The following is a 143,263-nucleotide window of genomic DNA, read 5'->3' as shown; positions in this document are numbered from 1 at the left end:
GCAGTTATAACTTTTGATAAATCAGAAAACATTTGGTTCTAACAATTGATATCAGAATCAAGGTAACATGTTAGATTCTCATATATTGCAAATAGTGCAATTATCGGGACAGAGATTGTTGAATTCTCATAATTGTCCATGTTGGGCAGAACAATCAAAACATGGTGCTTGAGTTGTTGTATGTTTTAAAAGATTTGAGTTGCACCTATCAGCTATAGTTTTTGGTAAATCGACAAACGCTCGGTTATACACATTTTGTCCAGTAAGTCGGCCTAAATTAAATTTTGGTCCTTTAGATGGCCAAATTTAAGTTTAAATGCACGAACTTAATTTTTTTTGCACTTTTAGTCATTTTATCCCTTGAGTGCTTACACACGCTAGATACCACAGTAATGTTTAGAGCCATGTCGATGTAAGGTCGACAATATTCAACATCATAATACCATTACAGTAACACAATCACTAAAAGTGAAAAACAAGCATGTGTTGAGGAGCATGAGCTATGTGTTTCATAGTGAGATGTTGAGCTTATTTATCTTTTACATCTATTCTTGACTTATTAACAGTCAAGTAGAGGGGTGATAGGATACTGAAAATTTGTTGCTTTCAACGAGAAAATGACAAGAAGTATTTATTATTGATTGGGTACCATTGCCAAACAATCGTAATTAATCTTGTGAAGGTGATGATATGTGCTTTGTCTATGAGAGACTCGTGGAGTAGTGGTGTGGTCATTGAAACACTGGAGCTTGGGATAATGGTTGAGTTGTTGAGAACATACACGGGTTACAATTTTATGCCTTGTCACCCTAGCATGCCTTAGAAACATTTTATGCACGCATTGTATCTCTTGAAATTCTAATTCGGTAAAAAAAAAAAAACCAAATTTGGTAATGACTCAAATTCTCATTTGGATGAACTATTAATTAAGACATGATTAAAGAGTTATTAATTAAAAATTATTGAGAAGGTGATTAATTGATGATCAGCATGTTGGGATCCAACAAATTTAGAATGGATAACTCAATGTACTTCAGATTACCTTATCCCAAGAAATCCAAATACACAAATGTAATTATGACATGTTCCAGATAAGATTGAGTTCTGATTTTTTGAACTAATCCGGATGCAGCCTATAAATAGAAGTTGATTTCATTTGTTCCCTACATCGCTTTCCCTCAGCTTCTCTATCGAGTTCTAACCATATGCAATAGGTTTTTAGTAAGTTTCTAGGGCAGTTTAGCATCGGAAAGCTTCAGAGCTAGTTCCGACTCGAGGAAGGGTCGGTAAATTAGGACACGGATATCGAGATGTCATCATCGGGATGACAACGGATGCATTTATACTGAAGCCTTAAATAGTGAATCAAGGATCATTAGGAAGAACTTTGAAGCATGTTTAGTAATTCTGAATATGGCATGGTAGTGATTTCAGTATGTTGGTATTGTAGAGGTTCAGACGAGTAGACCTTTTGTCAGATTGTTTTAGTGACGTGCGTGATGTACTGACTGACATATCTAAACGTAGTATACACACTTATATGCAACATATTTATCTATTGCATGATACATGTTTTACTGCTTTGACATATTAAACACGACATATCATGTCGGGCCTGATATCTTTCGAGATATACCTCGTTTGTTTGGGTTGTTCAACCTTATTCCGTATTGTGGACGGTTGGGTATTGAGAGCTACAGTGACCGACGGGACTCACGGGATCTGATGACTCTGGACATTATAGGTTTACGTCTTGATGATGATTGTGGGAGCCAAAACATATATATGACATATCAGAGACTACACACTCAGGCTTCTCTAGACTGAGCATGAGATTCTAGACTTGATCCTTGATATCCAAGAATATTGCATTTCGCATACGTCATATTGGTTTGTATACTCGTACATTCTCGTATAGGGCGATTGCCGCTCATGTCTTTGTTTTCATCTTGGACGCCCCACTCCACGGGGCAGATCTTAGGTTCGACGGTTCAAACGGCCAAGGCAGTGACTAGAACAATTGGGTTTTTCGTGATCCACTAGAAATTTTTATTTGGTTTATTGTATTCTCGTGCAACATTATGAATTCAATACGGTTGTATTAACGTTTAAGACTGATATTATTATTTTGTTTTCGTTCGGGTTGTAAGATAATTAAGTTATTTGATTTTCGTTGTTTAATTGTTGTTATCAAGTTTAATTATGCATGCTTATTAGTCTGTTTAGTAGAGACTCGGGTAAGGGCGTTACAAATTCGCAATGATATGGTGGCATATAAGAATATGATTAAGCAACGAAGAAAAGAAAATTTTAGTTTTCTTTTCATTTCCATCAACATTTGAAAGGAAATTTGTCTTCTAAATATATAACACATTTTCCTTTATTTCTTTCCATTAAAATCTCTCAAACAACCAAAGTTTTTAAATTTCCCATCATTTAACTTTTTTCCCTTCCAAATCCAAACTCTCATACCAAGTTTCAATGACCGTTCATGCTTTTATTAACAGAATATCCCAAGCTCAAAGATGGTTGACGAGTTAAATTTACTAGCAAGAAAGCTTTCAATGCCATCAAAACTCCAATTGTTGCATGATTGTGATAAAAAGAAGCGACTAAATGAATGAGTCATTTCCTCTGTTGGGATGTACTTAGATGAAATACAATGGTGTAATGCAGATGAGGGTAGGGCATTGATAGAGAAGAAAGGAAAATAATTGAAGAGGCTTCTTTTAACAATAATGACTTTAACGATTCTTTATACAATGTCATTCAAATTGCAGGTATAAAAAGCTCTTATTTTTTCTAAAGATAATTCCGAAGGTATCATGTATAGGAACTGAACTTCAAGATAGGTATTTGTGGAGGTGTTAACTTGGTGTTGCCATGTTTTGATTCCGTCACAAAATTTGATCTGGTCTACTCCAAGATTTTAAGGATTCTTATACTGAGGCAAAATGATGTTAACCTTCACCATGATCCACTAACAAATTAATAACTGTAAAAGAAAGAATCAAGATCATTGGAGCTCAAAGTATTGTCCATGTTTAGCAAGGGAAATGTGAGATAATACATGGAAAGTCAAAAAGGTATAAACAGAATTTATATCAGCTAATCAATTAGTCATACGCAATATTAAATTACTACCATTTAATGCGCCTGAACTAGCTTAGTTTATTGTTTAATTTCAAGTATTAATGATTAATATAGAGTATGCATTCAAACATGTCATGGTTTAAGCCCGCCCACTTTGCGACTATAGTTAGGGTTTCATCCCCATTTAAGGCACCATATGAGATGTTTAGTTAAGAACTCATAATAAGAGCTATTGCCTTCTGTTTTTGTTCATGAAAACTTGTCCAAGTATTTCAAAACTTGACTAATCACCCTCGTACATTCTCATGGTTTGGTCTCTATAACTCAGTACCATTATTCTTCCAGGTAAAAGTGTCCATATTTAGTAGGCTAAAGCTTTCCATCATGGTGTGGCTTCTTTAATTTAGCTTTCTTATAGATTTGTTTACAGTTTATGCATATTGGCTTTTTTACGCATTTTTGGGGTTCCTGACCACCCTTACTGTAATTGCAACTCCATCATACATATCTTGCAAGATCTTTGCATGCCTAAAGAGCCCTTCTTTCATCCAACAGCCACTTAACATTTTTCTCCCTATATCTTATGCCTTTTCAGGTTCATAATATTATATGCAAGTCGCTTTTGCCACTGTATCTTTCTATCACTGCACTTTATCGTAAAATAGTCATTAACAAAATGCCATTACCCACGAGGGATTTTTAGCACCAACTTTGTCAATGAAAATAACAATCCTATTGTACTAGAAGAATTCAAGATTTCTGATCAGCACGACATTGAACTTTCAACATGGCAATAGATAAAAACAGGCAGACCAATAGGAACAGAAGTTACTCGAGGAACTGAGTACTTGATATATAATTCGTGTATCTTTTTCTCTTTTCAAAGACAAGCAACTACCAACTATCCACATTCAAGGGTTGGAAACAAGCTCTTGAGGTGCAAATGCACAAAGTAAAAGATTCTTCATTGTTATCAAAGGAAACTACTTGATACCATGAACAAGTCTTGACATTGATTGCTTGAGCCTTGAAGTTACTTTATAATTCAAATGCTATGATTTACTCTTGAAGATGTTCAACATATATCATCATGTTGCCTGCAAATTTATTTTCATCCCTCTTGTTTCTCTATATGATTCACAGTCATGGAATTCATGCGCAGACACACATATATCTAGATATATTTGTAACCAAAGGTTTCTTGATTTTGATGTCTTCTGATTTCACATATAGAACCACTTAAAGGATCTGAAGGATGATGAACTGGAATCAGTTCAAAATATGAGTGTGATCCCATATCAACAAGGTGCCATTGATCAACTTTGAAACTATTTTCCGCTTATGGAAAAATAAGAAGTCAGTAGAAAATGCACATATATGACAATGACAAGAGTCTAATACTATATAGTATACTTGACGCTTTGGGTTCAAAAGGTATTTCATGGTTATTTTTCCAGTAATCCCTCCATAAGACAAAAATAAAAAGTTATTTCATCTGACACAGGTTTTGATGAAACTTTGGTGCTAACCACTAAGTGATGAAAGACCCCATCTTGTAAAATCTGGTAAGCGACATTTCATTCTAAACATATGGACTATCTTTCGTAGAGTGACACTGAACCTAGGACCTACTTCTCGAATAGATCTGATGTTATTTAAAAATTTCGACTTTTAAACATGTGACATTTAAACTTTGACCAATTGTAACAAGAAAACTGCATTATTAAGCTATGTTAATGTTCTTAGATGGTTAAATGCTGCGTAGCAAATTCTCAACAAATTTCAGAACCATCACCTAGTTTTTTCGGGTTAATCTGATAATCATAAAATTCACAAGGCTGTTTTACACAATTTAAAGATGGTGAATATCCATCCCACAATCCACACAGGCTTCGTTCTTTCTAATACAAAATCCTACTACAAATCCTTCCTTTACACAAACTATCACTCTATACTCATCTAGTTAACCACAATCACTAAGAAATTAAATATCGAATCTGATAGAATGAACAAGAGGCATCTGTATTATAATGAAAATCAAGCAACACCAGATTAAACAAGTAACGTATAAAATGCAACCGAATAAAGTTTCCACTTGACAAGCAAACAGCACCATCTAAATGGATCACACGAAGAAGACTAAACAAGTAAACAGTACCTGATATATATTCCAGATTTTGTGAGTGATTTTTCAACACATCCACTAAAATTAATCACGAGCCGTCAAATTACTGAGAAGAGAATTGACCCAAAAACAACAAAGGAAAAAAAAAAGAAGATTATCAGGTTTATGAATGCATAAAATACCTTACCAATCCATGTACATACGAACTCTCCTCCTTATCTGTCTATGATTCTGAAACAGAAATAAGAACTTGAAACTCTAGGAAAACAGCAACTCACATAAAATAAACTCATTAAATCAAATTTCCAGCCACTACGATTCAAGGTTCAAGAATCTTAAAGTGGGTTCATCATTCCAAATTAAAAACCCAAGTTTTTCCAGTAAAGAAAAAAGAATCATGTGTATAAAATAAAGGGGAAATGTCAGAAATGTGAATATGAAAAGAAAAACATGAGATTCAGATTTCAGCTGGTTACTGTATACTTTTGGCTTGGGAACGGATAAGGATGATCGGAAAAACATTGTAAAAAGATAAAGTCTTTTTTTCCTGGAGTTTATTAAATTCAATAGATTACCCTAGAAAAACTTGAGTTTTTTCCGTTAAAACAAGAACAGAACCCGGGTGTACCTTAACAAACCCAATTCGTCCTCTCGAAAAGCAACCTCAAAATACACGCTCCAGAACTCCACCCCAATAATAAATTATAAACATTTTAGTAGTGGATGGATAACTTAAATTATTATAAAATAACAATATTTTCCTAGAAAAATAATGAATAAAAAAAACAAGAATACATCCGTGAAAATAAAGTAATTCGCAGGTTTCCATCTCTAACATGAAATAAGATGATTTTTTTCCTTCGCCAAAATAGCATTTAAAACATATAAAGTATAAACAAGAGAAAAAAAAACACAGATTGCTGCGAAATATGTAGTGTGCGCGTCTGTTTCTCAGTGGCGGTGTGTGTGTCAGTGGCAGGTGGCTTATTTAATCGAGTTCCCCATTTTCATTTTTCACTATTTAACACTAACATATCAAGGAATAATCCGTTTTTCAAGCATTTCCAGAGCATAAAACGAGATTAAACAAGAAAGGTATTGAAATTACGTCACAAATTGAAGTGGGTAACAGAAGATATATAAGCTCAAGAACCAGCGAGGGATAGGGATAGAGAGAGAAGCTGACGGAAAAGTAATGAGCACACGCATACACAAAAGCATACTTCTTATACAATTGGCTGCGTATGCTCACTCTCTTCTGTCAAGTCCTCTCCCCCTCACTCATCCGAAAAAATCCAAAACCCATCAATATTTCTGGACTTACTGCTTGTTCTTGACCCATCTTTGTTGTAATTTTCGTGGAAAAGGATCATATCTGAAAATCAAAGAGAAACCCTTTTTTGAAAAGGCCTTTTGTACATAAAAGCAACAAGCTTTTGCCAGAAACCACATGCCCACAAGAATTTCTAATGGAACCATTAGGGTTTCGTAAATCTTGAGTATGACTGCCGGAGAAGACAACCTCCACCATGTTTATAGCTCCTCCGGTCCATGCAGTGCACAGAACAGTTGATCAAGGTTTATGGACAATAATTTTTGCTTTAAAAGATCACAAATTTCGGTGTGTCATGGGCAGTGGCATTTTCTTCGCACTTCTGGTTGTCTCGGGCTTCTTCGTACGATCTTATCACCTCACATTCAAAGGAGCGAGGGTACAAAGGACGATGGAGGAATCTTCGTAAAGATTGACATTATTTGAATCAAACCTCCTTCCCCAATGCTGTTGACTATGTGGGAGAGACGTGTGCACGGTGGATTGGTTTGGGAAAACTACTGGGATTCGATGTGTCAGAATGGAAGCTTGTGAACGCGTATACCGTATTTGTTTCCGGGGTGGGGTTGAATCGACTTGTATTCGATTCGATACGATCATACGCACAAAAAACAGACCTGATCTTGTAAAATTTCAAGTGGCAATAAAACGAATAGACTCGCTGATTTGATGAAGTCGAATCGACTACAAAGTTGCCGGAGAAATAACATTGTTTGTATAATTTATATGTTTTTTTTAATGTTGTCGGTCAATTGACCGTCCAATCCAATTAATTTTTTTTTCGATTTTAATATTTTCCATCGAATTGTTGACATGATATCGAACGTATAACAATTTCTAGTGACATGGCATTACATCAAGAAAAAAATAAATTAAAAATATACATATTAATTGACCAAAAGAATACGTACATTAACTAACAACATGATCAAACCTGAAATACATACAAGTCACAATGAAAAATATAAATATCAAAATTATTTAAAGACAAAATATCAAAAAGTTACCCCATAAAAAATCTCTTTTGACTCTGAAATCACGACAGACAGCAAGAAAAAAGTATATATAAATTGAAATATTTTACATAAGGGCATGTTAAAAATTGACGGCGTTGATAATTTCATTATATTTTCTTATAATAGTGAGATTATGTTAATGAGATAATATCGAAATATGATTTTTAAATTTCAATGAATAGTTTTTGTATTTAAAAATATATGATAATTAAAATATATAATACACATAATTAAATTTTAAAACATAATTAAAAATACACATAATTAGAAACAAATACACAAAATTAAAAATACTCAATTAAAAAATGGAATAATTCCACTATGCATCACATGTAAACTCCAAATATATGTTCAATAAAGTCCATTTGAAGTCTGTGGTGCAATTCTCGATTCTGAATGCCAGCATGTCGCTCCAGAAAGGTGTTGAACTCAACGGTAGAATATATTGAAGGACAACATCTAGAGGCACATATTCATCATCTTGAGCTAAGAAATCACGATCTTTCAGCATATCATCCATTTCATTCTCAATAATCATGTTATGGAGAATGATACAAATTTTCATTATATAATCTGAATCAGTTGGATCTCACATGTGAGATGAACATCTCACTATATGACAGCGTGCTTAGAGTACACCAAATGCTTGCTCAATATCTTTTCTCACTCATTTCGATATCGTGCGAAAATCCTATGTTTTTTGCGAGCGGGGCCAATGGATGGTTATCACATAGGTGGCCCAAGATAGATAAATATCATCTACGAAGTAGTAGCTCATGTTGTACCCATTCCCGTTCATCCTAATAAGCCAAAATATGCATGCATGTCAAACCCATAAATCCCTCAATGCAGCAGCATGTAATATGATTGAAGGTTTTTTTTCATGTTCACCTTGATATTATCCTGCCCAAGCTGTTGGACAATTATTCGAAGCTCAGTGCATGCAATCAATGCTTCCAAGCATCCCGAGAAACATTGTTAAGATTTTTCAGCAGTTAGTCGAGCAACGTCTATAGGTATAATTGGTTGTCTAAAATATTGCTCAAAAAAATATATGATACAACCCCCTTCAAAAAATTTCCAACGTCGTTGATGTACTCATCCGTATGTATTGGTCAACATCATCACCTGCAACATCATATGCAAACAGATGGATCGCAGTCGAAACCTTCTGAAGTAATAAAAACCATAGCTTACCGGGTGTGTTCTGTTGGAAAAATTAAAGCACATTGGTTTGTAAAGTTTCCACAATTCTTGAATATAAAGATTTTCGAAGGTGACAAAGATTTCCTCATTCGGAATCACCTTCGAAAATCTTTCTCGATTAAATGGGATTTTTGAAGTATTAAATCTTTCATCTCCAACAACACGTTCTCAAATTTTTTATTTCCGTTTGTAGCCACTTACACGGCTTGTCTCCCCCAATTCAAGCACTACAGCAGTGTGTGCCAATTATCTCTAGGTTGATGATCGTCTTGACGAAAAGAGCAATTGGTTGATCACGGGGTAGGACACATTTTCATCATCCGATGATGAGGAGTCCGTGTTTGACATGAGAAATATTGAAGAATGCTTGCGAAAAATATTGGAGATTGTGTATGTGAAAGAAATTAAAGATTGTACGTGTAAAATGAAATCAAATTAATTATAGAAAAATGTTTGGATTTTATAAAATATAGTTGTTGGATTTTCAGAACTTAAAAAAAAAATTCCACAATTTTCGTATTGTTATTATGATTTTTAAAATAAATTTTGTTTTTTAAAACGACCAAATTAATTTGGTTGTTAGATCAAAATTAAATAAAAAAAAATTAATGATGGAAGCTTCATCGCACAGAGAGTCTCCGTGCGAGGCCCACCATCTTCCTTGCAGGTGAAAACATCCGCGTACGAGCTGAGGTCCTCACCTCTTGGAGGACGAGAAATCCAATGAGCCAGTGAAGCAGCAGCGGGTTCATCACCATTGTACATTGCCTAAATAATATTGATCTAAGAAAATATTCTGAGACCAGAAATAATGCAACGGGGGAATGCTTAGCGACTTGAAGCTTAATTTTTAAAAACAATTTATGTAAATGTAATATAATATATATGGGCAAATGATGTAATATAAGAATAGATAATACTATAAATATATCATGCTTTTGTGTTGGGCCAAGTTGAGAAATTTCAATATGATTCATAATAATTATAAATAAATATTCATATTCAGTCTCCATCAGCTCAAATTCCATAAATCAAACGGGTGCAAATAACTTTTATTTGTCATGTTGTCGTGTTTCACACTTGTAAATAAGCTTTATTCCAAATATATATATGATTTGAGAACCAAAAACTTTATTCTCTTCTGAAACAAAAAAAAAAAGTAAAAGAATTTAATGATAATAATGTATGTATATATGATAATATAGCATGAAACAGATATATAATATCATACAAAGTCCTAATTAATCAGCAAACTTCCGGCGTTCTTGTTTAGTAAATTAGGATCACGCATTTATCCTACTTTTAACTTCACTTCTTCCTTCTCCTTGTTCTTGTTCGTCTCTTATCAAAGAATGTTGGTAACACTTGAAGACAACGTATAACATGAACACTGCGTAATATAAAATTTCGATATTTCATTGATATTAATAAAAAAAAATTCAAGATCTATACATTAATATTACGTACATAAGTTTCCTCTTTTTTAAAAAAAAATAACACAGAATTAATTATTTAAAAATATCTTCATGATGGTTCATATTTTTTTTATTATCATTGAAGCTATTTTTAATATTAGAACAAAAGATTAATGTTTAGTTACCTGTCCAAATTCGTGCGATTACAGATGATAGGTTCCAAACAAGAGAAAAGGTTGCAAATCCAACGGCTTTCTTGTGAGGGCATGACTCCCAAACGTCACTAAACCGTCGGATCCAGAATATCCCTTGAAGTAATGACGTTCATTAACAATTAACAAAAGTACTTGCAAACAAAAAAAAAAAAAAACAAAAAGACGCCAGTTGGCACACAAATGTAGAGAGCTGGGCCCTACTGTCGGTAAATTTATTTATTTTATTTAATTACACTGTCGGTTAACTCTGACACATTTAAACTTTTAGTCAATTATTGTACACCTTCTATTTTGCATTTATAATTTAATTTTTATTTATTACAACAAATGTATCATGTATTTATTATTATATATATATTGATAAAAGGGAAAAAAAACTATTTTATAAAAATAAATTCTGCGGACAAACATTTATTATGAATTGATCTCAAAATTAAATAATATAAACTAAATACATTATTTTATTTTTAAAAAAAATTTGATGCCAGAAATAATGGAATATAATAAATGAAAATAATAGTGTCGGCCAACGTAAATAATAATAATAATTGCATAAAATTCAGAGTTGGGTGATTTATTTAATTACCGTATGCAGTTATCTGAACGGAATAGGAGGAACAGACTTTTGGTAACGTAAATACTCCGATGAACCCTGTTATTGTCATGTCAAATAAATTTTTTTATTGTAATAATAATATAAATAAATAAATAAACTTAAGTGCCAAAAAAGTTATGAGCTTTCGTCTGATATATCGACTACAAATTTTTATTTTAAGGTGACTATAAAATAGGGCTTTACTTCTAAAATGAGTCTTTTGTAAGATGATCTTACGAATCTTTATCTGTGAGACGGTCAACTCTACCGATATTCACAATAAAAAGTAATACTTTTTTATGGATGACACAAATAAGATATATGTCTCACAAAATATAACTCATGAGATCGTCTCAAACAAGTTTTTGTCTTACTTCTTCTATCATATACCTTAAGGCCCATAATTGTATATTTAGCATGTTGGTTTCAATTATATACACCTGTATGTAATCAAAACTAGGATAAACTATGTGCATGGGTGGTCTTCAAGTTGATGGAATACATATATTTGGTCACAAGTTTTATTTTCTACCAGAATCTTTCCGAGCGAGTATTTCACACAAAATTTTCCTAGTATTGTTTACCTGATTGACGTGGTTTGTAGGTTACTGCGTTCAACTCGAGAATTTATCCGGTACACATCTACAGATAACTACTGTGTGTTCTCCCGTTTAAAAAACATCAAATAAACTATAATCCATCCCGTTGAAAAGACGTTGGATAAACTATAATCCATCTATTTTAAAATTCCAAACGAACCGAATTTTTACATCAAATAAACTGTAATCCATCACCATATTAAGCTCTTCATAATTTTTTCATTCTTCGTTCCCAAAAAAAAAAAAATTTCTCTCTTCCATTTTACTAATTTACCCATCAAAAGCCCATTATCATTTCAAATAAAGGAAATAAAAAAGAGCGAGGGTGGTGGGTGGTGTGGGGGGGATGTACCTAATTTAGCCATCTTCCACAATGTGATAGAGCTGCCACATTTTGCCAAAACAAACAGAAGCACTGCCAACTGCCAGAGGCTAAAATTGTCATCTTCCCACAATATAATATTTCCACAGTATGCCAAAAATAAATAAAGTTAGTGTGAGTGTTGTACAGTTTAATTTTAAAAAAAAAAAAAACAATTGAGTTAAATAAAATTTTTAATTAATTGGATTATGTTATAAAATAAAGTAATTGCAATTATCAACATTCAACGATAAATTTGGTAAAGTATCAAAATAAAAAAACATACCTTGATATAAATTTGTTTGTCTCTGTTAGATCAAGTTTAATACGTAATATAAGATAATAAAGGGAATAAATGAGATTTCACCTTCATCGTGGTGACAGGATCCCCAGAGAAAAGGGCTCTCAATTTAAGGAGGAACTCATTCACACAAGGAAGAAGCAATTTTACTGCCCAAATGGCTTCTTCCTCTCCGATCACATAATCTTCAATTGGGTTATTATCAATACTCGCCCTATTTGTTTGAGAGAAAAAAAAAAAAGAGTTCAATTGAATATATCAATCTTTTTTTTTTAAATAAATCACACATATCCATTAATTCATTAACATTGAATATATCAATCTTAATATATGACATTCATGTTTTTTTAAAACATCGTTGTATACTGCGTATTTTTTATATAAAAAATTCATATGAAATTGTTTCACGGATCAATATTATAAGACAGATATCATATTCAACCCGACTGATGAAAAAATATTATTACTTCTTACTCTAGATTGATTATCGAATCGATCTTTCCACGAATAGCATCAAATATTGGTTACAACATATAAGAAACCAATGCTGAACTTTTACAAATCCCACATTTTGTTAAAGATGGTCCTCCATATGATCTTCTCATATCTATACGCTTGGTGCTACGTGTGTAGGGATGTAAATGAACCAAACTGTTCGCGAGCTATTCGAAGCTCGGCTCGATAAAAAGCTCGTTTGAGTTTGTTTGTTAATCATTTCAAACCAAGCCCAAGCTCGATTTTGAGCTCGAAAATTTAATCAAACCAAGCTCAAGCCTAAAGATATTCGGCTCGTGAGCTTGCAAACATGTTCGATAATAGGCTCGCGAGCTCGAACTCGAGCTCAGCTCGTTTAGGTGGCTCGTAAGCTCGAGCTCGAGTCGTTTAGGTGGCTCGTAAGCTTGAGCTTGGCTCATTTGTTGAGTTGACAAATAAAAATATTAGTACTAATGTCAATGGAAGGAATTGAATACAAGACATGTTTGAAAAAATGATGAATTCACACCATTTAGTTACAATTATATTTTTAATCTTATTTGTATATCATTATACTAAAATGTTCTTTAAAATACGATAAATAAAATAAATTAACAGAAATAAATCAACTTATTCTTTTTTCCTAAAAATTTACATAACCAAGTCATATACAAGTTGAGTAACTTTACTATTAGTCTGTGAAGGTTAATTAAAAATTTTACATGCTAAATTGATATGGCATTTGACATTAATCAATAATTTAAGTTAATTATGTCGGATTCATTTCATAATGATGTGCTGTCTTCGATCTACTATATTTAATGAATATTCTAGATGATTTTGGTGATATCAGTATATAATAAATATTCTAGATATATGATTTTGGAATGTTCAATAATATACTGATTTATGTTTTTTTTTAGCTTTTGTTTGTGTCGTTTTGGTTATTTATGAATGAATTTACATTTTTATGTCTGATTTAAAATTAGTTTATAGATATATTTAATTTTTAACAAGCTCGATTCAAACTCAAACTCGAGCTCAATTCTAAGCTTATCGAGCTCGAAAACGAGTCGAGCTCAAGTAATGCTTGTTAAACATGCTAAACAAGCTATTAATGAATCAAGCTCGAGCCTGACTTGATTAACATGTTAAACGAGCTTTTCTCGAGCTGACCTCGAGCTTTTCTCGAGCTCAATAATTTCAATACAAACTGAGCTCGAGCCTGATAATAGAAGCTCGAGCTCGTTAAACGAGCTTTTCTCGAGCCGACCTCGAGCTTTTCTCGAGCTCAATAATTTCAATACAAACCGAGCTCGAGCCTGATAATAGAAGCTCGAGCTCGAGCTCGAGCCTCAAACAGTTTTAAACAAACCAAGCTCAAGCCTGATACTGTTTGGTTTGGTTTGGATCGTTTACATACCTATACGTGTGTTTTTTTGTAAACAATAAATTGATCATGAATAAAAAGTACGATATGGTCGACCATTATCAAATATTTTGGCCCAATTTTATCTAAAACTTTGTTGGCTTAAAAATAAAAAACAACCAAATAACTAATAGTAAATTACCTGTTAATGAGGGATCTGAAAAGAAAATTCACAGCAAGATAAACGAGGCCTAAATAGGAAACCACAGAAATGAAGCTGCAAATATCCCATAAAATCATACAAATTATTATTTCGACATTATCATTAATTCTATAATTATAAATAGTTAAATAATTTAAATATCTAACCTTATATTAAGATCCTTCGTGTAAGAAGATGAAATCATCGCAAATGTTCCAATGCCAAAGATGAAAGATGATTTCGCTACATCCCTCCACATGATCAAGTCAGCTGCACAAATCCAAACAAGAAAGGGAATTTATTAACTAATAATTCATCCAAAATATAAAAAATTCGAGGGAGTTTGGGAATTTGGAACTCACCAAAAGTCTGTAATTTGCTCCGAGTTCTAGGAACTCCATGGGAATTATCTGAATCTGGAACTAGAAGAAGGATGAAGAAGAAGAAAACTTACAGAGGGGCAGAACATTAAAAATATATACAATTGGATGAAGAATTTCCAGAGAGAACTCAAGATTTACTTGGGTTAAATTTAGTGGGATTTTGACGAAATTTGGCAAGATTCATAGCTGGTGGCAGCTGCTTCTTCACAATGGGTGAATTTAGCATAGATTTTTTATTTCCCAGAAGCAGTTTCTTCTCCTGGATCACTGATTTCTTTGGCTTACTTTCTTGCGAACGTATCTCTTTAATTTCAAGATTCTTTTCTACAATCGCAACCTCAACTTTCTTATCATCATCATCTTCTTCTTCTTCTTCTTCTTCTTCTTCTTCTGTATTCTTGATTTTGTCAACATTGCTTGCGACTTCATCCACTTCACATAGACCAAGTTCCTCTTCAGATCTCGATTTTCCCCCCAATGGGATCTTGTCGAATTTCCCGACAGATCCTACATGATCATTGCCTTTTACCTTCACCAATGGAGGTGAAGGAGAATTCTTCAAATCCCCATCAGTAAGTTCCTCAATCCCCACCTTCTCCGGCTTGGAATTCTCAGCCCTTGGTTCCTCGGGAGAATCCGATTTCACTTTCCTCAACTGAGCCGAGATTGGTCTAGTTTTCTTGACCTGGACTGGGTTTTTCTTAGCATTCCCATCGGCAGAATCAGTCGATTCCTTGAACTTGTCATCCAAATTCTTGCACACTTCCGATCTCTGCCTACCGATTTGAATCGGGCTGCCTTCAAAACCATCAGATTTCCATGTTTTCCTCTTAGCCGACCCGCTCCCTCCCCGAACTGGGCTCTGTTTGGCTCCAACCCCTTTATCCACAGGGCGAATTGCCTCATTGTTCTTCACGGGACTAGCAATGCCACCAGTGGTGCGTACAATCTGAGCATTTTCTTCAGGATTCGGATGATTGGCATTGAAGACTTTGATGCCACCTTTGAATTCATCGAGCTTCATTCTGGTCTCCCAGACAGAGCCCGCTTTTGGGGCACTTGCTCTTCTTCTGCTGACACCCGAATCCATTGCTTCTTTAGTACTCATTTAGAGCACTGATCTGTAATGAGTAGTGAGGGGACCCAATTCAAAAATGGAGTGGTATTAGCTAGATAGATGGTCACTTTGAGCTCAAGGAAATTTGATGCAATTTATGGAATATTTTTCCCATTCAGAGAAAGGAGAGAGACTCAAGAGAGGGACTGTTCAATAATCTCTCTTTTCTCTTTTATCTTTTGCTTTAAAATTCAATTTTGACCAAAAAAAATAATTTATTTTTAATTTATAAGTTGGGAGTGATCAATGAGCCGTGAGTGAACCGAATATATATAGGATGAATATGAATTAAATTTTGGCTCGATTTGATCAGTTTGGTGGATTAAATTAATGGTTTCTTAACTGCATCCACCACAGGTTTCAAGCGCTCAGTAGTTAGTTCTTAGAGGCATGCATGTGGAGCTAGATTTAATTAAATGTTACTTTAATACAAGTTGTTAAAATAAAATTCAATAATTTTAAGGAATTTTAAATTTATAAACACAAATTATAATTTATACAAGACTCGTCAAGTTCTAAGATTGCCATATAAGTAAGTTTCATTACAATTTAATCATTTAAACTAATAGGCTAATTCAATATTTTTAAAAAAAAATTATATCATTAAAATAACATAAAAAAATTTGTGACATAATATCATGAGTCAATTTTGTGAGACAGATATCCTATTTAGACATTTTTTCATGTCAAAAGTATTACTTATTATTGTAAATAGAATTATAATTAGCTCATTTCAGAGATAAAAATATGTGATTTCGTCACAAAAAAACCTATTGATAAGTGCCAACTGCTATAATTATTTTGAAAATGTTTGTTATATTTTTAGGAACATCCATTTATGATTAATTGATAAATAATAATTGATATACGTTGTGTCACATTAATGTCTTATCTATGATACATTATGATCACCCCTCATTCCATCCTTCGTCTATCTACCTAAATAAATATATACATAAATAAAATACTTGTGATATTGATGTTTCACCAACCTTTTTTTGATGTTCACGTGATAAATCCATCAAAAATTAGTTAATATGAAAAAAATCTCAAATTTTAAAAACATGGTAATAATTCATGAAAAATAAAAATAATGTAAATACAACATTTATAATCACTCACTTACGTATTGAGAACTATATTCACTGCTCAGAGCTATAGATTTTCAACATACTGAAATCACGTATTACCAAAATGATTACAATAATATGTCCTTGTAAATATTTCTATAATGCAACATAACAATATGTAAAAAAAACCCCATAACAATCGTTTTAATTACGTAATTTGTGATTTTGAGACTCAAATATAATAATCAACTCTCTAATTAAAAAAACACTCGTAATTTATTTTAAAATTTAATCGTCAGCTTCTCCATTTTCTTTAAATTTATCCATTTGATAATTCATTAAAAAAAAAAAAACTTTGTTCGACATAAAATGGAACCAAAATTTATAATTTACATAACTGACTAAAGCAAGAGAAGCAACTCTTACATATATAGTCTCTTTCGATTCAAAAGTCATATGATAACATTTTGAGCGTGGTTGGTGTTGGAATAAATTTATATTTGGTGAATTAAAATTGAAGAGTATAATTTAACTCTTGTAACATGCTAAAATAAGAGTGTGACAACAAAATATGTTTTTTTTACCTGGCTATCTTGAATCTGACAAGATTTCTGAATAATGATGGTCCAAAATTCGTTGAAGAATAGATATATTTTCAGTTTGCTAGTGTTATTGATGTATGACATCGTTCTGATTTCTTGTGTATAAATTACATCATGGATGGCTTGGGCGACTCGCTGATCAATGTTTACATTGAATAAAGCACAGCTAATTAAGCAGTTATGGAAGCCTTTGGACCTAAAATAGAAGTCTGAAGATTGTGGTATTTAGAAATTAATTGTTAGTCGATTCTTGGATTATAAGATGGTGGACTCCAAAAATGCGCATCAGTCAAGTTCAAGAGCTTCAAGTCATCTTGCATGAGATTCATACTGAAAGTATGGTGTTAAATAAATATTTTCAAGTTGCAATTATTATTGAGAAACTGTCTCTGGCTTAGAAAGATTTTAAAAATTATTTGAAACATGAACAAAAGAAGATGAACGTGGAGGAACTAGTTGTTAGGCTTCGTATTGAAGAAGACAATAATGATTCTGAGAAAATACTATTCAATTCTGTTGTGACTAAAGCTAATGTGGTCAAGCATGGTCAAAGATCGAAGGTCAAGAAAAACAATGGCACGTTTGGAAGAGGTGTCAAGTTGGGACTGGGACCCGAGAAAGATATTTTCAAGAGAAAGTTTTTTGAAAAATACTACAACTGTGACGGTTTGGGTTACAAGGCATTAGAGTGCAAAGAAACCGAAAAAAAATAGGGAGATAAATATGGTGGATGAAATATCTCAAAAGGTTTCTAATATGAATATATGTGCAGTTGTTTCTAAAGTATAATTGATTGGATCAAACCAAAGAGAGTGGTGGACTGATATCGGTGTCACTCGCCATGTGTGCTCCAACAAAGAGATGTTTGCAAGTTGTGAGGAATCTGCGAACAATGAAAAACCACACATGGGAAACCCTGCTACAATCTTTGTTTGTTTTTGTAACTAGACCACATTAAAAAATACTAAATATTTGTCAAATCATTATCAGACACGCTTAATCATAATTAAAATTTAAAAATAAACATCTAAATTATAAACCTAATTTATTATTTTAAAATAAAAGGGCATATCTTAAAAATAAAAAAATTAAAAATAAACCGATGCGATTAATTGTGCTTAAGTACGTTTAATTAAACGTCTTAATTACGCTTAATTCGGTCAAACTACAGTTTGATTGCTTTTTTTCGCTTTTCTCCGAAGCGGGGCATTTTTGTCGAGCTTCAAGCTTAAGCGGGCTTTTTAGAACACTGATTGAAAGAAATAATGAACTCCTTGATTTTAATTCACACAGGTGTATGTGATTTAAAGGAGTGCAAATACCTGATGAAAATAAATATTTTATTATTTTTGTTGGTAATAACACAAAATTCTGTTATATGTATCTTCTAACAAGTAAGGATGAAGTCATAGAAAGATTGATGCTATAAAAAGTGAAGTTTAAAATCAACTTAACAAAAAAATTAAATTCTTAAAAGTGATCGTAAATGTGAATATGAATCATCATTCGATGAGTTTTGTGCACAAGACGGAAATAGACATGAAAGATTTATAACTTATTCTCCTCAACAAAAAAAACATTGCAGAAAGAAAAAATAATTCTTTGAAAAAAATAACGAATAAATTGTTGTTGAGTTCTGGTTTTCCACATGACATGTGAGGTGAAACTATTTTAACTGTAAATAATCTTTCAAATAAAGTGTCTCCAAAAAAAAAATCTATATGAGGTATTGGATAGGTATTTGTGCCCCACCATTTCTCTGATGGTCACTCATTTAACTAGTCTCCAAATATCTGAAATTCAATTTTCATATCCCCTAAATTGATGGTATGATATGCGAGAAGCCTCCTAAGTAACAATAGTTTGGAAGATGGAGGATGTGTATCTGAATCAGGCTACCCCAAGAGCAATCAATCATCCTCTTCTGAAGACAAGGACATATCTGCCATCAGATTTTCCGTCTTGCACTAGGGTTTTAGAGCAAGCGATCAGGATCAATATCAGACAATCTTGAATCGAAAAACTCTCAACAAGGACATCGTATCACACTTGTCTAAATTTATTTTGAATTACCTTTTCTATTTGCTTAGGAATGAAGAATCTCACAAAAAAAAAGGGATGGATAATCAAGTAAAAGTATTGCTGTAAAACCAAATATGTGATTTAACTACTTGATCTATATGAACTAGATTTAACCCTTTATTGAAAAAATATTAATATATTATGATCTAAAAATGTTAGGCCCACATAAAAGAAATCTTGATGTCCAATATGTAAATCGGTCCAGATCCATATCTGAATGCTGATCCAGCCCATTTTCAACTCTAGGTTCATCTCTCTCCGTCTAATATTAGTATGTATGTATATGTACACAAATTAAGCTCTTCTTCTTCATCCGATCTAGTGTAACTCGTAAATTGCAGCCATTCAAGTTGCAATCCTATCAGATTGTTGTCGGAATTCCTTTGTAAGTATGATATCTGAAACTCAAATTCATCAAATTTTTGTCCGATTCGTGGACCCTCAAATCCCCACCCGTTCCATGATTTTCCGAAACCCCAGCCCTAATTTTACACTCCACCACCTGAAATCTTCCCTTTTTCCTGAAGCTTCGGTTCCCCATGAATCCCTTTTCTTCACTCTAAATGGCAAACCCCTTTTGGACGCCACTCCCCTCTTCCCGAATTCTCGAATCCCCTCTTTGTCAACTCTCACGGCAAATTTCCGATTATGTGGCGGCGGAGGAGATGGAGGAGCCACCGGAGCTGAGTCTCGAGACTGCTATCTGAATATGTACGCCGTGAAAAAGCCGGATAAGGTGGATCCGAATGAGTTACGTCTCTCTAAATGGGTTAACTGTAGTTTATCCAACGAACCGCTCAGGCACCCTGTAGTTATTGATAAATTGGGGAATTTGTTCAATAAGGAGGCTTTAGTCGAGGGGCTGCTTTTGAAGAATTTGCCCAAGGAGTTTGGATATATTAAGGGTTTGAAGGATATGATTCCGGTTGAGCTGGTGCCGATACCTGGAGTCAGAGGTGGTGATGGAGCTGTGAAATTCCAGTGCCCGATTTCGGGCCTAGAATTCAACGGGAAATACAAGTTTTTTGCCATAAAAAGTTGTGGGCATGTTTTGAGCGCAAAGAGTTTGAAGGAGGTGAAGTCGGCGGGTTGTTTGGTTTGTCATAAAGAGTTCACAGAAAATGATAGATTAGTCATCAATGGGAGCGAAGATGAGGTAACAGCTTTGTGGGAGAAGCTGAAAGAAGAGGAGAAAGCAAAAAAGGATAATGGCAAGAAATCAAAGAAGATGAGCAATGTGAATGAGGAGAAGCCGGGAAAATCGACTGAGAATGGGAAAAAACATAGGATGGAGTTAGTAAAAGGTGATGGCAATGGGCTGTCTAAGAAGTTCAAGGCAACGGATGCTATACCGACAAATGCTACCAAGTCGGTGTATGAATCGATCTTCACTTCATCTAAGAAGTCAAATTTCAAGGAGACTTATAGCTGCAGATCATTGCCACTCGGTCGGAACTGATGAGAAAGTATACGATGCCGGATTGTATATCTCGAGACAGTGATTGCTTTAGCAAAGAAATATTTGATTTTCAGACTTTTTTTAGCACTATACTGTTTGCTGTGATGGATACTGCTAACCTCTTTTGTTTGGTGTGCCATTGAGATAATTTTTATTCATGAATTTGTTGCCTTCTTTTTACAATTTATTTTCCCCAAGTTTGATTGAGACATATGATTGATGGACTTATTGATCAGTCTTGGAAAATGCCGTTAAGAAGTAAGGAATGTTGGATAGCCAGTCTTGTCTGCTAATCCCACAGCAAATTTAATTAATTCTCCTGCGTAATGAAGAGACCCTTAAAATTTTCATGTCATCTATCATTCGACTCTGTGAATATTTTAACATGTTTTATCTTCACAAATGACATATCAAAAATCATTTAATAATAACTTCAAATTATATTTTGACATTTTTAAATAATTAGATAAAAGTATTTAGGAAGTAAAATCGTATCTTTGTAGACTGTAATTAAATATTTTTTGTATCAATTTAGATATTACATTTTAACTATACAAATGACTCTATCAAAAGTCACTTAATATTAATTGAAAATCAAGTATTTTTTTACACATTTGAAGTATTCAAATAATCAAATCAAATATCGAACCCCAAAATAGGTACTTTATCGATCAAAATAAGTACTTTTTCTAATTCCATGATAAGTGAGAAACTAAATTTTTTCAAAAATTAGATGACATGAATACGTCATCTTAGCACATTTTCAATGAAAAGACCAATATTTACTGAATTTGTGGTGATTACTCTAAAATATTGTATTTTCTTATATATTTAAAGTATTTAAATAGCGAAATCAAGTATTTGAAACCCTTTAATTGGTAATTTGTATGTCAAAATAAGTATTTACTCTTATTTCATAATAATTGAAAAACAATATTTTTTTAAAAATTATATTCTAGATAGAGAAGACACGTTTAATTTTTGTGGATAAAATAATATATTTATTTAAATAATAAAAAGACAAAAATATAAATTTGAGTTCGTAGAGAATTTTCAGGTAATTATTCTTAAAAAATATGATTAAATATTGAATCTTAAATTTGGTTATTTGCACGATATCGTCCTAATTTTCGAATTTTTCAAAGTTTCAAATCTTTCTTTGATGGGAAGTAATGAGTCGACAAAATCCTAAATTTATAGATACACACGGTGGGTAGCCTCCTAAATAAATGTTAACAAATTTTCTAATTAGTTTGATTTTAAAATTTTAAGCCCCGTAATTATTGAAATAAATATTATTCAAACCTACCATTTATTTATTTATTATTATTTGTGATTTATATGTTTCTAACATTAATCTAGTCTTCATAATATTAGATATTCTTGTTAGAAAGAAAGATAATTAAATTTGATGAATACTGAACACCCAAAAAAATAATTTACAAAAAAAATTATTTTATAACATATAATTTACACTTAATACACAACCATTTTTTAATTAAAACTAAATTCATGTTGGGGTGAACTAAGTATGAGCAATTTTTATAAATGAATTTGATTTCTATGTAAAAGTTCATAAATTTATACTATATTATAAAGAGCACCTTAGAAAAACTAGTGTGGTATCGCAACCCCAACATTGCAAATAACACTCTTATTTTTAATTAATTTACTAATTATTTATTTCATAATTTATACAACAAAAATGAAAATTGTTCACAAAAATAGACAATATATTTTTCTAATTAATGAAATAAATATTTTTAGTAACTATCACGAACAACTTAATTTTTTTTAAAAAAATAATAATAAGCTGGGATGTGAAATCCTGAGTCGAAGAAGATGATGAGTAATCACAAGTGCAATGAGATAGCATGGACAAAGAATAGCTCTGAGAAGACTTCTAGACGAATGACAACATGAATTAATAGATTTCTCACCACAATAAGAGGCATTCTGAGACTATACAGGTACGATTAATAAGTATTATTTATACCAACAAAATACATATTCTTTTCTAAAGCTTGTAACTTCAAAACTTCAAAATTAAGCGTGTTTGATTTAGAGTAATTTTGTGATGGATGACCTCCCGGTGAAGCTTGCCGCTTGCCTGGTCGAGTCTTTACACAAATTAAACCTACTGATTTGACTTTAATCAAGTTATTAAACTAACTAAAAAAGTGATTTATTAATTTTTCAAAATATATTTGTAAAAGGTGTTAATGTTCGTAACTTTGAAATAAAATTACATTATTATTAAAAATGTATATTTTTTTACGGAAAATGCGGCTTTAATTTCTATATCGACTGAAAAAAAAATGTGTGATTACTATGGATTATGGAAAAATATATTAGAAATCTGTTTTTATTCTGATTCATTATTTGGTTTTTAAAGAGCAAAAAATATATACATGAAATGAAACAAATATTTGTCGGTAAGTCAATACTGAATGCTTATTAAAAAATTAATATACAAATATAAATTAGGGTTAATTAGTTTTCGTAATATATTTTTGATCTGAGGAGGGTTTTGCTAAAATAGTGACCGTATGTCTTAATTAAGTGAAATCTATTAGTATAAATTCCCTAAATCTAACATGCTAGAAGATGTATAATAATACTAAAATTCAACACATTCATTAATTTAAATAACTTTAGTTGACTCAAATACGAATAAAGTTATTTAAAATAATATTAAGTGTTGAATTTTAGTATTATTGTACATCTTCTAGCATATAGATTGTGGAATTTATACTATTAGATTTAGGTTTACGTCAAATCAAATGTTGCACATTTAAATTAACACAAAAATTCTTATGAGACAGTCATATCTTCTTTTTGAGTCGTTCGTGAAAAATTATTAATTTTTATGTCAAAAATATTACTTTTTATTGTAAATATATACATGAATGATACGTCTCACAAATAAATATCAATGACCTATCTCGCAAAAAACCTGCTATTAAATTAATGAATATAATTTGTAGCATGTTGATTTTTAGTATCATTATACATCTTGTATCATGTTAGATGGGGAATTTATACTATTAGATTTCCCTTAATCAAGACATATAATTTAGTGGGAGGTCACTAAATTTATTCCAAGTAGGATATACAAAAAAATAGTTAAAAAAGTGAATCCATCAATGAATATCCTAAAACACCTATCTCTGGGAAAAATAAAATCTTAATCACTATTTCTTACGACTACGATATGTTTTTACAACCAATTATTTCAACTTAGATATTATTTAGTAAAATAGGTCATTACAAGATATAAAATCAAATTAACAATTTCTTTCAAAAAAAAATCAATTAACAATTTTGGTTCCTAAACCGTAACCATAATCATGAATTAATTAATCATAACTATTAAGATTTTATAGTCTACATAAACAACTTAAATAATAATATATATATATATATATATAATACCTCGTATTTATTTATTTTTATATAAAAACTAGAACATTTAATTTTAATTATTCTACATAGACAAAAACTTGTATGGTACGATCTCACGTGTCATATTTTGTGAGACGGATCTCTTATTTGGGTCATCCATGAAAAGTATTACTTTTTATGCTAAGAGTATTATTTTTTATTGAGAATATCGGTATAATTGACTCGTCTCACAGATAAAGATTCGTGATACCGTCTCACAAAAGACTTACTCTTCTGCGTAACTCTTCAAACTGTGACGAGTGTTTCTCGATCGGACCCTTAACCTTTCAAAACTATAATATTATTTACAAAAAAAATTGGAGATCAGCAAAAAAAATTGGAGATCAGCTAACCTAAATAAATTGCAACCACTTGAATTGAGTACTGTACAAAGTCTAGAAGAAAAAATATATAATTTATACATATGAAAATACATATCTAACATAGTCTCGGAAGTGTTAAACTTGCATTCTCTCCAGCCAAGAACAATATGTACATGAACTTATCATTAACAAAATTGTAGGCACCCAGACTCTGCAAAATGAAGATTATCAAAGGAATTAGAGCAAAGTTTCGACCACGAAATCTTAGAAGAAAATAAAACAAAAAATAAAAGACTAAAAACAAAACAAAAGCACACAAAAAAAAATGAAAAGAAAAGCTATAAATTTAGGAGTGTATTATCTTTACAATGTCTCATCTTCACCTGTTATGGCCGTCAAATGTCCAAAGCAAAGGTAAAGTTCATTATGACTAAGGGACAATTTTGGCCAGATGCGTTGTCTTGTCAGATTGTAACAATCGCATATCCGTCTTAGTCGAACACGATCCGAGAGTCCAAGGTTATTTTACATCGAATCATTTGACGCTCTTGACTCGGGACAAGATCAAGTTCCCGCTATCTTTTTCGGTTGCGTTTATCTTTGATTTCTCAGCCGAAGCCTCCTTTTCTGCCTTCTTTCTCTCAAACTCCAGCTGCTTGCAGTTTTCCTCGTTGGATTTTTTGAACATTCTCACAAAGTTCAGTAGCGTTGAAATCACTGCACCGTGTTAAGGTAAAGGAGATTAGGACAAACATGAACAACAAAGGCGTTTAACGTTGAGATTCTACCATAACGTTGCGCTTGAATTGATGGATGGGAAAAGATTGGAGGGATGAAAAATACATTAATAATTATTACTGAAATTACATAAATTGACATAGAGTGGATTTAAAATTCACTTTGGTTACATTTGGATAGATGGTCTTGAAACTAAGGATTTCAAATACATTGCTTCGTCTGGGTAAATTTAATTTACAATGAATTTCAAATCTCAACCAATTATTTTTAAGTAGTTATGGATTTCAAATTCTTCTTGATATGGAATCATTTCAAATCCTTCCTTCAAATACTCCCTCAAATCCAAATCCTCCAATCTAAACACAACCTTCTATTTTGTCAATCCAATCAAATTTGAAATCCATAATCACAAATCCATCAATCCAAGCATAAACTCACAGGCTAGAACATGTTCTATAAAGTTGCTTCTAGATGTGGTTAAAAGAGATGTGTATGATAGGGGTACACCAAATCACTATACTGAAATCTGAAATCTGTATGATAGGGGTACACCAAATCACTATATTGAAATTTGAAATCTATTACGAGAAATTTTATATTCATGTAAAAAAGATCCAAAAAAAATTATGGATCCTACATTATAGTTTTCTAAACGGGGGCTACACGTTCAGCAACTCGAACTTTAAATAATATGATGGTGGGAACCACTAGCCAACCAAAACCCAAATAAAAAACAAAAACAAAATATCCATTGCTCTATCGCACGCTCATGACACAAATCAATTGACAGATTTCACTTCAACTTAAATCTGCCAAATAACCAACTTAAGACGCGCTAGCTCAAAACCATATGTAGCAACAATATCCCCAGATAAAATCAACAATCTACTAATATCAGTTTTTGTTAAAACCATTGATCGACGAGTTGAGTACTTACAGTTTTACCAAAATTCATAGTTTGTAATAACTACATCACAAACGTCACGTTTCTTGAGTAATTGTTGCTTCCTAACCACCAGCCCTCCCAATAATAATACTAACTTACAACATATGGAAATCAAATACACAACTTTGGTTTTTGATCACTTACATGCATATCATATCTTTTTAACTTGCATGGTCCAGTAGGCCACGTCCCATATTTTGATGGCGCTATCAAAATGAGGAAGTTTCGCTACCTTACAAAGTTTACAGTTTTTTATTCCACTACGCATGCTATCAACGTTATGGTTGACCCATGAACCATGAAAATACATCCATTGTAAACAGAGTGGAACATAAGATTACCTTGCTCAAATGGGCAGCGAGATGGGTCCTCGCCAAAATAAAGGATCAATGCATCCACATTTCTACCCTGTACAAATATTAGATCAACAGCAAAGAATGTTTGCTGAAGATATAACAGCATACAAAACCTAGGTCTTTATTGTGAGAGACAAGCAACACATACCACTCCAGAATAAAGTGAAGCCAAGGACCTCACTTCACCTTCAGAGAAACTAAGAAACTCCTTCAAAGCCTGAACAGAAAAACAGCAATTATTTGTAAACGCCAATGTCGATAAGAAGGCACAAGTATGTGATTGCTAAGATTTAATAGTTTTCATCATTTGGAATAATGCCTGTTCTTCAAGCTTATATACAAAACAAATCATAGAGCCAGGTGAAATGTCCATAATTCAATTATAGTCTAACCATTTCATGCAGGCACCGTTGCAACTGCTGGCCATCAGATTTTCCAGGGCGTTCGTACCATCAACAGTTCAAAAAAATTACATTACAAATTACCCTCCTGGCCCTAATCAGTCAGGGCCTAAGATTTGTCCGATAATGAAAGTATTGATACAACTTTATGCTAGCATAGCTTAACAACAGTCATTTGCTACAACTTTCCAAATCAGTTAAACTGAGCCACAGTATGAAAGTCAAAGTTAAGTTACATTAAGGTATTGATGTTTTACGGATATCAAATGTCAGATAACGGGTGCTATTTAAGTTCTGATACCCTATGGTATTTTATGACAGGCGATACCACCTTTTGGTTGGCTCATCTTTTGCACCATTCACTGGCTGCCTTCATGTTTAGTTGTGCACCATTCACTGGCTGCCTTCATGTTTAGTTGTTGTGGAAGAGTAATAAGAATGTTTATCTATATACCTATAAATATATGAGTTCTATTTGTGACCTTACTATTATGACCTCTTATTTTGCATTTTGACATAGTTGATAGGGTTATTTTAGTCATTATCCATGTTAAGGTTAATAGGATTTAATTCATTTTAGTAGTTATCATTCAATTGTATTTATGTTGATAGAAATTGATGTCTTGTATATTTATTTTTTAGTTCATGTGTTTATTATATTCTTGTGACCTTTAGTATTACCTTTGTATTTTTTTTCACTTGTTTTATCATTCTTCTTCACTTTTTTTAAATTGTTTTCTCCATGCTTTTCTTTTTCTTCTTTGTGACATTCGTTTTTTTGTTATTTTCACCTTTTTTTACTTCTTTGTGGCATTTGCTTGTCGAAAGAGGTTTTCAATTCTATTATGATGATGTAGTATTTTGTTTCCTTTTTGTTTTTCATTTCATTTGTTCACATACATAATTTGTTTAACCTTTGATGTTTCAGCTTGCAATTGATGATACAAATAAATTGAAGTACTTTTATTGTGCTTGACATTCTTGATCCATTTTTATCTGATGTCTCTTTATTGGTTAGTGCATTTTTTTTATCATCTGAGAAGAAAAGTAGAATATATATTTATATTAACTTAGTTTTTAATTTAGTCCCAAAGATGATGTTAAATATTTAGAAATTCGCTCTATTATAGTTGATAATGTTCAAGTCATTTTCATTTTTTATCATCTCTTATTCTGTTATATTACAATCATGTGAATGAAAATCTTTCATGATAGCAAGTGATTCAAGTTTTTTGTAATAAAACTTGATAGTTATAGCAGTTGATTTACTGATTTAGCATATGATTTTTTTATCGATCGTTAATGAATTTTTGGCTAAATTTGAGATTATTTTGAAAATAATTTTAGAAATATTTTTTCCCCTTAAAATGGATGTTAAAGGAAGTGATCTCTATATTTTGTTTACAATCATTGCTCGAAAGCTATAAGATGTAAATTTTTGTTTTATGAAGCATTTTTGCATGTAGAAATTTTTTTAATGAAATTTAGTTAAAAGTATCCATCGGAAAATATGTATTCTGATATAAAATTAATTATCTAAATATGTAATTCTAAAAACCAAACATAAAAAGTTAAACAAAATCTATAAAGGGTTAAAATTTAGCAAAAGCAATTGAATTAAACTTGATAACAATTTTAGTGGTTTTATTTTGAAAATAGGATGCTAATTTTAATTAATTAAGAGATTTTTTTTTATTATCACTTATAATTTTGTGTGCTTCATTTAAGTACATTGTGATTTGGACCATAGTAAATCCATTACTTTATTAATTTATTTTTATTATTTTTCTTTTATGAATGGTATTTGGATGAAAAAAATCTTTTCTGGTTTGACAAAGTTGTTATTATGTCATAATCACGTTGATTGAAAAGTTTGTCATATAAACAAGTGAATATATATGTTTATGGTCATGATGTTATTTTATCTATTGTGTTTTGATCTGTTTAGGTTAGCAAATACTCTAAAACATGATATTAATCAAATGATTTTAGACAATATCTAAATTTCATAATTATGGTTCGATCATTTGTTAACCACGTGTAACGCACGTGTCCTTTCCTAGTGTAGTATAAATGTCTAGGTTCTCAGAAGTAGATGAGGATTCACATCTAAGCCCACGATACCAGCTAAAATAGAGGAAGCATGCCGGCATTTTGTTCCAGGTTGACTTTTATTTACCATGTATATTTCTTATTACATTTTATCACGTATTTTCAGGTTTTATCAAACTTGATCAACAAAGTGCAAACCAAGACTGATTCTCTCAAAATAAACTAAATATACACATGGAACAACATTGGCAAGCTAACAACATAACATGGTCGTGAGAAATCACTCTTACGGCACTCAAACTGCATAATAAGTCAGAAAGGAAGCCAAATTAAGTGAGTACAACTATTATAATGGCAGCAAAAGGAGACACTGATGAAATGATCCAGAATTTGCCAGGAAATACTCTCTACTGGTGCAGCATGAGTGTAAATAAATACAATTTTATTCTGTCTTCAACTCCTATTTTCTCCTAAAAACCACAGTTGATTTAACTTTTTAAGTACTTACTTGTCTGGCCCCAGCCTGCTGGATATGGTTACCAATTTTTAACCGCCGAGTAAATGCTCATGTGTGACTCGTTAGCAGGACATAAACTTGGATATGAAAAAACAAGGAAAAGAAATAACAACACCTTGAAACCATTGAAGTGTTTAAATATGCCTTGTATAGAGTTTCACATAAAATGAAGAAAATAAGTACCCTAAGAAATCTGATAAGGACCAAACATTGAATTTTTTTTAAATAAGTACATAAATCTGGTTGACGAAAATTAATAAGAATTGTTGCTTGGATATCATCAACAAATTACCTTGCGAAAATTGTCAGACGTGGGTCCATCATTTTCAGACATGGATAATTCCTGCACAACTTTTTCAAGACCTTTGCTAATGGCTTGCATTTCCTCGGCCAAAAATTTCAGTTGTATCTGGACAAAATTGTCCACTTAAGATGACAAATGCCACATATCATAATAACTTAAAAATTTTAATACTGGTATAAAATTCTTTAACGTACCTTTGATGCATGTTCCAAGCTAGACAGATCTTGCCAAAAATCAAGAAGCTCTGGTAGTTTATCAGCAAGTACCTGGAGCGAAAAAAAAGTTTCATTATCACATTCATGAAGTCAAATGTTGTCTTTGACTGCAGCTAATCATAATAAGCAACAACCACAGAAAAAGAAATGTGGTACATACACCAAGTACAGGGAGAAAATAATGCAACCACGAATTGCTTGGTCTGGATGGTCAATTTGATAAGAAATGATAACTCTCACAAAGTAGAACAGGTAAAACAAATAGCACACAAAAGTCATTAAAGTTTCCCAAACGCCAGAAATATAAGAAAGAAAAGGAGTAGAAAAGGCATGGCAGGGCGAGGATTTTTAATGCATGATATCTTTTTTTACTGCATCCGCTTCACATGTTAAACATTTACTAACATAAGATGTGGCACATCTCGACTTCAGAAAAAACTTTATATGCATGTATCAGTAGGACCCCTATAACATTTCCATCCACTATGAGTTTAGAAGACAAGTACATAAAACTGCTTTGTGATGAGTGCACAATTTAAAATATTTGAAAATAAAAATAAAAGAAACAAAAAAACGAAACAAAGCAAACACTTGTGTTATCTGATATGCACTTCACTAATCAGTGAAAGTAATGGTTTCAAATTGTAGTTCTGTACCAGAAGATCATTTCCCCCTCTGTTATGAAATTTCCAGCAGCAGATCATGCTACTTTGCAAAACTAATGCAACCAGAGATTATTCATGTGATCCTCAATTGTACTATTTTTGTCAGAAGCTAGGTAAAAAGACATTTTTATGCATACCTTGCAAAGATAATGCATCAATGTCATCTTGTTGTTCCTGGCACGTGTTTCAGTAAGTTTGAGCAGGCTGTCCAACCTGAACCCAATAGCAGAACCTGTCATTATCGCATGATTAGACTCGATAATTACAGAAAAGTATTTGTATAAAAAGAGTGTAAATAAATCAAATGTCTCATTCTGACAAATATTAAATGACATTGCTACACTAAAAATTTCATAAAGGAGCAAAAAGTAGTGCACTTCTCAAATTCCGTGACTTAACTACATATATACGCAATAGTCGGAAAGTAATTGTCAAGTTTCGGCCCTGGTATAGTTCCCGAATTCAAGAGCTAAGTGATTTTTAGTCACTCGTAGATGAACCACATACATTCTCATTTTCATCCAAAATTTTCAGGTTTATACCATGAAGTAGTGAAACATAATTAAATCTACTGAAAGCTTGAGAAGAAGAGGAATAGGCAGGAAACTTTGTTAACAGTTCTTTGAAAGGCCCAGTGTATATATATATACTCTCAACCCATTCTAAAAAACATCTTATCTATTATTTGATCCCCTTTTATCAGTGCCCAATTTCATAATACCATGCCTGGTTCACCTGGATCAAACTTAGCTAAAAACTGTTTCCCAGCATCTTGACAACGTTGTATTAAAAGATCGGATTCCAAATATAACAATTCCAAAAATTCAACCCCGCATTAAACACAGGACAAAATATTAATCTCCAAACGAAACCAAATCATCTGATGTAACAAATGTAGTAATTAAATCCCGAAACTTGTGCTCACAGGAAATAAAAATTTAAACTATAAATAAACTCATTCACGATCTTGAATTTGAGGAATAAAGGAAATTGTATCCTTGTTTGAATAACTAAAAAATACCTACCATGTTTACGTTCGATACTGTGTTTCTTATTTTTTTAATGATAATCAATAAAATAATTGAACATTGTTAAATCTGGACCTGATTTTGCAAGACAGGAAAATAGGTAATCATGAAGGTTGTTTTTTCTTTGCTTTCCTTCATTAAGTCATCATTCCAGAAATTATGCATCGAAGGGACATTTCTCCACTCAATCTCGTTCACAAAGGTATTGTGCTTCTACCAAGCAAGTTCCAATCATACTAACTGCCATATACAAGTGGGGCCTCTCGACCAATCCAAAGCCAGCATTTCCTACCAAGCAAGTTCCAATCATGCTAACTGCCACATACAACTGGGACCTCTCGACTGCTCCAAAGCCAACATCAAATTCCACGACAAACTCATGAGGGAAAAATCAACCAAGAATGATAAGGAAACTTAATGGTTGAGACACTTTCATTAACAAGAAGAGTTAGGAAGATATCTTGGGACACATCCTTTCATGGATTCCATATCTCAGAACTAAATACAAAAAAATTGTGTTCACTGATAATCTCAGTTCACACTAGCTTTACACAGAAAAAAAAAATCCTTGGGGGTCCAACAACACTTTTTCACCAAGCTTAGTATACAGTATGTGTGCCTGAGCCTACTATCATGGGCACAATGGAAAATTTAAATGAAACAAATATTACTGTAGATCTCTACCAGTTCGACCTCGGATGCATAACTCAGGGGCAGGTGAAATTATTATATCCACCGAACTAAGTCATTTTGTGACCAAAAAGCTAAATGACAGTCAAACCCTCACTTTATCAAAGGATAAAATATCAATATTTACAAAGTCCTGACTTATATCCCCAGTAAACAGTTCAATATCAAACCAAATTTTAATACATAGCAGTCCATTCATTTAAGGTTTCAGTTGACTAAGCGCTCTATTATTCTTAGCATACCAATGAGGATAAACAGTTAACATCACAAAAAAGACTTGAGAAAAACAAGACATGGATATATTTAACTGACCTCTAGCAGTTCCTTGGTTCAAGGCATTACCAAGAGAAAGGATTGTTTGCATTATTCTTTTTAACTTGGAGGAACCCCTAATCTGATGAGAACAAGGTTGCAAAGATGTATATGATATCAATATAATACGCCATATACTAAAATAGTATGACTTAGATAATAAGGCAAAATCCATTTGCCTGATCTGATGCAGAATTTACAACATTCAAATTATTCCTGAGGTCAGAAACCTGTGAGAAAACCCAAACGAAACAAAATAATCATGAATAATTAAACCCCAAAAAAAGTGGAAACCAGTAACTGACATACTGAATTCTGACCTGGGAGGAGAATTGAATCTTAAATGAAAAAACTCTCAGCTTAGACTCTATCCTTGGCACTTGCATCAACGCCAGAAAAAACTGAGGTTTTGAAGAAGACAAAAAAATATTCATATTTCTTGCAGTGTAAGTTTCCACGTATCGAAATCACCAAAATCAGTTCAAAAAATCAACAGATTACACAGACCTGTTCACATTTTCCTAAACTACCTTTATCCCCTGTATAACCCTGGAAACATAAATTTGTGGTTAATCTCCTGACAAAATTGTCAAATAACTTTGCGAAACTTGCATTACTTCTGCCTGCACAAGTTGTACTGATAAGGATACTCAAGAGATTCTAGACATTAAAATGTATCTAACCTTAAGTATTTGCATCTCCTCTTTGGTTGGACAAAACTTAATGAGGTTGTCAACCTGATCAACATCTAATGCCGAGTCTTCCAATGAAAGTACAGAGCTCTATGATATTGCAGAAACGATTATCACAAAACCACGAAAAGGAGGCATGCATAAGAAATTGCAAAATTAGTAACCAAAAAATATAAAACAAAGATTAACTATGTCACATGATGCACATGAAAAACACAAAAATACCAATGGGATGTGCATTCAACATTTCTGATTTAAAAAGTAGCATTCTGATTTCTGCTCATTTAAGAAGTGTCTTGACTCATTGAGAATCTTTCTGGTATACTGACAAATAGGATATAAAACACACACACACAGACGCACACAGATCAACTAAAAGGATACCATCCATAAAGGCACCTGATAGATGTAAATTATATGCCTTTTACATATAATTTATTAATGGAATTGTGCTTTACTAGTTGGTTTTGACGTTTTAACTGTTGTTTTCAAGATAAATAATTCCACTTGTCAATTGTCATCGCATTTGAAGGGATAAAATATCGGCGTAAACATACCAAAAAGGCCAAAACAATTGAGAAATAAGCACGAATTTGAAAACAATTTTTTGACCAAATTTGAAAACATGGGTCATCAATAATCCCCACAAGCTGCCGTTCGAGAAAAAGTATGGACATTCACTTAAGGCAGGTTTCTTGAATAAAAGAATACACAAATTTAGGTGGAAAAAATTCCTAGAAAAATCAAAACTAAATAAAGAGATCAATAAAAACAAAGGTTCAATGTTCATATTGTTCCAAAGCATTTTCATAGAGAGAATGACCAAAATCATAGGATGATAACTGGTTGAGACGAAAAGATGGATATTCAAAGTGCAACATCGTCAATTGCAAGAATTTAGCTCCTTCACCTTTCTTCAATAGATTCAGCGAAATCAGAATAACAACAATAATAGGATGATAACTGGTTGAGACAAAAAGATAGATATTCAAAGTACAACATCGTCAATTGCAAGAATTTATCTTATTCACCTTTCGTCAATTGCAACAATTTATCTTATTCAAAGTACTAGAGAATAAAATTATATTATAGCGGATCCAAGGCTCTATGTTTTGGAGATCCATAAATCTATTGAATTAAATTTAATAAATTTTTTTCCTTCTCGACATGATACTAGAGTAATCAACTGTAAACTATATATATCTCTCTATTTCGCGCAAAAGCTCTTGTTCCTGTGAGCGCTACCACAGGAAGACTTTACATAAGCCATACCTATTTCTCTAATTTTTCTTTTTAACGGTTCTTTCTGGCTATTTAGTTATGGGTGCTTGAATGCTTATAGAAATAGGAAAAATAAACTGTTAATAAATCAGTATGTTGAATATTTATATCATTTGAGTCTAACTGAAGGATGCTGATCAATACAGAAAAACTTGTTTGAACTCCGAGACTGATTTTGAACAAGGAACAACTCACCAGTAAGTCGTGCAAGGGTATCTTCACTTTTGAAAGCATGATTTCACAATTGTACGCACGCCTATGATCTATCTGCAAAGGAGTTTGAAGTTATTCAAGTTTCCAAATCATTATCCTCGGAAACGAATTCGCTCCATAATTTTTATCTGGTTGAACAGAGGGTTAGGAAACAGCAGGAAAAATAATCCTCCGATTGCATCAAGAAGACAGCAAAGTTAATATCATAATAGGTATGGGGTAGTAAGGGATGCTGCAAAAGGTCAATTTGTAACATGCAATGTTGGCTCGTCAAACAAAAGAACAATAGAAAATTAATCACGAAAAGATCCATCATCAAATTTTGGTAGCAAAGAAAGACAAATATTTCATTGTAGATGTGATAAAAATGTGGACATATTACAAATTGCTTGTCTGGTACATAACAGGAGAATAATTAATTAATTAAAAATGGAAAATGTATTGAGTTATTATCAAGCAACGAATTCAGGATGTTTTTCGTTGGTAGTCTGATTTTCAAAAATCCACGTTCCTCGGTCTAAAGAGAAAATCAAGTGATAAACAAACTAATTATAATCTCTTACCGAGATATGAATGCAAACGCACGTCTAAAAAGGATTGGTATGACAACTTTATATCTTTTAAGCTACTTATTGGACATCAAGAATGAGGGCCGGTTCACTATATAACTTGTGGGAAATTCATCTAGGATATAGTGGCTCACAACAGTTTTTTCACAAACTACTTCCTGCACTAATAGAGTGTTGATTTATTTTGTCATGATTTCATATGAAACTTTAGTGTGAAAAATTTTGTCTGGCCTTTGCCAGTGCTGAGTGTTCTATGCTCTATGCAGTGATAAAACTATGTTCTTTTTCTTTTTCTTTTTCTTTTTTTGGCTCAATTGAATAATGTTCCGCAAGAGTTTGTCTCGTTAGACATTAGGAATAACTAATGATGCATTACCACAATCCTTGACATATTGCGAAATCAGGAGAAATAGAATGCAATAACTCACAGATTAATCAAGAGCAGTTTCTAGTGTAAAGGGAAACTAGACAGTTGACGAGAAAACATCACACTGCACACTACGAAGGCAACAGTAATCTCAAATCAAGACAAGAACTTTCTAAAGAACATTTCAACGTAAAAAATTAAGAGAGAAAACTGAACATTCACGATCTAAGTTAAGAAACAACATCCACAGGATGAGAAAATGCAAAACACAGAAAAAATCATGAGTATTGCACGTATAAATTGATCCAAATGACGGTTCATTCAACCAATCAGAAAGGTCAAACCTATATTACAGTAAAATTATACCTAACTATTTTAAACAAAATTTGAGGACTAGTCATACGAGCAAAGGCATGAAGAACATAAATCACCAGTTGCACTTTTTCAGATTTATTTGCCATTGAGCCTCGTGAACTAAGTTTTCTGCCTGAGCGCCCTTGATCAGGATTTGGAACTGCTGCAGAGAAGAGAGACTCAAGTTCTGAAATATCAATCTCAGGAGCCCTAGAAAAAACACATTTACGAAGTAAGAACAATATGATGACATGAGAATCCAAAACACACCCAGAGGAGGGGTGAAGTACAAAGTCATTCAATCTCAATCACTAGAGAAAGATACATACTTGGAAGCTTCACCAGATTTTTGTGTTTCTGCCCACAAGCTTCCTGAAACCGCCCTAGATAATTTTAGCCAATGCAGTGGCTTTAATTTCTTTGTTTGGTTATTCTTAGAAGTGAGAGTGCGTGACAGCAAAGATTTCCCTTTAACTGCAGGAGGAGTAATAGAAGGTGGCGGAGGAGATGGAGACCCAGGGAAACTACTAGCTCTAGTAGTCGTAGTCGTTACATTTGAAGCTTCTTTATAAGAATTGAGTGGAGGAGGGACCGAAGGAATGGAAGGTGCGTCTAAAGTAGGAAGACAACCATCTTTTGCAGAAAGAGCTGGGACAGGAGGTGGGGGTGGGGGAGACATCGAAGATGGTCCCTTCCTAGAATGAAATGGAGGAGGTGGAGGAGGACGACCTCCTCTTATCGATGAACTCTCACCGGGAGACATTGGAGGAGGTGGAGGTGGAGGAGGTGTAGATCTTTTGGCTGAGCCATCCATCATAGGCGAGGCTAAGGGAGGTGGAGGTGGAGGTGGAGGAGTTGGAGGAGCAACTACAGAACCTAAATGTTCCTTCATCGGGGAAATTGGAGGATGTGGTGGAGGTGGAGGTGGAGGTGGACCGGGTACACATCTAGTGGCTGAACCATCCATCATAGGCATGGCTAAAGGAGGTGGAGGTGGAGGTTGAGGAGGAGTTAGAGTTGGAGTTGGAGGAGCAACTAAAGAACCTAAATGTTCCTTTAGAGTCGAAATTGGAACAGGGGTTCGAGGTGGATGTAGGGGTAGGCGCCCACCTCTATCAGATAAGATCTCATTTGGAAGGACTAAAGGAGGTGGAGGTGGAGGTGGTGGACTAGGTGGAGGTTTTGTAGCCAAATTATTCATCAATAGTGGGGTAATTGAAAGGGGAGGTAGAGATAATGGCTCAAAACCGGAGGATGAATGATCCATTGGAGGATCATTGGAATTGTGACGACCTGATATAGAAACCGAATCTTCCTTCAATGGAACAGATACATGAGATGCAATTTTAAGAGTAACATATGTTGTCCAAGTACAAGAAAAATGAGGAGATGGTGGTGGTGGTGGAGGTTCAGTTTTGGTTCTTTGAATATTATTTGGAACAAATGAATGGGATACTGGAAGAGTAGAAACGACTCTGTCACATATCACTGCATCTTCAGTAGAGGAAGAATGATTAGAAGATCGAGGTAGAGGTGGTGGTGGTAGTGGTGGTGGTGGAAGGGATACAGCCCTAGAAACTTTAGCCATTTCTTCAGCTGAATGAGGAGGTGTCAGTGTAAGAGATCTAAAAATCATGGCGCTATCATCACTCATAGGACTTCGAGTAGAAGAAAGGGATAAATCACCCGCAACTGTAGTGTCATCCTTTGAAAGTGGAGTTGAAACACTGGGCATCTCTGGGGACCAAAGAGGAGGACCAACCCCACTTTGGACTTCTATCCTATCCTCCAAAGATGGAGTAAGAGGAGGTGGCGGCGTTGTCGGACTGACTCGAGATTGTCCAGGACCAACAACAAGATCATTTGTAGGTGAAATTGGAGAAGTTGAAAAAAAGGTGTTAGAAGACATTATCTCAGTTTCAGTTAGACAAGGACCTGCTCTAGCAATATCAATTACACGAGCATCAGAACCAAGCTGTTTAGTGTGTAAGAGATGCAAAGTTTTGACAGTTGATGTGAGCGGAGTTGGTTCTCCTGGAGGAACTGGTGTTGGCTTGGTGAATATTACTGCCTCAATTTTATTTGCTTGGGGATCAGCCTGCTTAAGCACATCTATATTTGAGGACACTTGGGGAGAAAAGTTACTCTGCTTATCTGAAGTTAAATTTGTTGGGCTCTCAGCACTATATTCTTGCATGGCAGGATGGTGATTTTCTGGAGACTTTTCTGAATGAGAACAAGCTTCAATGACAGCATTTGATAAAGATAAATTCTGGAGAACTTCAACAGCGGCATCTCCTTTTGGTACCAACCAATCCACACTATTAAACATCTCCTGGACTTTAGCAAATGCCTCCAATGGAAGCCCATCTTTCTCTTCAAAACAGGAAAATTCCAGAGGAACTGTGGAAGCAGCAGCATCCATCTCAGAGAAAATAACCTTTTTCCAAAAATGATTGGTATAATCACATTTATGACTTATTCGGAGTTAGAACGTATTTTTAGCATCTATTGAAAATGAGCAAAAAAAAAACATACCTCTGCCCTAAAGTCTCTAGGGAATCGATCCTTAGCATCCCACAATATGTCAATTTCATCCCGGTTGAGTATTAAAATATTTGACCTAATAAAAGCTGTATTGAACATGACTCGGAACATCATCTCTTCTCTCTCCATGTCATCATGCAAATTGATGCACTCCAACACAACATCACCTTGGATGTGGCAATTGATATCAAGCTTAATTAATTCACATTCTGCCTGAAAATAACCCAATGACAGAGGCTGAAATACCAAAATTCCAGGAACTTGTAAACACGGACATGCACACAAAGATAAACACTAATGTGAGTAAACATGCCCAAAGACACTCACTGTATTAATAACACTAACAGTATACCAACAAATAGAGTACTTGCGCATGTATATACATGCAAAATAGGGAGAAGGAGAAAAGGGAGGGGGTAGAAGAAATCCTACCCTTTCCCTTATATTCAAGATTGTAAACCAAATGAAGAAAGGAATTTTATTGGAAGTTAAAATGTGGTGTGTGTTCCTGATACAAGTGCAGAGATACACGACACAAACTATTACTTCTAAAAAGCCTATAAAAAAACTTCGTTAACAATAACTTCAGCATTTTAACCTCAATGAAGAACAATAAAAGCCTACATGTTCATTACAGGAAAAGGAAATCTCAATCCACTGATTCAAACACGAAAAAACTCCAATACTTTGTCGCTTTCTTCAAACTACACGTGGATATGCATGAACGAGTACTTGAATTTCAAGAAAATTGCACCACCGTGTTTTATTTCATAATAAAACAGCATCTTTTTCATACTTCCAGTCTCCATTGCTTTTCGGTTCTCAATTTTGGATTATAATCGCCAGAAGTTATTCAAATAACTGAGAACTATAGAATAATCTTACATGAGTGATAGGCTTGGAACAATCATAATCAAAGTGGTTAAAAAGAAAAGAAAATCTTAGTATTCAAATGATTTAAGGGAGATTTTTATTCAACAGAGAATCCCCAATCCTCATAGAGCTAAGGCAGTGACTCACATCATAACACAAGTTGTATTTTGATTGACCTCTGATGCAACACATAACCAGAAACAATGACAGAGAGAGGAGTGGCTTTCTCCTTGTACTTTAATATAGTTATCGTATTTTAATGAAAATCGAGCTTTTTAACTGCCATCCTTCACTCACTTATTGTACTTTTGCCAAATATGAATACCAACACATCAGAGTTCACCAGCTATAATGAATTTTTGTTTCCCCTCTTCCATTTGTTATTCAGAAGTCCCATTTAGTTCTCAAATAAATGGGATTTTTTACCTTTAAAGCTCATACTGTACATGAACTATGGCCAAGTTTATCATTCCATGTTGTTCACACAACTAATAAATGTGGTCTCAATTGAGCTCTTACTATCTAAATAATCCACAATGTTACTCCTACAATCTTTCGAACTAAAATACATTCAAGTATCCACAATCTAGCATTTTGGAAAGTCTCTTGAGCATATTGAATTGCCAGCACCCAGTCATTTTGAATAACTGAATTCATTAGCTCAATACTTGTGTTATTACATTTCTTGTCTCATTAAAATACACTTGACTCACCTGCTGCAGGAGTTATAAATCAGAGCATGTTGTTAACAATGGACTATATTATATATATCCATGTATGCTATGGCTTTGTTGTTCTAGTTTATAATTCTGTCCATTTGATCAGTGTAAACCTTTACCAAAGTACAGTTTATAGATTTTATCATCCATTTTAAGTTCAAGAACTACTTATAGTTGGACAATCCTGGATAAATGGATCTGTCTTCCTGCTAAGTCAATCAAATAATTTCTGAGGTGATCAAACACACACATGCACATATTTGGTCAACCAACAACATACACGATTGTGACAAAATGTAAGAGTTCACCTGCTTATAGTGTCGAACAACTCTACTCTTTTTTGGAGTTGAAAATAGAACCTTGGGTGTACGATCGGAAACAAGAAAAGGATCTTGTCCATATAAACGAAATATTGGTCTGCAGCCACCCTCGCCATCAAAATTAGGAATCATTCTAATGATGACACAATCCATGGTGAGTGCCCTGTCTAAAGGGGGCCATTCTGCAGCAATATTCCTCCTTGACACGTATTGCAAGTAGCGTAACTGAGAAGGAATAGGATTCAGCGGGGACAAGTAGTGCAAAAGCTCCTGAGGAGCTTGCTTGTACACCATGTCCAAGGTCTTATGCTCCCCGCTATACTGCTTTTTATAGATCAATAATGCAGCCAACATGAAAGCCAAAACTGGCCAACCACCAAGTTCACAGTGTGTGAGAAGCAGATTATGCAGCCCAAGTGATAGCCAGCTTTCACTCGAACGGAGAAAGTGGTGGATCATCTCCATTGGGAGCAATGGGCATCCTTCGTACTGCCGAGGGTACTCCATTATAGTCATATCATATTCTGACAAAGCATTTGCCATCTGACCTTGGGTCTCCCCCTCTCGGAAGTTGAAAACTAGAATAGAGGCATCAGGATAGTGCTCCCTAAGTTGCGTCATTATTCCTCCCACATATTGCTTGTAATTTTGTTCTTCCCAAGCGTTGGAGGTAAAGCAATCATCAAATACTGTATAAATGATAAATGCCACAGGCACACCTTAGGCTCTTCAAATTGAATACAAAATTCATTGCAATTTGTTTATAAGCAACAATCTTTGAAGATATAAGACATGTTGTAAACTAACTAAAAAGTACTTCATTGTCTCCCACAATAATATTCATATTTCAATCATCGTGCTATGCATGATAATGACACCGTTCCACCGAACAAGATATCAATTTTTACTTACCACATTTCATCAATTCCATGCATCAAGTTTCAGCAGCTAACAAGGATTTCTATTGCTTTCTACTGCTGCTCAACCGCGCATCAAGAGTTTTACATTGCATAATGTAAATTCACTCACCGATTTGACATCATAAATTCAAAATTTACTAGTTTAGATGCTTAATTAGAGAGCGACACATGCATTTGACTTATTATTTACACGTCATATGTAGAGTCAAGCACACTTGTATCATAAAATCCACGTATTTAGAGCGACAATTTCACATGTCACAACCTATGGTCAACTCCCATGCATATATCCATAAAGCTAAGACAAACATCTACACCACTTGAGCAATAGGTGCCTATTAGTAGTCCACAATCACCACAGTCAAATTTAATTACCTTAATCCGTAGAACACCAATATGTAACTACATTTTGCTTAGCATCAACTGCTGTAGACAAAAAGGAGGACAATACCTTCACTCCCATAGCACCAGGCCACGTCGGGAAACTATGTTTACAAACTCTTGTTTTTTTTTAATTATTAATCGTGCCTCTTCCAAAGCCCATTTTTTCACTACCCGTACCCAATTATTCAAAAGTAAAGCTAAACTAACCCATAAATACAACTCATCATCTCCTTACTCAAAGTATGTCGAAATTGAAAAAACCACGCTTTCGAGAAAATAGCAACAAAACCTTTCCAAAACTAATTTCCATAAACATGCACGGCTTAAACGAAATAACCAAAAACAAAAATAGCTAAATATAGAAAAATGGAGACAGAGTCACAGCGCACCGTATACTTTCTCGCAGATCTCAAGAAGTCCATCCGGCGGCTTCCGGTAAAACAATTTACGAAACAATGCCATTCCTTAACACCACTTAACTCTTCCCCTCTCCCTACACAAACACACACACACACACATAAATGTAATTGTATACGCACACCTGACACTATGAAATTAGATCAATAGCTGAGAAAATTTAAATAAAAGATTGCAAATTTCTATTTTGTTTATCGTGGGGTTCGGTTTTCTTGAAGCTATGGGAAAGCTCCGGCGATTTCTTCAGATGAATTTATCGAATTGATTAAACAGCCGACTCGGAGAATGGGAGATAGGATGCCACGTAAGCACGTGTAGAATCCAAACAACGGCGTGAGTCACCAAGAAGATTAACTAATTTATTGCAATAAATAAATATTTCGGCTGGTTAATTTTTTTATTATTTATTTGACTTTATTCTTTTAATATTAATATTTTCTCTCGAAGGTCATTTGTTTTTTAATTCTCTCGAAATTTGAAAACTACGATTGAAACTTACACTCCACAAACTTTGGAAAAAAACTATCTCGATTTTAATTTTTTCCTCTTTAAATTATTATGTATTGTTAAATTAAACTATAAAATTAACGGCAATGACTAATTATTTACATTTTTAATTTTTAGAGATCAAAAGTATTAGCTATAAATTTTTTTAAGAAACGATAATTTTTTTAAAATTTATATCACAAATAATTAAATGAGATCGTAAAAAAACTAATTACAATTAAATATTACGAAAATAGACATAAACCTATAGGAGTATGACTCAAACCATGCGAAATAAGATCTTTCTAAAGTCAAATTTCATTGGCAGTCTTTTTTTAAATTTTATCCATGAATGTTAAGACAATTGATATTTTCATTATGACAAAAACTTGTGTGAGACGATCTCACGGGTCGTATTTTATGAGACGAATATCTTATTTTGGTCATCCATGAAAAATTATTACTTTTTATGCTAAGGCATAGTTTGGTACACATGATAGGATAAACATGTGATATATAATATAAGGATAAGGTAAAGATAAATAAGATGCATGATATTATATTTAATGTTTGGTATGATTTTAATAAAAGTGATTAAATTTATATAATAGATTGTAATGACAAAATTAACCTTATGGACATTCCACCGAGAAATCCCAAACAAACTCAACGAGATGCTTGGACACACAAATGCCAAAACAAAAACAACGAGAACATGCGTTTGAAACTAACAAAATTAATGCCAATTAAATGTTATGCACCAATTAGATGTTTAGTCATAGATTAATTATTAATTAATGGTTCTGAGTAGATGCAATTTTTTTAATGATGCCATGAATGACGAGGTCATCTAATAAATGCAAAAAAAAAACGCATCGACCATCAATTAACAGACACGAAATAGCACGCATTAAATATCAAATAAAGAACAAACTGAGTAATATCAATACCAACTCGTATATTTTGTCAAGTAAATTATACTTTTGGTGTGATATATAATATAAAGATAAGTTAAGGATAGATAAAATGTAGGATATTATATTTAATGTTTGGTATGATTTTAATAAGAGTGATTAAATTTATATATTAGATCGTAATGACAAAATTAACATTATCATAATAAATTTTATAATTTCAAAGTTGTTGTTTGAGTTCATATTTCTTATATGTTCATGTGCCGACAGTGTTTGCATGATTTATTTATTTTTACCTAATTTTATATATTATATAAATATGATAATTGAGCTTTTGATTTTGTGAATAAAGTCAAATATCAATTTTTAAGATTAATCGAGTGATGCTAATAATTTTATTGAGATTTATAAAAATCATTTATATAATAATCTCGAGTTCATTTATATAATTATCATATTATATAACATATAAAAGTAAATAAAATATTTATTTGATTTTAATTTTATATTAAGATTGAAAGACATGTGATTTTTATCAGAGGAAACTTTAAATATTTATAAAAATTATTTATATAATTATCTCTAGTTCAAAACACCATTATTTTGATAATATATAAAAATAAATAAAAATATTTGATATGGTTTATGATTTTTATATATTGAAGGCAATTAAGTAATTTGTGGTGTTTTTTATCATTAAATTAAAATTATCACGTCTTATCAAAAGGATATTTTATCTTTGTATAAAATTATTTATCACGGGATCATGGGCTTTCAAAAAAATTACCAAACATGAGATAAAGAAGATTATTTATCAATCAATCTCTTATATAGTGTATCAAACTATACTTTGTTTTTAAGTACAAATTGACTAATGAGTTATTAACGTAGCATTGTATCCAAGTTTGCCACGAGTATCCGTTTTCAATCCTTTTTTTTTTTTTTGCTAGAATCGAGAATATTGTAATTTATATATTCGAACAATTGAATCCTCGAAAGACTTTTAAATATGTCAAAAGAAGTCACATGTTTATATCCATGTATGTGCAATTATTCTTATTATTATTATTAAAAAAAGAAACAATATTTATTTTTTTAATTCAACTTTATTTTTTAATCGAATAACACTAGGGGAAGTTGGTGAAAAATCCTCAATCAAAATATTTCTTTGGGTTCACTCCCTACCCACAAAATTGTGGTACTATGTCATACAAAATGTGGTACACTTCATGTGGAAATGTGGTACACTTCATGTGAAAATGTGGTATTAAAAAAGTACCCAAGAACTGAACACAAAAAAAATCGACGGCCGAGGACTGAAGGTAAATTTTGTTAGAGTAGATGCCCTGTAAGCCAACTGTTGGCTAGGGAATTTATTGACTCAGTTGTAATAAACAATCTTTATTTTAATATAATTTACTTTTTAATGGTTTTGTTGTACTTTATCTGTATACACATGCAAGCAGCATAGATAAAGTCCTTGATTATGCTTTAATACAAATGAATCGTAATTCGATGTTGAAACTCATTTGTAAACACTGCAAATTCTAAATTCGTTCCTAGTCGATTCAGCCGCCTAAAACAGGGATAAAGGTCGCTCGAGCTCGAGACTAGCATCTGTGATGTTGTGTATTGCGTTTCTTGGTAAGGGCATAGAGATGTCCAAACATACAGATGGGTAGTCATATGATGATTATACTGAACAATCCTCCCTCGGACTTTCCAAGTGGTTATCATTCATCGAGAGGATAAGTCCGTGGTTATGATTGTACACCATTAGTCCTTACGACCCGGGACAACACTGAGGCTCTATATGCTAGGGCTGTGCTTTGACTCGTTTACCGGCTCCAGGAGAGTCATCAGGTGGCGAGGTTGGGTATAGTTGCGACACATATAGGAGCCAGTGCATTGTAGTCGGGGATTCACCGCTCACCTACGGGTGTGGATATCCTATGTGATCTGATGTAATAATAGTGCATGGAATCTCTGGCCAGAATATGGGATGTACGTTAGAGAAAGAGTTCTCCAATAGTACACGCGATGCCACTATTATAGTTGTCACATAGTTATCGAATTAATATGCAACCCTCGATGAACCAATGGTTGCAGATTCGATCGGGATATATGAGATGTAGGGTCCGTACTGTACGTTAATCATTATCGACTGGTTCTTGTCGGCACTATCAGTGATACCTAGGGGATCATGGAGCGATGCTACTAGACGCTCTTACCATGATCCGATTGGTGCAATCAGAAATGAGTTCTGACATTCTTGATCAAGGTGTTGATGAAAAGAATGGGGCTAACTAGGGTAAGCTCGAATAAGAATAAGTGTTATTCTGAATCACAAAGAGTTGTGAACCCACGGCTAGCTGTATCCCTGAACCATTGAGGGTCACATAAGTACTGGATCATTTATTCCCGTTGAGAGAATAAATTCAAGTAGTTGAATTTATATATTATAGTAAATTCAAGGAGTTGAATTTATGATAATTAAATTTTGAGAAAATAAATTCAAGGAGTTGAATTTATAAAACTTGAGAATTTAATTTATTAAACTCAAAAGTTGAGTTTATTGAATATTAAATTTTGGAGGTAATAAAATTCAAGTAGTTGAATTTATAATAAATTCAAATGTTGAATTTATAATGGATTTAATTTAATAAATTCAAATGTTGAATTTATAAATGATTTAAATTAAATGTAATGAGTGTATGTATTATGGGCTTGTAAGAGTACAAGACCAACATACAAATTATTAAGGTTTTTAATTGAACTTTAAAAGATTAATTAATTAATTAAACTAGTTGGACTAGAATAATTAATTGATTAAGCCCATTAAGTAATTAATTTATTAATAGGCCCTAAGCTTATATATATGTGTATTAGGCTTAGGGTTGATAAGAATTCATTCATAATTTTTCTAAAAACCTCTCCTCTCCTCTCAAAAGAATTTCGACCACCTTGAAGTAAATAGTTTGAGCCGTCTCTCAAATATTTTCTCCTACGCAAAATCTCTTCCATATTTTCTAGTGCAAATTGGAAGAGGAATAAATCATCTAGTCGTGGACCTGATTAGAAGGGAACAAGCTTTTGAAGAAAGTTAGTAGGGATTTCATCAAGAGCTATCTCCGCTAAACCCGGAATAGTTGGAGCCATGTGATTAATTCACCTAAGGTATGAAATTCCAACGCCCTATGAATGTTTATGATAAAACCATACGAGTGACCAAATATAAACATATTTTGATTGTCAAAATAAAATAAAATTTTAAACTTCCGCTGCGTTTGGACACATAGAAAACCGAGATCCAACAAATTTTCTTATAAAACTACGAAGTACGAGGATGAGCAAAATCTGCAAGAAAAAGTTGAAAAGGAGGTCATCTTTTTGATCCACGTCAGTCAAAACTCATGGCTCTGTCAGCTCTTATTGGTAGGGTAAATTTGCAATCAGTACCTAAAATGATTAAGTTTGTGTTTTAGTACCTGGAGAGAGAATATTTTTGAAAAAATACCAAGAGTACCCTTATTCTCTAATTTTATTTTAATTGATCCCCGCGTTTTCGAAATGGTATCAGAGCCTAAGATTAATTTATTTCAAACACAAAATTTATTGTTACAAAGAAACGAAATGTTTGAGGAGGAGAATTTCGAAAATTATGAATCCGAACTTTTGTTCGAGAAAAATAATTTACAAGAATTATTCCAATATTTTGGAATANATTTTCTTATAAAACTACGAAGTACGAGGATGAGCAAAATCTGCAAGAAAAAGTTGAAAAGGAGGTCATCTTTTTGATCCACGTCAGTCAAAACTCATGGCTCTGTCAGCTCTTATTGGTAGGGTAAATTTGCAATCAGTACCTAAAATGATTAAGTTTGTGTTTTAGTACCTGGAGAGAGAATATTTTTGAAAAAATACCAAGAGTACCCTTATTCTCTAATTTTATTTTAATTGATCCCCGCGTTTTCGAAATGGTATCAGAGCCTAAGATTAATTTATTTCAAACACAAAATTTATTGTTACAAAGAAACGAAATGTTTGAGGAGGAGAATTTCGAAAATTATGAATCCGAACTTTTGTTCGAGAAAAATAATTTACAAGAATTATTCCAATATTTTGGAATATAAACAAGGGAATCTAACTACTGTTAGATATCAGAAACAGAAAGGGAAGCATCAGAACCCTCAGGTAAACTTATGATTCAATCTAATAAGTTTATGGAAATTATACCAGATTCTTCTAAGCTCTCTTTAGATCTTAGAGAAATTCAGAAAACAGTACAAAACTATGGCAATATGCTATATTTTGTACCACAACGAGTTGAAAAAATCCTTGAAAACCAGGAAGAAATTCTTGGAATATTAAAGGATATTCAAACAAGAATTCAGAAACTAGAACAACAACCAAGTTCTAGTAAAAGATCTTCAGGAGGATGGTTACCACCATCATTTGGTACTGAACCTTTGTTACATCAACAAGGAAAGGCCAGAGTGGTGTCAAAACCTTTGACTGAAGAAGAGAAGATGATCAATCTAATTAAGTCTGTCTCAGAAAAGAAATTAATCTGATGACAACTTTAGAAAGGATTGGTCTGGATGATCTACAAGAACTTGCGGAATCTTTCGCAAATCTCAAAGTTGTAGATCTAAAGATGAACACAGCAGGAGGTGAAACACCTGCTATAACCTGGTCATCTTCACAGGAACTACCAAGGGAAAGTGTGGGATCTCAAAATATACACATGAGAGAATCTCAGACTGATTTCCATACTGGTGGAGGTTCACACCCTGCGGGAACAAGGACAAGGAGAAATCAAATTCCCTTGCACCAAACCCCCTATGGGAAAACTGTTTTAGATCCTATACATCCTTACGGGGTTATGCTTAACCTTGATGTATTAGATTTCAAAAACAGAGAAGAACTCATAGATGATTGGACATCTGCTATGAGAATTGCAGCAGGAACACTTGATCTCAACAGAGAAGGATTCATTAAACTCCTAGAAATGAGTCTTATGGGATCAGTGAAAATTGCTTGGGACATGACTTCGGTGGAAACTAAAGAGTCGGTCCTAGCTGGAGAATCTCTAAGCGAGATAGCTGGAAGAATGGCTACCCTATTTAAAGCACAATTTATAGGGGTAGACTATTTTAATAGTCAAGACACAGAGAAGAGGAAGAAATATACTCAAGCTCTGTATAGTCTTGAATTACATGACATCTGTTTAGTGGATGAATACATTATGTTATTCACCAAATATAGATGGAATTCAGGAGTCGAAGAAGATACAGCTATGCAGCTTTTCTTCGCAAAAATGCCCAGTCCCTGGAGAGAAATGCTCATAAGGGAATATGTACCTGGAAATCCAGATACATTGGCACGAAGAGCTTCTTTCCTTAAAGGAAAATTGGCGGAATGGTGCCATTTGGCAGCATTACAAAAGAATTACAAACGATTAAGGGGTATTAATAAACGTACGCCTTTGTGTTGTAAAGAAAATGATCTTCCAACAATTATTGGAAGTAAACCACAAAAGCATAAAAGGAAAAGTTTTAGGACTCATCCTTATGCTAGAGGGGGAAGGAGTTCTTGGAAACCAAGAACAATATGGTCTAGACAAAAAGCCAGATCTTATAAATCTGGACAAAGAAGCGGACCATCAAGAAGTAGGATATCCTCCCAGGCATCGAGTACATCTCGGAGCACAGGAAGAACACCTACAAAGAAAACTTTCAGAAGGGCTCATACACGAGCTAATGAGAGTTTTAAGGACTGTAATTGCTGGACATGTGGAGCAAGAGGACATATCTCGACTAACTGTCCAGAAAATGAAAAAAGAGGTATTAAACGCTTCGATCCAACTCCGGATATTGAAGAAGCAGTTTATTACCAAGATCTTATTCAGGTATACCGATTTGAGGACATTGCCTCAGATGAGAGTATATATGAAGAAGAAGAAGTTTTAAGTCAGGGAGAATCCGATGGAACTGAATCGGAATCTGACTGAAAACGAGGTGTTTCGACACGAAACACATGAGGATTTGTCTGGGTTCTTTAGCCAGACAACAATATCTAATAACATGGTTCAAAGAATCATGAAAGAAAATCCTAGTCTACAGAGATACCAAGGATTCTCTGCAGGACAGGTAGAAAAGTTCTTAGGAAATCTTGGCCTAAGAAACAGAAAGCATCATCTAATCTATAAAGTCTCCAGAAGGGAAATGGCAATCCCAATGGAACTTACGGGAAATAGAATGGAGATGCAATTAATTCCTTCTGAAGAAATAAAGGAGGAATTACAAAAACTCAAGATCGAAGTAGCAAGGACTATGTCCTGGATTCATATTGGAGCAATCCAAATTATGATAAAAGCTACTTTCAAAGAAGGTATTGATTCACCCATTGATATTGCTATATGCGATAAAAGAATGGGGAACCTTCAAGATTCAGTACTGGGAACTATCTCAGGAAATCTCTGTGCAGGAAAGATTGTAGGAGTTATCTATCCACGGATAGCTTACAACCTGGCAGATCGAGATTTTAGCCGAGCCTTGACATTACATCAAAATTTCAAGGAGAAAAGGCTAATGAAGGAAGGTAATAGACCATATTCTATTACCTATCAAATCTCATATGCTTTATCTAATACACATCATTCAGAGTTGTTTATTAGAAATGAGTTTATTGAGATACCAGAAATATTTGGAAAAGTTGCTCAGGCAATTTATCCAGAACGAGTTGAGTTTCCGGTAATACAGGAAACAGATATCCAAATACAAGACAAACCGATTCTACAAAGGAATCAAAGTCTTAGATTGGAATCAAGAAGACTATCTTTTCAAGGAGATAGGATTACAAGCTACAGATGGGGAAAAACCCCTGTTCAAGAAATCCAACATGAGCTAAAAAGTTTTTCAACAATAGGAAAGCTTAGATGCCCAGAAGGGTGGAAGGAAGTCGAAATAGTATTTGATATTACGAAACAAAGGAATCAATTTCCTTGTAATACCATCTACTATTTAGAACAACCTATGATAGGAACTTACCAAGGAATGATCCAAGTTGGAGAATTGGAAGTTCATATCACAGGAAGTCCAGGAAAAGAATCAGATCAACTGATTCTTGGACTAGAGTTTCTTGAGGAACATAAACCTTGGAAACGTCTAGAGTATGGAATGGAGTTTATGGCAGAAGATAAGATGTGGAAAATCCAATGACCACAAGTCCATTCTCCATATACGTTCCAGTCGGAATGTTATATGAACAATATAAGGCAGAATATTTTGCTGCTTATATTGATTCAGGTGCTGGTATTTGTACAGCAAAACGAGGAGTTTTTCCAACAAGTTTGGAAGAAGAATTACCAAAGATTGCTGGAAGAGATTTTTCCAGAAGAATCTTAATCTTATGTAAAGGGATTAAGATGACTGAAATAATGATTGGCGGTGCTGGGCAAACACCTTGGTATAAGGTGAAGACACCACCAATTTATTTTCATGATACAGGAGCTGACATTTTACTAGGAAACAATTTCCTACAAATGTTCAAATCCTATACTCAAGAAAATGAGACAAGAAAATTAGTGTTTACAACTCCTTGTAACCACAAAATCATAGTCCAGAGACTAAGAGAGGCATTTTACAGAAAATTGCCAATCCAGTTTCGCAGCAAGCGTGGTGATTCAGGACAACTTCTGAACCCAAAAATGAAAGATTCTAGAAGGTTTGGAGAAACAATGCTCCAGTTAAGAGCAGATAAAGAACTCCAACCAGAAGAGATAGAATGCCTTAAGATAGCTCTACATAAAAATGAAGTAGAGTTTGAATCTAAGGTATCCCTGGAAGATGTCAAGAAGAGGATCAAGGAAAATTATAATGAAGATCCCTTGGCATGGTGGGACAGAAATCAACTCAAAGCTTGCCTTAAAATTAAGGAAGGCAAAGAGTATGAATTTGTCCGCTGCAAGCCTATCCCAATGAATATCATTGACCAAAGGGATATGCAGATTATAATCAAGGAACATTTGGACCTTGGATTAATCAAAGCAGGAATGTCACCATATAGTAGTCCAGGTTTTCTGGTAAGGAATCATGGTGAGATAAAACGAGGAAAACCCAGATTAGTTATTAATTATCAAGAAATTAATAAGATTCTGGAGTTTGATGGGTATTTTATACCTAGTAGAGAACATCTAATAAGTTGCATACGCAACGCCAAGATATTCTCTAAGTTCGACTGTAAGTCTGGATTTTACCAGATTAGGATGCAAGAAGAAAGTAAGAAATTCACAGCTTTCTCTACACCTCAGGGACATTATATTTGGGAAGTATTACCAATGGGATTGGCTAATTCACCCCAGATATTTCAAAGAAAAATGGATAATCTTTTTAAAGATTATTTTAAGTTTATGTTTGTTTATATTGATGATGTTTTAATAGCATCTAAAGATATGAATGAACATGTTAAGCATTTGGAGATTTTCTCCAATGTCTGTAAAAAAGAAGGACTGGTCTTATCTGAAAAGAAAGCAGTCATTGCAACAAGGAAGATTGAATTCCTCGGAATTGAAATCGATGAATCAGGAATTATTCTGCAAGAACACATAGTGGAAAAAGTGCAGAATTTTCCAGAAAGACTCAACGACAAGAAGCAACTTCAAAGTTTTTTAGGAGTTGTTAATTTTGCTGGGATGTTTATTAAAAACCTAGCAAAACACAGGAAAGTCTTTAGTCCATTATTGAAAAAAGATGCTAGATTTATATGGACAGATGAACACACAAAAGGACTATGCCAATTAAAGGAGATTTGTAAGAATCTTCCAAAAATGGCTATTCCTCAAGATGAGGATAATCTGGTATTGTATACCGATGCCAGTGATCATTGGTGGGCAGCAGTTCTTACTAAGCTCACACCAGAGGGAGAACAACCATGCAGATATTGTAGCGGTTTATTCTCAGATGCAGAAGCCATAAGATGGCATATCAACGAAAAGGAATTTTATGCAGTAAAAAGAGCTTTTGAAAAATGGCCATTATTTTTACTTGCAAAGAAATTCACTTTGAAAGTTGATAACACACAGGTGAAAGCGTTCTTAAGGAATAGAATTGAATCTAAACCTGAGAAGGCCAGATTATTAAGATGGCAGGCATTATGTCAAAATTATATTTTTGATATTATGATAATTAAATCTCATGAAAATATTCTTGCAGATTTTTTAACAAGAGATGGACAGCATTGACATTGATGCTATTATCAAGATGCAGAGGCATTTGAGGGAACACCTTGAAATGCTTCAAACCGAGTTCAACAAGTTGGCCGTAAACGCAGAAGTTGCGGGAAGGCTACAACAAGCCGATAAGAGAATTGTCTCTGATCGAATTACAGGATGTTTACAGGCATATACTCAGTTATGGTCTGTAATGCAAAGGCCTATCCTCCAAGGCATTGAGAAACCATTGGTTTCCCAAATGGAGAGTTTTCGAGTACAGGACTCTATACCTGTAGCGGGGGATTCAAATACCCCTTGCACAAGTGTTAAGTCGGGATCATCTATAGATGAGTCGGCTAAAACAAAAATTGAGACTCCAGATCCTTATCTCGAGTCCTCAAGTCAACCCTTCACCTCGGGGATTGAAGAGGGAGAGATCAACCTTAGGCCTCGTACTGACAAAGGCAAAACTAAGGTTGGTACTAATGAAAATGCAATTTCTCCATTTCAGGTTTACCAACAGAATTGGGAGAAATTAAACACAAGAATTGGCATCAACCCAGCCATGGTTCGAGTTGATGTTGCAGGAAAATATCCTAGGGTATGGATGAAACAAAATTCATATCCAAAGGAGGTCAAAGCCTGGTATGAATTTGGGGCTCTTGCCTCAGTTTATACTACTTCGCCCAGCTTCCCGGAGATATCAGCATTACCAAAATGGATTCAGGAAGCTGTTCATGAGACTTGGGCAAATAATGATCATTTGTCCAGAGGAGATGTTTTGGAGCTATACTTTTTCAGTGCAGCACCAGAACCAGCAGGAAAAGGCTCACACGAAGCCTTTAATTTTATCAAGCTAAGGAGGCCAGACGTGAATTCTCAAAAATTTATAAAGGATCCTCCTACAAATGAAAACCCCTTAGTCTCTTCATTTAATGAAGATGACATGTCTACCAGGAGAGCATGGGGTATCTGGGTTTGTCTCACAGAGATGGACAAAGTCAAGTTTCCATTTAAGTTTTACCAAAATTCTTTAAATGGATCATTCATGTTAAACACTATGACAGGAAAAACTACAAGCTTTGCAGAAGATCTATTCGAAAAGAAAAGAAATCTTCTATGGAACAGCAAGATGCCGGCAAGTAAAGAGACTCGTCGAAAGTTCTGTAATATGGCACACATAGGAAGATGATCAGAAAACATCTGCCTTGAATGCCAGAATCAGAAAGAACCAGAATTCGGTAAAAGTTTCAAACCGAGATCTGATCGGAAACATTTTACCGAAGCAAGGACAAGTGGGGAAGGACCACATTCACATTTTCCTCGAGGATACAAAAAGCCGAAGATTCTTCGACAAAATTAAAAGGGAGATGTGACTAAACCCACTCACCAAAAAGAAAATCCACCATGGGAGTGGAAGGACAGGACCACTAATAATCGGTGGAAAAATGACAAAGAACATCGGATACCTTATCTTTAAAGATAAAGGAAATCCAATCAAAACAAGAAACTGGACCCAAAAATTTACAATATAAATACAGGTAATTTGGAACCTGTAACACACACCAGAAAAATCAAAACTCAAAGATGTATCGAGTATATCTTAAAGTTTTGAAAAGAAGGATAAACTACAAGCGAAGTGAAGCGGCTGCTCTCAGATCAATAATTAAGATGTACAAAGAAAATGGTGATGAGATAACAGCAGATCTATTCCAGACTCATCTCTATTGGTATCTCGGAGAATTAAAAGAAGATGAGAAGTTGATTGCTAGATTAATAATCTAGAAAAAGACAAAGTGGAAGGACCATTCAACCACTACATGGTCCCAAGGCAAGCTGTAAAGGCTTATTAAGATTTGAAGTCCGAGTTTCAAATCCGAAGAAGCCTTCTATAAATAAAGAAGGAAGAAGAAAGTGAAGATCATCGAACATTTTCCTCATTTATTTCAAAACTAATTGTAATATTTTCTCTTTCTAGTTTATGTGTTTTCAAGTTTCGGCTACTATAAGTAGCTAAACAAGTTCCTCCTCCTCTACAGGAGGTTCTATGTAATAAATAAATGTTTGTGTTTGAATAAAGAGATCTTTGCTCTTAGCCCCTCTCATGTATTATTTTCAAAATTTTATCTTTTACTGTACACTCTAAGGTAGGAAACGAATTAGAGTTGTGCTAAGTGTTGCTGAAGGAATCTGCGTCTGTAACCATCGGTTGCGGTCGTGTGGTTGGATTGAGAGTAGCAGTCCGTAAAATACGGTGGATATAACCCGGTGGCATTCTGGTCAAAGAGGTAAAATATTTAATTTATTTTACGGAAGCATGATGGGCCATTAATTTAAAAAAGAAAAATCAATGTAATTAAAATGAAGATTGAGGGGTATTTTAGGAAAAATTTGAAAATTAGGTACCAAATCCAAAGTTAAAAAACTTTGGATACTGATACACAAGTTGCCCTTATTGGTACGACATCCCAAACAAATTTCGATCCACCACTCAACCTAAGCCCATCAAATATATATAATATATATATATAAACTCGCAGAGTATCTCTAAATTTCATGCTCTTTGCATTTCCATGGCTTTTACACTTGCAAACTCCAACTTCCTTTTCTTGGTATACGAAAACTGAATTTATCTTTGACACACTGATAAACTCGTTTGTTTTTCTCTTTAAGGCTTTATTTTTGGAGAATTTCATTTTATTTTGAATTTTCAGGGACCCCAAAAGGAGCAGTGTGCGGGCAATCGAGCTGCCACCCAACATTGTACTTCGTCAGGTTTTTTTTCCTCCTTTTTGTGTGTGTGTTTAATTTAAAATGTGGTTTCAGGTTTTAATTGGGTCTCAAGTTCTTTGGTTTTTTATTCATATTTTTTCTGTCACCTTTTATTCTAACATGGTTTAAGGAGTAATCTTGGCTGCTGACTTGAAGCCATTGTCTTTCTTCATTTTAAGTGGCATTCTTGAGAAGTCTTACTCTAAATTTGTTGGGATACAAGGAGGAACAATAAATTACAGAAAGTGCTGTTTCGATATTATAATTCAGAAGTCCTGAAAATCAGATCACAAGTTATTGCCATGTGCGCATTTGTGTGAATGTATTTTCACTTCGATGATAACGGGAAAATGGACACAAATCAATCTATTTTTTAAGTAAAGTCTAAATAATTTAAAGTTTGCTTAATAAGGAATTTTTATGGCGATTTTTGTCCAAGTGTCCACCATTGGCATTGCTCAAACGTCCTGGATTGACAAGGCTCCTCTTTGCGGGCATGTTACTTTACGGTGTATATACAACATATTTGAATTCATTCTCTAATTAAAAAACAGGTACATATCTTTTGAAGTGGGAAAATCTACCTCAAAGAGAAACTGCACAGAAACTGTGTCTCATACCCTTTAAAAGGTGTAAAATCGTGAAAGCGAAGGCTGTCTCAGTGGCACCATCTCCAACTGATAGCACAGAGCATAGACAGCAGTTAAGTCAAAATTATGGCTTTCGGCAGATTGGAGAACCCCTTCCAGATAATGTGACAATAAAGGATATAATGGATACAATCCCAAGAAAGGTACATTCACATAGGCACTTCTATAATCCATGCATTTTCTTTCTGACTTTTGCTCTAATGTAAGAAATTTTCTCTTGTACAGTTATCAGTTAATTATTTACTTGGTTGAAAAAGGTTGACAGGGTGGTTTTATACCCTCAACTTCTTACCTAGTTCTTATCCTGTAACTCTTTCTGGATGATATAATTATTTACTTGTTATTTGTGTAAAAGGTGTTCGAAATAGATGATATTAAAGCGTTGAAGTCTGTACTGATATCTGTAACTTCCTANGCCATCTGTGTTGCAAATTTTGCAACTTGGAAATGCTTTTAACTTTTTTGTGATCCTATAAATACCTTCTAGCTCTGAGAATCAACAGAGAATGTAAATTCACTGAATTCTTTGATGTACAGTGTTTTAACTTTTGTTTATGTTTACCCTCGGCTGTTGTGAAGTTTTTTGTTATAGGACACGATTGTGCACACAAATCATTCTCACGGAACAAATTGTTGGAAGATGTTGTTGGAACTCTGGCCTTAATGCCACTGATATACCCCTATGAACCATGGCGATTTAAGCATGATAGGCATCATGCAAAAACAAATATGTTAGTTTCCTGTTTCTAGATACTTTTCTTTTGGTAGAGTCTCGATATCCTTTTATTTTTATTCCGTCCTTTGATCTAAATGTTGTAGGAGTCCAGTGGCTTACTGTGTGTTTCTAATACATAATAATTGCTGATAAGTTTTTCTTATTAATCTAATACAAAATTTTAAAAATACGAAGTTTCTAGTTTGCTAACTTTGTTGTGAAATTGGAACTTGGATCAATCAAATTAAAGGTGTTGAATTCAAATACTTAGGCAAACCAGCTTTTAGAAAATACTCTGCCTTATCTTCATGTATAAAGATTGAGACTTGTGTCCCTGCCAGCCGTAGATATGGACATTACTCATACAAGTGAATGATTCCAAATGCAGAAAAATCAAAGAAGTTATAATTTGTTATATAAGCTGGAGTAATACTTTAAAATAAGGGAAAATACTAAAATATAGAATTGCCAATATGGAGGGGTAGGAAGAGAATGTGATCTGGGATAATTATATTCACCTTTATATTTCAGGTTGCTACATGATACGGCCTGGCACCCTCTTAAAAGAGAGAATCTCGAGTCCTCACCAGCACTTCGAAAGGCGATTATCTTTGGATACGGCCCATTCAGACCATGGATGTCTATTGCTCACTGGTAAGATTCAGTACTCATATCATTTTTAGAGTTTCCTTGTAAATGTTGTTTATATGTGTTTGGTTTCAAAAATGATCTTATAGGTTGATGTGGCATTTTGATCTGAAGAAGTTCAGATCTAATGAAGTTAACCGTGTGAAAATAAGCCTGACCTGTGTATTTGCTTTTATGGCTATTGGATGGCCGCTGATAATATACAAGGCCGGAGTCATAGGCTGGGTCAAGTTCTGGTTGATGCCGTGGTTAGGCTATCACTTCTGGGTAATGCTTCTTTCTAACATCTTTCTTGATATTCTGCAAATGGTCCATTTCTTATGTTCTCAAGATTAGGGAAGGCTTTTAGTAGGGTCGAGTGCCCACATCAAATGGAAAATTTTGAAATTTTACATGCAATATTTAAAAAATGCGAGTTTCACCTCCAAAATCATCCTTCGACCTTCCTTACCTCCTCTATCGATCTATCCACCCCCCTCTGAAAAAATGCAAGACATGGTGTTAAATTGAAACTACTTTTAAAAAACTTTTGCCTTATTTACCGCGTTTGGATGGATTTTTCATAAACATCCCCTTTTTACCAAAATGAGAAAATCCTGACCTGATTTGTCAATCATCCTATCTTACAGCTTGCTTCTCCTGTATCTCTCGTTCTGTAGGTTGGTTTTTGTATCTAAGTTCTTACTCAAAAGTTTTGAAATCTAACCCGAACTACCTGTTTGCATATCACAGATGAGCACTTTCACAATGGTCCATCACACTGCGCCTCATATACCCTTCAAGTCCTCGAATGAGTGGAATGCTGCTCAGGCCCAGCTTAGTGGAACTGTTCACTGCGATTACCCGAGTTGGTAAGAGTGCTACATTTCCTATCACCCTAAATCTAAAATGAATGAGATATAGAGGGAGAAGTTATTAATATCAAATCATTAACTAGTAGAAAAGAGAGAGAAATGTGGGGTCAAAGGTTTGGGACTAAACTTTAAGTTAAAGGTGCAATTCAATATTTTAAAATGTATAGTAGTCTCTTGATGAATCCATTTTTCTCTGTTATTGGATTGAAATTCTTTGTCATGATATCAACGTACACATTCCTCATCACATTTCATCAAGAATTCCAAGCTATAACTTGAGGGAAGCTCATAAATCGCTACAAGAAAACTGGGGGAAGGTATTATTGTTACCATCCAAATTTCGATTTATTATATTTGCTCATTTTCTATCAAGTTTTATTTCGAATGCTTGAACAGTACCTGAATGAGGCTACATGGAACTGGCGTTTGATGAAGACGCTTATGACTGTATGTCATGTTTACGACAAGGAACAAAACTACATCACCTTCAACGAACTCGCTCCCGAGGACTCTCAACCAATCGTGTTCCTTAAAAAAGTAATGCCCAAGTATGCGTGATGGCTGCACTGCGTTCTTGTTCGAATCTTGATCAATTGGTTGTCGAATTAGTTGTTACAGTCTCATATACAACAAGAAAGTTCATGTATTCTTACTCAATTTCTATAGAAAAATCAGGTATCTGAATATTGATAGAAAATACAAAGTTCTTGCCAGTGAAATTCGCTAGTCAAGTTCCTCTCGGCAATCTCTATGCTAGATGCAGCACTAAAATTCTTTGCAGCAACAAACGAGGACAATCATAAATTCCCTTCTAATAATAATAACGTGATATTTTTGTGCTTCACTTGAAAGTTAAACCTTAATTCTCCCGTCGATGCATTGAACAACCCCATTACTCCGCTGTCTCGACCTGACCTCTCGCAGGCGCTGATCACAACATTCTTGGGATCGACCCAAAACGCATCTTTCACCCTTTGATAATCAAGACTAATAGGAGGGTGCTCCTCCAGCATCCAATCGTACACATGAACCATACTTACCATGAGGCACACAGAAGCCATCACCTGTTCCGTCCCGTCCCCTGGAGCCCGCCCAAGAATGAAACGAGCCACTTGGCAGTCATGACATGGTCCAAGAGGCCATGGAACAAGGCTTCACTGTGTACCAATTTCTCGGGAACATTTGAGGGTATGTGAAGCTCTCCTGTTCGGAGGAGATTAAGAAGGACCTCAACGCAATCCGAGTTTCGATCGATGAAGGGATGGAGCCGAAGATGGTTTGATGGAGAAGGGATGGATCGACTCCACAACCATCTTTATCCATTTATAAGAAGCAGTTTAAATCCTTTCTTTTTCTTTAAAAAAATACATGGTGAGGTAAGGTCAGTTTTTAAATTACATATTATAACTCTAATTTATTTTCATTTAATAAGTTAATATAATATTTGAAATTTTATTTTTTATGCCATAAAATTTATTTATCCTACTTGAAAATTATATTTAGTCTTTCGAAAACAAGACTAAATTAATATCAATAAAGCATTTCTATAAATATTTAATTATTTATCCAATATTTTAAAAAGATTGTTAATAAATTTATTACGTGTATTTTGGTTAATATAATACGAATAACATATCCAATATTTTAAAAAGATTGTTAATAAATTTATTACGTGTATTTTGGTTAATATAATACGAATAACATAATTAATTCATATTTTAAAATCAAATCAATCAGCAAATAATTTATGAGTATGTCTCTTGTGAGACTGTCTCACGAATCTTTATCTGTGAGACAGGTCAACCCTACCGATATTCACAATAAAAAGTAATATTCTTAACATAAAAACAATACTTTTTTAATGGCTGACCCAAATAAGAGATATGTCTTACAAAATACGACCCGTGAGACCATCTCACATAAGTTTTTGCATAATAAAAAAGGTTTGTACACATAATAATAATAATAATATTATTATTATTTATTTTATTTTTGAATCAAATAAAACGACAAAGTAGAGGATGAGCAAAATCTGCAAGAAGAGATGAAAAATGAAGAATGTGCATCATTCACATCGATACTCATGGCTCTCAACTCTTATTGGTACGATATCCCAAACAAAATTCTATCCACCACTCAACCTAAGCCCATCAAATATATATAAGCTCTAAATTTCATGTTCTTTGTATTTCCATGGCTTGTAGACTTGCACATTCCGGCTTTCTTTTCTTGGTATGCCAAAACTGAATTTATCTTTGACAAACTCATAAAGTCGTTTCTTTTTCTCTTTAAGGCTTTATTTTTGGAGAATTTCATTTTGTTTTTAATTGTCAGAGACCCCAAAAGAAGCAGTGTGCGGGCAAACGAGCTGATGCCCAAAATTGCACTTCACCAGGTTATGTTTTTATGTTCTTTATTTTTTTTTGGGTGATCTTTTATCTTTTTATTTTTTGGTGTGTTTAATGTAAAATGTGGTTTCAGGGTTGAATTGAACTGCAAGTTTTTTTGGTTTTCTATTCATATTTCCTTTTGCACCTCTTGTTCTAACATGGTTTAAGGAGTAATTTTGGCTCCTAACTTGAAGCCATTGTCTTCCTTCATTCGCAATATGAAGCGCTGATGAAGGAATTAATGTTTTTTTGTGCAAAGTTTCTATTTTCAAATATTATCCATGGAGTCCTAAGAAGAAACTAAAATAAGTGAGAGATTGAATGAAGCTGACAAACAAGACAAAAGACAATGGACCCTGCTATAAGGATGAATTGAAAATTGGAAAAGAATGAATGTACAGAGATTGCAATGAATCTTGCTAGAAGTATTGTCATATGATTGACTTTTCTTGTTGTAGAAGATATTTACCTCTCCTTCCTGAGTGGCATTCTTGTGAAGTCTTACTCTAAATTTGTTGGAACACAAGGAGGAACAACAAAATACAGAAAGTGATGTTTCGATATTAGAAGTTCTGAAAATCAGATCACAAGTTATTGCCATGTGCGCATTTGTGTGAATGTATTTTCACTTCGATGATAACGGGAAAATGGACACAATTCAATCTGTTTTTGAGTAAAGTCTGCTTCACAAGGAATTTTTTTGGCGAATTTTGTCCAAGTCAGTGTCCACCACCATTGGCATTGCTCATACATCCTGGATTAACATGTTTCGTCTTTGCAGGCATGTTACTTTAAGGTGTATAAATAACATATTTTTATTCATTGTCTAATAAAAAAAGGTACATATCTTTTGAAGTGGGAAAATCTACCTCAAAGAGGAACTGCACAGAAACTGTGTCTCATACCCTTTAAAAGGTGTAAAATTGTGAAAGCGAAGGCTGTCTCAGTGGCACCATCTCCAACTGATAGCACAGAGCATAGACAACAGTTATGTCAAAATTATGGCTTTCGGCAGATTGGAGAACCTCTACCAGATAATGTTACGATAAAAGATATAATCGATACATTACCAAGAAAGGTACGTTTACATTTGCACTTCTTTAATCCACACATTTTCTTTCTGACTTTTGCTCTAATGTAAGAAATTTTCTCTTGTACAGTTATCAGTTAATTATTTACTTGGTTGAAAAAGGTTGACAGGGTGGTTTTATACCCTCAACTGCTTACCTAGTTCTTATCCTGTAATTCTTACTATTTGGAACCCTTTTAAGTACCTCAGAACTAATAATAACTTGGGTTCATTTCATGATAGCTACTGGGATGCCACTCCCTTTAACTGAAAACTCTTGTGAGGCATCCCTTTAACGAAAAACTCTTGTGATTCTATAACTAAACATGGTTAAGTGCAACCAGAAGAAAGAGAATTCAGTTACTTTATGTACCAGTTTTACATCACATTCCCAATGTTTTACCTTTGTTATTTGTGTAAAAGGTGTTCGAAATTGATGATATCAAAGCATGGAAGTCTGTACTGGTATCTGTAACTTCCTATTCTTTGGGGATTTGGATGATAGCCAAAGCACCATGGTATCTTCTTCCACTGTCTTGGGCCTGGACTGGTACTGCTATTACAGGGGTTAGTTATGTTCTTATAATTCCTATACGCTTCATTGTTTTCAGTTCATTGATCCTTCGAAGTGTGGAAGAAATAAAGATACAAACATTGAAGGAATCCATTTATCAAACGCCCCACCCCCCCTCCAAACATCAAATTCGGCCCAGTAAAGGCAAAGGCCATCTGTGTTGCAAATTTGCAACTAGGAAATGCTTTAAATTTTTTTATGATCCTATAAATATCTTATAGTTCATGTCAATTCACCAAATTCTTTGATGACGTACAATGTTTTAACTTTTGTTTATGTTCACCCTTCGGCCGTTGTGAAGTTTTTTGTTATAGGACATGATTGTGCACACAAATCATTCTCACGGAACAAATTATTGGAAGATGTTGTTGGAACTCTGGCCTTCATGCCACTGATATACCCCTATGAACCATGGCGATTTAAGCATGATAGGCATCATGCAAAAACAAATATGTTAGTTTCCTGTTTCTTGATACTTTTTTCTTTTGGTAGAGTTTCAATATCTTTTTATGTTTATTTAGTCCTTCGATCTAATGTTGTAGTAGTCCGGTGGCTTACTGTGTGTTTCCAATAATTGCTCCTAAGATTTTCTTATTAATCTAACACAAAATTTTAAAATATGAAGTTTCTAGTTTGTTGAATTTGTTGTGTGGAACTTGGAGCGTGCAAAGGTATTGAGTTCAAATGCCAAGGCAAACCAACTTTTAGAAAACACACTCTACCCTGTCTTTATGTATAAAGATTGAGACTTGTGTCCCTGCCAGCCGTAGATATGGACATTACTAATGCAAGTGAATGATTCCAAATGCAGAAAAATCAAAAAAGTTATAACTTATAATTTGTTTTATAAGCTGGAGTAATATTGTAAGAAAGGAAAAAAACTAAAATATCAAATTACCAAGGAAGTAGAGGTAGGAAGAGAATGTGAAATGGGATAATTTAATTCACCTTTATATTTCAGGTTGCTAGAGGATACGGCCTGGCACCCTGTTAAAAGAGAGGAATTTGAGTCCTCACCGGCACTTCGAAAGGCGATTATCTTTGGATATGGCCCATTCAGAACATGGATGTCTATTGCTCACTGGTAAGATTCAGTACATATCATTGTTGAGTTTCATTGAAAATCTCGCTTTATATGTGTTTGGTTAAAAAATAATCTTACAGGTTGATGTGGCACTTTGATCTGAAGAAGTTCAGACCTAATGAAGTTAACCGTGTGAAAATAAGCCTGGCCTGTGTATTTGCTTTTATGGCTATTGGATGGCCACTGATAATATACAAGACCGGAGTCATAGGCTGGGTCAAGTTCTGGTTGATGCCGTGGTTAGGCTATCACTTCTGGGTAATGCTTTTTTCTAACATCTTTTTTTATATTCTGCAAATGGCCCATTTGTTATGTTCTCAAGATTTAGTGGAGGATTTAGTAGGGTCAAGTGCCCACCTCAAATGGAAAATTTTGAAATTTTACATGCAATATTTAAAACTGCGTGTTGCACCTTCAAAAATCAGTTTAATCATCCTTCGACCTTCCTTACCTCCTCTACCGATCTATCCTTCCTCCCCTCCTTAATTCTTGGATGTGCCCTGCCTAGGATGTGGTTTTGATAGTTTATCACATTGCTGTATTAACCCAAGAACTCATCAACTTTAAAATTGATTTGGTCTCTTAGTTCTATTGGAATATCTATTTTGCCAGTTCTAGTCAAAATAAAATTAATTATATCATTATGATGATGTCATAATATAATTGCACACATTTAAAAGTGGGAAAATGCAAAGTATGAGATGGGGTTAAATTGATTAAAAGTTGAAAAAATGCAAGAGATGGTGTTAAATTGAAACCACTCGAAAAAAAACCTTTGCCCTATTTACCCACGTTTGGGTGAATTTTTAACGAACATCCTTTTGTTACTAAAACGAGAAAAAAGAGAACCACGATCTTGACCTGATTTACCAATCAACCTATCTCAGCTTACCTCTCCTGTATCTCTAGTTTTGTAGATTGGTTGTATATAAGCATCATTAATCAAAGAAAGACTGGGGAATTGGCTGTTTTATTGATGAATAATGATGATGAGTTACATCAGAATATATAGAAGTTCTACCAAATCAAAATACTATCTATTCTAGTCTAATTTTAATTTAAACATTAATTTGAATTTAAACATGAAAGATAAAATGTTATCTAAACTAAAAAAGTCAAAGAGTTATCTTATCATCTAATCTTTTGATATTCAACACACCCCTCAAGCTGGATCGTATATGTTAATCATACCCAACTTGGAAATCATGTCTTCAAACTTGGATGATTCAGATTCAGCGAGCCGAGTTTTTTTATTATTTTCTTCCACCAATTTGGTAGGAGCTTCAAGAATCACATTAGGTAATTGTTCATTGATCTCCCAAAAATTTGGTTTTTCTATTTTTCCCCATGACATTTTTTTGTGAAAATGGTGTATTTCCAGAAAAGAAACATGAATAGTGATATAAAATTTTGGGCTATAGTATTGAAACAATTGTACCATTTCTTACTGGGAGTGTATCCCAAAAAACTGCATTTCTCTGCTCTTGGATCCAACTTGGAACGTGACCCTTTAGGCACGTGCACATATGCGGTGCAACCAAAATTTTCATGTGTAGGGCAGAATGAATTCGATTGTCTGGAAATACCCTCTTTAAACATTCCAATATTGTGGTAAAATTTGGAATTTTTGTGGGCAGCCCATTAATTAAGTAGGATGCCGTCAATATTGCTTATCCTCATAGGTACTTTGGAATATTCATGTAAAACATCATAGCTCTAGCTACTTCTAACAAGTGCTATTTTTCATTTTGACTATTCCATTTTGTTCACGGTTATGGTGACATGAGAATTGGTGTAAAAATACCTCTCTTTTAAAAAGGTTGACAAAACTATATTAAAATATTTTGTCCCGTTATCAGATCTCAAGATGCAAATTCTTGTTTAAAATTGAGTTTTTCTCATTTGTAAAAGTTTGTTGAGAAATGGGTTTGGATCATGGTATTGAAATGTTTAAAGAGATGGGGAATTGGCTATTTTGTTGAATGAACAATAACGAAGAGTTACATCAGAATATATAGAAGTTCTACCTAATCAAAATACTATCTAATCTAATCTAATTTGAATTTAAACATGAAAGATAATATGATATCTAAACTACCGACAAATCAAAAAGTCATCTTATCATCTAATCTTTTGATATTTCAACAAGTTCTTACTCCATATTTTGGATATCTAACCCGAACTACCTGTTTGCATTTCGCAGATGAGCACTTTCACAATGGTCCATCACACTGCTCCTCATATACCCTTCAAGTCTTCAAATGAGTGGAATGCTGCTCAGGCCCAGCTTAATGGAACTGTTCACTGCGATTACCCGAGTTGGTAAGAGTGCTTCATTTTCTATCTCCCTAAATCTAAGTGAATTAGATATCGAGGGAGAAGTTGTTAATATCAAATCATTAACTAGTAGAAAAGAGAGAGAAATATGTGGGGCCAAAGGTTTGCAACTACATTTAAAGTTAAAGCTGTTAATAAAGGTGCAACTCAGATTTTTTAAAATGTATAGTAGCCCAATATCATATGTTGATTGCTGTAATACATAGACGATCATAAAGGACAGCGAAGACATTCGTCGTTACCCAATATTATCTTTTCTTCTCTAGATGAATCCATTTTTCTATGTGATAGGATTGAAATTCTTTGTCATGATATCAACGTACACATTCCTCATCACATTTCATCGAGAATTCCTAGCTATAATTTGAGGAAAGCTCATAAATCGCTTCAAGAAAACTGGGGGAAGGTATTATCATTACCATCCAAATTTCGATTTATTATGTTTGCTCATTTTCTATGAAGTTTTATTTTGAATGGTTAACAGTACCTGAATGAAGCTACATGGAATTGGCGTTTGATGAAGACGATTCTGACCATATGTCATGTTTACGACAAGGACCAAAACTACATCGCCTTCGACGAACTCGCCCCAGAGGACTCTCAACCAATCACATTCCTTAAAAAAGTAATGCCCAATTATGCGTGATTTTTTAGTGTGGTGGCACTGCATTTTTGTTCGGATCTTGATTCATTTTTTTGTCGAATGAGTTGTCACAGTCTCATATACAACAAGTAAAGTCTTGTATTCTTACTCAAGTTTTATAGAAAAATCGTAAATCTGATCATCATCAGCTGCATGATCAGATATACAATTTCGTTTATTGATAGAAAATACGAAGTTCTTTCCAGTGAAAGTCACCAGTCAAGTTCCTCTGGGCAATCTCTATGTTAGCTGCCACTGGGTGATCTCTACCCTGTTTTGCTAGGACAATTGGATCCTCTATGGCCATATGAAAGCATGTGTGTTTACATCTCATGTTTTTACCCGTACAACTCGAAATTAAAACCCAAATCTCTACTGCAATCCAAAATAAATTACGTAGGACAAAGGAGAAACACCCTTCAATTTTCATGATGTGTTTCTTAGTGCTCACTTCTTTGGCAAATGTGAGGACTTCATGAAATTTGTGCAAGAACTTGTTTGTTGTAGTTGAGTAACTTTGACACTATAATTTTGGACATGAAATGACTCAAAGTTTTGCATCTACAGCTAAAAGCTCACAGCACTTTGACCCCATTTGATAGTGTGTTTTTAAACTCGATCATAAACTAATTTTGTACTCGGTCACCCGAAAAAGCAAAGAGATCAAAATAGATGATTCCCAAATTATCGATATTCTTTGGTTGGAGAGAATGCATAAAGTGGTTGAAAGTGCAAAAGAAAGCATGATGTTTATCCGGAAAAAAAAACAAACAAACAAACAAAAAAAAAACCACTTTCCACCCTCCCATGACATGACCTATTAGACTAAGCGAAAAACATCTCATTTTTTAAATTAGCAAAAGATGTAAACTATACTTCCTTCCAAAATAAGAGTATCATATCATCAAGTTGTTTAGGTCCTCTCATTTGCAAGTAAATTACGTAACAAATCGAGTTAAACCACACCGTAATGGATATGTGCACTAGAAAGGATAAGAATCAGTATTGGAAAAGTAAAGGGCGAAAAAAGTTAGATGTCCCGATTCGAGGAGACTTGGCAAACACTAAATTTTGCGGTCCCTAGAAAGCCACGAAAATGATAGATGTAAGTTGTAACCTTCTGTAGTATGTGCTAATAGTAATAGATCACGGTGGACGCCGTGGGACTAATGCGACCATCAATCTCATAGATGGGGAAAGACAAAGCTACTAATGTCAACAACATGTTGATTCACAAACTCAAAATTAGTACTCTCGACCGGAACGCGAGTCAATCCGGCTCGGTAAAAATTTGTTCGTTTAAGCCTGACCCAGTTAAACAGGACTGCGGGTTTTCGACTAATAACCCAGAGAAATTTGTAAGGGGGCAGATTTTTTTTGTTATCAAAATAATTTTCTCAATTTTTATATTTCATGTATGCTTTTTTTTAAAAAATAATTCTTTATGCTTTAAAAAAATATATTTATTGAGTTAACATGTTTATAAATAGTTTCTATTTTTTTCTTTCACATTCTCTTATTTTATTTCGATATTTTAGTTACAACTGTTAGGTTTCTCCATGGTTTGTGCATTTAGTGTTTTCTGCTAGAAGCAAAGAAACACACCTTAACAATTTTGTTGAGCAATCAATTTCCTATGCCATTATGATACCTTCGCACATTGTGAACTGCAGACAACACTCATGTTCTTCTATAATTACAAAATCACCTAAAAGTATACATCACTTGCAATCCAAGAAACATAGTGGAAGCATTCAAAACAAAGGTATGCCAATCAAACTTTGGTTAATCTGTCAAAAATCATATAATTGGTGGAGGCTTAGTTTCCCATATATCAAAAACATTTTCTTCACTATGTAGTGCAAAAAGTCGATCCCCGCCTATCGAAAAGTCGAATATCGAACCACCCCGACTGTTCTTCAACCTCGACGTCAATACCCACTCGGGACCACAAAACACCGATATACTGTCATTCATCGACGAAAATAGCTGTCCATCGTGCAATGCCAGCTTTGGATAGCAGGGTTCGTCCGGCATTTGGCCCTTCATAAGCCTACTTCTCGAACTCCACCTGACAGTTCCTTCAGAACCCCTCAAATCTATGAATCCCAAATCCTCATACTCATTCACCACGCATATCGAATTTGTTTCCTCCATCGCTATCGCATCCCTGACCCTTCGTTCTTCATTTATCGGATCCCCAATATCACACCAACCCCACACCATGTTTTTAACCCGAAAATCCAACAAGCTAACGTAACAATAATCTTTTCTTGGGAACATTGTTGAAACTAACAAACAGTTTGTACGATGTAACCATTGCAACTTGTCAGCATCACCGAGTGACCATCCGTTCGGTTCGTAGAAAAAATCTATCTGTTTTCCGGTTACTTGATCCCAAACACCGATCCCATACTCGTTGCTTCGACCTTTACAACTAGAAAACAACTTGGAATATGAATCAGTACACAATGCACCACCGGTGTAACTCTTCACCTGATTTTCGTGCTTCACGTGAAACTTAAACCTTAATTCTCCCGTCAATGCATTGAACAATCCCATTCCTCCGTCGTCTCGGCCTAACCTCTCGCAGGCGCTGATGACAACATTCTTGGGATCGACCCAAATCGCATCATTCACCCTTTGATAATCAAGATTAATAGGAGGGTGCTCTTCCAGCATCCAATCATACACATGAACCATACTACCATGAGCCACACAGAAGCCACCATCTGGTCCGGCCCGAATGGCCGTGCCGTCCCCTGGAGCCCGCCCGACAATGGAACGAGCCAAATGGAGCCGATTCCCGTCGAATGGGCCCCACTTGGCAGTCCTGACATGGTCCAAGAGGCCATAGAACAGGGCTTCACTGTATACCAATTTCTCAGGAACATTTGAGGGTATGTGAAGCTCCCCTGTTCGAAGGAGATCAAGAAGGACCGCAAAGCAATCCGGGTTTCGATCGATGAAGTGTTCAGTGATGGCGTCGGATTGGAGACCCCAATTTTCATCAAACATAGAGCCGAAGAGGGAATTCTGGCCAGCGTTCCCCAGGGTTGTGGCCGTGGTTTCAAAGTTCCGGCCGCCAACATTGAATCTCACCCTATCTTTCTGAACTCCCATTATTCCGCTGAAATCACCCCAAGAAATGGATTTTGATCTTCAAAGTGACGGAACCAATAGAGATAAATGAATCACAAAACAAACTATATATGAAATCAAAATCAAGAGCTTAGTGTAGCCGAAAGAACATAAGGAGAACAATATCCAGGAAAATAAGGAGAAAAGGGGATCAAGTTTCAAATTTTAACGCATCAATCCAAGTACCCAGAAAGCTCGCAGAGAAATCAGAAATAAATATATTCACTTAACGCAGAAAATCTGTAGCTTTTTTAGCAGAAAATATGCATATGGAAATGATTGACAGAGGATGAAAAAGGAATCGAAAAACTGCGAAGTACATATCAAAGATTTCCCAGATGGGCTTGAGAATCTTGTGGAATTCGGTGAAAAAGTGCGGAAAATTCAAGGCGGGGGGCAGTTGGATTTTCAGAATCCACTCTGTTTTCTGATCTAGTGTTTTACCATTTTCTGCATTTGTTGATCCTATGAACCAATTATTCTTTAAGCTTTTTATAGAAGAATAATCGTTTTCGGTACCTTTTAATATTTAAGCAGTTTGTATGTAAAAATTTAAAAATCATAGTAAAATAAAAAATAAAGAGATTATCTTGATAAGATTTTTTTATAATTTATAGTAATAATTATTTAAGTAATTTATTTTTTATTTTTAAAAATTTTTATAATATTTATTTTACAACAATTGTTTTTGTATTTTTTAATATCTGACAACAAATATAAGATATTTTGATCGAACCTTTAAGAATATAATCGTCTACGTTGTAGTTAAAATTATTTTTGACTAGAAAGTAAAACAATTCTGTTCGAAATATTTTTGCAAGTCGAAATTACTTAAATGCTTGTTAATCGTGAGTTTTTTTAATTTTTTGAAAAATCATCTATATTATATTTAATAATCTACTCGGTAGATTTTACATCATAATATCAAATTTGAAGTAAATAAAATAAACTAATTAATATTACTAAAACTCAAAATAAATATTTATATACAAAAATATGAGATCGTCTTACATGTCAATTATGTGAAACAGATCTCCAACTCAAACCAACTTATAAAAGTATCAATTTTTATATCAAAAATATTATTTTATGATAATTATAAATCAGATCAATATGTTGAAATATAAAAATCTATGAGGCTGTCTTACAAAGACGTACTTTTATGTATAAAATATATCCAATATTTTAAAAAAATTATATATAAAAAAATTTTAAATTATAAATCTATGATATATATATATAATTTTTTTCAAAAATAAGAATAGATATCGTGGAAGAAATGAAGTGGGGGAAGTTGGTGAAAAATCTCCAATCAAAACAATTCTTTGGGTTCACTCTCTATCCACAAAATTGTGGTACTGTCATAAAAATTGTGGTACACTTCATGTGGAAATGTGGTAATAAAAAAGTACCCAGGGACTGAACATAAAAAACGACGGTTGGAGACTGAAGGCCAATTTTTCGAATGAAGTGAGTAAAAATTATTAATTTTTATATTTTTGGGACACGTCTTCTGGTCAAAGAAAATTAATTATATACTTGGGAAGTTGGTTAAGACATGGGACCAAGTCAATTCTATGGAAAGTCAACTCAGCTGCCACAAATAGCTGCGTGTCCACTGGGACATACATACATACATATATACATAATCATAAACAGATGCCTCAACTGAGGTAGTTATTTTCTAATAAAAAAATTGTTTATTATTGATTAGTAAAATAAAAAAAAATTACGTGTCTGTTACATTTTTTTTTCATGAATTTAAAAATATATATACATGGGGATGGAGAAATTTTTTTAGGAATTTTAAAAATATGGGAAATGGGAATACTTGGTGAGTTATGATTTTACTAAAATAAAACCTAAATTTATGTAATTTGCAGTTTTTTGTTTGCAAAATTTTGCTGGAAGAAGACATCGAAACTTAAATTTGGACCAAAATTTTTGGATTTCGATCAAAAGTTTAAATAAATGGTTCGTTTCAATTGGTGTTCAAATATGATATTTTATTTTATTTATTTAAATGAATACATAATATTAGTCTTACAGCATGAAATAAAATATTGAAACCGAATATATGCCACATTGTACTTGTGCTGCTAGGAAAATTGACAAATTAAATGGTAAAAATTACCTAGAAAACTTATTTAAAGTATTTTCAAGGGTATGTGTATTAAACTTTTATTAGTTCTTATTAGATTCGGGCATTTTGCATGCAAAATAATATTTCTGAGAGTTTTTTTTAATATGTTTCCTACCAATTTTCTTAATTAAATACATCCTCGGTAAAAATTATCTTCCAGAACAGAAATATTTGGAAACGAGAAATACAACACAAAAGCACAATCATCACAAACAAGAACCATAGAGACTAGACTAGACGGTAGTTTCTGGTCATTTAATTCATAAAGGACCAAACAAGAAAGCTCATGGATTGTGCAATTCTCAACCTCTGCTCAAAATGAGGCCTAAAGCAAGAAAATAATACAACAAATATTGCCATTATAATCGTTAAATGAAGTTCTGGAAGCAGTGTAACAATCCCCCAAACAACAAATTTGTGCAACATTAATGTAAGAAAGAATAAGGTTCCCTTGATCGAAGAATATCGCTCTATGTTCCCCACTGATCCATCATATCCTAAATGGTTGGTTTCCGGAGTTAGATCGGTGCAGCTTCGCTCTCTTTCGTTTTGCATTTCTTGTTGCGATTTCTTGGAACAGATTCGGTTCGTCATAGCTAATCTTGGGGCCCTGGATCTTCTTCCTCTTCCCGCGGTCGTATTCCTCATCCCTGTTGGTATTGGAAGAATAAGTTCATAAATTTGACATGCTACAGATGCATCTACCTTTTAAATCTTAAACAATGGTAATCGATCAAATGCAAACTTCCAGTGGACCGAAGTATTGTCGACAGCCAGTAACTAAAGCAAAAAAAACGTAGAAAACCCAATAAAATGCCATGATTTGAGTCCATTGATTGGACAAAACCCTGAAGACATCATGCTTCAAAGACAACTATAACATTTCAACATAACCTAAAATAACCCTTTTGCGAGAACTTGAGTGTGAACACCGAATGTAAACCTAATTGTCTCATCATCCGAAACAGATTTAAAAATTTTATATCTTGTCACAAATTTTCTGCGGAACAGCTTTGACAAGTCAGGTACCAGACTGATATCATGTTTGCATAAAAAAATATGCTCGAAATTCAATTTCAAAATAAGATGATTCTTGACCCATAAGTTTATTTTACCCAAGGGCATCAGAACAAGTAGAGACTCACCATTCATCCCCAATGTAACCAATTTGAGAAGGCTCCGATTTTGGTTTCATATTTTCTGGAAGAAAAACATCGATGCCATCCCACCGGGCAACTGAAACTCACACAATCAAAGATAAAAGAATAAATTATGATTTTTTAGTTTATGGATGGATTAGGATAGAATATCAATTGCGAATTTGCAATGGAATTTACCAGTTGTTTCTTCAAGCATGGTCATGGTAATACTATTCTGTCTTGATTCCCTTCTTTCTTTCTCAGAATTACCAGGCCCTTGAACAGTAGCCTGCCTTAATTGTGACGGATTCACAGTTGCATGCATGGCACCGTTCTGGCCTACTTTCTCCTTGCATCCATCATCATTAACACCACCTGCAACATTATCATTACAACCACTGTTTTGTACAATAGAGTTTTTATCTCCATCATTTGAGCAACATTCAGCTTTCTCTCTTTCAGACTTAGCATTATGATCATTGGGTAGAGGTAATGATTTGTCAGAATTAAATTGCACGAGATCCAATGGTGAGTCATTTTTCCCCAACAACTGTTTGACATTGAGATTCTTGTGTTGCAGAGAGTAAGATTTTCTTCGCTTTGGCTTCTGCTTTTGCTTTTGCTTTTGCTTTTGCTTTTGTAGGGCAAAGGCCACACCATTAAATATAATGTTAGAACTCAGCGACATTCTGGAAATCTGACACTTAAAAAGCTTCCCTTTTACTTTGAGTTGAGGTTCTTTGTTATTTGATATACCATTTGACAAGGACTCTGATGTGGCAGGTAAGTGCAACGAGATTTCGGATTGGTAAACTGTCCCCTTTTGTAAGACTCCATGAGTTTCTAATGAGGTTGAGTCACCACTGTTTTCAGGTGAACCTTGCACCTAGAAACTAACAATTAGAAACATGGCATAACATTGGAGAGGGAGAAGGGAGAGGATTAAAATTTCAGCTGTCAACAAATGCATAATTGTCCATGCCGTGCACCGAGATGAGAGAGCTACCTGAGACTCTTCAATTCTGCTTCGCTTTGCAAAATTTGAGTATCCCTTTTTACTTGATGCTTCCTCTATTGTTCTTGTGGGCATAGGTGTGCTATCACACTTAAAAAAAAGAACCAAGCAAAAGTTAGCGTCGTACAGCACTAGCTGAGAAAAGCGTAAAATGAAAAATTCATAAAGCCAGGTGGAAAAAAAACCAAGTCATAGCAGGCTGCAAGTAATTACCATCATCAAATTCGTGGCAGCAATGCCGCAAACATCTGCAGATGATACACAATCACTGCTGTTCTGCGGCTGGTCAGCTGATTTACTATGATTTTCATTGGAAGTATTCTTATAGCACCTTGGTGGCATGGCCACAAATTCACCAGACTCTTTCTTGTTAACTGAATCCTTGGGCAGATTGCAGTTTGGCAACTCCATAGCAGATGCATCCAAATCTTGCACAACACTAACTCCCTTTTGGCTGCCACTAATTTTGGGATCATCGCCCAAACTGTAATCACAGTGAGAAACTTCGCAGGTTGAACCTAACATTGCTTGACTGCCAGAAGAATTGAAATTGGCAGCAGAACAGTCCACTGAATCTTTTACTGGAGGCACTGATGATGAAGGTTCTGATTGAGCATCCCTCAGTTGGGACATGTGATCAACACCCATAGAGCAATTTACATTCTGAAAAGATATTCTTTTAGGAGACTCTTTCGATGAAGTGCCGGTAAGTGTCGCTCTCTCGGACAAAGCAACAGGAATAGAACCATCTGACTTCTCAATTGAACCATTCGATATCTTTCCATTCAACTGCTGGTCAATATTAGAATTCACTACATTTTCAAAGGCATTCATGGCTACCTTATTCTCTTTCTGGACTACAACAACTGGTTTATTTGCAATACAATTTTTCATATCTCGAACATAAAACAACATGTAGGCCTCTTGTTTAAGAACCTTCCCCTCATTAACGTGGACAACCTATTAAAAATCATAACAAGTAAGCTCGTCAAATAGTTATTTCCAGACAAAATACAAGGACTGGCATATGAACTCATGGATGATTATACAAAAAATAAAAGATAAAACCATTTCAATTTTCAACTGAAATAGCAAACTAGAACATGAATTACCAAGAAAATCATGTATTGAAATTAGTTGGTTGTTTGTAAAACACGATTACTTCATACCTGATTGTCATCTAGAGAATACCACATGCCACTTGAAGTGCGAACAAAGCAGTAGTAATGTCCAGAATGAGTGCTCCAACCAGCATGAACAAGAACACCATAGAGAGTGTAACTGAGATCCTCATCCTGTAAAATTCAAAATGGACAAGTATTAAAAGACATCAAAATGTTAATCATACAGCCGAAAGAATAAACACAGCAGGAAAAAGATGTCAGGCATGACAGACATACAAGTTTTCATAAATGTTGCTGAAAAATAAAAATTGTAAATAATTAGAACCTATATTTGTCTTCCAAATACATATTCAGGCATTTGAGTCAAAGTAAGCCTACGATATCAGCTAACACCAAGTATACCAAAACATCAACGATCACATTCATTGCATTCCAGAAATGCCACTCAATCAATACTTTTCCCAGATTCGGCATATGAGACAAAATCAAATAGAAAGTACTATGTTGATTGCAGACAATTAACTTCAGGGTAAACTCCTTGGGTATCATTATACGATCAAAGCAAGTAAAAACACAATAATGTCAATCAAAGGTGAATGTGCTCCATACAGTTTCATAAGATATTGTGTATCATGTCGATGTTCAAAGGACTGTGGATCATTTGGACTTCAAAGTAATCACAAACAACGATAGTTTAATTACAGAGCCTGGTTTGAAAGGAGAGAAAGAAAGAAGACTTGTAAAAATACAAAGATATTCAAGAGGGGACTTACATAAGGACCAGTTACAAATGGTTTCAAGTCTAAAGTGGGGCCAAAATAAATTTTTTTATCGATTTTCTGCCCTTGTATATGCGAACCAAACCGCTTTAAGTGAATAGTAAGCACATAAGGTGCCTTGTGAATTGTTAGCTGCTTAAGAGCTTTAACTTTCTGTTTGCATTCCTGACATTGGTACTGGCTAGCACCTCCATCCAAAAACTCTTTAGCTGTAAAATGAGCGAGTGCCTTGTGCAGTGAATCTGCTTTTGCAATTTCTAAACTCAAGTCCAAGAACGGGTCAAACTTATTGGAGCAAAAGGAACATTGTATGCATTTCACCTAGAAGAATGGCAAAAGTGTCATTAGAACCACAAAATCAAGACGAAAAAAGACCCTTAAATTGGGTATAAGCATATGACAGCATGTAAGGTACCGTAAAAAGTATGAAGCAAAATAACTACACTTAACCGGTGAGATAACAGGGAAAGGAGATCCTACTCTTAGGGTGATACCCAATGATGCATCTAAGAGTTGATTTTTCAGTGAACCCCATATTTATTATTAATATTCACATTTAGATGCACCATTAGGGTGGTAGTGCCCTAAGGGAGTAGGCCGAGTAGCTTGAACATTTCCAAAATAACAAGGGATTATTTTCTCAATTATTTTTTTTAAAAGGGTGTTTAGCCATTTTCCTGAAATTGCCTGTGAAATTAGGAGGAAAAACCTCCATAACCATGTTGTCTGCTACCTTGACATTTATAAAAGCCACAAATTACCTGACTTCTAAGCCGACCACCAAATATCTTGTGGACTAAACTTTTCTCATAAGCAGAATGTGATTCACTAGGCACTCCAGATGGTAAGCAGCATTTGTGCATGGATTCCAGTAAATTGACCATATACTCATGAGCATCCTCTTGTCTGGCATTACAAAAGTTCCGGGATATACCTAATATCTCAATTAAGGGTTCAAACCTTAAAAACAAAATCAAAGGTTCAAAGAAGCTAGAAGCCCAACCTGTAAATTAACTAAAGAAAGCTCAAGGAAATGAAGATTAACAATTGATTACAAACTAAATAGACAACATCATCACAATGTGAGATTTGTGATGGATTTCTTCAAATATTTTGAGAGGAAAAAATATTTGGTAATAAGATTTAAAATATGGTCGTTTCATCATCTGAATCACTTGACAAAGGTCACTCACATGTATCAAGAAAAAGAAATGATAAGATAAATACAAGGAAATGTACTAACCGAGCTCAAAAGAAATAAGTCAAATAACATTTCTATATGGTCGGAAAATGCTAAAAGATCAGCCAACCATGTAACAAAAATTAAGCAAATTAGGGGAAAAAAAACATGCAGTATTTTATTTAACATGAGAAATAACAAACCAGCCAATAGCAAAAAACAAAACTCCAACGATCAAGGTAAGAATAAAATGGTCGGCTTTGAGTTCAAATCAACAAGACACACATCATCTTCTTATTACATAAAAATAAACAGAACATGTCTTCAATAGGATACAGCGCAAGTTGGAAACAAGATCTTTAGGCTCTAATATTCTCCCAGTTGATTGTAAAGCACGGCTTACATGTTTCTGTATTGCACATAGAGCACAAAATCCAGCAGTGCGACCTTCATAGACCATGAGAGTAAAATCAGAATCGAGTGCCTCAAATATGTTCCATAACAATAGTCGAGAGAGTGACAGAATTCAGTCAATGCATGATTTAACATAATATAAGGTGAAGATTATAGAAAGCTGAATTAGATGAGTTTAAAACTCGTTTTTTCTGAATGTATCACAACAACAAATTCATAAAGAGAGAGAGGCTCACAAGAGTATTGATGCTTCCCACTCTGTAGATAAGCAGCTAAGGGCTCAGTATAAGTCAAACATTGCAACACCGAATTAAGGAAACAAGTATTTCCAAGATTGCGTAAGCCAGCGCCCTGAAATTAATAGTATAAGGCCTACGTTCATGCAGTTAGTTACCACAAAAGAATTTGCAATCCAGAAGGTACACTTTAAACACATCTATATTAGTGAACTGACAAATTATTAAAACTATCCATAGATCATATATGATTTCCAATAGATCGGCAAACCCATATCAATAAATCGAGTTTATGACTGGTGTCAACAGAGGAAAAATCAATTTACATGGGCTCATTAAGTGAATAAATAAAAAGGTTGAAAGTTATACGTATTTTTTGGGCTTAACAATCAATCCACTGATCAAAATTTTCCAGGTGTCCGTAACTCTCACATATCCTAACAATTTTAGAAGGTCAAACGTTAATTGCAAGATGGAAAAAAGTGGCAAAAGAAAATAAAGACACAGTATCTCATTTAAAAATCAATAAAGATGATAGATAGGTAGATTCAAACACACAAGACACTGAAGTAGAGCTGTGATATAATATGACCATAACGTTCAGAACTTTGGAGCATAGACAAAAAAATATACAACGAAAATTCATTCACATAAAGTGGATAATATTGAAGCAATCCCATGAAACAAACAACTCACAATTCTGCGGAATGTAATCCCCAAACTAAGCTCTGGATCCAATCCCAAATTATCCGAAAGCTTAGGCATTTCATGTTTCGCCGCCAACTCGGATACCTTATCTTGCTCTGAATTTGGATTCAAAGTCACAAGCTTAAACCCAAAACTGCTATTATTGCTGAAACCATTATACGTTTTCTTCCCCAAATGGAACTCAATATTCCGATCAATCACCGCCACAGAAGAGGACGGCTCCGGGTCGAGCGCCGCCGCCTCTGAAAACATCGTATCGGCCATAATAGGTGTGAAACCTCGATTAAAAAAACCCTTCCTTTTTCCTTTCTCCTTCGTATTGTCAGAAATTTTTCTCTGGTTTGGGTTGTTTTAACAAAGGGATTATGGAATCTCTGCGCGTTATTTGAGAGGCGATGACGGTGTTTGTTTCAGCCTGAAAGGAGACGGAGAAGAAGTATAAACCTTAAACCCTAAAAAAGAGTGTTTGTCTGTCACGCGTTAGTTACGAGCGTCGCGCTTAGACGCGTTGCAAATACAAGTGGTTTCCATCTGCGGGTCGAAGTCCGGCTATTTGGGAAACACCTAAATAATATTTTTATATTTTTGATTATCCTATAATTATCAATTCAGTATGTTTATTAAAAAAAGTATGTCTCTTGTGAGATGGTCTCACGAATATTTATCTGTGAAATGGGTCAATCCTACCGATATTCACAATAAAAAGTAATATTCTTAACATATGGATGACCCAAATAAGATATATGTCTCACAAAATACGATCCGTAAGATCGTCTCACACAAATTTTTGTCTATTAAAAATTTGAGAGAGGACACTATCCTATATATATCAACTCATTTTTCAGTGTATATCTATATATGTTCACCTTTAAATACATTATTTATTTAGATTGATTCTTAAAAGTAATATAAAATTTTTCACATACACTTGGCATTTTTTTTATATTACATGCACATATATGTTATAACGACCTAGTGCTATTTTGGAATAAAACATTTATTAAATCAGAATAATTAACCATCAGCTAGTCCGTAACTACCAAAGGTCAGTTTGAACCTTTCGACTGATTCAAACCTCTTGAATATCAGAGTTTGGAGCTTCCGAACTCCGTCTATAAATAGATCATCTGAATTTCATTTCAAGTGCACAATTCCCCCTTTTATCTCAATTTTAGATTATATATATTTTAAAAAACTGTCTCTATACTCGAGACAAGTTGCGAAGCGCTTTTGGAGTAGGCGGCAATTCGAGAATCGACTGGCAAAGTGAGCGTCCCCACAAGAATATTGATGGACGAAAATATAATATGAACGTCTTTTAGTAATGTTTTGGGGAAAAGTTGCAATAATATTGGAGCATGTGTAAAATATGTGCACACTACATAGAAATTAGTATTTGAATCTGAAAAGTTAGTAATATCATTCTTTTGGTCGTAATATCTAAGATCAGAGCGTAGGCATTTAAGAATTGTTCAGAGATACGTAAACACTGATATATCCAAAGAGTATATATTCTTATATGTTGCATATTTATTTTGCCATTATTATCCGACACATGTTATATAGTCATGACACATTTGTATTGTATATCACGTTTGAATATATTATTATTTGGTATAAGTCTTGTTTGATTAGGGATGCTCAACCCATTTTTTTAAATGATTTTGTACCGAGAGTCATTTCTGATTTGACGAGACATAATGTTACGTTGACCTAGGACAATCTAGGTCTCTCGATTTGAGTGTGAGAGTCATTTCTTTTTACGACCGAGTTAAGACTACATACCCCGACGTCTTTAGACTGAGCATAAAATTTTAGTATTTGATCTTGGATTTATCGAGCATGCATTTTCACATTTGGTTTGCACACTCGTATTTGTGTATTGGGCAATTAGATCGTTCACATCATTGCTTGTATCTTGGACACTCTATTTTTATGAGGTAAGTCTCAGATTAGACGAATCGGACGAACATGACAATGATTAGGCAAGACTTGGTTCTTGCGAGAGGAAGTCAGTTTTTATTTGCAGATTTACATTATGCTTTCGATGAAGTTGTAAGTAAGTTTATTTGATTGGATTTGTATTATGCATGCATTCCCGTTTAATGATTATATTCCGGACAAGGATGCTACACATTTATCTTATCATTTTAATTTGTTTCACTTTATTGATTAAATATTTTATAGTTTTGATATATAAATTTTATATGTTTAGTGCCTCCGTTGGTTTAGATCATTATATTATATTTTTTTTATTCAAAAAATGAATTAAATTTAAATTTACAAATTATTTTCACATAATACGTATTTATTTATAGGCGCCAAATAAATATTGTAAGAATACACATATAGCTATTTAATGATTTTTATAATTTTTAATGAGAGATAATATTGAAAATAAGTGTTATTCATCACTCTCTAAATTTTGTTAATCACACTCCATATTTAATCATATGACCGAAATGCCCCCACCTATTAATTTAAGTTACAAATGCGCCCTTATTATATTATAACTTAATAAATGCTTTTCCATTTTATTCATATAATCCCAACAACACGAATTTTTTTCCTTCACTTATTTTTGTATCAATTTAATTTAGTATTTTTTAAACATACTTAATATTTCTATTTTCACATAATTTTATTTCAAATTTGTGAATATTGAATGATTTTGGAATTTTATTAGTTATGTAGATTATCTCAAAAAGTCACCTTGGGAACTAGTGCTGCTATACAATCTTTAGAACAGGGTAATGAAACCAACAAGACAAATGACAAATTTCAGAACAATCAAAAGATTATCTTATTAATTGTGCTCATTGTTTGATCAGTTCAAGATCTTTAAGCAAACCAACTATCTGCTGCATGCTCGGCCGCTTCGAAGGAACTACAGCTGTGCAAAGGTATCCGATCTTCAACGCCTCGATGATTTGAGCATCTGGGGCTGTTCCACGGATCTTCACATCAACAGCTCGTGATTCTTTGTTCCTCCTGACTAACCCTCTCACCCAGCTTACCAAGTTTACTTCTTTTTCATCCGGATAATCATCTCCGACGGGCTTTTTACCCGCGACGAGCTCAAGAAGAACTACTCCAAATCCATAAACATCAGATTTTGGAGTTTGCATCTTCGGAGAGCTTCTTTCTGGATCAAGAAACTCTGGTGGCATGTACCCTGGTGATCCACGATTAATCTCATCCTCGAGTTCACTACCGAAAATCTTAGCCAGCCCAAAATCTGATAATCGTGGCTCCAAGTTGGAGTCGAGATAAACACTGCTTGCTTTGACGTTTTGGTGAATAATCGGAGGTGAGCAGCCATGGTGCAGAAATGCCAGTGCCCGGGCCATGCCAAGTGCAATGTTATGCCTAAATTTCCAAGCTACTAGAGACCCCTCGGAGCCAACGTTTTGTATCCCATTATTCTCGTCGTCCCAAGTGTCCATGCTCCAGTCTTCTGTGGCTTGAACGCCAAGAGGCAAATCATACAGCAAGTTTTGCAGGTTTCCATTTTCCATGTACTCGTAAATGGCAATCCTCCGATCTCCAGCCAAACAATAGCCAGCTAATGGGACCAGATTCGGGTGTTTGATTCGACCAAGATGTTCAAACTCTTGTGCCGCTTCCTCATCTGTCAATGTGGATCCATGAACCAAAACTTTGACGGCAACATGAATTCCTCCAGGTAATACTCCACCATAAACGCGCCCGAACCTCCCTTCGGCCAACAACGTCCCCCGATCAAAATTAGAGGTAGCAGACAAGAGGTCTGCAAATGTAAAATTCAGCAACGGTTTCTCAAAAACTACTACTGGCACAGACGCCGCTTGCTTGATATCAGCCACCCAAGTGGTTGAATCAGTCTGGAATGAAAATGGTCCCGAGATAACTTGTTCTTCCCTAAAGGATTTCTGTTTCACAACCCACGTTTTTGTTTTCCTCCGACATCGAAAGGCCAAAAACAGCAATCCCACAAGCAAACATATCATTGAGAGAGAAAGAGCTAGAGCAAGCTTTAATCCCTGATGCCTCGGGGATTTTCTTTTGAACAAGGCCGAGTTTGCAGCAATCGGACAGCTGTTCACCGATCCAATGAAAGATGTTTGAAGGGCTTCAGAAGAAATTTGTGATCCACATAAACTCAAGTTGTTGTAAGAAAAGTTCATCCTTTCCATCTCATGGAATTTTTGGATGAGCATCAATGGGATACCCCCTGTAAGATTGTTGTACGAAATATCTAGAACTTTAAGATTATCGGTAGCAAGAGGAGGAATATGGCTGCTAAGATGGTTTTTGGATAGATCCAGTGTTCTCAAATGGATAAGCTGTGAGAGATTACTAGGAATAGGACCAAGCAAATTAGTTTCAGACAAATTCAGGTACTCTAAATTGGTTAGCAACTCAACATTCAAGAAACCTTGTTTGGTAAATCTATTGTGGGCAAGATTAAGGTGAATGAGATTCTGTGCTTGATTCAAATCAGTGCAAAATATCCCACTAAACTGGTTTTCAGACATATCCAAATGCCGTAAACTCGACCATTTGAAAGTGGAACCTATTATTACCTTGGCAATGTGACCTATAAACTGGTTTTTGCTCAAATCTATCACCTCCAGTGGCCCTCCAAAGATACCAACAGCAGAACCTTTAAACAGATTGTTCGAAATGTTAAGGTGGACAATGGAATTCATCCCTACGAAATCCGAATCCCGACCAGAAATTTCATTTGCAGCAAGGTTCAAGAATTTCAAGTAAGGGAAAGCCGCCATGAAACCTTCAGGAAGATGACCACTGAGCTTGTTTGCTGATAAATCAATGGAAACCAACCACGGGCAATGAGTAATTCCCGAAGGAACTTTCGATTCAAACATATTGTTACTAAGATTCAGAGCTTGCAAAGTGGTGATGGAGCTTATAGATTCAGGGATACTACCAGAAAAGGCGTTGAATGAAAGGTCCAAACTTTGAAGTTGCCCAAAATTGCCTATGTTGTTAGGAAGATATCCAGATATTTGGTTAGATGAAAGGTTAAGACTCTTGAGCGAGCCCAAACTCCAAAAATCAGAAGGCAAGGAACTGATTTTATTGTAACTAAGATCCAAATATTCAAGGTTTGTCAATTTCCCAATAGTGGTTTCAGGAATTACACCAGACAAGCCCAAACCAGAGGCTTCAAACTTAACAATTTTTTCACCTTTGTCATCACAAGACACACCTCTCCAAGAACAAAATGAGCCAGAGAAGCCATAGTCTTCCGATGGATTTTTACCCATTTTTTGCAAGAATTCAAACATATAAAACATATCTGTATTGGGTTGTTGGCAAACCACCAAAGGCCTAGAGAAAAGTACCAAAACCAAAAAATAAACAAATATTCCAAACCCCATTTGAACTTTGCCCTACAAGCACAGAATAGTTCATTCAAAATAAAAGCAAAACCTCCCCTACCCTTCAAGACTCCAACTTTACCGCCATTAATGCTCATAAACCCTTCCTCCTGCAACTGAAACACCAACAAATCCACAGCCGTCGCCACCGCAAACCATTGAACACAGAACTTAAGGTTGCAAGATAATATCAAAAAATGGGCTCTTAACTTTTTCCTTCAGAACACCAAGAAAACAGTACAGCAACACAATATGACAGACATTACCATTTTGAAAACTTCTACACAGTAGTACATAGGAACAGTGGCAACAATTGAAGTTTTAGGAGTCCAAAGATAATACAACAAACGTGAGGAGTATAAATGTCTAACCTTGGGGAAATCTTGGACTCAAATGAAGCCAAGAATAATATCAGTGGCTAAATATTCAGACATACAACAAACACTAGAAAAACTCTTAATAAAGCTTTGCAGAAAGGTCGTTTTAAATGAGATAAATACACGGTAGTGGGCTACAACTTTTCAACATTTTTACAGGTATACGGTTGTGTACGTAGTAATTAGTAAAGAAGGGGAAAGTGAATTTTGAGACAGTGGTGTGGTCAGAAAGTGGGCTTCATAAATGATGAAACTAATGTAAAGATGGTGAGAAAATTCAATGCTTTCTGCATTTAGGTGTTGCTCCATCATCACTTGCTTAAACGTTTTCACTCGGGTTGCTCCTTCTGTTAATAATATTAATAACAAGCCACCTGACTTGGAAATATAAAAGTTTAAAATTTAATAATCATTAACGGCACAATCCCACCAAAATTCCCTACCATTGTTTCTAAACTCAGACATTGACAATTTATTCAATGATTATAAATTGTTCACATATATTTTTTCATAAATCAATGTATTGTATCACATGAAAAATAACGCGACACATCTTGTATCCATTTAATCAACTTAGAAGATAATATCTCAAAGCATGATCGAACTAATCGATGTTGACCTGGTATAAGTATTCAATTGTTGGATTGCTGGTTTAACCAGTTAGTGGATAATTGATCCATCAAGTCAATTCTAGTTAAATAGCAAATGATATTGATAATCTACAAGTATTTAGTAAATCTAAATATTGAATATTCATCAGTACAATAAGTTTCCATGACTAATAGTCTAATATTGGTCGTTGCAAAAAAAATTAGGAATTCAACTCGGTCTATGACATCACCAGTCAAAATTAATTGAGTTTTAAAATATTTATTTTGATAGTGCACGAAATAAAAATGGTAAATTAATCTATAACTAGAGATTTTTTTTTAAAAAAAATTTTCCTTTCAAATGCGTATAATATAGGAAGCAAATATTATATGAATCCTCCAATTAATGTTAAAGCGTTGACTAACCCATTTAAGAATTTTTGTGTGAGAAATGGAAATGTGGCTTTTTTGAGTGCTTTTCTTTTACCTTCCAAAATTAGGCTATCTTCTATTCTTCTTTCCCACCCACTCGTTATCGTCGTCGCCTTAATTCTGGGATTCTATTTTTACCAGGTGGTCTATTTTTATAACTATAAAAAAATGTATTAATGGACATATTATACATATTTATAAAAGAATATCATATTTTATATAAAAATATAGTGTATAACTTTTTTATATATAAATTTATAAAAGTGGAGCAAAAAATTGGTCTAAATCGAGACATAAATTAACATATCCAGCCATAGAAGAATACCTTCTTTTTTTTAAAAAAAATTAAACATTCATATCATCAAATCGACAAATCTTAAGTTATAATACAAGAAATCCAAGATGTAATATTTCCATCTAGTCAATGTAAACTGGAAGAGTTATTGAATGCTCTATGAGCAAGAAAGGTGCTACAGTATTGTTCGTATACTTGATGCATACAAAATGATTCACTAGAAACATAGAATTAGCTTCAAGAGCCAATAAACCCAAAGAACCAGCTTCCATATCTGGGTTGAAAACTACATGAATCGCCTCTTTGGAGTTTGAATATATACAAACAGAAGATACTCCCACCTATAGACACAGATCTATACCACAACTAATAGCCAATATTTCATCTGCAAGGACACTATCCGGATTACGGATGATAAGAGCATGGGCATCTCTAGTTACTCCATATGAATCTCTAATGATCGCTCCAACATTGAATTCATTACGCTTGATATCAAACGCCGCATCAACATCTAATCGAAATAAGTTAGGGGGTAGGCAGTTTACATAAGTGATCTGCTAAGATTTATGAAGTACAAGCTGAGATAACACACTTTAATCTAGAGTAACGAACCGAATCTAAAAATGTATAAACCCAATCCACTCTAAATTTCTCGCTCTTACTCTGAGCTTCGTATTTTCGAATACATGTTTCATGCCAAATCACCCAACAAAAGATCACAAACAATTCGAATTCCTCCTGGTTAAGTTATTTGACATATATAAAGCACAATCAAGAAAGGAAGCATCAAGATGTGTTTTCAAACAGTACCAAAATGGAGTATTTTTCCAAACATCCTTAATAGCCAAATAGAAAAAAAGACAGTGACTAGTAGATGCATAATGGAAATTGCATAGCAAGAATGCCCCATGAGTTTGAATATGATGAGAAAGCAAATTAATCTCAGTCGGAATAAAGTCTCTGGATGCTTTCCACATAAATATATGAACTTCCGATGGTAATCGGAGTTTACAAATCTTCCTCCACCAAGAGCCACGAGGCTGCCGAGAATTGAATGGTGGGGTGTCCCAGCTTCTGGTCTCCATATGGTATCTATCTTTAACCGAATATTTACCATTCTTGCTCCCAGACCAAAATCGTATATCATCACAGCTATGTCGGTGCAATGGAATATTGAGGATAGCATCAATCTCATGTATAGGGAAAAACTTCCTAACCATGGACTCGTTCCAGAGATAAAGTGTGACACTCGAAGGTGATTGTCTGTAAAAAGATGTAAACTGCTCTGAAAGGATGGAAACGTCGGGATCCAAGGGTCTGCAAAAGCCCGAATACTCTGACCATTCTCTACTCGCCAACACAACCCCCTTTGAATGATTTCTCTACTCCACAACAAAGATCTCCAAACATAAGATAGATTTGAGCCCACTCCTGCTGACATAATATCTCAATTTTTTAAAATATAAACACATATTCTTAAAATAAAATTAAAATATAAATATTTAATACATTTATATTTTAAAATATCGACGTATAAACAGATTTAACATTTTTTGACATGTGAATAACACTCCTCTGAAATATAACAAGATTATTAACACGAAAATGTATACCGAATTTCTTAATATAAGATTAAAGTATGATTTTCATCATATGTTACATGTGTATCTACCTTATAATGTTATCAATAATTCAATGATAATTATCCTGATTTAATTAATGTTAAATAATTATTTGTTAATAATACAATTAATTAATTAGATCAATATGGGCAGAAGAATCTTCAATATTTTGATGTGAAATGTACTCTAAAAAATCTAATATCTTGTAGCGATATATAGTCATAGTTTTATACAGTTTATGTAAGATAGAGTGAGGACCATCCTTCTCTGAATAAAGAATAGCTTCATCTGACAAAATTAATTTTTTTGGTCCATACGGTTACCGAAATTTATGAATCCTGTCACATTTTCATTCTCACATTTATTAGAAACTAATATTTTTTTTGTAAATTTTTCTTAGGGATTTTTTTTATTTATAATAGTATTATATAATTAAGAACTTTAAAGATTGTTTTGTTTGTTAGTAGGATAAGTATTTACTATTTTTAAATATTTGATATTTTATGGTGCTTTTTTTTGTAATTAAAAAATAACTTGTGGATGATATGAAAAACATAGCCACTTTACACTAAAATCAAATTTTATAAATAAAAATTTATTATTTTTGTAATATATATTAAAAATCACAAAAACTCTTGTGAGACGGTCTCACGGATCAATTTCGTAGGTCGAATATCTTATTTGGGTCATCCATGAAAAAGTATTACTTTTTATGCTAATATTATTACTTTTTATTGTGAATATCGGTAAGATTGACTCGTCTCACAGATAAAGATTCGTGAGACCGTCTCACAAAACACATACTCATTAAAAATATCCCTAATGGCTAATCTGGCAATGGGAGGGTAGTTAAAAATTACCTCTGGTCGAACATGAATTTTAAAAAAATGTGGTTCATATTTTATATAAAACTACTTAATTGCTTCTTTACCAAAAACAATGCAATTTTCATGAATGAGTATTAAATTAAAACATAATTAAAATCTATAATTTAGTAATATTCACAAAATCGATATTTAATGAAAATGTGTGTGAAAACTTATTACTTTTAATTACATAAAATTGTGTGATTCATGAATGGTACTGCTGATTATATTTATTCAAACTTTCTATAGCATTTAAAAAAATAATTATATATCTTCTGCAGAGGCGAGGCGAGGACACCATCAAAGAAAGGGCATCATTGCGACAATATCATTTGGCTAACTCTACTGATGAGTGTAGTGTGGTGCATGCAGAAAATCATACAAAGAAAGGTAACATATCGATCGATTCACTTAACCACCTAAATGGGAATTCTTCAACTATTTATACAAATACACTAATTCGTAAAACCGTTACATGTTTCATAAGTCAATTTCATCTTTGAGACTCTGAATGTCTGTCTCATATTGAAATACTGGATGTCACTGAGACAAGAGACATGTAACGATTCCATGATTAGTCTTCATTGGAGATTTTCTTTTATGAAATCCATTTCATCATGGCCTCGAATATCGCTATAGTGGTGTTTTGAGATGGAAGGATCGATGATGTATAGGTATAACTCAAGATTCAATTGAAGTTTAATGAATATTATTTAAGAGGATATAAAAGATTAATCGAAAGTGATAACTATCCAACAAAAATCATCAATTACAAAGTGTTGAGTTTTAGAAACAATTTTCCTCGTTGTTTGTGAATGTTTATTTTCAAATATAAATTTAAAAAATATATTGTAATAATTAATTTTATAATTAGTGACCTTTTTATGTACAATATAAATTATGTGCATAATCACTGTTAAAATGAAAAGCCTCACGCTCCTATGGGCCTGTTCTTATAAAACAATGGCATAAATTAAGGCCCAATATTCTCTACATTTAACAAACTATACTTGAAATAATTCAATTTATCAATCAGATCATGGCCAAATAATAGGCAAAAAGAGTTCAATTAAAGATAATACATTTATTACAAGCAAATATGTTTAAATCCTAATTATTGCAATTTATTTTAAGCCTGTGTGACCATATTAAAGACGACCCTCGATATTTTGACCATATCCCAGTCTCATTCTACATCTATAAAAGCATGCCCAACAATTCATCTTCGCCAAACCAACTAGAACATCAAAGATGGACTAGAAGCTATATGGACTTTCTTTTTTACTTCTCCTATTTTTTGACTCGTAAGTCTTCACTAATTTTATAGAGAATCTTAGTTCATTTGGCATCAAGATCTCGTTTTGAGACGAGTTCACGATCTCTCAACTAAAAAAATCGAGCCTCTTATATAATTGTCAAGTCCTTTGTCGTGTTTCGATGCCAATGCAGAAGAAGAACTAATAATGCAGACTGAAGCCAAATCCTGCCTCATAAGGAGCTCGCATTTCTACGGAAAGTGATATACGAATGACAAAATCCGCACTTGTCGAGGGATCTGTGGGCGTGAAGGTTACATAGCCGGGGTATGCATGCTGCATGCATGGCAAGTGCTTCTGTACAACGAAATGCACCAGGCAGCAAAGAACAAAGCCAAACCCACCACCACCTGACGGTAGCAGCGGTGGAAGTGGCGGGGGTGAATCTGGCAGCAGTGGCGGTGGAGATGCCGGTGGTGGCGGCGGAGATACCGGTGGCAATATTTAAAACTACGACACTATAATAACTCAATATTTTTTTGTTGGGTTTCTATATTATTAATTAGAAAATTAAGAAGCTAATACTTATGGAAAAATAAAATCCGGACATTTGTGTTTTGAAACCGGTCGAGTAATAAGAATACAAGTCCTATATTTGTTATCAAACCTAATGAGTATTTTTTGTTTTGTTTATATATTATAAGGATCGAGTAGGTCTCTTGTGAGACGGTCTCACGAATCTTTATCTGTGAGACGGGTAACTCTACTGATATTCACAATAAAAAGTAATACTCTTAGCATAAAAAGTAATATTTTTTCATGAATGACCTAAATAAGATATCCGTCTTACAAAATACGACCCGTGAGATCGTCTCATACAAGTTTTTGTCATATTTTAAAATCCAAATACGATAAATCATTTAATCCAAACATAGCATGATATAAATTACTCAAATTATTTATAATTTCTAATTTTTTTGCAAAAGATAATATTTTTTTAAAAGTGATTAAATTGATATATTATGAAAAAAAAAAATAAGAAGTGAATTGTGTTTGAAAAAAAAAGTGTAAAAATAAATTTATTTTAAGGAGAGCATTTGATAAATACATGGATTTCATACTGGTTTTTCAATAAAATAACAAAAATACCCTTATTGGATGAGACACATCTTTTTTATTTAGGAAAATTGTAGTGTTAATCATATAAGTTTGTAAACTTTAGGTTTTAGTCATGTAATTTTTCAATGTTTGTTTTTCATCCAATAACTTAGATTTTTGTGTTCATTTTATTTTTGAACAAAAACCACTACCCACATCGAATATTATTTATTTGACACTTTTACTATGTATATAATATAAGTTTTACTCTCACTATATCAGTCATGTAGGAGCATATTGACTCCAAATAAAAAAAATTATTTGATAGATTTAGTGGTTTTGAACCACATAAAAAAACAATCGAAAAATTACAAAACTAAAATCTAAAATATGTCAACTTACATAACAAAAAATTCAATTTTCTCTTTTATTTATTTGATTGCTTGTAAATGCTAATTTTGGATCAAACATAAATATTGAAAGCTAAGAGTATTCAGAAAATTTCTATTTCTTTACCAAATGTCATAATTATTTTTGAATAATCAGAATTGATATGAAACTAGATGAGCAAATGTAGAAAGAAGCATAAACAAAATATGAGGTTGAAAAAATACCGAAAACATACTTTTTTTTTAAGTGAAAATTTGATAATATATTTTTTATTATAAATAATTTCAAGCCCATTAGCTTCTATAGTTGTTTTTTTCAACCAATTATTAGCCTAATCAAAATTTCATTCTGGCATATACATTCCTTGTTAAATGCTCCATTACAAATAAAATACGAATAGGTCTCTTGTAAGATTATCTTATAAATTTTTATCTGTGAGACGAATCAATCCTACCAATATTCAAAAATAAAAAGTAATACTCTCAGCATAAAAAGTAATACTTTTTCATGGATGAGTCAAATAAAAGATCCGTCTCACAAAATACGACTCGTAAGATCGCCTCACACAAGTTTTTGCCATAAAACACGAGGGTTGGCCAAATCATCCACGTGTTGCCTTCAATTTATTGGGCCAACCTAATTTAATAATAATTTAATATCAGTTATGCTAGGATTGATTGCTTTCTCGATAATACTTTCAAAATTTTTCAACAAATATAAATAAATATATCCACGTTATCCTATATAAAAAAGTTAATGCATACACGGCATTATTTTATTTCAATTTCTAATCCCACAAAACAACTTACTTACTTTAAAAAAAAAAAAAACAGTTCTATAACATTATATTAGTACTCCACGGCAGATGATATATGCGTACGAAAAAAAAATTATTTGGTAAAAAATTTATATTTATATTTATTATTTTCCTATAATTTTGGTTTGTATAGTAGATTTTAAATGATAGATGATATTACTATATGAATTTAGATAGTTCTGAAATAGTTTTTTGTGTTGATAAATTTATTATGGTAATTTTTTTTCTTTGTGTAACAAAAAAAGAACTATAACATTAAAGTTTGCTAGTATAAGAGTCTCAAATTTAACAACACGATGATAGTACATATTCTTATTCAAAATTTTTAGAACTGAATGCATGTTGTTTTACCAAAAAGTATAACTGACGGTAGAAGTGTAACTCTAATATTTTAAAACATACAAGCAGTTCACATTTTGATTGTCCCAAAAATATGTCTCGTAATAATGGTAATAAATGACAATCGAGATATCAATTGTAAGACTGGATGTTTGTCGCTTTAACAAAAGTCATAGTTGATTATAACGGTGTAACTTTAATATTTTCGGTCGTATAATTGTTCAACCATGACGTTTCGATTGTTACACGAGTAATTATTATACTCAACAAAAATTCTATAATTAAAAAAATTTAAAATACCCCAAATTATTATTTAAAAAATAAATAGATAAATCAAAATATTTTAAGCATAACTAGTAGACCACAACCTAACATCACCGCCTTAAACTGTAAGATCTGACTCTCGAATCCAGAAACAAGAAACTTCGGAGCTCCAGAAATGTCGTCTTGTGCAACCCTTTGCGAAATCCTCTTCGCGATCCTCCTCCCGCCGCTCGGCGTTTGCCTCCGATATGGATGCTGCACTGTAAGTTGTCGTTGTACCATCAAATTCGTTCCCCGAAAAGAAGTCAATTGATCCAATTTGTGCTTTTATTGATTGTTTGAACAGGTGGAGTTCTTGATTTGCTTGGTTCTGACCATTTTAGGGTACATTCCCGGGATTATTTATGCGCTCTACTTGATTCTTTGCGTCAATTCCGAAAGTTTCCGTGGAGACCAATATCAGCAGCTTGCTTAGTGCACCAGCCCTCTTGTTTTTCGGGTGGTGTGATGATGTTGTCGTGATATTTATGTATTTCTGTGTTATTTATCGTCGGAGTTTGTGACTTGCAAACGATTATGCTTTCTGAGTTTATTGGAATAATTTTGTGGATTTTAGAGCGCATCTTCTATCGACATTTGTGATGATTTTCCATGTTCAATTCGAGATGTTGAAATGGTGAATTTGTTTTTACTCATTGTTTTAGTGTTTTTCTCCCAGCCTCTATTAAATCCTGAAAAGTTTTATCTTTTGCTTATATTTGTTCAGTGGGTGAACCCTTCGGCTAACTGAAACTCGAGTTGATGAGCTCAATCTTGAGACTGCAAAAGTTTGGGTGTATTTGGTGATACTTCTGGTAAACATTTCCTTGGAAATGCGATCCTAGAAGTCGAGTTGGGGAATGTGATCTCCTTGTTTGGTGATGTTATTGGTATTTCATTGGAAATGTGATATTATGTGTTACTGGATAACTGTTGGGGTATTTGCTTTATTAATGTTATGTGGTAATTAAAAAATAATGATTTTATGGGAGAATACGAAAACGAAATGTAAATGTCGGAAATAATTGTAAAATAACGTGGATACATTAGCTTATTCTTCAGACAAGGGAATACGTTTTCCAGAAAGTTAAACAAAAATTGCCTTTGGTTTCCAGTGAGATCTTTGCTATGGGATGATTGTTTTGGCTTGTGTTTAGTTACTAAGACATGGAATATGATGTCTGGGTTGTCATACTGTTTAGAAAGCATATTACCATGTGATAATAACAACTAGATGTTACCATAGTTATTAGAAGCACAGAGTGCCATAAGGTGCGTAGGTGTCATGGAGTCTAGGCATTGTGCAAGGCATGCTATGAGCCTGCTCCTTATTGAAGTGGTGCGCCAAGATAAAAGGAGTGATAACATGGATTTCATCTTGGATTCACCACTCCTACATCAAAGGTGAGCTTGAGAGGCGATATGAGTAAATTACAGCACACCGATGCTTAGGGCTTCATGGTTAAGGCACAAGCTTCATGAAAGAGAGGTGCCTTAGCTTGTTTGCAATGGCAGTCTCATTGCGTCCTGAGCCTAGACGCATTTCCTGCGGGCTTTTGATAGCTATGGATGTAGCATAATTATTTTAGATGAAATGTCACTAAGATTCGTAGGGTTGGTACAAATATGATTATGAACAAGGAAGGAATGGAAGGCAATACATCTTTAACCTCCTATTATCAGTTATTTATAAAATCTTCAAACAAAGGGATAAGCGATATTCCAGATGATCCTGTATTCTTGTATGTTTCTTCTCCTACAATCTAACCTTGCCAAATTTATTTCTATTCGATGTTATGTTCGATCTTCGTTCTTTCTTCACTAGAGAACATCAAACTCTTTACCTTTAAAATTGTCGAGAGAGCCATTCTGTGATGTGTACATATGTAACTATTAGGCAAATAACCTGTTCCATGCTACTGCTAGGATTCTTTATTTGAATTGTCATGTGTTTTTTTCTTGTCTGATTACGTAAGAACATCGTTGTCAATAAGACTTTGCAGCGTTGATTTGATCGATTGCATGAACATAAATGTAGTCCAAATGACTTCTTATGTTGATTTGATTGATTTTTGAAATTGTATGGACAGCCAAGTGTTTGGTTTGCTCGACTATGCCAATTGATTGATGAGCACGATTGTTGAACAATAAAACTATGTTCGATTAATTTGAATTCTACATGTTTGTTAATTTATATAGATGTAATGGTAACTGATATGGAATTCAAATACGCTCGTTCTATATTCGAATCCATTTTTCAAATTTATCCTAACATCTAAATCTCTGCTACAAGATCAACCTAAAACAAAATTATTTAAATAAATAAAATTACTTTAAAATGATAAATTAAATCCAAGTATATCTATTATTTTACTGTATATTAAGTGAGAGATGCCTATAAAATATTTGGTATGTACAATGAAACTTATTTTGCCTCACCTAAAATACATTTATTATTTTTACTTTTTTTTAAAACGAGAATAGATTAATAAGTATTTTTAAATTATTTAAAATAATAAATAATTTATAATTTATTTTATTTCTCGTAATATATTTGTTTTTTAGCAATAACTTTTTTTTTCCAGTTTAGTTTATATAATAAAAAATAATCATTCTATATTTACCATCTTATTAAAGTTAAATTAATATAATTTCTAAATTGTTTACACAAAAAATTTCGATGCTCACTTCGATTCCGCCACTGACTTGCCCCTAACAATTATTAGGCCAAAAATTTTCGATGCTCGCTTCGATTCCGCAACTGGAAAACCCCTAACAATTATTAGGCTAAAAACCACGGGTAAGATGAAAAGAATTTCTACTATAATATTTTGTGGTGTACAACTCACTCACTGTGTTTCCAAATAGAACACACACTCTCTTAATACATGAGAACAAACACGTCACAAATATTATAGAATGTATACTCCCGCTGCATTTTGTTGAATTCTTTGATGCATGCGTTTGTCCCTACCACAATAATGCATACTGCCGACAGTTTTTGTACTTTTTATTGTGGATGTAATCTACAAAATTTCATTCATATCGGCTGCTGTGGATTGCATAACTTGCAAAAATTCAAAATTGCAATAAAAACGTACCCTGAGCCATCCAACCCATTAAAATGGTGAATGGACGAGCTACACTGATAGATGGAAAACCTAGAATGATATTATAAAGCTGGATCTCAATTGTGATGCAATAGCTCACATTGTCCAAGAGAAGAAAAGGAGTTGACGACATTGGGAAATTTTTGTTTGGATTTAAAAGTATTGCAATTTTGAATATTTATGGTAATTAGAAGGCTGATAAAGTATGCATCAAATCTTTATTTTTTGTGATAGCTTGTAGGCTGTAGCAGCGCCGTTGAGCAAATTAGAATGCAACTTTATGAGTTCTAACTGCGTTCTTCCTTTTAGATCCTCTTTTACCTTTGAGCATCATGGTAATTATGCGATGACGAGGCTTTATTAAGTTGAATTTTAAGCATAACTAATGTTTGTTATGAGCAAATGAAGACGCTTGGTCTTTTTGGATTACTCGAGTCTTTTCACAGTAATGGTTAATGAATTGTTGCTTTTATGCTAACTTTCTCTTAGTTTTATGATTCAAAGTAAGCCAGAAGAACGCTTTCTTGTCATGAGTGAGTGTCGATGCTGGGTGATTTTCTCAATTTCTAGCATTTTTCTTCTGTGTTCATGGTTTAACTAAATTTTAGAGCATTTCCTAGCATGATACGCAGGGAAGTATTACCAATCTTGTTGGTTGAAAACTTTCAATTGTGGCTCTTCCCGTAAAAATGTAAAATTACCAAAAAGATACCGATCACATTTATCAAATTCTTGTTTGTCCTTAAATTTTTTCCAGGTGCCGGAATCTTGAAGTTCTTTCTATCAGGAGCTGTCCTCATGTCACATATGAAATTATGGCTGAAATAGCATCTGGATTCCCCAAGATCAAGGAACTAGATGTCAGCTATTGCCATGAATTCTCACAAGTCTTTGGCTACGATAGGATCACGTTGTTCCAAAATAAAAATTCTAAGACGTAATTCAATGAATTGGCTGGACCCTTCCCAGCATATGGGAATAGTCCCGAAAGGGTATCTGAATGCCTGCTCGCAAGACTGAGATTCAGAAGCTGCTGCCATCTCAAAATTTATGCCTCATCTTTTGCATCTTGAATTTTGCTTCTCAAAGTTGAAAGCCAGAGGCCTTGCTTTGATTGCTGAAGGGTCCGCAAATCTGGAATACATTGATCTATCTGGATGTGCAAATGTGACTATTCGGGATGTTGTAAATCTGACATTTAATCTGAAGAACTTGAACATATGAAGAAGCCCAACTTCTATATCCCAAGGTCCACTGTTCATGCTGAAAGATATGGTCATTGGAATTTGTATGATGAGCGATTCCAAACAGATGTGTTCAGAATTTGATAGGATATCCATTGTGTCACTGCCGAGCTACTGGCGCAATGTGACGGAAAACTTGTGCAGTGTATTCCCATAACGTACGCATGTAATTTTTTTAATATAATTCCATTTATACCTCAGCTTCTGTCGAATACTGTTTGTTCAGTTAGTGTGATTTGTGTCATCAATTTCACTTGATCAGTTTTCGAAGAGAAATGACCTTGTAGATAAGCGTTTTCTGCTGTGATTACTTTCTTCTCCTTTTTCTTTTTTTTTTTTTTAAATATAAAGATTTTGATGCTAGGATGAAACTAACATTCGAAAAGATAGTTATTCGAAGATGCAGTGGCTCATGAACCTAGTTCGTACAGGAAACTTGAAATATTTAATATATATACAATATTTCTAATCAAATTTTGTGCTAGACCCTACTTTACCTTTGCAGATTCATACTCGGCTGCACTATCGAGAAAGTCAAGACCCTGCCCCTTGCGATTTATTTATATACACAAGTAGAGATCTCCCAACCCCTACCACAAACATGGCAATTTATTTTTGAAAAATATAAAACAATTGGCTCCCAGAACTTCACTTCGAAATTTCCGAAGAATCAATGAAATTATACCATCAGATTCTTTATAAAATTGTTCTTAGTAGCATATCATGATCCACAAATTTAACAAGTCGCCAAAACTTATAACAAATTTTAAAAAACTAATCAAATACAAAACAACTGGGTGCTAAAGGACCAATCAGTCTAGAGCATCCATGGCCTATGATTTGCCACTTTCAACAACCAAAAATCTTTTTACACGGTCTAATTCTTTCACTATTATGCCTCTTGAACAAAAAGAAAAATTAAATATACAGTTCCTCATAGCTCCACCTCCAACTTATTGCTCAACTTTTAATGAGACATCAGCACATACCGGAGGTGAGAAAAAACAAATTGCCTCAAGGAGGGGTAAAAAGTTTCAAGCAACTGAGTGAGCTCTAAAATAAGCTCTCGCAAGCCGCAACATCCGAGAACTGTGAATCCAAAAGGTCGTTGCCAGCAGGGCCACATTTAACAGTCTTTATTGTTGCAGCGAATATGGCTTTTTGGAAAAAATCATCACTCACCTTTGTCAGAATCTCCTTCACGTCATTGAAGTCTAATCCTCCTGCTAAAACAAGTTTCCCGATAATCTCACCAAAATTGGCTGGTGCTTTTGGTACATCGATGGCTAGATCATCCAGTATAGCAGCGTAGAGGAGGCATCCAACACTGATATCCTTTGCAGTAAGTACATTTTTGGCGTACAGGTACTCCAAAAGTTTGGAGACTGGCTCCATGCAAGGTGGGTTTTTATCCAATCCAAGGGAGATGGCCGTTTCGACGACTTCAGGATGATAAGAAGGAGATTTCAATTCTTGTACACATTGAAGTGCCTCGTCCAAATGTCCGATACTAAAGTATTCCTCCAAAAGACCAAATGTTTCTTTCTTGAGCGCATCTTTTGATTTGGCAAATGGAGCCATTGGTTTGTCAGTAACTGAAGCCACAGATGGAGCAATTGGAGCCAGTCTGTGTGGAGCAATCACATGAGATCCAGGGTTCATACCATATCCTCCATAGCTAGATGGGCGAGTAGGAGATGCACCACTGCCCTGCACGAGGGCACTACTTTTGCTACCGGTGAAACCTCCGGTACCTTGAGGTAAAAGCCGCTGGTTCACTGAAGGGGATTTCCCGATTGGCGGCTGAACACGCCCAGCAGTCTGAATGGATGAGCCATCACCTCTTGGCGTAGATCGAGTCCTAGGAACTTCCCAGTTTCCATTTTCTATTCCCGGCATCCCAGGCATCATACCACCAGAACCAGGGCGATTCGTTGGGAGTCCAGTGGGAGAAAGACATCCTTGATCCCCAGAAGCAACAGCTCGACTATTTCTAATACTAGCAGTAGCACCTCGACGTAGCCCCAGATTTTTCTCAGCCTCTGAATGGATCTCGGTAATTTTTTTGGCTTTCACCTGGTAAATCAAAAGAATAAACCACTTAAGAACTTAAGAAGAAAGGTATGAAAACTGCCAGTAAAAAACTGTTACTCACCTCTTCTCGTCGTGGAACCCAATTATTGGCACGTAGATCTAAAACATTGCGAACCATGAATCTCAGTCGTGAGGCAAGCTGAGAATTTGTTGACAATTCCTTCAAGCGATTGAAATATACATCATTGATGGGCTTTGATTTTTGGTTGTCACTGAGCTGTTTACCAATGGTGTTGAAGAACTGACATATGGCCTCAACATTCTCCTCCGCGGGACAACTCTTGGTATCGTGTCCCAGCAGTTCCTGCTCAAGAAAATTTCTTGCTATCATACCAGCTTCTAAATAATAAAAGATGGATGGATAAACTCATTAGACTGCTAGACATACAAGCAGACAAACAGATAGATAATGTGTGTGAGTTTGAACCTGAACAATGTGGTGAACTATTTTCTCAGGAACCATCTTCTGCTTCAAAAGTTCTCCAATTAGACGGATGTTTCCAAGTGTACGCAGTTTGAGTAACCTTTCTTTATCTCTTCGTTCCGATTCTTGCTCAGGAGCAGTTATCTGCGCAAGCTCTTCCCTCAACTTGTCAGAACCTTCAAATGCATCCTGGCAGTTATTCAAGAGAACCCGCTTAAAAGTAATTTCTTTCCCACCAGGAACATCCGATGGAAATGGAGGGAGCTTTTCGTTTAGATTTGAACACAGCAACGCATACATAGGGCAAAATGTTGGTTCCAGCACAGCTTTGTCAAATATCAAGGAGATAACTCCCTAAAAGCGAGAAAAGAAATACATCAGAAGCTTGCATTAAAAGGCGCAAAAATAGACATAATGCTTAAAAGAAACTATACCAGCAAATTAAAAGTACATAAAAAACATAGTCTAATACTAATATCAAAACATTTAGGACCTTCAAAATATCAGCTGAAGTAATCCCAGAGTCGATCAATTGATCCTTCAGAAGATCAAATTTCTCAGGAGTCAGCTTATTCAGGATGCTGCAAAATATACGAGGATCAGCAGCAATTCTTAATACAACAAGGTTAATGCCTTCAAAGACTAGAATTTATAGTAGAAATCTATCAGAAAATATACAAATATATTATCAGCTAGTAATAAATAAAAGAGGAACTTTTTGCTATTTCATTATATTATATGTTGCACAAAATTTTTAAAGGAACTTGATGTCAACAGCAACAAGTACAAAGATCACATCAAAGTAATCATACCGGTTTATGATTCAGAACCTGGATTACTTCAATCCGGAGAATTATTGAATGTAGCGAGTTAAAAAAATCTAGGTATTCTACATGCAATACGTGCAGCAGGTGAAAATGGAGATTAATTACCCCTTCACTGTTTTTAAAACACGTTCCTTTTCAGAAAGGTTGCCCCTTCTAGCAGACCATGGTACCTCAGCCTTGATAAGAGCAGGTGCAACCTGTTTGATAAGCCATACATGAAATAAACAAAATAATTTGAAGCAATAGACTGCAGGGTGGTATATGACTGCTTACACACTCTCCAATATAACTAAGATCGCAGTTTAATAGGCAAATATTATAGAAATGGCTCAAATAACATTTCCAGCAGACGTAGTCACATGTTCAAAACTTTATGTATGACCAGCAAGTAATAGAGAAACATCATCAACAGAGAAATTTATAGTGTTTGCTTAAAGGGACAGCCCTTAGAACATAATATCGTAATAAGTTGAACCTTTGAACAAGTATAATACTTTAAAGATTGCCACACCGACAAATGGACAAGAACAAGAATGAAGTGTGAAAAACAAAAGAAAAAAGATAACTAAGCCTTTGGATAGCAATTTAGTCAATAGTACTGGAAAAAGGTTAAAGAACCCAAAAAATGGCGCAAGCAATTGCTTTCAGTCAAACTTCATTCATCCGAGGGCAGTCTAAAATTAATTCCCAGTTATAAACAAGAACATTTACAACGAAAGTGACACAAATGTCATATACATAAAATATTAAGGTGAATATTAAGCATTGTTCAGACGAACTAAAATAGAAAAAACATAGGAGAAACGATGTCATAAACCTTATTATCAGTCTTAACTCTTAAGTGACATAACAAGATATATGTAATAAACTTCAATCCATCTCCAGCACAAACTAGCAGAAGAGGAACAAAATAGACACACGACAAATCGCACAGATTGGCACAACATAGAAGATAAATAAACATAGAAACCCAAATAATTATTGATTAGCTAGTTCACACTCTTATCTTGTTTGTGAATGCACAAATGCTAAAGCTTATTTGGCAAACAAGTTTAAAAAGGGAACAAAAACAGCGAGAGAATAAATGATGGTGCAATTTTAATGAAAATACATTACCCCTTGGTTGGAAGAAATTTGTGCTTTTGGAAACAGCGAGTTAGGCTGATCTTGCTTATACCGATTCACGCCTTGTTGCCTAGGGTCAAAATGGCCGCCAAAGTCTTTTTCTTTCGCTGCCTCCCAGGATCTCTCATCCGCGGGCAATGAACGATCACGCCAGTCATGTTTGTCTGGCTCAGAATATCGACTCTGAACCTGATTTGGGAGCTGCATGTAGGACAATTTCCATTAATTTATATTCACAAGACATGAAAAAGGAGAAACTAAACAAACTCAATTACATTATTTTCTCCTCTAATCCAACTTGGATCTGCACCAAAAAATTCAGAATCAACTTCTTGTTTGACTTTCAAAATATCTTCTGGAATGTTTATCACCTACATAAAAGCAATAAAAAACGTGAAAGATATTAAGATCGACGTCACTGCTAGAGCCAGATATAAACAGCAAGTAAATAACGGTTTAAACGGTATCATTAAAGAAATCAACAAATGAAGAGGTCGAGTTACACTTGAAGTAATTGCTACAGAAAAATGTATGCTCATATTTAATGATTGTTCAAGCTTTTAATGTAAACTCGACAAATTATACAGTTTTTATCCGTAACAATATTCAAATGGCCCAATAAACCCGTAAAATTAATTATTAATTAATATATACATACAAGAAAATTCGTTACATAACTGATCGAATTGATTCTGAAGTGATACTCTGATGTCGAATACTAGAATCATGCAAAGGAAATCCAGAAAATGCATACCGTTATACACATAAACGATAGCATGACATGAGAGGAGATCATAAATAAACCTTACCTCCCTTAACTGCAGTAGCTGGTCTTTAGTATATTGGACACGTTCACGGCCATCAAATTGAGACTCTCCTGTCTATTAAAAATTTAAACAGAGTTTCAACACTTGCATATAATCGGTAAACAGTTACCTATAGAATTAATTACAGATCAAAAAGCACCAAGATACTGGGAATCTATTTGAGCAGAATAATAACATATATTCGACCAAAAGTTATTGCACAAGTATTCTGTATCACGAGGTTTCAAAGAAGTAGATTTTGTCTCGGATTCGCATAAAACTGAGTTACCTGCATTTTATCTGCAGTATCAAGTGCCAAGAATGAGAAATCGACCTCAATCCCATCCTAGTCACCACACATGATTGTAAAACAGGATAATCCATGTAAAGATCTTTACTTTCTATAAACAAAACTTTAATCCCGTCACTTAACTACCCAAAAGTATGTCTTAGTTTTTCCTATAGCAAAAATTCTGTGCGACTTAATCCCACAGAAATTAAATCACGCGCATCAAATGATTTCTTCACGGAGTGCACAACTCAAAAATTCACAGAACACACATCGATACCACTGGCTTGGCAGATGAACATAAACCCAAAAAACAAGCAGCATAACACATCAATGATCGATAAATTTGAAAAAAGTAAATAGAATACTAGCGAATCTCGAAGAGAGATTCAGGTAAAAATAAAAAACCTGGATCTGAAATAAAATCCAACCTTGAAGAGAGGGAGTGAAGTTGCAAGGGTACCACCGTGAGGACGCAAAAGCGGGAGATCAGAATTGGCCGCCGTTGATGAATCGAAGCGCGGGCCGAATACTCTGCTACCGCTGCGAGTGCCACCACCTGGTCTCAAGCTCAACACCGACTGATCAGACTGCATAACTTCAAATCCAACAGAAAAAAATATCCGCCGTCCAATCAACCACAAGCTTTCTTGCGATAATTCTGATCTACGCAGGAAAGATAGAAAGAGAGATGGATAAGGATTACCTTATAGAGAGAAAGAGAATTAGGGTTTCCTCTTTCTAATGGTTAGAAGGAGAGGAAGAAGACGCTCGATAGCCAGATGTATGTACATATATATACTCCTAACACCAAAAACCTTCTTTGAACGTAAATATATTTTATTTTTATTTTTTTACTATAAAATTTGTAATTTTATTCAAATAATATCAAGGTCCAAGATTATAAGATTTACTAAGTAAAGAAGAAAAATCCCTGGCATCCACACAAACGAGAATGGGGAAAAATAGCAAAAGAAGCTAATGAATGTGTCACTTTATTCGCTGATCGCTTCACATGACTCAAAATTATGGAAGTATGATTATTCATAAGTAGTCGGATATTAATTGCAAAAGTATCAACATAGCTAAAGTCTTCATCTGGTCATGTGATTGTTTGCACAGCCAGAAAAGAATCCGAGCAAAATTGATGAAGTTAAAGGTGATGATCCTGCACCAATGAGAGTCTCTCCGCAATAGCTGTAAGTTTAGCTATAAGGCAACTAATAACATTTAATTTAGATCGAAGTTTATTTATTGGATATATTTTTAATAATATATAAATATTTATTTATTTATTGCACAGTTTTTTAAATCCCTTTTAACAAGAAAATTCTACTTGTTTTTTGAAATACACATGTTATTTATTTCGTCTTTAATTTAGTTATAATTCTTATTCTTCAAAACCTATTTACCTATTAATGGTTGTCGCAAACGTTCTAACAAAAAATATATATTAGTGAATAATGTACACACGTGGTTCATTTAGATAATATTTTAGAAAATGTTTGAATGATAACTTAAATGTGAATCAAATAATGAATTGAATTAGTTTTTTTATTAGAAGAAATTGATTTCTGATTACAACGAATAATTGAAAATAGCATCATTATATAATGTTATAAATAACATTTCATGACAATTTTCTACATGCTTCTGCCTGCTTAATAAATAGAAATAGATAGTTGATTTTTAAATTTTTTGGTAGTAAACTTTTTTTAAATTTTAAAAATTTTAAAAAGAGTTCAATTTAAATATATTCACATAACTTTTTGACAAAACTTGTGTGAGACGATCTCATAGATCGTATTTTATAAGACAGATCTCTTATTTGAGTTATCCATGAAAAATTATTATTTTTTATTGTGAATATCGGTAGAATTGACCCGTCTCACGGATAAAGATTCGTAAGACCATCTCACAAAAAACTCACTCTAACTTTTTACTACAATTTCTCAAGTATTCTTGATCTAGGATTGAATTGTAAAATTATACACATACCGACCATTGTGATCGCAATATATGGATCATATATTATTATTTTATTTCCTTTTGTTAATATTCTTATTTTATTATTTTTCGAGAAAATTATTATTATTTTATTATTGTTAGTGAATAGACTTTGGCACTGTTTTTACCACCATTAAAGATTTTAATCTTGCTCCACATTCTCGCTCTTATATGGAAATATATTTTGACAAATATTGTCTATTATTATTCTTTTATTTAATTAGTGTCGCACTAGCACTTACTACATCAACCGGACCGCGAGATACAAAAGAAACACGATCTCAACCAACACTAACTCAACAAAACTATACCAAGAAACCATCACTCGGAACTTAGAACCATCTTCAAGATCAAAAGAGGGTTCAATCTACCTCTTCTATCTTCGGTCCGGCGGCGGCGCCGCTGCCACCTCCCGGCATGTCCTCATCCATGGGAACATCCCCACCGCCTTGATACATCCTAGAAATGATGGGATTGCAAACATTCTCCAATTCCTTCAACTTGTGCTCGAGCTCTTCGACCTCGGCCAACTGATTCCTATCCAACCACTCTATCGTTTCCTCCACTGCCTTCTCGATCGTATCCTTGTCGCCGGAGCTCAATTTCGATGCGAACTTCTCGTCCCTCACCGTGTTTCTCATGTTATAGGCATAATTCTCGAGCGAGTTCTTGGCCTCAACTTTCTTCTTCACGTCCTCGTCCTCCCCCTTGTACCGCTCTGCATCCTGCACCATTTTCTCTATCTCCTCCTTACTGAGCCTACCCTTGTCATTCGTGATCGTGATCTTGTTCTTCACGCCCGCTGTTTTATCCTCTGCTGTCACATTTAGTATACCATTGGCATCGATGTCGAATGTCACATTGATCTGTGGAACACCTCTAGGCGCCGGAGGGATGCCGGTTAGCTCGAATTTTCCAAGAAGATTGTTGTCTCTAGTCCTTGCCCTTTCACCTTCATACACTTGGATCAGAACACCGGGTTGATTATCCGAATAAGTCGAGAAAATCTGCTCTTTCTTGGTGGGAATTGTGGTGTTTCTTGGGATCAAAACAGTCATCACCCCACCAGCAGTTTCAAGTCCGAGGCTCAACGGCGCCACATCAAGCAGCAACAGTTCTTGAACCTTCTCATCGCCTTCTCCGGTCAATATCGCAGCCTGCACGGCCGCCCCATATGCCACCGCCTCGTCGGGATTAATACTCTTGCAAAGCTCCTTCCCATTGAAGAAATCCTGCAACAGTTGCTGAACTTTCGGAATCCTAGTCGATCCACCCACCAACACAACCTCATGAACTTGAGACTTATCAATCTTGGCATCCCTCAAACACTTCTCCACAGGCTCCATACACTTCAAGAACAGATCCATACACAATTCCTCGAACCTCGCCCTCGTAATCGTCGCATAAAAATCGATTCCTTCGAACAAAGAATCGACCTCGATTGTTGTCTGTGTAGTCGAAGATAAAGTCCTCTTCGCCCTCTCGCACGCAGTCCTCAATCTTCTCAACGCCCTTGCATTCCCACTAATATCCTTCTTATTCTTCCTCCTAAACTCCGCAACAAAATGATTCACTAGCCTGTTATCAAAATCCTCCCCTCCCAAATGAGTGTCCCCCGCAGTAGCTTTCACCTCAAAGATCCCTTCCTCAATAGTCAGCAAAGAAACATCAAAAGTCCCGCCTCCCAGATCAAAAACAAGTATATTCTGCTCGCCCACCCTCGACGCCTTCTTGTCCAAGCCGTACGCTATAGCAGCAGCCGTAGGCTCATTGATGATCCTCAGCACATTCAGACCTGCTATCGACCCAGCATCCTTCGTCGCCTGCCTTTGAGAATCATTGAAATACGCGGGAACAGTGACGACCGCGTTCTTTATCTGATACCCCAGGAAGGATTCGGCGGTCTCCTTCATCTTTATCAGCACCATAGACGAAATCTCCTCGGCAGAAAATTTCTTCTCCTCCCCCTTATACGCAACAAGAATCACGGGCTTCTCCCCAGGCCCTGCAATCACCTTAAAAGGCCAGAGCTTCATATCGTTCTGCACCGACGGGTCGCTGACTCGACGTCCGATGAGACGCTTAGCGTCGAAAACAGTGTTGTGCGGGTTCATGGCCACCTGATTCTTGGCCGCGTCGCCGATCAGCCGCTCGGTGTCTGTGAAAGCGACGTAGGAAGGTGTCGTCCTGTTGCCTTGATCGTTTGGGATGATTTCCACGCGGTCGTTTACCCATACTCCCACACAACTGTAAGTTGTGCCGAGGTCTATGCCAATGGCTTTATTATCCTTAGCAGCCATTACTAAACTACAAGAACACAGACTTAAAGTGCTTCACTTAATGAAGAGCGAATCCAAGAAACTTTTTAACTATGAGTGAACACTCAAATAATCTGATATGCATATATATATATATATATATATACACGTGTATATATTTAGATATAAGAAAGCAGTAGAGATAAACTTGAAGGAGGTGGAGAATTCTGGAGGACAGTGGAATTGTTACCGTTCCAAAAGTGCCCCTGAGTGTAGTGAAGTACAGTGGGATGAAAGGAGGAGATTATTGGAAAATGAGGAGTTGTGGCGGTAGACGGAGTCGGAATGAAACGAGGACGTATTGATGATTGCTGAGATGTCGAATTGGTAGAAGGTATCCACGACACCTGGCTGCATTCGTTCATACGTCTGGGCGTCTGGCCACGAGTTAGATTTTGATACATCGAATTGGAGAACTCATCCCAAACTTTATATTTTGGTCTAAATAAAGCATAAATCAATGGCCGTTATCATAATTCTTTAGAAAATAAATGGAATGTTTATATTATATTATATATATATATATATATCGTATAAACATTTTTTATTTCTTGGAAATGACAAATTAGATTGTAAATTACATAGGTTGTTCTGATAGTTTTTGCAGGTGTGGTGTGGGTGGGCAATTTTATTGAATTTTTATATGAATTGTAATTTTCTATATTATAATTTTTTATTAAAATAAGTAATTATGTTATAATTGTTTTTTCCATTCGATTTGGGTGGTGTGGAAAGAGTATTTTGTGAAAATTATGGCGTACCGAAATTAGTTATTACATCTTAAAAATTTTTAAAAATATATGTGTTAGTATATTTTGTATGCATTATGGGTTGGTGTTGGAGAAGAATTGTTATAATTGGGTCTCGAAATTCAAACTCCGTCTCAAATTTAAGATATTCATATGAGTTATAAGTCATATACTTAGTATAATTGTTTTTATGTAAAATAATTGAATATTTTAAACAGGATAATTGATATTTGGTAAGATTTACCGTAAGTCAGGGTAACTATATTAATTGGTTAGGGTAATTATTTACGTATTTCAGCAAGAGAATATATTTTATTTTTTAAATAGGAAATTGTAATTTTCGTTATGTATATGTCTCTATGCAATTATTTATTCAAATTTTGGAAATTTTATCATTTTTAATTGGAAGTGCTAATATGTGCACTGTACACATGAACGTCTTGTCGATATCAAATCAATATCTTGTTGAGGTCAAGTCAGCGTGACGTTAAAAAAATGACTAAAATTAAAAAGAAAAAAAAAAGATAAAGGATTAAGACTGAAATTAAACAAATAAAATACCAAAATAACAAATATATAAGATCAACATTACAGTTTTTTAATTTTCAAATAATATTTTATATATCTCTTTTTCAAATAACATTTTATAATTATATTCTGTAAGAGGTTGTATGGAATATGGTTATTTCGTTTGATACGAAACTTCATCACTCTATGATATCATATTTTATAATATAGTATACATAACACACACGTAGATGTTAAAATCTTCTAAATCGAAAATATACATAAAATACTTCTCTGAAAAAAATGTCACCCCCCAAAGATCGATGAGAGCCACCTCTCTTGGAAAGGTCCCTATCACTGAATCTATCTAATTTGAAAAGACTGCTTTCCATTTTATGAACGCAGATGCAATTAAGGTTGAGTTCTCGCTATCTTGAGGCTGCCATTAACTCATTTTTTTAAAACAAGGTGAAGCTTGAATCTCACCTGTTTTGACAATTGGATCTACGTGAAGATAATACTCTGCCCGTAGAGTCTCGTTAACCTGGACATCGAGATGCCCACTATTTTTTACTCATATGTCATTGGAGAATGACCTGAGACAAAATTCATACTTAATGAATGACCATAACCTGGAAAACAAGAAAATTGTCCGTGTCTAACCAAGACAAGGATGTTGACTATGAGTCAACTCTTTCTTTTACATTTCCATTGAGATTAGTTTTACAAAATAAATACATGAAGAGGAAATAATTGAAGCTTGAGCCTGTGGATGAAAGAAACAAGAAAAGATCACAAACTCAAACCAAACCTAATAAAAACTAACAATAAAAAAAATGAATAAAACGAACATATCAGCTATACACACAAATTAGCGGTCATTGTAGTCGAATCAGGCCTAGTGGCAAAGCCTAAGCTGCAATATCATTAGAAGGCAGCCAAGTAAACTAACTTGCTATCTCATCCGTGCTAATCATCCAGGACACAGCTGAAATTGTTAGAATCTTGTTCGGAAAAATTCTTGAATGATCTTAATCTGGAGGAGTCCGAGAACTTAAAGTTTTCTCGAATGTGAAATGTACCAAGAATTTTAACGAGTATAACCAGTGTTTCTTCAAAATCTTGAATGATCTAAATCAAGGACGTTTCAAGAATTTTGACGAGCTGGGTAGATTAGTATTTCTTGATAATCCTACATTAAAATTATGTAGAACTCACATAAAATTTGATATTTTCCATTTGACGGGGAGCTTTTCCCCACATGATCCGATCCCGATTCTTGATACCAAAAAAACACCGATGCACCATTTCTCATAGCTTATGTTTCATCTGCAGTATATGAGTCCTAAGGCTGTGCTCTTCTACCTGCCCAGGCACAGTCAAGCTCATCAATTAGTGCAAAAATTACTGGAGTGCATCACAAATATAAACTTTATAGGAAGAAGGGACAAAGCCTTTCATGATGTCTGTTTGCTGAACATCTGAGATTTCTTATCATTATCCTTAATATTCTTATTGCCATAAAATCAATAGTGGGAAACTGGCACACGGCTGCTCAGCCGGAAGTGAGCTCAAAGGATGAAATTCAACCTCGACAGTTGAAAAAATGAGAAAACATAAGCTTTCTAACATTTTATCTTACATCAGAGAGAAGCTCTGAGTTGCTAACAAGGAAGAAAAATCAACTTCAGAACAATTATCACATGGCACTCCAAACTTCGCACAAGTCTCCATTAATACTCTTCAGTCTTGTCACACACACTCGCAATGAAGCCAATAAGAGGAATGGCAAAAGAACAAAACAAAATTTGATACCTCACAAAAGTTTATTTGTCCTCACCTGAAATGCAGCGGAAGAGCCCATAAGCGATTCATATTCATCAAGCAAAGCTCTTTCTTGTGCTGCTATATCAGCAAGTTCAGAAACCAAGTGATTCATCCCCTCCACCTATACATGCAATTGAAGTCTTAAAGGTTGTTGATCTTGAATATGCCACACATAAGTGCAATGAAAGTTATAATAGATATAATCAACTAAAAATCAAATTAATGTTAAGAGAATACAAGTGTGTGTAAACTGGGAGGCAAGGACTCAACAACACTTTCACTTCTATTTATCGACAACGCAAGAGATTAAAATAATACATATCCCAGAAGCCAATGAAAACAAGAATACTTTCGACTAATAGAAAAATTATGATGTAAAAAAACACCCGTGAAACCAAATAGTAACATAAAAGTAATTAATAGGGTACGCCAACCAGGTGATTGAATTCTCATATTCTCAACCTCCATTTAACCAGCTAGAAAAACAATTCTACGAAAAACTGCTGACGCTGTCTCTTTACCAAAAACCTAACCACATTTATGTTCAGGGGTGACTGTAACATTTAAACAACCAACTTATGTGTTATTTCGTTCATAACCCTAGTATGGTATTTAATAACAAGGTGATAGATACCATAAGGACTATATGCCCCAAAATTAAAGACATTGAGGTAATTCTAGCGTCAATATTATTGTGCATAAATAACTTAAGGTTACAATGTTGAAACACTTTCTTCTAAAGTTTCAACTCTTTTAATATTTAGGTAGCCATGTGTTGAAACATTTTGTCACAGAAAGAGCGTTCGAGCCAAAAGAGAGAAGTGTGTAATAATTTGCAAGGCAAAAAATTTTCTATCCCTATCCAGCTCGCTATCCTTCTAAAGTTGGTAGCTTCATTATATTAGCTTAGCGTAACTCAAATTAATTGATATATCATTTCTGATAAGGTCCCTCAGTTGCCCATCTAGAAAATGTGCCCTCTGATAGAAGATACAAGCTTGAACTTTACTATTTGTTGTCATAAATTCAACTTATGGTAGACCAACCGATTGGTTTTGCGGAGTAAGCTAAAGGAATAGCATGCAATAACATTCTCCCCCTCGTGTTAGCAAACGGTGGAATGTGATGGATACAAAAGCAGATTTCTCGGACCTTTGGAAGTATGGAACATAATGAAGATCCCATCGCCTGCATTACGTCCACAGCAGAGCATACAGCTGCTTTCATGGTCTCAATATCTCCCTAGAAAATATCTGATTAATTAAAGTTGGCCATCATTAAATTTAGCATCAAGGACTAAGCTGGATACCTTTGCTCCTCCAGTTACTGGAATGCGGATGGTGCTAGAGTGCAGATCTTGGATGGCTGCGGTCAATGAATTAGTATGATCTCTTTCAACTGAAGCCCACTCATTAAGACCAGTCAGCTGAGAGTTAAATTTCAGTTAGTGAACTTAGAAGCGGACAGTGTACTACAAATACTGGTCATGAGGCCAAACAAAATGCAGCTGTATGCATATTGTAGGAATACCACAATAAAAAAATACAACCAATTGGAAAAATTTGCTGGTTAATGTGAACAGAGGCGTGTATTAAAATGCTGACAATATATAATATGATCATGTGTGCATTTATCATCGGCCTAGCTGTTAAGGATAAGCTTGTAATTATCTGCATGATCATCTGTTGCAGCCACTGAAATAACTGACAATCTCATTTTACAAACTTTACAATCCATCGTTATCGGAAATTTCTCTCCTCCATCCACTCCATGAGATATTTCTTATCAATGAAACTCGTCTCTGTCAGACCATAGTTCTATGTAATAACATCATGTGACCCAAACGAAAAACCCACAGGAAATCCCTAGTTGAATGATGCAGAGATGCTTTGAAATTAATAAACATACAACAGTCATTAGAACTGATATTATGCTTGAAGAAAGCCCAAAGATGTCACCAAATAGCAATTTCACTACAGTACAGAGGGTTAAAGTCACATGTCCCAAATTAATTTTTCTCGTCCTTCCATCACTGTCAAAAATAAATTATCTTGCTCTAGGAAATTTGTCGTATTTGTAACTCAATATGATTTTGCAGATAAAGCTTGAGGTATATATATTGTGCTTCTAGAAACTAATCCATAAAGAGCAAGAGGCATTTGAAAGCAAACTACATTGATTAAGAAAATGTCCGGTAAAGGCTAAAGCAGAATAGGTTAACTTGTAAGCAGTCAAGCATCTTAAGAAGTAGAGATTGATTACATTATTGTTCAAAACTGAGTAAATCTTCAACTGGAGGTTCAGCTGCTGGAGATCAATCCTTTTCGCTACTACCGAGTCTAGCATATCTACAGTTGTCCTCCACACACTATACAGCATATCCTGAATCATCAAATCAACTCATGTGCGTATAAATGGATAAAAATGTGTTTGATTTAAAGAAGAAGGAAAAAACAACACATCCGCCATCACAATTTAATTTAGCTCATAAATTTCAGATTTATAGCTAATATCTAAGAGAAAAGGAATTAGCAATAAAATATGCTTATGAGGAGAAAAGAAATCTTGTACATAAAATGTCACAACACAGGAGATAAGAAATCTTGTGCATATAATGTCACAATCAACACTTCAGTAATTGCACATAAAGAGAAGAATAAAAATTTTAACTTAAAAATGGATATTAGAAAATATCAAAATAAGATATTATATGAGGCACGCTAAAGTTTCAGTTGATAGTCTCAAACCTCTGCTTTTACTTTTTGAGAATGCAATGCAGCATCAGTTCGGGCGTTTGCATATCGCCATTGCAAGTGTCTATTATATAACAAGCGCAACTGATGAACATCTTCAATGTGATTTGCAGCTTTCTTTCCTTTCTTAACATCGACCATGAAACTAAGAACAGAAGCAGAACTCTGAGGTTGTCTGGATGGGCTGGATGGTCTAGCCTGAGAAGGACTTGGTGCCCTAGAAGGATTGGTACCCTTAGTTCTAGATGGACTAACCCCTCTAAAAGAGGGCGAGGGGGATGGAGGGCGTGACCTAGGATTTGTCACTGACTGAGCTTTAGTTGCTGAATTCAACAATAGTGTTCTATCTGATGAGCTTGAAGAGCCGAACTTTTGTTTACTCAGGGAACTGGCATCAATTGAACATCTATTTCCACTATCATCACTGCATAATAGCATTAACAAATCACTGGAAGATTTTTGTAAAGGTTTGCTTGCCCCATCCAAAGATAACCTCCGAAGGGAAGTCACACCCGTACCTGAATGGGGTAAAGATGAATTTCTGTTAATTCTATCCGGCAGATCAATGCTTCTATTCAAAGTACCGGAAGACACTTTTCCACCGATTCTGCTAGGCCATCGATGCTGATCGACTATGCGAGTATGTAGGGTATCAACGGGTTTAGAGTTCTCGGATTTATCATAATTCTTTCCTTTCATTGGACTGCTCTTCCTCTCCGGTGCGGGCTTTCTTGAAGCAGGTGTTGTTTCAGCTTGTCTACGAGTTATATTAGATGATGGTCTCAGAGTACGATCGGTGAGAGTATGAGATACTGGCTTTTCTTTCTTGCTAGTAGGAACAGAGACTGTATCAGATTGAAAAGAAACACTGAGACTCCGCATTGTAGATGGCCATAAAGACTCTGGCAATCTACTGCCCACTACTTTTTTTGACGCCAATAGCATTTCTGCAGATGTATCCTGCATTGGTGTTGATGGAGTTGGACTGGGTGGTGATGATGGTCTAGAGGGGCGTTTTCTTTCAGCTGAAATAGCTCTTTTTGGTGCCAATACAGTTGAGGTTGGTGATGTTCTACTGGTATTAGGTGAAGGGCAGCGTTTTGGTCCATTGGCTGCAGAGAGTGTAGGTGACCTATACCTAGAACTAACTTCTCTGGTTCGAGAGAGATGGGTGGTTTTATTCTTGTGATCAGCAGGAACTGGTGGTTGTCTCGATGTCTCTGTTGTAGATTGTGTCTGCAGTGCTTCTGATTCACATACATCCATAAATGCACCACATTGATGTCCCGTTTCATACACTATTCACCACTATAAACATATTTTCAATAGGCTTTAACTTAACCCAGTTAATCAATTCTTACTTGCACCAATCGCAATACAGGATCTCCTTCCCCAAACTGAAAATCTGCCACCACAGATGGGAAAATTAGAAAAGAAAGGAATCATGAATGATAAAAAGGAAAAGATGCACAAAAGAATATATCTTTACAGACACCCAGATCTCAATGAAGCTGAACTAGAAAATTTCAATCAACAAAGCTTTTAGAACCATCCAACATGGCCCAAATCCAGACAGATCGCAGACCAAAGCAACAGTATTAAGAGGATACCAAATGAAATGAAAAAAGGGGTGGAAGTAAAAATCACAATATAAGAAGAAAATACAGTAACTTTAGCCATCCCCTCCGTGAATTGTGGAAGAGTGGGAGAAGAATGGGGGCAGAAAAGTAGTATAGAAAATGGGAGGGTGTAGGTAGGATAAGAAAGCCCTCTCTTTCTTTCACTCTTGCCATTTATATTTTATTTCCCTTTGTTCATGGTCCCCAGCCTTTTGTCCCCTCCCCCCTCACGGGAATGCCATGGTTGGTTGAATTGGAACTGCGTTTACAACAACTCACAGGCACATACACACGCAACACGCACACATTCAGTAAAGAAACTCACATTTAATAATAGAGTTCTCTGCCCCTCTGTGCGTTCGTCCTTCCCACAACCAACTTTTCCTGAAAGGAATTTAGTGAAAATGATATCTTTAACCACTCTGTCAACAGCATTGCCAGATTAGTTGCGTGAATACGTCTTACTTTTTCATAATTACATTAAAGCAAAAATGAATTCCTGAGAAGCCATAGTTAAATCAAAATGAATGTTCAGGAAATATTAAAAACAAGCCGAGTGGAAAAACGGTTCAGATTAACTACAGATACCCAGAAACCCAGACAAGAAGGCCACGTGCAATTAGAGCTCGTTGTCCTTCCCCATGAACTTACTGTACCATTATTACACATACCAACAAAAAAAGATTAACAATTTAATCACTATTAGCCACTAATAAACATGAATCAAGCATCATTAGGTGAAAAAATATGTTCTGTTATATACATAAATGTCGGCGAATAAAGGCAGAAAATTTTTTGCGTTAACGATTCCATGTACTGATTATCTGCCTTCATCTCTCTTTATTTTTTACTGAGCTTTTCAAGCATCTGTAGATTTCAAGTATAATCTTCGTAAAATAACATTCACAAACTTAATAATAAAAATAAATAGCAATCATTATCATAATCGAAGTCGGTGAATTACGTAAGATTTATTCAGATTCTCCGAAATCCTGCAAGCCTGTAAGCGGAATTTAATATTCCAACAGAATTTTCTCACATTTCTACTCGAAAAAATTTATAAGTCAACAATCCAAAGTACATCATACGCAACGATCCGAATTCAAACCAGTGCTGCACGCCGAGAAAATCAATTATATTCTTATAAAATCGCAAATTTTCATGAAAATTAAACCAAAAACATTATAATAATATATATGATGAACGTACCTGAGTTTTCCGGCGACGAAGATCAGTGATCAAGAAAGTTCGAAAATTTCGTAAACCATAAATCAACCCAAGTTTTTTCACAATATATTAAAAATGGATTAAACAAATTATATTATAATACGAAAATAAATAAAATAAATTGCAAGGAGAAAAATTCAAAACGAGAGTTTGTGCTGCGGCACGTTTTGAGAGAGCGATCGTGGAGACGGCGGTTGAGTTCGCGCCACATTATTGTTTATTATATATTTAATTGAGACAACTAAGTTAATTTTTTTTGTCTAATGTTAAAATTATGAGTTTTATTAAAAAAAATTATGAAATTTGTGTAACAACTGACTAAATATATGATGTTTTGTAGAATGAGCGCTTCTTGTTTTACGCAAGATTTTAGTTGATGATAATTATACAATTCAAATATTTTAAATTGTATAGCAGTCAAAGTACAGCGGTTCAATCGATCTCTCATCAAGAATAATTATTGCACTCTAACAATCTACATCTCAATAATTATATTCCTTACAATCAATGAGAATCGAACTCGTGACATCGGCTTAGATTTCAATTGTAGGATCAAACGTTTGTCGCTTTACTAAAAATGATAGTAAGTGATACAACCTAAATCTTTTAAAATGTATGACAGCTCAAACATCAAGATTCGATCGTTCTCCCAATAACGACAGTTATTGTATCTAATAAATATATTTTTTCATTTTATCAAAAGAAATAATCGATAGTAATTGAACAATTTAAATATTTTAAAATTTATATTAATCCAAATATCATGATTTAATTTCTCTTGATCGCTTTCCAAAGACATTGTAAAGCAAATTAATTACTATTTGAAAAGTATCGAAAACAGACAAAGTAAATTATAGTCGTCAATAGTTTATTTGAATATCAAAGAATAATAGTAGCAAAGTTGTAAATTATAAGTTGACTTGAATATGTCAAAAACTGCATGATTAATATTCAAGCTTCGAGAATAAACTGGAAAATGACATTTCATATCTATTTTTATTTTATTTTAATTAATTTTGGAGAGGGGGTTGTTTTATTTATTTATTTCACAAACCATTAATAGATAAATAATCATATTTGGTAGCATATATATTAGAAAAAGATGATAAATAGAAATATTAGCACAAAACATAAACATTGTCTATGTTTATATTTCAGTTGATTATTTTACCTGCAAAATAATTATCGAACCTTTCATATTTTACCATATTTTTAAGATTTTCAGACACATCATTTAATCACTGCCATGATTTATTTCTATTATTGGAATGATTGGATTATTTTCACGACTGATCATATCAGCTGATGATTTGAACAAAAAAAATATTTTTAAAAAATTTTGAGATTTTATTTTGTGAATTTATTATATGTTTTCAAGTTTTTTTTGGCAAAAAAATAAAATTATACTATTTTTATTTTGATTTAAAAATATGTTTTAATTTGCACATGATTATGAAACCAAAAGTAAAACAACAATTGATAGTAGAATTAGTTGGAATATAAGTTATCTTCTTAATTACACAATTTTTTTTTTAATTTTTTACATGTACTCCTTTTCACACCATTACCACCTTACACCAAAGATAAGACAAGTTTTAGGGATATAACTCGTCAAGTCAAGACGTTTCTTCGAGACAAAATTTGCCCACCTGATGAAAAATTTCTGGATACTCCCTTGAACATACTCAACCGAGAAGATGTTGGTAGAGAAAATTGAACTCATAATTACAGATTAAATGTTCACCTACTCTATCAACTCGAACATTTCTTGATGATTTGGTTAAACTTTTTTATTTGAGTTGTATCCAATATCGACCAAACATCATAGTTCATAGTAGGCAAATTAATGTTTTTCGAGGATATTATATATATATATATATAACGTGAAAAAATTTAATTAATTAATTTAACCATAAAGTTGAGTGGCTAAAAGTCTAAAGCATGTATGATATATTTTAATTGCTTAATAAAAGGTTGAAGAGTAAAGTGTGAATATTTAATGGAGAAGATGGATATTTATGTGGTGGGCAAACTTATGTGCCAAATAACACGCAACAAGATCATTCCATCATGCCTTGGCATGTTCTTCACTTAGTTTTATTGGGTTTTTTTTTCCTGCCAAGAAGAACAAAGCTGTAAAGATGAAAAGGCAATTGATCAAATTTTTTAAAAATTCCATTCAGTGCCATTTTTTTTAAGTTAATAGTTCATGGCCAATAAATTATAATACTTTAATTTGCAGGGTTTATTAGTTAAATTCTTGATTGAAATTTTTTTTGTTGATGATGACCTACTTGTTAGCTTGGTGGGTTTAGTGCTTTTTGAGGACAAATATATGTATTAGGATATATGATAATTTCGTGTGGGGTTTGAATCTTTTGCGACAAAATCATTTACGATGATACTTGTCTTTGTCTTTAACTTATAATTTAAACTGCTCACGATTCTTGTCTTCTCGACTCGTTCGTGTTTTTTTCTCAAAATAAAATCATCTCTTTAACGTACATAAAAATAAATGTAACTTGTTAACATTTTTAACATCTAAAAAATAAATTTATAAAAACAACCATTCGTTCATCAGATCCTTCATCCTTCTTATATGTTACAACTACAAACTGAAATAACCATTAATACATCAGATCCTTCATCCTTTTATTCAGCTGAGTTTTCAATCAGGACAGCCTAGCAGACCGCGCTATGGATTCACCCAAGGTTGTTATTTACCTACCTATTTCCATCCTCTCGGAGAAACAAAGCCGCATACCTAACCAACATCGATGCACTCCATTTCCGTCTGTCATCCTGAATATCAAAATATTAGCAGCACACAATCGAATAAACTAGAAAAAAGACAGGGTTGGACGATAAATATATTCCTCGAATGGAAACATAAATTGTTAGAAAAAAATTATGGTTGGCTTATTATGTTTACGGTACCCTTTAACGCGTTTTTTAAAAATCTACTGTGACTCAAAGCTATTCAACCATCAAGGTTGATTAGGGTAGATGCAACGAGTAATATATCAGCTAATGAGCAACAAGCGAAATGACAATTCAGGAAACGGTAGTGAAGAATGACTTCAGTATTTGACAAATCCTGGTTTCGGGGCCTTTCCCATAATGGACTCTATATCATCAGTGTAGAGACCAAGATTTTTCGCTATGGCAAAACCGGCATGCATCCCATCAACTGCAGCACTCACTATTCCACCAGCAAATCCAGCTCCTTCTCCGATAGGATACATCCCTTTTAATGATGTGCTCTCCAAAGTATCACTTTTTCGAGTTATCTGGATGGGAGAGCTAGTTCTAGTCTGCGGCAACAAGAAACTCAGATCAAAACCTATTTTATGATGCGACGTGAACAGAAAACTATGACTAAATTAGCAATACCTCAACTCCATGAAGGAGTGCATTGTCTGAGACAAATCCTGGCAACTGCAAGCTCCAAAATAGTTTTAAAATATCAACAGTTGTATCTTAGAGTTTGATGAAAATTGAAAAGTGGTTCAAAATGAAGATAAAAAAATATGCAATAAAGGTGATCAATCAAAACCTCTTTGTCGAACATTAGAATTGCATTCTGCAAAGCTTCAGTAATTTCAATCGGAAATAATTCATGAAGACATGCCGGCTTCACACCCAAACGATAGCTAGATGGTGGCAACGATGTGCCTGCAAAGTAAACGAAGTTCAGTATAGTCCTTGAGAAGAAAGTTAAAGCCGCAGGAAACGAAAAAAAGAAGGCAAGGAGAAAACAAATTGTTCCACCTGATAATCGATGGTCCAGAAAATTGGTCACCTTTTGCACAGGAACCACAAAACTGCCACCACCCATCACAGCTGCTTTTCGCTCAAACATTCTCTAAAATAGTGCATGTAGAATCGTTTAAACAAGCTCACAAACAAAATGAGATATGGTTGCGAAAACAAAGAACAGTAATTGAGCTGCTAATAAAATCAAAAGGCAAAACTATGGTAATCTAACCAGAATCTAGTGCGATGACATCTTCGGAAGACTTGCAAACTTAGCACCAGATAAATTTACAAATAGAGAACGGGACTGAAGATAAAATTGTTCAAGAAACTTAAAGTACAGGTGAATATAAGCTAACATATGCAATACCAAAGTTACCTGAAATTGAACACCTGCTAGAGGACCATGGAAATTTAAAGCTTCCAAATCCTTTGAGGACACGGTCACTACAAGTGCTGCATTTGCCCACCTAGAGGAACGCCGAGAAAATGACATTCCATTGATGCAAATTTCCGATGGATCTGTAGAGGTGAGAACCACCTGCATGACATGTGCAATATAAATCCATTGAAGTGGCAAGAAATCAAGGCTTCAAAATAGATGAATACAAAAATTCAGCAATAGATATTTCCATTGGAGTGATCATTGAATGAACACGACATAGTCCACATTGATAATCCATGCAGCAAATGCTTGGGATCAGTGGATAACTTTTGGATGCCCGATGAAACTGTGAAGCTATAAAAATAGATGAAATAAAATATTGGGCAATACTGATACACACAAAGATTAAGCAAGCTGATGGAGAGAAAAAGCAAGGAGTGTTTGATGCTTACACATTTAATATTATTTGGAGAAAATACCGAAGCAAATTGTGGAGCATTTCATGCCTCATGTTCTTGAATTACAACAAGACTACAAGAGCACTTAAAAATAGGGCTCCCATCAATAATTCCTTATTGGATTTTCATGATCATAGAAACTGAAAAGATTGAGCTAGGAAAAAAATAAATATGATTTCATTCGAAAATTGACTTCATATGAAGAAAGAACTTTATAAATTTCGAAGGGGTGTCTCATGTCAAGTTATAGGCCAGCGACAATATAGGCTTGATTTGTAGTTCAGAGTTCAAAAGACGACAGAATTTGTGATGGACTAAATGGATGGTTGAGGATTTGGTTCTCATTTTCCGAAAGTTAGCATTCTTGTATTTATGATCTCCCCTTCAATATCAGTTTTGGTATGATGAGGCTGAACTTTGAAGAAGGCTACATTCATCGAGTATAAAAGCTTCTTTATAATCGGTGAGCAACTTTTATAGACTACTTGCTTAGGTAAGTAACCTGGGAAAGTGCTTGTTTGATTGTGGGTAAAGCTAGGAGAGTTAAATAAACCGAAGGATTACTACAACCAATTGGCCCAACCTGAACTGCATTGCATCTGGTGGATTTAATGTCTGATTGTTGATCTTGGGTTTGTTTAATTGAACACATAGGTCTGGTAGTTCATATTTCAGACTGCACCAAAATGCACATATTAATATATGTTTGTCCATATGTCTGCGCAATAACTTTTTCAAACAAATATAAGAATAATATTGAATCTACATTTTTTTTCTTACTTATATATCGAGTTAATTTATTTAGTGGTAGGTAATAATTTAGTTACATTTTTTAGGGATGTTGTTTCACGTGGTCGGCAGCACAAAATCTAAAAGAAAAAGAAGTGAATTGTCATATGTAGCCTCTACTTCTTCGAATGCTAAACTCTTTTTTTAGAATGATAATTTTCTGATTAACAGAAATGATAATGAACGGATGGAACTATAGGTAGCTAAATAAATAAGATGTAGAGGATTCTACCTGGCCACCTGGACACATGCAAAAGGAGTAACAACTGCGACCTGTTGCATCAAAGTTTGAGGTTGTATTCCTTTCTTTTGGAGTGACATACTCTGCAACCTGGTAATCTGCCACAGGTACTTTCCCTCGTCCTCTCTGAACCTCACCAGCCAATCCAGAATACTGAATATTGTAAAAATAAAATTCAGATTCAGTTGCTGTACCATTCAAGAACAATGGAAAAATTGCACAAGCACCCAAAACAAGTATAGCATAAATACTTGGTCAGAACCAGAGTAGTGTTAGCAGGGGAAAAACCTAGAAAATTAAGATTTGGATAACTGAGCACCAGAAACTGAAGTGCAAGGTAAATTCTAATGGAATTTTTGAAACCTTAATAGAAGAGTGTTTACAAGATTCTGTAAACATTAAACATTCAGGGCTTGTCTTTGTTTTCTAGAAATGTTTCCCTTCCCCCAAAATAAAAACAAACAGTATTATTCATGTTTTTCATCTTTTTCATTTCTCCCAACATAATCATTACTTCTAAATAAATGTTTATCATTTTGCAAAAATACTCTAGTATCATATCATAATCTAACAGAAAAAACACTATTTTACAATAATTTTATTTCACAATTTCTGACATGTTTCAAAATTTATAGAAATATTGTTCCAAATAAAACCAAACAGACAATTTATTTCCAATTTTTTTCCCCAAAATTCCCAACGTAATCATTACTTTTTTAATATTAAATTTGATCCAATTGTTTGCGCCTTTAGAGTAGAGCATGAAACTAGGGCTATGATTCTAGTGCACACCGAGGCATGCACCAGACTATCTTCAATCACAAGATTACCATAAGCAAATGGGACTTTGCACCAATTATGTTATTGAGCAAGCAAAAGTTAGAGTCTTATTTATTCAAAATTGCAATGGGAGATTCATGATTAGCCTTCTTCCCTTTCTTTCTCCTGTTTTTGTAACTGAGTGAACAAAATATTATTGAAATAGCATCCAAATTTATTCAAGCAGTTGGAAGTGCATATCCAAGGACGAAAACTGGGAAGCAGCAGTTAATTGATTTAAAATGTCCTCTAAAAGGATGGACATTTGAGTAAATGACCAACAGTAATTGAACAAGGCCAACCTGTTAAGTTAAAAGAATACCTGAATATCATCTATCAATTCTTGAGGGTGTTCTATCCGCAGGCCAACCTGTTAAGTTAAAAGAAAGTAAGAAAAATTACAATATATTTAAATATCTGTAGCAATGGTAGGTCAGCTGTGACACTAGATTGAGTCACTATTTTGCAGTGCAAGTCCAACAGAGCACTCTAATGGCAAAACTACAGCAGTTGAAAGTATCAGATAATAAACCAATTACTTTTATAACGATGAAGCACAGCTTTTTATTTACTCCATCAAAAAATATCTGCTCCGCATAGAAAGCATAAAAAACAACGGAGTGTTTTTTTATTTGTCATCTCCAAGTTCCATATCGATATATAACTACAGCGATTTAGTTCAGAAGTTCAACTAATTTTAACAGACCAATAAAAAAATATCACAGTATAGTTGCTCAAAGACCAAAACAAAACCAAAATGCTTTTAAGCTCACAGAAAATTCTTTCGGAACCACGTCAACATTGTGTGAAAGAAGCATTTGATAAGTGTCACGTGCAGAATGCCCGACTGCAAGAACAACCGCATCACATCCTAACTCCTCGCAACAGGACGCACCTTCTCTTGAATCAGACATTTTAACACCTACGACACATCCATCTTTCACCAGCAGATCATCTACTCTTGTCCCAAATCTAATAGTCACCTAAGCATATCGATTTAAGAGAACAAAAAAGATGAACAAGACGATTAACATACACTTGTAGCAACAAAAAAAACAACATGATCTAGTTACAGTTACCACATCCTATAATGGACTCACACCCAATTTCTGCAGATATAAACGAAAGCCTCGAAGAAGGGGAATCAATCTGTCAGTTCCCAGATGAGGTTTCCCATCAACCAATATGCTATATGGAGCTCCAAAATGAACCAATGTCTTCAGAACCTAAATATGTAAAAGAGATTTTAAAAAAAGGCCATCGATTAACAGCAGAAAGTGTCAAAATATGTACAGGAAAAGGTATTAGATGATGCCGTGAGAGACACTGACCGTGATAACACTACTGTTATTTCTTCCAATTCTTGTTACTAACTTTCCGTCACTCCAAGTACCTGCACCACCCTGTCACCCATAAGTTTTTTAATAAACGAACATCAGCAACAAAAGGAGGGAATATAGAAATTATGGTAATGAATAAGAACTAAAGATAGCAAAAAAGAAAACGTATAATAGTAAATGAAGCTTTTTATGCATCCGTATTTAAAATTAGAATACAACATAGATAAAAGAAGAAATAGAATAAATCTTATTTTCCACTTCACCATTGTTAGAATTAAATAGTAAATATACAGGACGAGGAGCATGACGAAACATAAGCTCACGTTAGTTAAGAAAACTGACAATAGGAGAAGGAACTGTCTTGTTCCCACAAATCATGTATGACCCAGTAAATGAGAGGCGCATATAACCACCATCCCACAAGTTTATCCTAATTTTCGAACATCCCGCAGTGACTTTCACAGACAAATGATAACTGAGAATTGAGAAACAGATTCACTTGAAAAATGGTTGTATCTAATTTAGAAACATATTTTATTTAAACACCAAATCATTATGAAGTCTTATTATTATTTATTTCACCATCGTTTTGTTTGTTTCTAGCATTTAACATAAAATTCAATAAGGTAAGTTTCATTTACTTACTCTGAAGCTTGTTGCACAATAATAATAAAACATAGATACTGGAAAAACCTTGAACAAGATCAAGATATGACCTCCCCGAAGCAAAAATTGCTTTCCAGTTGTAACTTTCTACGGACCACCAAAGCCCCAATGTCACGACCTCTTTGTTCTACAGCTTGCCCTCTTTCAACAAGTGTAACATCCGCACCAAGTTCACCAAGTACAAGAGCAGCAAACAAGCCTGAGGGACCACTACCAACAATTACTACTTTGGGTTTTTCAATTATAGTTTGTGTTTTAGCTTCCATTACGTGGTCTCTGTGAACAACTCCTGTAGAAGATGCAGCTTCATTCACCTTTCTGTTGTTGACTATTGTGCTCATTAAATCATCAAAAACACAGTCATCATGCAAAAACTCCAGATGGCCAATTTTTGGTTCCAGTTCAGAAATGAACTCCAAGGTACGAGGTTCCAAGCTAAGGAGTTTATTAACATCCATATGCACTGTGTACACAAACTTTGGCTCCTTCTGCAACTGAGGTTATTCAAAAAACAAGCATATGAGCAAATGTTTCTAGTAAACTGAAGGAACATGATGAAAATGACCATTTATCCTAAAAACAATTGTTCATCATCCCATCAACATACAGTTGGTCCCAAAATGACCAGGCAAAGAAAGTTATAAAAAGGAGTAAATAGTTTATTTTTGCTATTAAAAGTGCAACCAGTTTTTGCAAGTCTTTTTTATGATCTAGATTGTGATAGAACTGTGATGCCCTTGTTCTTGATTTGTTTCAAATTTGTAATACGGAGTACTTGTATCGAGAATAGCTGAGATGAAGCTGCTCAAAGCAAGCTCAGTTTGGTTCACACCTGAAATTTAGAACTGATGAAAAAAGGGAAAGTCTGACAACTTAGACAATAAGTTATCCAACAAAGAAATTATTCGGTATTGACTGAAAGCATCAAGAGCAGTTGCACGGCAAAGACAGTGCTTTCTCCCCACCAAACTATATGAATATCAGAAAAGACAAGATCCAGCACAGAGATTTGCTCATATTCGAAAAATAATATTTAAAGTTTTGGGTAAAATTAGTGCGATAGTTTAAGTGCAAAAAGGGTAAATAATTCCCCTACAAAAACAACAAGCTCAAGCCATACCAGAGAAAGTTGGGCGATGAATAAAATTATCCCAAGCAGATTTTTGAACATCAAAGAATTCCACCGATTCAAAACTATAGATAGTGAAGGTTTTTATAACTGAAATTTACATAGAACTTACAAATTTCAGCTGTCTGATTTAAGCATTCAAGGCTTAGCCTTCGAACTTTTACACACTCTTGCTTTTCCTTACAGTTCTATGTACCTTATTGCTTTGCATTACGCAAACAAAATTGCACGTTTGACCAAAACTTATTTACACAAACAAATTAATTCTTAGAGAATTAGTTCCACAATTTTAGCACAATTATCTGAATGGTAGTCAATCTAAGTTCTTTGTATTCAATTCAAGTTTTACCAATTCAAGAACCAAAGGTACTAAGACTGCGTGCCCAGAAGAGGCAATAACTTGGAAAAAATTCTTTTCAAATCAACCAAAGTTTTGAAATGGTCTGTTCATCCTCTGTATACAGTTGCCATCTTGTCACCGATCCTAACACGTAATTTATATCTATTTAAAAGTAAGCTTCCATACAAAGCACAGCAGAAACAAAACCAAAAGGACAGAGATAATGCACAGATGAAAACCAAAAATTCTCCCTATCCTGCTTTACACACCTTCCTCGCATCAAATGATTTTCTAATCACCGTGAATGCCTCTGCTGGCAACATTGACGCAACCTGAAAGATAAGGAAATCAAATAACCATCTAATCTTTACTGCATTTAAATAAACAAGTATAAAGTTTTACAAAAGTTTTCTGAGCACAAAGTTTAACGCCGCATGTTCTCCAACTTTGAACATATAAGCAAGGACTACCCAGGAATTTTTCTGGGCGGCAACTCAATGTACTTTCTCAGCGCAAACTTATGCATGTAAAATATACATGTATTATCAAATTTGAAACCCAGTGGTACTCAACAATGGCAGTAATTTTAAACCAATAAAACATAAAACTGGATACAACCTCATTCTTGACACAACTAAATAATATTCACCAAAACGTCAACTTCAATAACTAGATGTTAGGTTCCAATATTAATACCGGGAATTCAAGAACTTTGGCAATCTCTTGAAGCAGTGCCTCCGAAACCTCCCAGTGGTCCTTTCCGGGGTCTTCATGAACTGAAATTGCAAGGTTTGAAATCCTCCAAATTCCTTCAATTTTTCCTTTAACATCCGTTTGATTCTGTTGCTGTGGCATTAGCTTCTTTTTCTCAGATGGGTACCTCAATCTTCCAGTCCTTTTGGCTTTCTTTTCACTTCTTATTTGAATGAACTTCAGAAACTTGAAGGGTCTTTCGGCATATGGAAATGGGTATTCGGAGTTGGAAATTGGGAAGGAGAGATTCCTCAATGGAAAAGAGAGGCGACAGATTTCGAGCATAGCTGTAGCGTTCTCCGTGCTGATACAGTAGCTGGTTGGATATAGAAATATGTTGATTTGTTGGATAAATTAAACATTTTGCTTCGTAAATATAAATATTATTAAACTATATTATTTTTATTTTTGTATTTGAACGATTCTAAAATTAAATTTTATAATATAATATATTTAAGATATGAAATTAAATATCCGTTTAGCCAAATACTTGTAAAATTTATTAAAATGTTTATACAAAATTTTTATTAAAGATCTTAAAAGTTCTACAAAAGTTTTTTTTCCTGGAATAACACTTTTTATTATAAAAATATCACAAAAGTTCTCAAAAATATTCTTTAAAAAATATATTTGGAGGATAAATTTTTTTTGTATATATTATAATTTTTTAAAAGTATTTTCTACTGGTCAAGAAAATAGAAATTTTATATTCAAATCTTCTCCTCTCTTGTAATAAAGTTTTTTAAAAAAATTAATGGGAGAGAAAAAAAATTGACAAATCGAATATTTGAAAAGACTAAATTTGAAACATAAAATATGTTTTAATCTCGAAACAAATTTGAGAAACAAAATGCCAAAAAAAAAAAAAGATGAAAACAAAAAGTCTAAAATTACTTAAATATATCTTTACACATCTACATTAGTTCATACTTTATTATAAAGATTTTACTAATATTAACTTTGTCAAATATCAAATTCTCTTTTACAAATCTCATTCTCCATAATACAATTATTTTTTCTACAAAAACAAAATATAATAAAATTTTCATTCAAGTATTAATTTAAAAACATTGCTCGTCTTTAAGGATACGGAATTCAAAAAAAAAAAATTAAAATAAAATAAAAGGTAGGACATATTTGGAATTCTATGGAAATTTTGAGGTTTATTTATAAAATCCAAAATCAAAATCCAAAATCGCCCAATCTTGAAACCATAGCTTCTCCTGGTAAAATAAATAAAATCATACCTTCTGGTTGATCAATTGGAGTACAATGGGCAACACCTCTTCCATGCTCACCCAATACGATATTGAAGAAGTCCAAGAACACTGCAATCATGCCTGTAATCACCCATACTTCACTCTTGGTTTACAATATTTTCGCACTTTTTCTGTTTTAGATCTTTCTTATGCATATGGTGTCTAATGGGTCTGTTGTATTTTGAATGACAATTCCTAGAACACCGCAAAGAAATAATCTTGCTTATGTGGTAGATTTGTTGGGTTTTTATCCTCGCGCTTTCTCATGGGTCAACAGTAATTGGATTGGAATGATCTTGTTGGTCCAATGATTGTAGATTTATGGGTTTCTTTTCCATATACTTTCTCATAGTTTTGCAGTAGTTTACATGATAATGCGGAGAAAATTGCAAATAAATTCATGATTATCATTGTTTAGGAATCATTTTGTTTTCCCTACCAGTTTTTGGACAAAATTTATTGATCACTTTGCATGCTTAATAGTTTCGCAGCAGGAGATAGTGTCATTGTATCAGCGGTTCTGCCAGTTGGATCGGAATGGGGGAGGCTTCATCTCTGCCGAGGAGATCATGACTGTACCTGAATTCGCTGTTAATCCCCTCTCTCAGGTTATACGAACTGCCATATGGGAACCCTCTTTTTATCTTGTAGTTTCCTGTCTAGAATTCTCTATTCAAACTAATATGAGAAAAGAAACAAACGGATAATAGGGCAGAGGCACAAAATGTATGGTTATAAGTAGATTCAAGTTGTGAGGAACTTATGAAACCATTTGATGTTATACTATTGTTATGAGCATGTGTTGATTGGAACATGATTTTTACAAGATATTATAATTTTTCTGATGCTAGATGTGTTGTGTTAAGTCAATAATTGGGGGGAAATTCACGTTTTCTTTTAAAGGTAATGAATGTTTAAAGCTAAAACTGCTGGAACTGAGAGCCATGATACCACTTATTGATGATTGGATAGAATAATGAGGGCATCGACCGTGATCATATAGGACTTTAATTTAGGACCTAAATTGCCAATTTTGATCCTTCATTATGAATGCAAAAGTAATTAATAGCCATAGGAGCCCGATCTATAATTCATAAAAAAACATAGTTATTAAGTGCACCAAGGTGCATCAAAACGCCGATGGGTCTTGGAGCCTGAGGCACAAGACACAATGTGAGTTGTGCGTCTTTCAAATGTGTCCACGCACCAAGAGGTGATAGGATATATGTCATTGCAGTTCTCAATCAAATTCAAATATGATGAGTTAATTTCAAAATTAAAGAAACTCTCAAATATGAATCTCAAATTAAGAATTAAACTACTAAATTAAGATTATCAGGGATAATATGTTTCCACATGTTTGCGGTAAATATTTTTCCCTAAAATCAAATGTTCAGCCAATAAAGCCAAAATAATGTGTAAAGAGTTTAACAAAGTATGAAATTAATAATCTGAGTTATTAGTACAATGAAAATTTTAGATCTAACGATTTGCAAAAAAATTGAAAGTCATGCAAGAGAAAGAGCATAAATCAATCTAAAAATGCCTTAGAGATGGAAAATAAAACTCCTTGGAGCTTCCCACTAGTCCGAGGCTGGTAATTGTAGGGTGGTTGTGATATGATTCTTCAAATTCTATTCAATTTATGTGAGAAAAAAAAAATAAGTATCATGACAAGCAAGGGCGCTTTGCGTGCCTCAGGTAAGGCGTGCACCTCTTTGATGTGAGTGCGCACACGGCATTTTCAGGTGCATTGAATTGCACCCAGCGCCCCCTTAGCAACACGCCCAAATGACAGTAGACTGCCAGTTAGTCTACGAGTTCTTGCCTTGCATGTTTTTGCAACTAGATAAGATACTAGCATGTGCTAGTACTTCGTGGGAGCGAAAACTGTAATGGCTCCAAACCAGTTCTCTCTGATCATGTCCCTGTTGACTTGGCTGTTGTGGTTGTAGACTTTTCCATATGAAATATCTGCAAATTGCACGCTTATAAGACTGCCCTCCATGGTTTTTCTACAAGTGAGAAAACTAGCTACTAGGTGAAACAAAGTGAAAAGACCAAATTGAATATGTATGTACTTGACTTTATTAAAGTGAATCTGTTTTTTCATATTCATAAAAGTCATGCGTTGTTTCAATTATTAACCCTTTGTGTTCTCAGAGATTATTGAGGATGTTGGATGGACTTAATTTCAAAGAGTTTGTAGCATTCCTATCTGCTTTCAGTTCTCGAACAAGCTTGCAGCAAAAAGTCGAATGTAAGACTTACAAAATAGAAGATTTTGTATCACTCCCTTTTCATTAGTGTTTCCTTTTTTCCCCCTGTGGCTGACTTAGCATATAATTTCCTTTACCAGTTATTTTTAAGGTTTATGACTCGGATGGAAATGGAAAGGTTACTTTCAATGAAATGCTGGACATATTGCGGGATTTGACTGGTCAATTTATATCTGAACAACAGAGAGAGGTTAATCATCCTGCTGTGGTTACTTTTTATTGTATAGATAGATTAAGCGGCTTTCTACTATTGTCATCATCTAGTTTTTTTTTTTTTGCAAGGATATCTTCCTAACTTGTGGATAATCAAAATTTCTGAGCCCCCAGATCTTATAAGATAAATATCATTAAAAGTATAAAGCACAAAGCCTTGCTGTTAATACACAAAATCTTGCGCGCAGCTTTCTTTCAAATCAGAACAGTGCTTTTTGTCTTTATAAATTATAAGAAACTTTTTAAAGTTTTGTATCAAAATGTAATCTTGATGTTTTGGGCACATGTAAAGTTTTTTTAACTAGGCTTCTACTCCCTGGAAGAACAATCTATTAAGAACCCTTATTTGTTGGTTGGTATAGTCGAGTTATCTGAAGAAGGAAACGAAGCTGTTGAAATATGAAAAATATAGGATTGCTCATCATGCAGAAGTACTAGAACTGTCATTCGATATATGATGGTGTTTTTTCCCTTTTAATATTTTTGGTGGATTGTGTTCTCCTACTTGGCTTAATGGTTGATTGATGCTAATTCACATGATGCTGGTGCCATTTTCATACAGAAAGTTCTTACCCATGTTCTCGAGGAAGCAGGCTACACAAAGGATTCCTTGTTAGTTCAAGCTGATTTCGTGAAGGTAACATCTCTTCTTTGTCTCTTTTATGCTTCTCAAGAAATGTGGAGCCTTAAAAACCGTTTCTTGGTTAATGTATTAATAATATTTGGGTTTAATGGAGCAGTGCAACTGCAAAGTTTTCTTCTGGTAGTGTAATGTTGTAGGACAGTGGCTTAAAGCTGGCATTACTTGGTTGTGCTGTATCTCTCAACTTCTTTTAAAACGACCAAAAAAGCATGTGCCATTGGTATTTTTACTGTCTGCCCGGATCAAAATATATTCTGTCATGAATGAAATAATAGCTCATGAGAGTAAGTTTTGTTTAGATGATTCATAGGGGTAGGTGTGAGTCGAGCTCAAGCTCGTCAAGTCCTCGATCATCCATATGTGTGCAAATGGTCATTACTTTCATATAATTTTTAAATGCTTTAAGAAATTTTTTTTAAAAAAAATATTTTCCCCAAAAATTAGTTCATAATGTGTACACAACACCTTATGCAAAGCAATATATTAATATTAATGCCCTATAATATCCATAACGTATTCATGAGCTCGACATGAGCTCTTGTTTGATTCCTCAAGGCTTGGCTTCAGCTCTAGCCAGATTCTTAACTCGATACAGTCAATTGAGTTATGGAAAAGCTGAAAATTGCTTGTTTCAGTCTCCAAATCAGAACTGCTGCATCATGGACCATCAACGCAACCGATTTGTTCAAATTTTTAATCATGTCTTAATAGGCTATTTTTTGAATGCTCGTTATATAGTCGCCTTTTTTCACACGGGCTCACACCCGATTTTTCAAAGCCTGTGATTTCTGTATATCCAGATTCTTGGCAATTCTGACTTGAGGATGGAAGTCGAAGTTCCGGTAGATTAATCAGAGAAGATAAAGATGTCACCTTCAAACTTTTCCATCAATATTTGGCTCATTCCTGACTCGAATTACTTGTATAATCAAACATGTGATCCTTCAAACACTAATTGATGGTTCTTGTTCTTGATGTTGAAAATATGGGAAATGGATTCGTGGTTTGTGTCCAACTTAAAATCATGTTATGTGATGTTTATTTTATTTATTTTTAGATTTTTTTTTTTGGGTGGTTTCTTCCTACTGTCTTGCCCACTAAAGTAAGATGTCAAAAACTGGATAAATGAGTAGATGAAATGTGGGAAGATTTGAAGAAGATGCAACAACGCAGGATGGGAAGACATGTTACCAAGGAGTACTTGTCGCGACCCGGTCCTGGGCCAAATCAAACGAGATCATATATGATGTATTTTTTTCTCTAGTTACATGACTCAAATCGTATTCAACGGAAATTTATAATTGTTCGAGTTTTATTTTATTATATTTGTTTGTTTTCCTTCCACCACTTAGGATGATGGGATGATGACGGAACCATGAAGAAATTTTGATTGGAGGCGGATTCATTAATTGTCAATAAATATTTTTTATATGGTTTTTTAGGGAAAAAAACCTTGAAATTTATTTTTATTTTTTGAAATTTATTTTAAACAATATTAGATGAGTCGTCTTATACAAATTATAAAGATATACAAATTATAAGGGTTTTTTTAAAAAATAATTTAATTTTAAAAAAAAAATTCAAAAATAATGTAAAAAAAAAAAAACATTTCCGCGCTGCTCATGGGTGTAGCGTCCGCGCTTTGTGAGCACGGTCACTGGTCCACGTAAGCGACGGAATATATATAAAAACTGTCGCTAATTAATGACGGTCTAAAATTATAAACCGTCGCTAATTTTCGCGACGGTTTATTGGAATCAGCGACGGTTTACAAACTGTCGCTCATTGGAAATATCACCCTACCCCGCGGATAATATTGAACTTTCAACGGCTTGCAATTTTGCAGCGTGCAATATGCGCTACGAAAAGCCATTTTTGTTGTAGTGAAAATAGAGAAAAAAACAAACAAGAAATTCATCAAGACTGAGATATCTCAATTGAATGTTGTTCATTTTCCTCAACATCATTCTGTGGTCGAATGTCATGCACAAGATGCTGCGGACCAACATTAAGCAAATTTGTAAAACTGTGTATGTTCGACCAAGACGGAGTCTTAAAATCCTGCTGACCAAACAAACCAAAGTCAGTCACCCCTGAATCACTGAAAAAAATAGGTTGAATAGTAGAGGTTCCTGAAAAAACTTATTTTTTGATGAGCTTACTGTCTGTTTTTTTCTCTATCTTCACTACAACAAAAAGGCTTTTCGCAGCGCGCAAATTCTTTTTCCGCAGCGTATCCCTGAATCACTGAAAAAAATAGGTTGAATAGTAGAGGTTCCTGAAAAAACTTATTTTTTGATGAGCTTACTGTCTGTTTTTTTCTCTATCTTCACTACAACAAAAAGGCTTTTCGCAGCGCGCAAATTCTTTTTCCGCAGCGTATATCGTACGCTGCAAAGTTGCAAGCCGTTGAAAGTTCAAGATTATCCGCGACGTACATGTGCACGCTGTTGATACAATTATGCGTGGAGTGTGAGAAGGTATGTATTTGGCATTTAGCGGCGGTTTTTGTTAACCGTCGCTGATCCAATAAAGCGACGGTTTAATAAACTGTCGCTAATTAGCGACGGTTTTTATATATATTCCGTCGCTACAATATTCCGTCGCTTACGTGGACCAGCGTCCGTGCTTACGAAGCGCGGATGCTGCTCCACGTGAGCAGCGTCCGCGCTCCATAAGCGCAGATTGCAGTAGTTTTGGAAATGTTTTTTTTTTACATTATTTTTTTTGAAAAAAAAATTTAAACTTAAATTATTTTTTAAAAAAAACCCAAATTATAAAGATGGGGACTACCTGGTGCAATGTGGACTGGGTCCGCCGACCATTGCCCCCACATGTAACTGTAGCATTTAGTAATCCTTTTGACGACTTTTTGAAAATATATATAAAGGAATTGGAAATCGAGACATCTCGTGTAATTAATAATAATAATAAATATTATTAATTTTATGCATAAAAAATCAGCACAAATTGTTGAAGAAAGATTGCATTTTGAGTGTTAATTTATGTTATATTGGGAATATTTCTATTTATATTTTAATATAATTAGATCATATAGATCTTTCATATCTTTATAAAAGTTGATATATATGTTGATTTGTTAATTATTATGTTACAAAGAAAATGTATGCTAGCATTTTGTTAGTTATGTTATAAAAAATTTTTATCTAATACATTTTGATTTGAGTGAAAATTATTAATTTTATGTCAAAAATATATTGTGTAATATATGATGATTTGAGATAAAAATGTTATTTTTATATCAAAATTATTAATTTTCGCTGCAGGTATAGACCAGGACGATTTGTCTCACAGATATAGATTCATAAGACAGTTGTACATTAGACCTACTCATATACATACATACATATATTATGCGACACTCACATATTGAATGTGATGAAACATAGAAAAATTGTACATCCAATAGGTGAATGACTCTTCATCGGTACTCACATAAATGCGTATGGTACTCACATAAATGCGTATGGTGGGTGNTGGTTGCGGAACGCTTGTATAAAAAATTTATAAATTCAAAAAATTGGTAAAAAAATTTAAATATAAATTACATCATACTAAAAAATAAAATATATGTGTTGGATAAATGAAAATGGGTCAATGAAAAAGGGAGTGGGAGTTGTCTCACATTGGAAATAAGCCAAGTTTGGTCTTCCTTAATAACTCAAAGTTTGTGCTATGGGTTAGGGCCCCAAGAGGTACCGAAGTTTTTGGAAGGGGGGAGACGCTGCTAGGCTAGGTCTCGGTGAATTAAACACACGTGCGCCCGCCCTGTTCGGCTCGGCGCGGTGTGGTGTGGTGAGGTTTTTTGACCGTATTAATCTTTTTGGAAAAAATTTATTTGAAAATAATTTTGTTGACAAGAACATACACACGAAAAACAGAAGCCAGCATGCATGTGAGAGCATTTTACAGAAGATGCCGCGCATATGTGTGCCCAGAATACGCGCACATGCGCGCGACTTGCTGTTTTCTTCGTACATGGGCAGAACAAGGCGCGCAAATGCGTGCATAAGGACGCGCATATGAGCGAGCTTTTCTGGAAATCTGCGCTGCGAAGCTGTGCGTGCGTCCTTTCGTCTTTTCACCAAATGGTTGCCTCGAGAAGGTGTTTTTCTACCAAACATCATGTCCCTTAATTAACCATTGCATCCAATGTAAAAGAGTGTGCCTCTTCTACACATGATCATTTATAAATTAGTCCTATCTGCGTCATTCATATAGTTTTTTTTTGCCATATTGTTATTGCGTTCTCTCTTTCTAACTGCATACCAATTTCGAAAATCACTTAAAATCTTGCATATATTTCCGTTCCACTCGGCCGTTCCGTTCCGCATCGTCGCTAAATAGTCAAAGAACAGCGCTACAAAACAATCACGGATTTGCCCTGGAACTTTGGAACGGCGGTCACCGTTCTCGTTCCGGAATGGCCGTTCCGGCGAACCATGATTATTAATATGAATATGATTTAATTGTCAAATAATATTGCCTTTTTGATCAAGATTAATATTAAGCTGAAGTTATTTCCGCGGAGCGCTTCCTTTTTTTCCAAAAGAGAGCAAGAAACAGTTTCATTCGATCATCGTGATCCATTCTTTAACAATCCAACCTGAAAGAAGATTAGATTTGTGTTGGGATTTGGTTCGTTGTGATCATAGTTTTTCGTTTGATTCTTCTTGAAGGAAAGATTTTGGAGTTTGCGAGTTCAAAGGGCTTGCTTTTTTGAATGATTCTGCTTGTCCGCAGATTAGGTGAGAACCCATTTCGTTTTCTTGTTTCTGTTAAATTTCAATGGTTTCATGATTTTATTATTAGCAAATGGTTACCATTTACGCAGGATTTCTCATAGAGAATGTATTCGAGTTTCTTCAATAAGGACTTACGATGGGGGTACGTTACCATGCCTGTGTTTGTTTCTTGACGTTTCAAATTTTAATGCACCACAGATTTCTGCTGGTTTCAGTAATTTGAAATGCTTTTGTAAGATTTAACGAGTTCGCTAATGTTTCCTTCTCGATTCGCAGATAAAATTCAGCTTGTTATGTTCCTGAATCTGATATGTAATGGCTGACTATAGCGTGGTGATGTCCCAAGCTGAGGTTTCTGCTTTAAAGGAAACACTTTGTGCTCAGCAACAGCTTCTACAGAAACTTTACAATGAGTTGGATGAAGAAAGAGAGGCCTCTTCCACTGCGGCGAGCGAAGCTTTATCCGTGATATTGCGTCTCCAAGGAGAGAAGGCCGCTGTGAAAATGGAAGCAGAGCAATATATACAAGAGATTGTCTGAGGAGAAGATGTGTCATGCGGAGGAATCTTTGGCGATAATTGAAGATATTATCTATCAGAAGGAAATGGAGGTAGCTGCTTTTGATCACCAAGTTCAGGCCTATAGGTACAAATTGTTGAGCATCGGTTGTGTGGATCCTGGTGTTGGTGAGATAAATTTTCCCGAAAATCTTTTGCAAAGAAACGAAACTTTAGCCGGGGAAGCAAACATTCAGAACCTAGGAAGGAGGAATTCTGTTCCTCACCTTCTCAAATATAAGAGGGTTGTTCATGAAAAGGATAGTTCTATGAGCACGGAAACTGATTCGAATGGTAAGATTATGGAGGGACATAATAACAAGTCCTCAGATTTAGATAGGAGGATCGATAACGCGACTCCTGGTGACATCAATTCTTACTGGGAACAGATAAGGAAATTAGACGTGCGGGTGAAGGAGAGCGGGAGGTAAAATCACGAACTTCAAGAATGAAATGCGGTCTCCGTCACCGATTTCTTCACTACCAAACACAGGATCTTTATGTGATCCATCTAGCTTGAGGAATGAAATCAATCTGATCAAGCGGCCCTCGGATTTGCCAAACATTGCTGTGGCCGTTGATTATTCTTGTCCTCCAAGTGTTCATGATGTCTTCGAAGTCCCACAAGTTGACAAGAACCTCAGATCTTGTGAATCGTCGACCAAAGACAGGCCCAAGATGCTTCGTCATGGTAGTGAGAGCCTCGAAAGTGATGGATATTTCGGTCGTTCAAAATTGTGCAATAAGGATGAACCGGACTGGCTTAAGAAACTATTACAATCGAACCACCGTGAAAACGAATCATGTAAACCAAGTGAAATTGCTGACATAGGTTGTCGCTTCGCTATAGTCCAAACGAGTACACATGTTTCTGAATCCCGGCCAAGATCGAATAAACTTAATATGGGATCAGAGATTATTGAAATTGAGAGACCCTCAGCACCTACAAACGGAGAGGTAGAAATTAACTTGTTGAAGGAGATCAAAGAGAAACTAAATTCATTACATGATGAGATTAGGAGTATGAAAATCAAGAAACACCACGAGCAAGACTACCCTTCATTTCATCTTCTTGCGGAGGTGCTCATTCAGGAACTCTTTGCTGTGACTCTTTTATTTTTCAAAGTTTTCGACTTACCTGTTCTGATATTTTGTTATGCATTTATGTTGAAAACAGGCAATGATTTACTTCTGGCTCTGACGAGACGAATCCACACATATTGTATATAATCTGCCTCAACAACACCTGATTTGTGTAATAGAAACTTTGTACATTTACACTCACTGTCGTGAATCGAGTTGATTGTACTGTGTTGTCTGTCTGCTGAGGAGTATGGTTTTAGTTGTATTTGGTATATATGTGTTTATATTCCTTGTCTTAACATTAACTGTTTACACAAAAACGAAAGAAATTTTTATCTACACACGTATCTAACATTATATCAAATATATCTGAATATGGAATTTACCATTCCATGAATTAGATCCATATACCAAAAGTTATACTCGACGATATCTATCGTGGATGGATCATCATGAGTACTCAAATGGACTGTGCTATACACGTATTCATTTATTTCTAGTGGAAGGATATATCATGGTGGAACATTTGTGGCATGATTCATCATCTTCTAAACAACTTTACCCGAGATATCATTAGAGTCCGTTGACTTTTAATTGATTAATATTAGCATATTTAATTTGATTGATTAAATTTTCGATAAAAGTGATGAATTATAATTTTTATTTTTTTAATAATGAATAATAATAATTTTTTTTAAAAAAAAATATGAATGATAATATTTTACTTTCACATTCAATTGTTTGATTGGTTTTAGATTAATAATTAATGATTTAATTTCTATAAGATAAATAATCAATATATGTGTTTACAAGTTACAACCAAACATTTGACTAAATGAACCAAACACAACTTAAAGTCAAATAACCAAGTGTCGGCCCGGGATCAATATTGGGCTTCTTAAATCTTAATCAGGTTTTTAAACATTTTGTTATACCTCTTCACCTGTCGATTTCATATTATATATTAATTCATACATTTTTACCTACCTATTTTAACTAGTTTATGCACATAATTTTTCCTACAAAAAAATAAAATATAATGGAAATTTTCTATTTTTATCCATTTTTCTCTTCGTAATTTTGGTTCTTTATATTGTAAAAATTGATTTTAATCACGTATATTTCAAAAGGTTCAAATTTTTTTCATTTTTAATCATTTATCTTTTGTATTATCTTTTGTATTGTTGATATGACATTACACACGTGAACGACATCATTAGCTTCAAAAACGTCATATCAAAAAAGAACCAAAATTATAAAAAAACTACAAGGACAATAAATTAAGATTAACGATTGACAAATTTACAAATCAAAACTACATTTTTCTTTTAAATTATATGCAACACACACTAATTAATAATTACATATAGAATCTATATATATTAAGATGAATGCGGAATTTAGCTTTTTTTGCACGTGATAGCATTGGATATCATGATTTTTTTATATAAAAATAATAATAATAAAACCATGCTTTCCAACGTAATTTTTTTTTATAAAAATAGTTTAAATAAATAGATTTTTCTATGCAAATAGGCATAAGTCGTTTATTACGAACAACAAAATTAATATTTTCAAATTTTTAAAAAATCTATCACAATCCATCATTCATTTTGTCGCTTCTAATATCTTATGTTGAAATTTTATTTGAATTCCCCTAATTTACAAACTAGTAACTAATATCAATATTTGCATACTTTAAATGAACTTAGACATGCAAATTTACAATTCACAAAGGTGATTAAATAGATGTTCAAAATGTTTTATAGTTAAAAATAATTTTTAATCGTGGGGTAACTATTGTGATCTTGTATTCGAAACTATGTGGATTGTCTGACTTTCTAAAGAAAAAGGGTTCAATCAGAAGATTATTTCATTCTAATTTGGAGGTAGTGTGTTGGGTAATCCCAAACTTCCACTTGCTTTCTGTGTGATTTCTTCTATTTTTTAGTATATATGCTAGTAATGGTAGGCTCAAAGAAGACCTTAAGTGCAATTCGACTGTGCAACGCACGATTCTTGGCATAATTTTTAAGCATTAACATGATTTAAACTGATTTGATTAGATGAACACATCTTATAGCGTCCGGTTGTTGGAACAGATATAAAATCGTGAAGCAGATCAAGCATCGTTGCATCATGGTTCTAATCGTTGTCGGGTTTTTTTACCACAAGGGCAACTGCTAATCATAAGACGTTGTGTGACTCGATGATATCGGAGGCGATCAAGAACATTCTCACCCTGTCTATCAAAATTTAATTTTATTAAATTATCATCTCAACTATCACCACCACTGTATATTTTATATATGTGGAATTGAGTTACTATTTTGATATAGTAAACTGTCACTCTTCTTGTACTGAATTTTCAAAACTCCTCAATAAATATTGTATGAAGTCAGAAACTAAAAAAAATGTTGTCATACATTATATGACAAATCATATCAATGCCATGTTAAAATCAACAGAAAACAAGACGAGATTTTGATCCTAAAACTGCAGAAGATGTTTACAAAAAAAGAAGAGCTTATTTTTTTCAAGCTTCTTCTATTATTAGGCTTGAGGGGCTGCATAGATACTGCTTCAAACGGCTCATTTCATGAGCTACATCTAGCATTGTCGGCCTGGTGCGAGGATTGTTCTGTGTGCAGATAAGCCCGAGTTCTATCAATTCCAGTATTACCTCACACCATATCCTCCGGTCGAACGGGCATGTGCCGAGTTTTGTAGACCTCAGCTTTATGGCCTCCTGAATGATTGGCTCGAGCTTATCGGGGTAACAACTCTTAATACATTCAGGCAGGCTGGAACCCTGCTGGAAAAGCACGTCTGTGGGGCGTTTCCCCGCTATAATCTCTAATAAAAGGACCCCGAAACTATATACATCTCCTTGTGACGAAGCCCGCTTTCCCATTCCATATTCTGTAATTGACATTACAAGAACATAATAAGATCAAAAATCAAACTGTGACTAAATTGTATTAAAACTTTCATGTTTTTTCACTTACCAGGTGCAATGTAGCCAAGTGATCCACATAACAGGCCTTCTGTGGAGTCACAGGATACTGAATCGTAAGCCGAAGAATTATCGCCGCCGCCTTTTACTAATTTCGCAATACCGAAATCAGTGACCAAAGCTCTCATATCATCGTCGAGAAGAATATTGCTCGGTTTAAGATCACAATGCACCACTTTCACAGGAGAATAGTGATGCAGATAGGACATCCCTTCTGCTACATCGCTGCAAATGCTCACCAACTGAACAAGATCCAGCCCATTTTTCGATCCATGGCTGGGATACAAATGATTTTCGAGACTTCCATTTGGCATCAGCGGAAGAACAAGGGCCTTAAAATCTGGCCTGCTGCATGTTGTTATGATTCGGATCAAATTTCTGTGACGCGTAGTTTTCAGAACTTGGCACTCCCTCTTAAAGCTACCAGTAATAATTTCTCCTGCTACTTTTGAATGGAGTACCTTAACTGCGATGCTTGTGTTATCCTGAAGAATTCCTTTGTAAACATGACCGAAATTACCTGATCCAATCAGGCTTGAACTGCTGAATCCTCCGGTAGCTTCAATAAGCTGTCGACGAGATATTCTTGGGTATTTTACCTCGTCTCTCGATTCTTCGTCATCTGGAATGTCCTCACCTTCTAGAATCGGCGGCTTCCTCCTCCTTTTTGCTCTCTGTATAAGAGGATATCCTACTAAACAGAAAATAGGGGTGATAGCTGATGAAAGGAGAAACGCCATTAAGAAACTGTGAGCCCGTTTTCGGTGGCATTTTCGCAAACCTTGTATTGATCCGCAAATCCTTTCATTGCCCAAGAAAGAAGCGATTGTTAGTGAGGAAAAGGAGCCCCTGTTTGATATTACTCCATAGAAGTTGTTGTAAGAAAAGTTCAGTCTCTTCAAAGTTGCTGAATCCTGCAAAGATTGTGGTATCTCTCCATTTAACCGATTGCCAGACACGTCAAGCTCTTGAAGATAAGGCAAGTTCCCTATAGATTCTGGGATTCGATCTTCCAGAAAATTATGCGATAAGTTGAGACACTCAAGAGCAATGCAGCTACCAAGTTGTGAAGGCAACGAGCTGGACAATATGTTTAGTGACAGATCAATGGCCAACACCATATCCATTTTACTCAGCTCTAGAGGAATATGCCCACTCAAGAAATTACTGGACAAGTTCAAATACAGCTTCAAACTACTCAATCCAGCAACTTCACTTGGAATTTCCCCTGAAATTCTGTTATGAGAAAGGTCAAGAATCTCCAAGTTTATGCATTTCCCAAGACTTGGAGGAATGGTTCCCGAGAGTTGGTTGTCATAAAGCAAAAGTCTTCGTAGCTGCACAAGGTTTGCAAAACTATCCGGGATTATACCAGAGAGCTTGTTTTTTGACAGATCAAGAAGGCCTAAATGCGACATATTGCCAAAAGTGAACGGAATATTACCGGAGAGCGAGTTATTTGATAAGTATAGCCTCTCTAATTTCCCAATTTGGCATAGCTCAGAAGGGATTGAGCCATTCAACAGATTACTAGACAGGTTCAAGAGGGTGAGATTTACAAGATTAGAAATCTGTGGAGGTATGAAACCCGAAATTTGATTATCACCAAGATTTATCTGCACGAGCTTAGTGGAGAGAGCACCGATAATAGAAGGCAACTCTCCTCCAAGATGGTTTCCTGCAAGATCGAGTTCTTGCAATTTAGAAGAATTTACCAAAGACTCGAAGAACGGTACAAGATCAGCATTACCACCGTGACTTGAAAAGTGATTGTAGGACAAATAAAGAAATTTCAAATGCAACATTTTGCTCAAACTCTTGGACGGTAACTCCCCACTTAGAAAATTGTGCTCCAAGTCAAGCCATTCGAGATCCGAAGAATTCGAAAGGGCCAAAGGAACCTGCCCAAAAAAGTGGTTCGACCAAAGAAGAAGATACCTCAACTCTCTAAGCTCGCATTGGCTATGGAAAGGTATCTCACCACTTAGTGAATTATTGGATAAATCCAAGTACTGCAAAGAAGATGAGCCATTGCAGAAAAGGGAAGCCGGAATCTCACCCTCGAATTTGTTACTTCCCAAATCAAGATAAACCAACTCTTTAAGTAACCCCACCTCTATTGGAATGTTCCCTTCGAGAATATTGGAAGACAAACTCATCTCTTTGAGCGAGACAAGCGTGCCGACCTCAGACGGTATCCGCCCCTCGAAGAGATTCCACGATAGATCGAGAATTTCCAAGTATGTGAGACTGAAAAGAGTTGGTGATATCATTCCTTTGAGTGATTTATGACTTAGATTAAGCTCTATCACCCTGTTCCCTTTCATGTCACACCCTACACCAGACCATTTGCAGATATGAACACCAGAATCAGCATTCCAACTCTCTAACACATGTTCGGGATCATCCGTTATACCGGACACGAACGAGACGAGGGCGGCCCGATCACTCGAGATTCCAGCCTGATCATTCTCCGAGTACACCACATGGAAAAGCACCATCAACGATACCAAATCAAATGCAAAAATCCTGCAACATCCCATCTGTAAATACCGAGAATGGGATGATTTAAGGAGATTTTACACTTAATCTAGACAATCAAGAAAAGAGTTTGGAACAAGTCACAGATCAGCACACTGTTGAATATATACATATATTTTGCGCCTAACTGCCGTTGAAGGATGGGAACAAAGTGATTAATTTGGCGCATTAGATCTTTGAAAGTGGACAGTGAACACGTGGGAAAATGTGGTACGATGTTGTGTGGGCGTCGTTAGTTTACAAGGCCCTTTGACATTGAGTGGTTTACATGTCATTAGACCTAACTATTGTGTGATTAGTGGATGATGAGTTGTTGAAATTAATAAGATAATCTTGATTATTGTCACGCTTAAGATATATATATATATATATGGCTTTGATGATTGTGGGAAACTCTCCCTTTTGGGTTGGTATATGTGTCGGCCCCGAGTTATATATATATTACTACATGCTTGTCTTGTCTAGGTTCAGAAAATGTAAGTGACCCACTCATAAATATGAATATTTTTAGAGTTTTTAATTAATTAATTATGTTTGGCAAAATGAAGCTACTTTTGTCAAAAAGAAATATAAAAAGTTTATCCCATTAAATCTTCTAATAAAGAAATCGGATTTTTTCATATCTAAATTGTTCTATTA

The 143,263-nt window shown here is 34.5% G+C and overlaps 14 protein-coding genes, 2 long non-coding RNA genes and 1 pseudogene across 34 annotated transcripts in view; 6 read left to right on the top strand and 11 right to left on the bottom strand.

Annotated features, from left to right (window-relative positions):
- Positions 1-7,241, bottom strand: part of LOC140971322 (uncharacterized) — a 7,680-nt gene extending 439 nt beyond the window's left edge. Inside the window, exons 1-3 of one of the 4 annotated variants that reach the window (XR_012174295.1) lie at positions 6,695-7,241; positions 6,543-6,593; positions 1-5,449 (exon numbers count right to left, since the gene is read on the bottom strand). The exon at positions 1-5,449 is cut by the window's left edge and continues 439 nt beyond it. This is a non-coding gene — a long non-coding RNA (uncharacterized lncRNA). The other 3 variants (XR_012174292.1, XR_012174294.1, XR_012174293.1) reach the window with 3 other exon arrangements.
- Positions 7,242-9,957: 2,716 nt separating this feature from the next.
- Positions 9,958-15,977, bottom strand: LOC140971321 (uncharacterized). The gene is made up of 9 exons (XM_073433537.1): positions 14,826-15,977; positions 14,667-14,726; positions 14,472-14,574; positions 14,305-14,379; positions 12,326-12,473; positions 11,950-12,019; positions 10,990-11,055; positions 10,374-10,496; positions 9,958-10,163 (listed from the first exon to the last, which is right to left on the bottom strand). The coding sequence occupies exons 1-9, from the start codon at positions 15,793-15,795 to the stop codon at positions 10,057-10,059; spliced, it is 1,722 nt and encodes a 573-aa protein (XP_073289638.1). The 5' UTR covers positions 15,796-15,977; the 3' UTR covers positions 9,958-10,056.
- A 3,851-nt stretch (positions 15,978-19,828) lies between these two features.
- Positions 19,829-21,179, top strand: LOC140971320 (uncharacterized). Its single transcript, XM_073433536.1, has one exon. The coding sequence runs from the start codon at positions 19,950-19,952 to the stop codon at positions 21,015-21,017; it is 1,068 nt and encodes a 355-aa protein (XP_073289637.1). The 5' UTR covers positions 19,829-19,949; the 3' UTR covers positions 21,018-21,179.
- Positions 21,180-24,803: 3,624 nt separating this feature from the next.
- On the bottom strand, positions 24,804-58,066 carry LOC140971315 (formin-like protein 18). 6 transcript variants are annotated; one of them, XM_073433527.1, is made up of 19 exons: positions 57,934-58,066; positions 42,637-42,740; positions 40,932-41,632; positions 39,023-39,244; positions 36,814-38,924; positions 36,562-36,694; positions 35,177-35,248; positions 33,692-33,790; positions 33,516-33,557; positions 33,329-33,409; positions 33,188-33,238; positions 33,009-33,090; positions 31,116-31,210; positions 30,293-30,364; positions 30,087-30,203; positions 26,973-27,041; positions 26,810-26,876; positions 25,168-25,501; positions 24,804-24,995 (listed from the first exon to the last, which is right to left on the bottom strand). In XM_073433527.1, exons 2-18 carry the CDS (start codon positions 42,707-42,709, stop codon positions 25,320-25,322), a joined length of 4,269 nt encoding a protein of 1,422 aa, XP_073289628.1. In that variant the 5' UTR covers positions 42,710-42,740; positions 57,934-58,066; the 3' UTR covers positions 24,804-24,995; positions 25,168-25,319. The 6 variants fall into 6 exon arrangements, with proteins under 6 accessions (XP_073289628.1, XP_073289630.1, XP_073289627.1 ...); XM_073433529.1 differs by lacking the exon at positions 57,934-58,066 and having other exon boundaries at positions 36,814-38,080; positions 38,171-38,924; positions 42,637-43,014; XM_073433526.1 differs by lacking the exon at positions 57,934-58,066 and having other exon boundaries at positions 42,637-43,014.
- On the top strand, positions 55,754-69,911 carry LOC140971319 (omega-6 fatty acid desaturase, chloroplastic-like). The gene is made up of 11 exons (XM_073433535.1): positions 55,754-55,890; positions 55,993-56,053; positions 56,605-56,843; positions 57,056-57,124; positions 57,238-57,431; positions 57,947-58,069; positions 58,153-58,330; positions 58,796-58,915; positions 59,121-59,234; positions 59,314-60,035; positions 69,814-69,911. The coding sequence occupies exons 1-10, from the start codon at positions 55,852-55,854 to the stop codon at positions 59,473-59,475; spliced, it is 1,299 nt and encodes a 432-aa protein (XP_073289636.1). The 5' UTR covers positions 55,754-55,851; the 3' UTR covers positions 59,476-60,035; positions 69,814-69,911.
- Positions 60,931-67,192, top strand: LOC140971317 (omega-6 fatty acid desaturase, chloroplastic). The gene is made up of 10 exons (XM_073433532.1): positions 60,931-61,149; positions 61,252-61,312; positions 62,147-62,385; positions 62,800-62,943; positions 63,252-63,403; positions 63,912-64,034; positions 64,115-64,292; positions 66,238-66,356; positions 66,663-66,777; positions 66,856-67,192. Exons 1-10 carry the CDS (start codon positions 61,111-61,113, stop codon positions 67,015-67,017), a joined length of 1,332 nt encoding a protein of 443 aa, XP_073289633.1. The 5' UTR covers positions 60,931-61,110; the 3' UTR covers positions 67,018-67,192.
- Positions 68,629-70,632, bottom strand: LOC140971318 (BTB/POZ domain-containing protein At4g30940-like). The gene is made up of 2 exons (XM_073433533.1): positions 70,476-70,632; positions 68,629-70,144 (listed from the first exon to the last, which is right to left on the bottom strand). Exon 2 carries the CDS (start codon positions 70,135-70,137, stop codon positions 68,815-68,817), a length of 1,323 nt encoding a protein of 440 aa, XP_073289634.1. The 5' UTR covers positions 70,138-70,144; positions 70,476-70,632; the 3' UTR covers positions 68,629-68,814.
- A 1,910-nt stretch (positions 70,633-72,542) lies between these two features.
- LOC140971314 (uncharacterized) lies at positions 72,543-79,389 on the bottom strand. 2 transcript variants are annotated; one of them, XM_073433524.1, is made up of 11 exons: positions 78,882-79,389; positions 78,186-78,300; positions 77,872-77,982; positions 77,117-77,289; positions 76,350-76,676; positions 75,622-75,747; positions 74,666-75,412; positions 74,444-74,542; positions 73,636-74,323; positions 73,444-73,534; positions 72,543-72,948 (listed from the first exon to the last, which is right to left on the bottom strand). In XM_073433524.1, exons 1-11 carry the CDS (start codon positions 79,155-79,157, stop codon positions 72,789-72,791), a joined length of 2,913 nt encoding a protein of 970 aa, XP_073289625.1. In that variant the 5' UTR covers positions 79,158-79,389; the 3' UTR covers positions 72,543-72,788. The 2 variants fall into 2 exon arrangements, with proteins under 2 accessions (XP_073289625.1, XP_073289626.1); XM_073433525.1 differs by lacking the exon at positions 76,350-76,676.
- Positions 79,390-81,574: 2,185 nt separating this feature from the next.
- Positions 81,575-84,799, bottom strand: LOC140971305 (probable LRR receptor-like serine/threonine-protein kinase At2g24230). The gene has a single exon (XM_073433508.1). It carries the CDS (start codon positions 84,278-84,280, stop codon positions 81,710-81,712), a length of 2,571 nt encoding a protein of 856 aa, XP_073289609.1. The 5' UTR covers positions 84,281-84,799; the 3' UTR covers positions 81,575-81,709.
- Positions 84,800-92,723: 7,924 nt separating this feature from the next.
- Positions 92,724-93,321, top strand: LOC140971313 (uncharacterized). The gene is made up of 2 exons (XR_012174291.1): positions 92,724-92,888; positions 92,973-93,321. It is a non-coding gene; the product is annotated as an uncharacterized lncRNA (long non-coding RNA).
- A 3,206-nt stretch (positions 93,322-96,527) lies between these two features.
- On the top strand, positions 96,528-97,315 carry LOC140971312 (F-box protein SKIP1-like; annotated as a pseudogene).
- A 372-nt stretch (positions 97,316-97,687) lies between these two features.
- On the bottom strand, positions 97,688-103,356 carry LOC140971306 (eukaryotic translation initiation factor-like). Its single transcript, XM_073433509.1, has 9 exons — positions 103,016-103,356; positions 102,299-102,370; positions 101,765-101,860; positions 101,481-101,690; positions 100,470-100,561; positions 100,031-100,118; positions 99,541-99,891; positions 99,175-99,417; positions 97,688-99,095 (listed from the first exon to the last, which is right to left on the bottom strand). The coding sequence occupies exons 1-9, from the start codon at positions 103,178-103,180 to the stop codon at positions 98,073-98,075; spliced, it is 2,340 nt and encodes a 779-aa protein (XP_073289610.1). The 5' UTR covers positions 103,181-103,356; the 3' UTR covers positions 97,688-98,072.
- A 1,516-nt stretch (positions 103,357-104,872) lies between these two features.
- On the bottom strand, positions 104,873-107,095 carry LOC140971308 (heat shock 70 kDa protein). The gene has a single exon (XM_073433513.1). It carries the CDS (start codon positions 106,889-106,891, stop codon positions 104,954-104,956), a length of 1,938 nt encoding a protein of 645 aa, XP_073289614.1. The 5' UTR covers positions 106,892-107,095; the 3' UTR covers positions 104,873-104,953.
- A 1,746-nt stretch (positions 107,096-108,841) lies between these two features.
- On the bottom strand, positions 108,842-115,782 carry LOC140971309 (AUGMIN subunit 8). Of its 9 annotated transcripts, XM_073433518.1 has the most exons (9): positions 115,574-115,782; positions 115,329-115,477; positions 114,690-114,748; positions 112,740-114,150; positions 112,255-112,374; positions 111,302-111,418; positions 111,145-111,234; positions 110,006-110,113; positions 108,842-109,530 (listed from the first exon to the last, which is right to left on the bottom strand). In XM_073433518.1, the coding sequence occupies exons 4-9, from the start codon at positions 114,009-114,011 to the stop codon at positions 109,477-109,479; spliced, it is 1,761 nt and encodes a 586-aa protein (XP_073289619.1). In that variant the 5' UTR covers positions 114,012-114,150; positions 114,690-114,748; positions 115,329-115,477; positions 115,574-115,782; the 3' UTR covers positions 108,842-109,476. The 9 variants fall into 9 exon arrangements, 8 of the variants coding, with proteins under 8 accessions (XP_073289619.1, XP_073289617.1, XP_073289620.1 ...); XM_073433516.1 differs by lacking the exon at positions 115,329-115,477; XM_073433519.1 differs by lacking the exon at positions 115,574-115,782 and having other exon boundaries at positions 115,329-115,517.
- A 2,346-nt stretch (positions 115,783-118,128) lies between these two features.
- Positions 118,129-126,609, bottom strand: LOC140971307 (uncharacterized). 2 transcript variants are annotated; one of them, XM_073433511.1, is made up of 13 exons: positions 126,211-126,609; positions 125,784-125,846; positions 124,096-124,539; positions 123,371-123,442; positions 123,140-123,265; positions 122,813-123,022; positions 122,362-122,409; positions 121,212-121,373; positions 119,727-119,888; positions 119,363-119,456; positions 119,148-119,266; positions 118,985-119,029; positions 118,133-118,905 (listed from the first exon to the last, which is right to left on the bottom strand). In XM_073433511.1, the coding sequence occupies exons 1-13, from the start codon at positions 126,550-126,552 to the stop codon at positions 118,672-118,674; spliced, it is 2,121 nt and encodes a 706-aa protein (XP_073289612.1). In that variant the 5' UTR covers positions 126,553-126,609; the 3' UTR covers positions 118,133-118,671. The 2 variants fall into 2 exon arrangements, with proteins under 2 accessions (XP_073289613.1, XP_073289612.1); XM_073433512.1 differs by lacking the exon at positions 122,813-123,022 and having other exon boundaries at positions 118,129-118,905.
- Positions 126,610-127,432: 823 nt separating this feature from the next.
- On the top strand, positions 127,433-131,717 carry LOC140971311 (uncharacterized). The gene is made up of 6 exons (XM_073433522.1): positions 127,433-127,609; positions 128,010-128,134; positions 129,690-129,786; positions 129,886-129,995; positions 130,581-130,655; positions 131,462-131,717. Exons 1-6 carry the CDS (start codon positions 127,540-127,542, stop codon positions 131,510-131,512), a joined length of 528 nt encoding a protein of 175 aa, XP_073289623.1. The 5' UTR covers positions 127,433-127,539; the 3' UTR covers positions 131,513-131,717.
- A 7,763-nt stretch (positions 131,718-139,480) lies between these two features.
- On the bottom strand, positions 139,481-142,826 carry LOC140971304 (putative leucine-rich repeat receptor-like serine/threonine-protein kinase At2g24130). The gene is made up of 2 exons (XM_073433507.1): positions 140,076-142,826; positions 139,481-139,989 (listed from the first exon to the last, which is right to left on the bottom strand). The coding sequence occupies exons 1-2, from the start codon at positions 142,624-142,626 to the stop codon at positions 139,604-139,606; spliced, it is 2,937 nt and encodes a 978-aa protein (XP_073289608.1). The 5' UTR covers positions 142,627-142,826; the 3' UTR covers positions 139,481-139,603.
- Between the last annotated feature and the right edge of the window lie 437 nt (positions 142,827-143,263).

The sequence above is a fragment of the Primulina huaijiensis genome, chromosome 2 (genome assembly GCF_012295235.1).
Source record: "Primulina huaijiensis isolate GDHJ02 chromosome 2, ASM1229523v2, whole genome shotgun sequence".
Lineage (NCBI taxonomy): Eukaryota > Viridiplantae > Streptophyta > Magnoliopsida > Lamiales > Gesneriaceae > Primulina > Primulina huaijiensis.
The sequence above is the reverse complement of the archived record's forward strand: the minus strand, read 5'-3'. Positions and strand labels throughout refer to the sequence as shown.

Bases quoted from the DNA above. Each gene is read 5' to 3' on its own strand.
- LOC140971321 (XM_073433537.1), bottom strand. From the start codon at position 15,795: ATGAGTACTAAAGAAGCAATGGATTCGGGTGTCAGCAGAAGAAGAGCA. The intron at 14,380-14,471 runs GTTAGATATTTA...GGATATTTGCAG, and splicing joins ACGAAGGATCTTAATATAAG to CTTCATTTCTGTGGTTTCCT. The intron at 10,497-10,989 runs GTAATTAAATAA...CATTACTTCAAG, and splicing joins CGTTCAGATAACTGCATACG to GGATATTCTGGATCCGACGG.
- LOC140971320 (XM_073433536.1), top strand. From the start codon at position 19,950: ATGATATCTGAAACTCAAATTCATCAAATTTTTGTCCGATTCGTGGAC.
- LOC140971315 (XM_073433527.1), bottom strand. From the start codon at position 42,709: ATGGCATTGTTTCGTAAATTGTTTTACCGGAAGCCGCCGGATGGACTT. The intron at 33,410-33,515 runs GTCTGTGTAATC...TCAAAACCTCAG, and splicing joins GTTTAGGAAAATGTGAACAG to TTTTTTCTGGCGTTGATGCA. The intron at 26,877-26,972 runs GTATGTGTTGCT...ATATTTGTACAG, and splicing joins CTTCACTTTATTCTGGAGTG to GGTAGAAATGTGGATGCATT.
- LOC140971317 (XM_073433532.1), top strand. From the start codon at position 61,111: ATGGCTTGTAGACTTGCACATTCCGGCTTTCTTTTCTTG. The intron at 63,404-63,911 runs GTTAGTTTCCTG...TTTATATTTCAG, and splicing joins CATCATGCAAAAACAAATAT to GTTGCTAGAGGATACGGCCT. The intron at 66,357-66,662 runs GTAAGAGTGCTT...TCTATGTGATAG, and splicing joins CACTGCGATTACCCGAGTTG to GATTGAAATTCTTTGTCATG.
- LOC140971318 (XM_073433533.1), bottom strand. From the start codon at position 70,137: ATGGGAGTTCAGAAAGATAGGGTGAGATTCAATGTTGGCGGCCGGAAC.
- LOC140971314 (XM_073433524.1), bottom strand. From the start codon at position 79,157: ATGGCCGATACGATGTTTTCAGAGGCGGCGGCGCTCGACCCGGAGCCG. The intron at 74,324-74,443 runs GTAGCTCTCTCA...GTTAGTTTCTAG, and splicing joins GCAGAATTGAAGAGTCTCAG to GTGCAAGGTTCACCTGAAAA. The intron at 72,949-73,443 runs GTGAGTCTCTAC...CAATACCAACAG, and splicing joins GGTTACATTGGGGATGAATG to GGATGAGGAATACGACCGCG.
- LOC140971305 (XM_073433508.1), bottom strand. From the start codon at position 84,280: ATGGGGTTTGGAATATTTGTTTATTTTTTGGTTTTGGTACTTTTCTCT.
- LOC140971306 (XM_073433509.1), bottom strand. From the start codon at position 103,180: ATGCAGTCTGATCAGTCGGTGTTGAGCTTGAGACCAGGTGGTGGCACT. The intron at 100,119-100,469 runs GTAATTAATCTC...TATATTTTGCAG, and splicing joins GTTTTAAAAACAGTGAAGGG to CATCCTGAATAAGCTGACTC. The intron at 99,096-99,174 runs GTGAGTAACAGT...TTGATTTACCAG, and splicing joins GGGTTCCACGACGAGAAGAG to GTGAAAGCCAAAAAAATTAC.
- LOC140971308 (XM_073433513.1), bottom strand. From the start codon at position 106,891: ATGGCTGCTAAGGATAATAAAGCCATTGGCATAGACCTCGGCACAACT.
- LOC140971309 (XM_073433514.1), bottom strand. From the start codon at position 114,191: ATGATTCCTTTCTTTTCTAATTTTCCCATCTGTGGTGGCAGATTTTCA. The intron at 113,993-114,106 runs GTAAGAATTGAT...TATGTGAATCAG, and splicing joins CTGTATTGCGATTGGTGCAA to AAGCACTGCAGACACAATCT. The intron at 112,375-112,739 runs GTTTGAGACTAT...TTGATGATTCAG, and splicing joins CTCAAAAAGTAAAAGCAGAG to GATATGCTGTATAGTGTGTG.
- LOC140971307 (XM_073433511.1), bottom strand. From the start codon at position 126,552: ATGCTCGAAATCTGTCGCCTCTCTTTTCCATTGAGGAATCTCTCCTTC. The intron at 123,443-124,095 runs GTCATATCTTGA...TATGGGTGACAG, and splicing joins GCAATTTTTGCTTCGGGGAG to GGTGGTGCAGGTACTTGGAG. The intron at 119,267-119,362 runs GTGGAACAATTT...TTTACTTTGCAG, and splicing joins TCTGGACCATCGATTATCAG to GCACATCGTTGCCACCATCT.
- LOC140971311 (XM_073433522.1), top strand. From the start codon at position 127,540: ATGGGCAACACCTCTTCCATGCTCACCCAATACGATATTGAAGAAGTC. The intron at 129,787-129,885 runs GTAAGACTTACA...TTCCTTTACCAG, and splicing joins CTTGCAGCAAAAAGTCGAAT to TTATTTTTAAGGTTTATGAC. The intron at 129,996-130,580 runs GTTAATCATCCT...ATTTTCATACAG, and splicing joins TATCTGAACAACAGAGAGAG to AAAGTTCTTACCCATGTTCT.
- LOC140971304 (XM_073433507.1), bottom strand. From the start codon at position 142,626: ATGGGATGTTGCAGGATTTTTGCATTTGATTTGGTATCGTTGATGGTG. The intron at 139,990-140,075 runs GTAAGTGAAAAA...TGTCAATTACAG, and splicing joins ACTTGGCTACATTGCACCTG to AATATGGAATGGGAAAGCGG.